The sequence below is a fragment of the Diaphorina citri genome, unplaced genomic scaffold (genome assembly GCF_000475195.1).
Source record: "Diaphorina citri unplaced genomic scaffold, Diaci psyllid genome assembly version 1.1 scaffold694, whole genome shotgun sequence".
Taxonomy (NCBI): Eukaryota; Metazoa; Arthropoda; class Insecta; order Hemiptera; family Psyllidae; genus Diaphorina; species Diaphorina citri.
The window spans coordinates 1-123,297 of NW_007378127.1; the positions used below are offsets into that span (position 1 = coordinate 1).

The 123,297-nt window shown below is 38.2% G+C and overlaps 10 protein-coding genes and 1 long non-coding RNA gene across 12 annotated transcripts; 3 read left to right on the forward strand and 8 right to left on the reverse strand.

Moving 5' to 3' along the window:
* Positions 1 to 966: 966 nt before the first annotated feature.
* LOC103511261 (dnaJ homolog subfamily B member 1-like) lies at positions 967 to 1,764 on the reverse strand. The gene has a single exon (XM_008475979.2). The coding sequence runs from the start codon at positions 1,762 to 1,764 to the stop codon at positions 1,051 to 1,053; it is 714 nt and encodes a 237-aa protein (XP_008474201.1). The 3' UTR covers positions 967 to 1,050.
* Positions 1,765 to 4,645: 2,881 nt separating this feature from the next.
* LOC103511262 (protein peste) lies at positions 4,646 to 43,817 on the forward strand. Its single transcript, XM_026825075.1, has 8 exons — positions 4,646 to 4,654; positions 7,368 to 7,528; positions 33,656 to 33,797; positions 40,616 to 40,790; positions 41,258 to 41,506; positions 42,352 to 42,470; positions 42,672 to 42,794; positions 43,246 to 43,817. The coding sequence occupies exons 1-8, from the start codon at positions 4,646 to 4,648 to the stop codon at positions 43,549 to 43,551; spliced, it is 1,284 nt and encodes a 427-aa protein (XP_026680876.1). The 3' UTR covers positions 43,552 to 43,817.
* A 9,684-nt stretch (positions 43,818 to 53,501) lies between these two features.
* On the reverse strand, positions 53,502 to 73,171 carry LOC103511256 (E3 ubiquitin-protein ligase CHIP). 2 transcript variants are annotated; one of them, XM_008475976.2, is made up of 7 exons: positions 72,706 to 73,171; positions 72,005 to 72,203; positions 70,878 to 71,044; positions 70,255 to 70,401; positions 69,604 to 69,720; positions 68,389 to 68,466; positions 53,502 to 53,649 (listed from the first exon to the last, which is right to left on the reverse strand). In XM_008475976.2, exons 1-7 carry the CDS (start codon positions 72,856 to 72,858, stop codon positions 53,602 to 53,604), a joined length of 909 nt encoding a protein of 302 aa, XP_008474198.1. In that variant the 5' UTR covers positions 72,859 to 73,171; the 3' UTR covers positions 53,502 to 53,601. The 2 variants fall into 2 exon arrangements, with proteins under 2 accessions (XP_008474198.1, XP_008474197.1); XM_008475975.3 differs by lacking the exon at positions 53,502 to 53,649 and having other exon boundaries at positions 68,011 to 68,466; positions 72,706 to 73,168.
* On the forward strand, positions 53,659 to 55,667 carry LOC108252633. The gene is made up of 5 exons (XM_017444913.2): positions 53,659 to 53,732; positions 53,971 to 54,184; positions 54,315 to 54,569; positions 55,041 to 55,247; positions 55,440 to 55,667. The coding sequence occupies exons 3-5, from the start codon at positions 54,484 to 54,486 to the stop codon at positions 55,660 to 55,662; spliced, it is 516 nt and encodes a 171-aa protein (XP_017300402.1). The 5' UTR covers positions 53,659 to 53,732; positions 53,971 to 54,184; positions 54,315 to 54,483; the 3' UTR covers positions 55,663 to 55,667.
* Positions 57,748 to 59,210, forward strand: LOC113468289. The gene is made up of 2 exons (XR_003392100.1): positions 57,748 to 58,357; positions 58,583 to 59,210. It is a non-coding gene; the product is annotated as an uncharacterized LOC113468289 (long non-coding RNA).
* Positions 73,172 to 76,464: 3,293 nt separating the features above from the next.
* On the reverse strand, positions 76,465 to 80,624 carry LOC103511259. The gene is made up of 6 exons (XM_008475978.3): positions 80,338 to 80,624; positions 79,634 to 80,162; positions 78,480 to 79,217; positions 78,356 to 78,392; positions 77,686 to 78,268; positions 76,465 to 77,493 (listed from the first exon to the last, which is right to left on the reverse strand). Exons 2-6 carry the CDS (start codon positions 79,755 to 79,757, stop codon positions 76,726 to 76,728), a joined length of 2,250 nt encoding a protein of 749 aa, XP_008474200.2. The 5' UTR covers positions 79,758 to 80,162; positions 80,338 to 80,624; the 3' UTR covers positions 76,465 to 76,725.
* A 767-nt stretch (positions 80,625 to 81,391) lies between these two features.
* Positions 81,392 to 86,843, reverse strand: LOC113468286 (neurofilament heavy polypeptide-like). The gene is made up of 9 exons (XM_026825076.1): positions 86,145 to 86,843; positions 85,779 to 86,083; positions 84,786 to 85,334; positions 84,684 to 84,687; positions 84,189 to 84,461; positions 83,874 to 84,035; positions 82,636 to 82,839; positions 81,699 to 82,052; positions 81,392 to 81,628 (listed from the first exon to the last, which is right to left on the reverse strand). The coding sequence occupies exons 1-9, from the start codon at positions 86,841 to 86,843 to the stop codon at positions 81,392 to 81,394; spliced, it is 2,787 nt and encodes a 928-aa protein (XP_026680877.1).
* Positions 86,844 to 87,163: 320 nt separating this feature from the next.
* Positions 87,164 to 88,924, reverse strand: LOC113468287. The gene is made up of 2 exons (XM_026825077.1): positions 88,680 to 88,924; positions 87,164 to 88,524 (listed from the first exon to the last, which is right to left on the reverse strand). The coding sequence occupies exons 1-2, from the start codon at positions 88,714 to 88,716 to the stop codon at positions 87,164 to 87,166; spliced, it is 1,398 nt and encodes a 465-aa protein (XP_026680878.1). The 5' UTR covers positions 88,717 to 88,924.
* Positions 88,925 to 90,427: 1,503 nt separating this feature from the next.
* LOC103511267 lies at positions 90,428 to 91,553 on the reverse strand. Its single transcript, XM_026825078.1, has 3 exons — positions 91,392 to 91,553; positions 91,047 to 91,199; positions 90,428 to 90,904 (listed from the first exon to the last, which is right to left on the reverse strand). Exons 1-3 carry the CDS (start codon positions 91,551 to 91,553, stop codon positions 90,428 to 90,430), a joined length of 792 nt encoding a protein of 263 aa, XP_026680879.1.
* Positions 91,554 to 98,891: 7,338 nt separating this feature from the next.
* LOC113468288 lies at positions 98,892 to 103,508 on the reverse strand. Its single transcript, XM_026825079.1, has 3 exons — positions 103,318 to 103,508; positions 99,744 to 100,556; positions 98,892 to 99,583 (listed from the first exon to the last, which is right to left on the reverse strand). Exons 1-3 carry the CDS (start codon positions 103,469 to 103,471, stop codon positions 98,892 to 98,894), a joined length of 1,659 nt encoding a protein of 552 aa, XP_026680880.1. The 5' UTR covers positions 103,472 to 103,508.
* A 61-nt stretch (positions 103,509 to 103,569) lies between these two features.
* Positions 103,570 to 108,053, reverse strand: LOC108252635. The gene is made up of 11 exons (XM_026825081.1): positions 107,989 to 108,053; positions 106,317 to 106,432; positions 106,051 to 106,191; positions 105,785 to 105,925; positions 105,519 to 105,659; positions 105,253 to 105,393; positions 104,987 to 105,127; positions 104,721 to 104,861; positions 104,455 to 104,595; positions 104,189 to 104,329; positions 103,570 to 104,003 (listed from the first exon to the last, which is right to left on the reverse strand). The coding sequence occupies exons 1-11, from the start codon at positions 108,051 to 108,053 to the stop codon at positions 103,570 to 103,572; spliced, it is 1,743 nt and encodes a 580-aa protein (XP_026680882.1).
* Between the last annotated feature and the right edge of the window lie 15,244 nt (positions 108,054 to 123,297).

A 123,297-nucleotide genomic window follows, 5' to 3' on the forward strand; every position in this document is an offset into this window, starting at 1 on the left:
ACCACCCGGTTAATTCTTATTGTTTGGCTTACATATATCTTCGTTCTCAGCAGGACTGATGAAGTGACTATTATAGACATATCAATAAATCGTTAATGTCTCTGAAATGGCACTCGCTTGAAAGTTGTGCAATTTTGAAATCTGTTCGCGCTGACAAGGACACTGCAATGTGTAAACATTGGTCTTCACTCGATGACAAATGGTTTGATGTGACTGGGAATTTGGTCAATCGGGGTTGTCTTGAGGGTAGTCTGGGGCTAAAAATAGAGTGAATTATTCCCAGGTACTTTCGGAATAGGGCTGAAAAGCCCCTTTACTAGTGGAGCGGAGAGCAGAGAGCATCGAGCTTGCAGAGGGAAGCGATGAATTCAAACGGTTTGCTGACCCAAACCCCATGTAGCTGAGATCATAAAGATCTATCCTTTCCTCCCCATTTTGTTTTTAGCCTTACGAAACAGTTTCTCCAAACTTGTTTTTCCTAAATTTCCTATCTGGTCCTTGTCTTTTGTGCCGGATCTGAACAGATCAAAAGCTCCAATTACTTCGTATGAGTAGGACCACTGATTCTCTCGGTAATCAATAACTAAAGGCAATGCCTTATCGTTGTAACCAATACTGTCGATCCATCGCCGCCCTCTTGAGTTGACTGTAGCTGCCAAACTCCATCCCCATTATGATATATCTTCGAAGAATGATTCTCTCCGTATTGACTTCGCCTATAATCCTATGTTATTTGTGTTATGTGCCTACCTAGATATATTATTTGATTTGCCCATGAGAAGAAGGATAAGTATCAAAGACCCATGTTTATTGCATATTGCAACCTATCTAATCCCAAATATTTTCCTTTCTGTTCACAGGTCGGCTTGCAGTCATAGTTTTAGGATTATTAACTTTAGCAATTGGGATATCTTTGGGTTTTTTGTAACTTTTTGTCAGAGCTTACTGATTCTACAAAGTGTCAAATTCTCAAAGGGTAAGAAGGAAAGTAAGAAGTGTATTTTGTATTCACGATAATTATCAGAAATAGATCAAGTTTAACCCATTCTGTCAGAAGTCCAAGTTGCCAGCTTTGGATTTCAATTTGCTGTCCAAAATCTGCCTCGTGGTGTTATTTTTGCCTTTGTCCTCATCTAGTAGAGTTGACAAGGTTTTCCTTAGATCTGGCGAGAGGAATTTCGGATAGTCAATGGACAGATGTATGAACAGGTCTCCTCTGAGATGTGGTTCCTCTACATGGGGCATCCCTTCTGACTTGATGACTTTCATGCTTTGGTTGCAAGTGGTCAGATCTGTGATGGGTATGTGCAGGATCCTATCGTCCAGCGTAGTGACTGTGAAGGAGAATCCTGTCAGAGCTTCCTTCAAGGAAACGTTCTTCTTCATGTGTAAGTCTGCGCCTTCTCGCCAGAACACATCGTGAGGTTTATCTTTGGTGATGACGATAACTTCGGAAGATGTCGAATATTCGAGCGGCTCCTTTGAGAATTTGAACACGGTGTGTTCGGGCAGACCCGGCTTGATTTTGATGTGAACGATTTTACTCGTGTTGATAATGTTCAGCTGTACACTGCACGGGTCAATTTCCTGTACAGGGACGGTCAGTAACTTCACACAACCCCTATATAGTTCCTCCAGGGAAACTACAACAGTATGTACCTGTTGATTAGATGACAAGGTGATGTCCTGTTTAGAACCTTTTTCTCCTTGTAGGTTTCTCAGAATGGCTCTCTTTCTCATATCCTGTCTTCCTTCGCGCTTCATTTTCGGGACTAAAAGATCCTGAGTTAATCTGTAGTGGCAATCCTGCGACAGTAATTCTTAAAGTAGTTGATAATGTTGTTATCCTTAACAAGATAGTTAGAGCGATCGTGGACAGTTTTCATTTCTCTAGTTGTTGAGAACTTACTCAGAGTCAAACATAGTGTCGATACGCTCGAGTAATTGCGTTAACCCGATGCAAACCCAGTGTGTCTGTGGGAGATATTACAGATGGCAGATGTCTAAAGAGTGAGTGAGTTATTCAAAAGAACCACTCTTTTCACGAGGCTACTTAGTCAATGAGTCAGATCCTATGTTTTACATATAACTCGCTCTTCAGCTCCCCTCTACGCCTTCTTCTGTAGACCCAATGAAAATCTACGAGTACCTACCAAATTAAAAATCAGGGAAAATTCTTTGTGTTCTAAAGATCTAAAGCATTGCACCATTTATTCTGATCTAAAAGCTCGTATGTATAAGCAGGGTTGCTTTTAATTTCCCATACACTTTCACCTGCTGAGCACACACACTATCAGGTAGACCTGACAGGTACGGCTGAAAAGATCTGAATGTCAGGTCTACCTGATACCTGATGAGCACACACTCTATCAGGTAGACCTGACAGGTACGGCTGAAAAGACCAGAATGTCAGGTCTACATTTTAGACGATTTTTTTTTTTTTTTCAGTACATGCTTAGCCAGCTTAACACAATTAACATTAACCCAATCAAATATTCCAAGTCACAAGCGGGTTAAAGAAAAGAATGTGATCAGGGGTATACCCGCAACTTGTTTGTTTTGCCACGAAATCACCGAGCCAGGACGAGAGGTCAAATACATTACCCGATCTGGTCAATTGTACAAGTGCCACTGGATTATTGGCGACCTGAGAAAATTACTCCGGAATTTCCCAGGCGGACACAACCGATTTAGATAATTGTCGACAAATTCTCGGAGAATTTCAGAGAAAAGTGAAGAGAAAGAATGCACATAGCGACGTAGACGATTTTTTTTTTTTTTTTTTTTTTGCTCAACCTCTATATCTATGTATATGTAAGTATCTATGTACTAACATACTATTTTTTAGTCCCGATTGACTTTTATCTAGATTGTAGAAGAAAATTGAAAATAGGAATCCTTTTAGTAATGATTTAACTTCCTATTGAACATAAAATTCATGCCCACGATTCTTTCGACCACAGGGCAAGTCATCCGGGTTTCCTCTTTGGGAACCCGGATTTTAGTTTGACCCCTGGTTATAACAATGTTTTGCCATCACTTAACACAGTTTCCTCTTATTTCCTTTGTGTAGAATTAATCTTTGGGCGAGAAGGTTTCGCCAATATTTTTATTTCGCCAAGCCTCCCACTCATTTCATCACATATTTCCTGATTGCATTTATCACATTGGTTACTTGGTTATTATCGTTTATCGAATTTCTTTCCGTACTCTCTGTGTCTGTTGTGTCTATTTTATCCATAGTTTTGACCTTAATCTTTGTATTCTTTATGTCTTCTCTCTTTTCTCTGTGTGTGTTTCTTGGTTTCTTCACATTTCCTGTCTTACTCCAAGTACATGTGCTAATTATGCTTGGTACTTGCTATGTGGAGAGTTCAATTTGTTCAAGAATCGATTTGTTTAGCCCCCTGATTCTAATGTGTTGGATAGGTGTTCTTATTATTAAACAATTGGACCAAACTTTATTTACAAAATAAATATATGTGTTGATGGGTAATATTGAGGAACCACTTTCCCATTTGACTGGGATCTATGTTACCTTTTCAATTGTTCTCATGAGGCTGAGTCAACAGGTCCAATTTAGAATAGAATAGAATAGAATAGAATATACCTTGTTTATCCTGCCAGAATGAGACTGAAAAGTCCCTTTACTCCCGCAGTCTAAATATTTACGAAATAAATATATAAGTGTTGATGGTTAATATTGAGGAACCACTCTCCCATTTGACTGGGATCTATGTTAGCTTTTCAATTGTTCTCATGAGGCTGAGTCAACAGGTCCAATTTAGTCATTATTTGGACGGTAATCCCACTCGACCTATGGATTTTGTCTAGCTATGGATTTTGACCAAAATTACCAAAAATATTTGCTTCGCTTCTAGAATCGAACCAAAGACCAAACACTTTGCCATTTCCATTCTAATTAGAATAAAACGTTTGCTCAGCATCACATTTCCACTAATTAACCGCTAAATTGGACGGTAATCCCACTCGACCTATGGATTTTGTCTAGCTATGGATTTTGACCAAAATTACGAAAAATATTTGCTTCGCTTCTAGAATGGAACCAAAGACCGAAAACTTTGCCATTTCCATTCTAATTAGAATAAAACGTTTGCTCAGCATCACATTTCCACTAATTAACCGCTAAACTCTGGCTGGAAACCGTTGAAACCACTAAATAAACCACTTATGAAGGTATTTGACGTATCTATCTCGGAATAGAACGACCTTAAAGTATCTCTAACCCCATTTATTGAACAACATAGTTATAAGACATAGCTATTATCCATAAATTACTATTATGTCACTAATAGGTACCTAACTAACTCTGAGTATGAGCTTTTTCTTTCAGTCTTATCAAGATAGGTAAAATAGTCTTATCCACAGAGTAGACAGGTGGAATAGGTAGATAATAAAAAATAATAAGAATTCTAGAATAGATACCTAGTAACTACATAGTAACAGCTAACAGATTACAATTTACTTTGGTATACCTATCTCTATCTTGGAAATTATTAAATTTAATAAAATTTGACGGCAGATGGACCTCAGTCATACAATTTACTTTGGTATACCTATCTCTATCTTGGAAATTATTAAATTTAATAAAATTTGACGGCAGATGGACCTCAGTCCTACATAGATGGTCAAGGTGGGTTTACAATCTAGGGTTCAGAAGTTCGAGGTCGGACGACACATTATGGAATCCTAACGACCTAACAATCAAAATGGAAGGGTAGCAGTAGTTTTGGCCCTGCCTGAGGGCAATGGTTGGGTTATGCCACTTCAACTGTCTTTCAATTCTTGAATTTCTGACCCTTGTTTTCAATGAAAATAGAATGGAACATACCTACGTATAAGTGGGTAGGTAACCAGGTACCATGTTTCATTGTGAATACTGTCAGAATGAAACTGAAAAGTTCCTTAACTACCACAGACCGAAGAAGGTCAGCCTAGTAAACTTGGACGGTAGCGGCCCTACCTTGTAAAAGCTAGATCACAGGATAAATTCCCGCCCGGGGCGGATTTTATCCTAAACAAATAACTGATAAGGTTTCTCAGAATGGCTCTCTTTCTCATATCCTGGTCTTCCTTCGCGCTTCATTTTCGGGACTAAAAGATCCTGAGTTAATCTGTAGTGGCAATCCTGCGACAGTAATTCTTAAAGTAGTTGTTACCTTTGTTAAAGATTAGGAGATGAAATCTGCTAACATAGCTTGCGGTAAATCAGTCTTGAGCATGAAAATCCGGTTCATAGGATTGTTGCTAATGGGTTTGAATAGCTAATGAATGAAGTGGATTATGATTTCTGTTTTCGGATGTTGCCAGGCATGGTCTGTGCCGTTTGTGAGTATTTTGGTGAGTGTGTTTGGAGTTTACATAACATGTTGAATATAAGTCACATAATAAAATACGGCTCAATATATTACCAAGCTCAATGGTGGTTAGCGCAGCGGACTTCGGATCTAGAAGCCGGTGGTTTGAGATCATGTCAAATTTAGCAAGGTGTATAAATAGAAGAACGAGATTTTTGACAAGCATTCATTCTTCTGCACAGTTCTAATTATGCGTCAGTGATGTTTGAATAAGGGCCTGGTCCAATGTTGAATCTAAGTCACATAATAAAATACGGCTCAATATATTACCAAGCTCAGTGGTGGTTAGCGTGGCGGACTTCGGATCTAGAAGCCGGTGGTTTGAGACCATGTCAAATTTAGCAAGGTGTATAAATAGAAGAACGAGATTTTTGACACGCATTCATTCTTTTGCACAGTTCTAATTATGCGTCAGTGATGTTTGAATAAGGGCCTGGTCCTTTACCAATTATTCATAGCGAAAAGCCAAAATCCAGCCATTAGAACCTCAAACAAAACCAGGACTCAGAAGTCCTTGCATTCTAGATAGTCATCACATGTAGGTGTTTTAATCTTCAAAGTGAAACAGCTTGAAACATAAACCAAGATATGCATCTGGTCGTAATCTGGTCCAAATTGCATAATGGCACAGAGTACAGACCTCTTTAGATTCATATTGTACAACTTTAGAAAGGACATACACATATTATATAGCGAAAAGCCATTATCCAGCCATTAGAACCCCAAACAAAACCAGGACTCAGAAGTCCTTGCATTCTAGATAGTCATCACATGTAGGTGTTTTAATCTTCAAAATGAAACAGCTTGAAACACAAACCAAGATATGCATCTGGTTGTAATCTGGTCCAAATTGCATAATGGCACAGAGTACAGACCTCTTTAGATTCATATTGTACAACTTTAGAAAGGACATACACATATTACACATGTTAGTTACATATCTAGTTAATAATGAGAATGCGCCTACTTTTAGTCAAATTAGCCATAAGTCTAGTTTTATTTAAATTAACATATTACACATGTTAGTTACATATCTAGTTAGTAATGAGAATGCGCCTACTTTTAGTCAAATTAGCCATAAGTCTAGTTTTATTTAAATTAACAACTTTTTTATGGTCATAAATAGTGGCATCATAAATAGTGGCAGCGTTTTCCTGAAGGAGCTCTTCCACCAAAGCATGTCCCATTTTAGGGGAGTAGACAATCTCTAGCTGCTAGGTCTGAGGTTTTCAATGCCTTATTGACTGATGAAGATGACGCTATTGTAAATAGTGATGGCAGGGTTCTCCTTAAGGACCTTAAGGAGCTCTTCCACCAATGTAGGTATGTCCCATTTTAGGGGAGTAGACAATCTCTAGCTGCTAGGTTTGAGGTTTTCAATGCCTTATTGACTGATGAAGATGACGCTATTGTAATGAGAACGAAAATGATTTGATTTTTGACCGTCTATTGTTGACTGCTTCTACTCGTACTTGACTAGCTTTTTATCTTTATAGGCAGTTACACATTTACTAAGGAGATTGTTTTAAGCTATTGCTATACGTGCTAAGCTGATTTTCAGATTGTCTATTAAACGATTTCTCGAACCAAAGCCAAGTCTACAAACCTGTTTGTCTAATAAAACCGAATTTATTGTGAAATTTCTGGGGATTTTTTTCGTCTCTCGTGAGTACACGTGTGGCACCTCTTCGCTTCCTTCTTTAATAGCCTTCGGCGATAGCATGTTGAATGCATCAGTTTCCGATGGATCACTGAAGTTAAGCAACGTTGGGCGTGATTCTTGCAATCAACTTTTGAGCTACTTTTTACTGGACCGATTGACTTGAAACTTGGTAGAGCGGTAGACCTATGTATTTGGTATTCTGGATGACACTAGGATTTTCTGTATTTTTTTTTTTTTTTTTTTTTTTTTTTTTTTTTTATATTATATTTCAACTTCTCATTTATTCTTTTATCTAATTCCTTGTCCCCTTTTTCCCTGGGTTTCAGAATTTAAGACTTTGGAACGGGACGCTCAGCTATCACTACTGGCAGAAGCCCGGCGTTCTAAGACTGACTAAAGTGTTTATTTTCAATGTTACGAATCCGGACGGGTTTATGCACAACAACGAGAAGCCCCAGCTCAGTGAGGTCGGGCCCTTTGTGTATAGGTAAGTGACTTTTTACTTTCTTTTACTAACTCCTCTCTTCGAATGTGGTGTTGCCTCTCACAAACGACTGATATACTTCTCAAGGATGATCATAACACCTAAAGAAGTCAAAGAAATCAGTCCTAAAAGAACCCTGGCCTTGGTAAGAAGTCTAGGGCTCTTCTAGGAAAAAATAAAGGGAATGTCACAGGTCGCAGTGACCAAGGGCGTTTATTAAAGCCGATGGCCCTAGCTTTACTAATACCAATACCAACTCTCTTCGAATTTTGATAAATTTGGGTCAAAGCTATTTGTTGTTGTTTAAAAATTCAAAGGCCAGCCTAGTTAGCTTAGTTGGTAGTGCGTCTGCCTTGTAAGCGCTAGGCCGCGGGTTCGATTCCCGCCCGGGGGTCGCAGTGACCAAGGGCGTTTGGCCCTACCTTTACCAATACCAATACCAACTCTCTTCGAATTTTGATAAATTTGGGTCAAAGCTATTTGTTGTTGTTTAAAAATTCAAAGGGATTGATGACATACGTACATAACCATATCATTCCGATCTACTGACTTGGGTCGATGGACAAAACCTCTCCACCATATTCTGTCATCATATCTCCGGTTTCTTTCAATGTCATCCTACTCTCCTCGTTTATTTTCTGTCTGACTTTATGATAGCAGTGTATCGGTTTCTGGATCTGCTTTGGTTATCGGGCTATTACCCTAGAAACGTCACCAGTATTCGATCTGAATAATCTTGTCTGACAAATCATTCAGTAGGTACCTAAACTGTAAATTTCAATCAGGAAAAGGGTTCTCTGAGAAGCTCGGAAAGGCCCAATTGGGCTTATAAGAAAATATCTGAGTAGATATGTATAGTTTATGAAATACATAGTTATGTATAGTTGATGACCAGAATCACCAGGCTTTGCCAACTGCAGCTTCAGATCCATTTGCCCTTTAAACTTGCCCGAAGCCTTTGAAGTGTGTCAAAAGCATTCTTAGTGTCTATTTTTATTTTATTATTTTTTTCTTCAAATCTTGGCCATTTGACAGTTTGGTCGGCCATTGATCATTCCACACACCTAGTCATAGTATTTCGCCATGTGCTCGCCTCTGATTGGTCAATTCTCATGACTGTCACGTCTTCCGAAATGATAGTAGATGTAGATAATTATAACGTCTTCTGAAATGATAGTGATATCTCAAATTTCAATATTAATACAGTTGTACACATAGTCTTGACACATGTGTGACTGACCGTTGACCGATATTGTGAACTCACTCACATCGATTCGACCAATATTGTGCCGAATTGCCGATGTGAAATGTTCGTACAGGGTGGACGCACAGAAAATACAACTAGAGGGGAATTTTTTAGTGATTTTCGGCAGATGTGGGGTTTTTCTTGGGTGTGAGATGGTTTTTTGGTGTCTTTTTAGATTTATTAAAAAGCTCAATATTATGTAAGGTTATGTAGTGAATTTTTTCTTCTTTTTCTATTGTTGGGTTAATATTAATTATCTTTCTATTGGTGTGAATTATTTTGTATTGTGTCAAGTTTGTCTTTCTAACTATGGAACACTCTGGTTGCTTTGTTCTTTACGTTCGCAAAATAACCTTTTGCTTGATCAAATTTTATATTTTTCAATTGGTCAATCTCTATTTTCCTTTCACAGACTGTAAAAAAAGACAATTTTTTACACGACCATCCTGATTATTATTATTTATTTATTTTTTCTAGACCAATATTCTACCATTATATGTGCTGGGTCAGTGTCATTCTAAACTTGAGCCAAATTTGGTGCCAATGTTAATATTATGAGTAGCTGGTTGTTTTGGTTCGAGACTATTGCACTCTACGTCTTGGTCTTATATAACAACCAACTGTCCCGGGTTCGATTCCACAGGTTTGATAATATTAATAGACTAGTGGTTGACCCGTCCTTTGTACGGGATCAGCGTGGCATAAGAGTCGTAACAGACAGACATACATGTACATGTTTCTGTGTATGCAATAAGCAACAATTTAGTCGAATTTCGCGTTATTTTCATAGTATAACTTAAATTAGAGAATTTTTAATTGTGTTAAGCATACTCTAAATTGCTTGTCACAAATATCGTTCCCCAATTATTACACTTAGATAAATTTTATGACTTGACTTGGACTCGAACGATCTGAATGTCAGGTCTACCTGATACCTGATGAGCACACACTCTATCAGGTAGACCTGACAGGTACGGCTGAAAAGACCAGAATGTCAGGTCTACCTGATACCTGATGAGCACACACACACTATCAGGTAAACCTGACACCTGATCAGGTCTACCTGGTAGTGAGTGGCTGGCATAACGCGCGAGATGTAACACGTGACTTGTGTCATTGTTAGGGCGCGTTCACACTTGAGTTCCGGGAACTGCACGTGGACTCACGTTCACATAATGCACTGGGGAAGTCATGGCTAAGCCGGAGTCACAGGTTCTATAAAAATAATTAATAATGATAATAATATTCGAGGTTAACGCTGTACCGGGGGCGTTTTCTATAACCCAACCCTTAGGCCAGCCACTCACTCTCAGGTAGACCTGACAGATATGCCTGAACAGCTCCGCTTGTCAGGTCTCCCTGATCGAATTCTTAAATAGATTAATATAAATTCCATACCTTGGCTGGGATCGAACCCTTCTGTTTACTTCGCAAATGCCTGATGTGCCCGATTGGAATTAAAGGTTCCGGGAAATATGTACAGTCAGTCATCTAGGGAAGTTTATAGTGACTCTGTTTGACACTAATGTACTGGGGTATTTTCACAGTAACTGTAAAGTAAGCCAAGTCACGTTCATATAAATGAGTTCCCGGCTTTCCCGGTCTCTGGAAATATACCTGATTCTAGGAAATATGACTGTACAGTGAACAGTCTAACGGTCCTACCTAAAGGGACTCCTTCTGGGCTAAAGGGACTCCTTAGTCCTCTTTCATGCTAGGCAAGTAATAAATCGCTGCTGTCGCGGCCCTGCGGCAGAGTGTCAACTTGTCAAGTAGAGATTCTGCTAGCTCTGAGACGCGGCTACCTGCGGTATTTATTCTAAGGTGTCAGGACGTCAGGTGTCTCAATCAATCATGATTAGATCATTAGACAATGCGTAGACTCCCTCGCCAATTACCGCGACATAATAACTGGCCACAATGGCCACTGCCTGACATGTCTATTACCAAGTACAGAACTTTTAACCTTCGCTGGACGAACAACAGCCATAAATCCGCATTACTCAGCTAGGAATCCAAGTACTCACAAGTTCTAGCTAGGAATGTAAGTACTCACAAGTTCTAGCTAGAAATGTAAGTACTCTCAGGTTCTACACATCGATAGGTACTTGGTGTGAATTTCCCGATTGTAACGGTGGTTACCAAACCTGCTCGGCGTAGACCGTGAAAATTGCTCAAAGCGCGGAGTATCCATCGGGGCCTGTGGCGCGATATTGCCGCGCCGCTGATTTGGAATAAGGAGATGCGCTACTGAAAGTCGCGCGTCTACGCTAAGGCCCGTCTCATATTGGACGCGTAGACGGATGACTTTGAGTAGCTTGTAATCCGCTGCAAATTCTACAATACCAAACCTATGAAAATGATAGACTTCCTCTATACTCTATAGACTGTATCATTTTCATAGGTTTGGTAAGTTTGGTTTTGCAGGGCTACGCCCTACTTAAAGTCGCTTGTCTACACGTCGAATGTGAGACAAGCCTAATTATATTTTTGCCGTTTGGCAGCACCCAACTTTCGTCGTGCAAGTTTAGGAACCTCTGACCTATTCTAATGAGCACCAGTACCAGTAGTCTAATGTGCTATAAAAGTAAACACCAAGCAATTATAATAATACCTACTAGATGAGGTAAAAGAAGAAATCAGTTCCTAGAAAAGGAAGAACTAGGCGAATGAAGAACATGAAGAGACGGAAGATCAAAAAGAGTCTAATGTGCTATAAAAGTAAACAGCAAGCAATTATAATAATACTAGATGAGGTAAAAGAAGAAATCAGTTCCTAGAAAAGGAAGAACTAGGCGAATGAAGAACATGAAGAGACGGAAGATCAAAAAGAAGAAGATGACGAGGAAGAAGAAAAAGAGGAGGAGGAAGAAGAAGCAGGAAAGGGAGATTACGAAGAAGAATGAGCAGAAGAGAAAGAAGATGAAGACGACCACAAAAAAGAAGGGGAATAAAAGAAGTGAAGAAGAAGGAGACGACGACGAAGATGAAGGAAAAAAGGAAGATGAAAAAGAAGAAGGGATGATGATAATTTCCATTGTAACGACTCGGAGGACGAGGAAGAAGAAGAGGAGGAGGAAGAAGAAGAAGAAGCAGGAATGGGAGATTACGAAGAAGAATGAGTAGAAGAGAAAGAAGATGAAGACAACCACGAAAAAGAAGGGGAATAAAAGAAGAAGAAGAAGGAGACGACGACGAAGATGAAGGAAAAAAGGAAGATGAAAAAGAAGAAGGGATGATGATGATAATTTCCATTGTAACGACTCTTGAGACAGGAGTGGCAATATGACCGCTCATACTTAAAATATATCCTATAATCTCCTTAGGACGAGGAAAAAGAAGAGGAGGAGGAGGAGGAGGAGGAAGAAGAAGCAGGAATGGGAGATTACGAAGAAGAATGAGTAGAAGAGAAAGAAGATGAAGACGACCACGAAAAAGAAGGGGAATAAAAGAAGAAGAAGGAGACGACGACGAAGATGAAGGAAAAAAGGAAGATGAAAAAGAAGAAGGGATGATGATAATTTCCATTGTAACGACTCTTGAGACAGGAGTGGCAATATGACCGCTCATACTTAAAATATATCCAATAATCTCCTTAGCCTTGGTCCTAACACTAAGGAATTTAGTGGCACTCAAATCAGAAGTACCCTTGTTCAGAATGCGCGATAATTAGTTCCTGCCAGTAAGTGAGAAAATAGAAGAAGGAAGACTGGGCTTATTTATACTGCTCAAATTATAGTGCTTATTTATACTGCTCAAATAATAATAGTGCTTATTTATACTGCTCAAACAATAATAGAGACACTAAGGAATTTAGTGGCACTCAAATCAGAAGTACCCTTGTTCAGAGTAAGCGATAATTAGTTCCTGCTAGTAAGTGAGAAAATAGAAGAAGGAAGACTGGGCTTATTTATACTGCTCAAATAATAATAGTGCTTATTTATACTGCTCAAATAATAGTGCTTATTTATACTGCTCAAACAATAATAGAGCTTATTTATACTGGGAGCATACCAGCCTGAAATTTTCCTTGCCAGGTTGTACTGCTCAAATAATAATAGTGCTTATTTATTTTATACTGCTCAAATAATAATAGTGCTTATTTATACTGCTCAAACAATAATCGAGCTTATTTATACTGGGAGCATACCAGCCTGAAATTTTCTTTGCCAGGTATATCTGGTATATTTATGTATAAATAGCAAAGGTTGAGTGCTAAGGGTATCCACTCGTAAAAATTATGTAGTCAAAACCAAATGTCAGCCGCAGAAAGACAATTGCTCAAGCATGAGGAACACATTGCCCTCTGGAAAGACCTTACACGAACTGTCAGCCTATTTTGCTTAGAGGTTAGCGCGTCTGCCTTGTTAGGGCTAGGTCGCGAGTTCAATTCCCACCCGGGGCGGATTTTATTCTTAACCGATAAGGTTCGTTCTCGGAAAGGCTGGCTTTCTCTTATCCTGTCTTCCTTCGTAATAATATGAAAATTGCTTTTGGAAAAGTGTGCACATAAAAGAGCGATTTGGCAAATTAGATTTCTTTGCTTGATTTCCGATTGGACTTAAAGGTTCCGGGAAATATGTACAGTCAGTCATCTAGGGAAGTTTATAGTGACTCTGTTTGACACTAATGTGCTGGGGTATTTTCACAGTAACTGTAAAGTAAGCCAAGTCACGTTCATATGTATAAATGAGTTCCCGGCTTTCCCGGTCTCTGGAAATATACCTGATTCTAGGAAATATGACTGTACAGTGAACAGTCTAACGGTCCTACTTCCTTCTCGCTTCGCTTTTGGGACGATAAGACCTTAGCAGTTACAGTTCCCTCTATCGAACCTTTTCAAAAAAAGAAAAAAATCTCAGTCTCCCTCTTCCTTTTCTTCTCCTTCTATTTCTCTCTACTCGGCTGACGAAAAAAAAAACTATAGATTTCAATTAAATTAGGTGGGTTATTCCTTACTTTTGACATCCAACCACTAGGCTTCTGTGCGATATCAAATTATTGAATCAAAATCATAAGCATCTAGTAATTACAATGTTGCCAGTTATCCAGTGTATAATTACATTGCTAAAGGGACTCCTTAGTCCTCTTTTCATGCTAGGCAAGTAATAAATCGCTGCTGTCGCGGCCCTGCGGCAGAGTGTCAACTTGTCAAGTAGAGATTCTGCTAGCTCTGAGACGCGGCTACCTGCGGTATTTATTCTAAGGTGTCAGGACGTCAGGTGTCTCAATCAATCATGATTAGATCATTAGACAATGCGTAGACTCCCTCGCCAATTACCGCGACATAATAACTGGCCACAATAGCCACTGCCTGACATGTCTATTACCAAGTACAGAACTTTTAACCTTCGCTGGACAAACAACAGCCATAAATCCGCATTACTCAGCTAGGAATCCAAGTACTCACAAGTTCTAGCTAGGAATGTAAGTACTCACAAGTTCTAGCAAAATGTGAAAAAAATCCCCCACCATTTTCGTGTTCCTGGTAAAAAGACCTCTAATTTGATATATAGGTCGACCAGGTTTGGATAAGTCCTTCTATGGGGACAGACAGACCGACCGACAGACCGACAGAGTGACAGACACCGAAGCGAATACAATAGTCCGTCCCTTATACCTTTTTATTACTATTGTAATAATAAAGGAAAGGGACCAATGAGCGTTAAACAGACAAACAAATGGATAGACAAAAATGAAAAATCATCGAGTTAAAAAACTGAGACGTTTTTTCGTTCGGTCAATTATTCATCGGAAAACAAAGAAGATTCCTTGTCTGGATTTTCCCAGTTCCGTACTCCGCTCCGGAATGACTTTGAATTTTTCGAAAACCAATGTATCATGGTCATGTTAATGGTCATTGGTCATGTTAATGGTCATTAATGGACGTGTTAAGAGTCATCGATCATTCATATTATGGTCATGTTATTTGCCATGTTTTCAGCATGGTCATTTGTTTGCTATGCTACTGGTGGTATTTTTCATTTTTCTATAAGAAGAAGACGAGGAGTCTTCTTCTTCAGCTTCTTCTTCTTCTTCTTCTTCTTCTTCTTCTTCTTCTTCTTTTCCAACTCCTGCTGCTTCGTCTTTTTCGTATACGTCTTAGTCTTCTTCTGCTCCTCCGTGGTCATTTGTTTGCTATGCTACTGGTGGTATTTTTCATTTTTCTATAAGAAGAAGACGAGGAGTCTTCAGCTTCTTCTTCTTTTCCAACTCCTGCTGCTTCGTCTTTTTCGTATACGTCTTAGTCTTCTTCTGCTCCTCTTCCTCCTTCCTCCTCCTCCTTCCTCTTCTTCATCTCCTCCTCTTCCTCCTCCTCCTGCTTCTTCTACTTCTATTGTTGCTTTTTTATGCTCATCCATTTTGTTGATGGACAAAGTCAATTAATGTCTACCTACTTCTATAGTTACTGTTTTTACGCTCATTATTTTGTTGATGGACAAAGTCAATTAATACCATCTACCTATCTTTCATGAAGGGGTAATTTTTCTTTCTTCCATACATCATTTCGATTATGGACAAAGCCAATTAATATCTTTAATGAAGGGGCGATTTTTGTTACGTCATGATTCATGATGTACAAAATTGGTTTCTTATTGACCTTGGCTCTCGCGACCTTTGAACCCGCGAACAATTTATAAGACGAGGAGTCTTCTTCTTCAGCTTCTTCTTCTTCTTCTTCTTCTTCTTCTTTTCCAACTCCTGCTGCTTCGTCTTTTTCGTATACGTCTTAGTCTTCTTCTGCTCCTCCTCCTCCTCCTTCCTCCTCCTCATTCCTCTTCTTCATCTCCTCCTCTTCCTCCTCCTCCTCCTCCTCCTCCTGCTTCTTCTACTTCTATTGTTGCTTTTTTATGCTCATCCATTTTGTTGATGGACAAAGTCAATTAATGTCTTCCTCTTCTTCATCTCCTCCTCCTCCTCCTGCTTCTTCTACTTCTATTGTTGCTTTTTTATGCTCATCCATTTTGTTGATGGACAAAGTCAATTAATGTCTACCTCTATCTTTAAAGGGGTGAATTTTCTTTCTTCCATACCTACATCATTTCGATTATGGACGAAGCCAATTAATATCCTTAATGAATGGACAAAGCTAGTTAATTCCTACCCATCTTTAATGAAGGGGCGATTTTTGTTACGTCATGATGTACAAATTTGGTTTCTTATTGACCTTGGCTCTCGCGACCTTTGAACCCGCGAACAATTTATTGGAAAAGTGACGTTTTTGCTGACGTAGGTTAGTAGCTTTAACACTTTTCAACTTTCATTCTTCCATACATCATTTCGATTATGGACGAAGCCAATTAATATCCTTAATGAATGGACAAAGCTAATTAATTCCTACCCATCTTTAATGAAGGGGCGATTTTTGTTACGTCATGATGTACAAATTTGGTTTCCTATTGACCTTGGCTCTCGCGACCTTTGAACCTGCGAACAATTTATTGGAAAAGTGACGTTTTTGCTGACGTAGGTTAGTAGCTTTAACACTTTTCAATTCGAGAAAAATAGTAATAATATTACTTTTCAATTCGAGAAAAAAGGAAAAATAGTAATAATATGAAAATTGCTTTTGGAAAAGTGTGCACATAAAAGAGCGATTTGGCAAATTAGATTTCTTTGCTTGACGTCCATTTTAATGTGGATAGCCAGCAATGAATGCAATGATAATTGTCATTAATGATAGCCCATATGAATCCCTCCATGTATTCATGACTATAATATCCATACATATATAAACATACCAGTATACTCTTACTCTATTAGAATAGAATAGAATACTCTATTACTTGCATATTAGGTATTAGCTCATTTAACGAATATCACGGATAGATGACGTCACAATCACGAGGTATAAATTAGTCCGAGCAAAAAAAAAAAAAAAAAAATGTTGCCAGGTTTATCTGGTATGTGTATGTATAAATAGCAAAGGTTGAGTGCTAAGGGTATCCACTCGTAAAAATTATGTAGTCAAAACCAAATGTCAGCCGAAAGCAATCACCTGGCTAGGGCTGATTGAGAGACTGGCGAAAAACGCCACCCCCGTCTGAACATGGGAAAAGTAGAGGAAGAAGAAGAAGAAGAAAAAGAAGAAGAAGAAGAAGAAGGACACTCGCAATTCGTAATATTAGAGCTCTTGTAATTCGTAATACATATTAGAGCTCTAACGGCTAGGTGGTAGAGAACGCCTCCGGTGTGAGAAGAAGAAGAAGAAGAAGAAGAAAAATAAGAAGAAGGGCACTCGCAATTCGTAATATTAGAGCTCTTGTAATTCGTAATACATATTAGAGCTCTAACGGCTAGGTGGTAGAGAACGCCTCCGGTGTTAAACCTCGCCTAGTGGTTACCTTCCAAGCGTCTCTTAGCCTTTTGTTTCTCACGTAATCAGTTGCTGTCGGATTTTTTCCTTATGTAATCCAAGTTAATCTGTTATAAATACAGACCTCGTAAACCGTCATAAAAATGTGTCATTAGTTATGTGAATCTCATAAAAAGTTTTAAATATAATTATCCATAAAAAGTCATAAGAACTTTGTTTCTCACGTAATCAGTTGCTCTCGGATTTTTTCCTTATGTAATCCAAGTGAATCTGTTATAAATACAGGCCTCGTAAACCGTCATAAAAATGTGTCATTAGTTATGTGAATCTCATAAAAAGTTTTAAATATAATTATCCATAAAAAGTCATAAGAATGCACTGAGAATATGTACAGTTGAACAATTCTCTATTTACAGCACATACCATATGTATTTACAATTGCAATTGATTTTTATGTTTTACGACTGTTATGGCACAAAGGCTGGCCGTTTTTACAACTACATACCCACTTCTGGTGTACCTAGCAGACCAGGTGTAGTTGTAATTTATCGACTGTAATGTAATTTATGTTGTAATGTAATTTATAAATAAAGGTAAAAATAGTACTTATTGATAAATAAATAAAAGTAATTGTAAGGTGTAATAAAGAAATTAAAATTGAATTTCGTTGGTACCTACGTACACTAAATATATTGTATAAAAAAGTTAAACCTCAGATGATTTTTTTTTTTAAAGAGGTTTGATAGAGGGAACTGTAACTGCTAAGGTCTTATTCCTATCGTCCCAAAATCCAAGAGAGAAGGAATACAGGATAGGAGAAAACCAGCCGTTCCGAGAACGAATATCATCCGCTCAGATGGCTTCATTTTCTTAATCATATTATGAGGAAGGCATTAGGCATTTCAACGGAGTGAGATGCGTTCTGAATTCTGATATTCTCGTGTCGACCGAGCACCTAAACGGGTAGTATGTATTGTGTCTCCTCTCGCAAATCTGATGAGGGACACACTACGAGATGGGCATGCTACGACACAGACCCATGTCTAAGGGAGCAGATGTTTCGTAGAAATGAAGACATAAAATTGGTCAATACCTAGCTATTTTTAGAACACGATTTAGCAACTTCACTAGAAAGAATGATCGAGTGCTATTTTTATATTTTTTTTTACCATTTAGTGGAGAAGTATACAATTCGCCTACCTATTCGACACTTCAACAAATAACTCATCAGTTTGCAAAGCAAACAAGACGATGACTGGGTCTTTGTTGACATCGACAATATCGTCACCAAAGTCAACAAGCCAGGCGTTGACTTATCAAACAAAACTTTGCACATAAATTTAATGTAGAAATGTACCTACCACGATTTTTTTCAGGAGGTTTGATAGAGGGAACTCCAAGCTAACTAGCTACCTTTTAGAGATTTAGAGCATGGGTTTTCAACCGGGGTCTGCTCTAAATTTTTTAGAGCCTATTTCAACGCTCGAGTCACAACTCACAAGCTCTCAAGTCTTTTGCTAAGCACTATTTTGTATGAATGCCTGAAAACTATTTGAGATATGCAATGTGCAAGGCAGGACACACGCTCGCCTTTTTTCGGCATTTTCCAGAAAAAAAAATTTCTAGCCATCCAGAAAAACAATTGCTCAAGCATGAGAAACACATTTCCCTCTGGAAAGACCTTACACGAACTGCCAGCCTATTTCGCTTGGAGGTTAGCGCGTCTGCCTTGTTAGGGCTAGGTCGCGAGTTCAATTCCCACCCGGGGCGGATTTTATTCTTAACCGATAAGGTTCGTTCTCGGAAAGGCTGGCTTTCTCTTATCCTGTGTTCCTTCTCTCTTCGCTTTCGGGACGATAAGACCTTAGCAGTTAAAGTTCCCTCTATCAAACCTTTTCAAAAAAAGAAAAAAAATCTCAGTCTCCCTCGTCCTTTTCTTCTCCTTCTATTTCTCTCTACTCGGCTGTCGAAAAAAACTATAGATTTCAATTAAATTAGGTAGGTTATTCCTTACTTTTGACATCCAACCACTAGGCTTCTGTGCGATATCACATTATTGAATCAAAATCATAAGCATCTAGTAATTACAATGTTAAGGGAAATATTGAGGATATCAAAACACTTAGTCCAGAAGCTGTTGCCTGGCTACAGAGTTTACCTCTATAAGTAGATAGAAGTGTTATTATTTCTTTTGTTTTTTGTTAAATGTTCCTTTGTTCTGTATTCTATGTATATCCTTTGAAAAAAATAAAACGTCCATACGATAAATAAATAAAATTACAATGTTGCCAGTTATCCAGTGTATAATTACATTGTTGCCGTTCACTTGACGTTTTCATACCAGGCAGTCATTCGCAAAGTGTATAATTTGCGAAAACCTCGCCCCGATTCGATTTATTCCAAATCGTTTCTGAGAATTTATGTAGGGATTTTTCTTCGCGCCTAACGTACGTATGTATTACATATGTAGGTAGTCTTATGCAGCCAAGTAGACATTTATTATGATGAATTTGTTAAAAATCAGGTGGTACCTACTCAATTGGTTCTACGTGATTTATGACATAGTAAATATAAACAACATAAAGACCGCCACAGGCGAGGTTTTTCTAACATACCGAACTGCATACGTACATACATAATTATGTGAGGCCTTTCTGTACATAGGTACAGAGATATAGGTCTTCATAATCATGGGAAAATATTAAGGAATCTAAATGCTGGCTTTTCCCGGCATCACTCAGGCTGGGAGATTGTTGCCGACTGGAGGGAACATCCCCCGTCAATAATAAAACCCTTACCAGTTACACATTGCAGTGACGTTAGATTAAGCCTCGGTCAATATTAAACAATTGACAGATTACTTGATTACTTAGTATTAAGTATAGTAGACACGTGATGACGTCACAGACTTTGAAATAAATACAGAATTCGTGATTTGTCAAGGAAAAACACCGGAAATTAATAAATTGAGGTACAAAACTTTAATAACTCAATTCGGAGCTCATTCCAATTTGCAATTACAATTAATATAAAGTTGCAATTTACAATATTCCATACGATGTAATTTCTGTGTAAACATTAATGCAAAATGACCTTTTCCCAGCACACGCATGTGCATAACATACCAATTATTAATATCGGATCAAACATTAAATTAATCGATGTACAACCAGAAACAGCACCTAATTTACGTACATATATAGGTAGATAGGTATACCTATGTATTTTGTACGTCCAATTTTCTATTTCCCTTCAGGGCGTTTGTTTATCACGCATGGCTATTAAAGTCGACTTCGATCGTGCTCGTTGAGCTTCAGTTAGACTTCAAAATTGATTACCACTTCAAAAAAAAAAAAAAGACAGGATAGGAGAAAACCAGCCGTTCCGAGAACGAATATCATCCGCTCAGATGGCTTCATTTTCTTAATAATATTATGAAGAAGGCATTTTTGCCTATTCTAAGTTTAGTGTTGCAAGCAGTAAATGGGTCTTTTGTCAAGGTAGAAGGTATAATTTGAGCTATTCAAGTTCAAGACTATAAAGCTTGCGTAATTGACGTTTTGTAGCATAAAAATAGGTGCTTGGGAGGTACTCCTCCTCAAGGTAGGTACTTTGGATCTTGGAAAGATGGAAGGTACTCTTTTACGTAGGTAATTGAGATCTTAGGTACGCTAGGTACATAGGTACCTACTCTAGGTACATATTTAGGAGTTACCTAGGATCTTGGTAGGTACTCTCCTACGTAGGTAATTGTGATCTTGGGTACTCTATGTACCTATTCTAGGTACTTGGATACCTATTCTCGGTACTTTAGGAATACTAGTGGGGCAATTATTTATCCATTAATAATATATCCCGATTGCCCGAGCATTAATGGTGCGTAATCTCAAAGTGGTGTTCAATTACTTCGGAATCTCTATTAATAATATATCCCAATTGCCCGAGCATTAATGGTGCGTAATCTCAAAGTGGTGTTCAATTACTTCGGAATCTCTATTGGAGTGTAAAATATTTTGCGTTTATGAGAGAAGATACATGATGAGAATTGAAGATGTTTGAAACGTGACTTATCTGCGTTTTAAACATTGAAGAAAATACAGTAAGTTGTTATTTTCCACACTGAGAAAAAAATTGGTGTGATAGGGTGGAAGAACTCTATTATTGTTAGGGTGGCGGAACTCTTACATGATGAGAATTGAAGATGTTTGAAACGTGACTTATCTGCGTTTTAAACATTGAAGAAGATACAGTAAGTTGTTATTTTCCACACTGAGAAAAAAATTGGTGTGATAGGGTGGAAGAACTCTATTATTGTTAGGGTGGCGGAACTCTATTATTGGTTTACTTCCCTTGATTTAGCTTGTTGGAATGCTATATTATAGTGTCGAGCTTTCAATATTAGGTTTCAGTCTCACTTGAGGGCGAGAATTTTTGTTCATAAAATGGAGTGTTACGTAGAATTCAGGTTGAATGATCACTTACTATTTTCGATAAGTGGTCAGTGCATGGGTCTCGGGGGAAACTCCTCCAAAAAACCTTCAGAGAGGAAGGAAACCACTGCTCCCCCAGCTTCCCAAGGACCACGCGCCACTGGTTTGGGGACTTACCATTACCACATGGGTCTCGGGGGGAACTCCTCCAAAAAACCTTCAGAGAGGAAGGAAACCACTGCTCCCCCAGCTTCCCAAGGATCACGCGCCACTGGTTTGGGGACTTACCATTACCATCCGCCATGACCTTGATCTCTAGGGCCGACTCTTCCTGAGTCGGGTGATAGCAATAATCAAATTGATAATCATAGTCAGCCAGACAATGATCAAATCCAGAATGTCAGGTCTACCTGATACCTGATGAGCACACACACACTATCAGGTAAACCTGACACCTGATCAGGTCTACCTGGTAGTGAGTGGCTGGCATAACGCGCGAGATGTAACACGTGACTTGTGTCATTGTTAGGGCGCGTTCACACTTGAGTTCCGGGAACTGCACGTGGACTCACGTTCACATAATGCACTGGGGAAGTCATGGCTAAGCCGGAGTCACAGGTTCTATAAAAATAATTAATAATGATAATAATATTCGAGGTTAACGCTGTACCGGGGGCGTTTTCTATAACCCAACCCTTAGGCCAGCCACTCACTCTCAGGTAGACCTGACAGATATGCCTGAACAGCTCCGCTTGTCAGGTCTCCCTGATCGAATTCTTAAATAGATTAATATAAATTCCATACCTTGGCTGGGATCGAACCCTTCTGTTTACTTCGCAAATGCCTGATGTCTGATGTCCCCGATTGGAATTAAAGGTTCCGGGAAATATGTACAGTCAGTCATCTAGGGAAGTTTATAGTGACTCTGTTTGACACTAATGTACTGGGGTATTTTCACAGTAACTGTAAAGTAAGCCAAGTCACGTTCATATAAATGAGTTCCCGGCTTTCCCGGTCTCTGGAAATATACCTGATTCTAGGAAATATGACTGTACAGTGAACAGTCTAACGGTCCTACCTAAAGGGACTCCTTCTGGGGTAAAGAGACTCCTTCTGGGCTAAAGGGACTCCTTAGTCCTCTTTTCATGCTAGGCAAGTAATAAATCGCTGCTGTCGCGGCCCTGCGGCAGAGTAAACGCGCGAGATATAACACGTGACTTGTGTCATTGTTAGGGCGCGTTCACACTTAAGTTCCGGGAACTGCACGTGGACTCACGTACACATAATGCACTGGGGAAGTCATGGCTAAGCCGGAGTCACAGGCTCTATAAAAATAATTAATAATGATAATAATATTCGAGGTTAACGCTGTACCGGGGGCGTTTTCTATACATAAGTTCCGGGAACTGCACGTGGACTCACGTTCACATAATGCACTGGGGAAGTCATGGCTAAGCCGGAGTCACAGGATTCTATAAAAATAAATAATAATGATAATAATATTCGAGGTTAACGCTGTACCGGGGGCGTTTTCTATAACCCAACCCTTAGGCCAGCCCCTCACTCTCAGGTAGAGCTGACAGATAAAGATTATGATGAGATAAAAATCTAGAGTCATCAAGTCTAGTAAATAGTCATCAAGTTTAGTAAATAGACATCAAGTTTAGTATTGAAGGATCCTGACATAAATATGTGTGTAATGATGGGAAGGAAACATAACTATCTACATGTACATATGTAGGTACATAGGTAGTAAGTACCTAAGTAACATAAATAGATAAAATAATACCCTACATAAATAACTATGTATTGGGAGGATGGATATATAAATGTGTTGTTTATCAGATGAAATCTGATTGGACTACGTGTTTTATGGGCTGTCAAGGCAGGTCCCAATTGGCGGAAATATGGCTGACCATTAAAATGGTAGCTCTTCTTTAATTGAAAATAAGAGACGGAAGTGTTTTATTGGCTGTCAAGGCAGGTCCCAATTGGCGGAAATATGGCTGACCATTAAAATGGTAGCTCTTCTTTAATTGAAAATAAGAAGACGAAAAAAGAACAAGAAGTTGATGATAAAGAAATGGAAGAAGAAGAAGAAGAAGAAGAAGAAGACGAGGAAGAAGAAGATGATGAAGAAGGAGAGGAAGAAGAAGAAGATGATGAAGAAGCAGTGAAAGAAGAAGACGAGGAAGAAGATGAAAAAAAGAAGAAGAAGTAGAAAAAAAAAATCTATTGAATAAAATGGAATATTCTATGTATTTTAACCATATTTACATACAAATTAGCCATAGATTACCGTGTCATGTGTCCTGCATGACAGATTTATGAGTTGGCAAAACGCTGTTTAAAAGATCCAGGGAAATATCTATGTATATCAAACCTATTGTAGTAAAAGAAGAAGACGAGGAAGAAGAAGATGATGAAGAAGGAGAGGAAGAAGCAGTAAAAGAAGAAGACGAGGAAGAAGATGAAAAAAAAGAAGAAGAACTAGAAAAAAATCTATTGAATAAAATGGAATATTCTATTATTTTAACCATATTTACATCCACATTAGCCATAGATTACCGGTAATTTACATATTGCGCGTGTCATGTGTGTTTCCTGCATGACAGAATAGTAAAAGAAGAAGATGAGGAAGAAGATGAAAAAAAGAAGAAGAACTAGAAAAAAAATCTATTGAATAACATGGAATATTCTATGTATTTTAACCATATTTACATACACATTAGCCATAGATTACCGTGTCATGTGTGTTACCTGCATGACAGATTTATGAGTTGGCAAAACGCTGTTTAAAAGATCCAGGGAAATATCTATGTATATCAAACCTATTTGATTATTCTACCCATGGGAACTAAAAGACAAGAAGAATTCATGACTATTCCACAATAGTTAAGTACCTATAACTGCCCTAGGTATTTTATCGCAAATATCGCATCAATATTACTTAAGAGTATTTGCTGAAATTAAGGAACTATTAGGTAGGTAGCTCTTATTTTTATCAACCCAAACTTAGCTTGAGGAACCATGATGAACTCAAACTGAGCTAGCATCTTATCCTATACCCAAGTACCTATACCTGCCCTAGGTATTTTATCGCAAATATCGCATCAATATTACTTAAGAGTATTTGCTGAAATTAAGAAACTAGGTAGGTAGCTCTCATTTTTATCAACCCAAACTTAGCTTGAGGAACCATGATGAACTCAAACTGAGCTAGCATCTTATCCTATACCTAATGATAATGACCATCCTGCCCTAGGGTGTTTTATCGCAAATATCGCATCAATATTACTTAAGAGTATTTGCTGAAATTAAGAAACTTGGTAGGTAGCTCTTATTTTTATCAACCCAAACTTGGCTTGAGGAACCATGATGAACTCAAACTGAGCTAGCATCTTATCCTATACCTAATGATAATGACCATCTTATCCTTGAAAATATTGTTCATATTTGTATAATGGCACCCGGAATACTTGCATACTTAGAAGTCCTAATAGGACTGAAAAAAGTCTCCTCATAACACGTATATGTACCTATGTAGGTAGGAAGATTATGATGAGATAAAAATCTAGAGTCATCAAGTCTAGTAAATAGTCATCAAGTTTAGTAAATAGACATCAAGTTTAGTAAATATTGAGTCATCAAGATTCATCCAACTTGAAGTACCTATCTATCTACTTTGTCTCTAAGTAGGTACATCTTATGTGCATAGGTATATTTTAGAAGGAAGGCATTTTTGCCTATTCTAAGTTTAGAGTTGCAAGCAGTAAATGGGTCTTTTGTCAAGGTAGAAGGTATAATTTGAGGTATTCAAGTTCAAGACTATAAAGCTTGCGTAATTGACGTTTTGTAGCATAAAAATAGGTGCTTGGGAGGTACTACTCTTCAAGGTAGGTACTTTGGATCCTGGAAGGGAAGGTACCTACTCTTTTACGTAGGTAATTGAGATCTTAGGTATGCTAGGTACATAGGTACCTACTCTAGGTACATATTTAGGAGTTACCTAGGATCTTGGTAGGTACTCTCCTACGTAGGTAATTGTGATCTTGGGTACTCTATGTACCTATTCTAGGTACTTGGATACCTATTCTCGGTACTTTAGGAATACTAGTGGGGCAATTATTTATCCATTAATAATATATTTGGAAGAAGGGAAGGTACTCTTTTACGTAGGTAATTGAGATCTTAGGTACACTAGGTACATAGGTACCTACTCTAGGTACATATTTAGGAGTTACCTAGGATTTTGGTAGGTACTCTCCTACGTAGGTAATTGTGATCTTGGGTACTCTATGTCTATGTACCTATTCTAGGTACTTGGATACCTATTCTCGGTACTTTAGGAATACTAGTGGGGCAATTATTTATCCATTAATAATATATTCATCCAACTTGAAGTATCTATCTACTTTGTCTCTAAGTAGGTACATCTTATGTGCATAGGTAAATTTTAGAAGCTACCCATTTAAAGATAGTAATAACTAGTATAAATATAAAATTTGACAAAAGAAAGTAATTTTGAACTGACTATTGTGTATTGTTTTGTACAACGCTTTCGTTAGTGTTTCGTAAAATATTGACATATCCACCTTATCCAATGTTTAACAACATAAATGAACAGTAACCATCCGTCGATCTGCATTGATCAACGGCCGTCAACTATATGAGGACACACCCAACGTCGAGTTTTGATAGAGGAAACTGTAACTACTAATATCTAATTGTCCCGAAAGGGAAGAGAGAAGGAGAACAGGATAAGAGAAAGCCTGCTGTTCCAAGAACGAACATTACTTATCTGTTTAGGTTTAGGATGATACTAACTTGTATACCTATACTTCAAGAAGACACGTTTTCAAAATTGTAGAATAGAGATGCATGCACAATTTACATACGTAGAAGAATAGAATGGAATATACCTATCCTACCTGCCTCGGTGGCGTAGTGGTCAAGACGCTCGCCTGGTAATAACTAGTATAAATATAAAATTTGTCAAAAGAAAGTAATTTTGAACTGACTATTGTGTATTGTTTTGTACAACGCTTTCGTTAGTGTTTCGTAAAATATTGACATATCCACCTGATGATGATCCAATGATCGAAATGCGCATCGTGTAATAGTAAGTAAAAAACATGGTATCTTAAGGCTAAATAATTGAGAAATCACATTGATTGACTATTGTGTTTATACATACATACTAGAACTAGTAGAGAGGAAATGGGAAAAGATGGTAAATTCGTATTCCGGATCTAGACTTAATATTAATACTTAGTGAAGAATGTAGAGATCAAGATCTAGGTCGTTGATTTTGAAAATTATAGGAAAAATTCTCATCATTCAAACATAAAAAGAAAACACGTATAAAACCGTGTCATAATGAGAATTGAAGATATTTGAAACGTGACTTATCTGCGTTTTAAACATTGAAGAAGATACAGTAAGTTGTTATTTTCCACACTGAGAAAAAAATTGGTGTGTTAGGGTGGTGGAACTCTATTATTGGTTTACTTCCCCTGATTTAGCTTGTTGGAATGCTATATTATAGTGTCGAGCTTTCAATATTAGAGTTCCGGAACCCAGTCACTCGATTGGGCTTCGATTCGCAAGTGGTTCGATAAGTTCGATTGGCAGAGTCGACAAAAATAAATAAATAAAATAGAGAATTTTAAATTGTGTTAAGCATACTCTAAATTGCTTGTCACAAATATCGTTCCCCAATTATTACACTTAGATAAATTTTATGACTTGACTTGGACTAATAGTGTTAAGTTAAGCATACTCTAAATTGCTTGTCACAAATATCGTTCCCCAATTATTACACTTAGATAAATTTTATGACTTGACTTGGACTCGAACTATTAACCTCCAGATCCAGAGTCCACCGTCCTAATTACCACACCACTGAGGTTGGTCATTTTGATTACTAAATAGGCATTTCAACGGAGTGAGATGCGTTCTGAATTCTGATATTCTCGTGTTGACCGAGCACCTAAATGGGTAGTATGTAGGTAATGTGTCTCTTCTCGCAAATCTGATGAGGGACACACTACGAGATGGGCATGCTACGACACAGACCCATGTCTAAGGGAGCAGATGTTTCATAGAAATGTAGATATTATTAGATAGGTAAAAAAAAATAATAATACATAATAAATAAACAAAAAAAACACACAATATTGTCACGGTTATTGCTGAATTTTCATTAATGGGCCCAAGAACCAGCCAGGGTGAAACTTTACTGATATCGAAACGATTCCTCTAAAAACTTAGCCATATTTTCCATTTTCCAAAATCCTAAACATGGAGATTTTTTAAATCTCGAACTGTTCTCAAGGTCATTTGGATTACTAAGTAGGCATTTCAACGGAGTGAGATGCGTTCTGAATTCTGATATTCTCGTGTTGACCGAGCACCTAAATGGGTAGTATGTATTGTGTCTCTTCTCGCAAATCTGATGAGGGACACACTACGAGATGGGCATGCTACGACATAGACCCATGTCTAAGGGAGCAGATGTTTCATAGAAATGAAGACATAAAATTGGTCAATACCTAGCTATTTTTAAAACACGATTTAGCAACTTCACTAGAAAGAATGATCGAGTGCTATTTTTATATTTTTTACCATTTAGTGGAGAAGTATACAATTCGCCTACCTATTCGACACTTCAACAAATAACTCATCAGTTTGCAAAGCAAACAAGACTGCTATTTTTATATTTTTTTACAATTTAGTGGAGAAGTATACAATTCGCCTACCTATTCGACACTTCAACAAATAACTCATCAGTTTGCAAAGCAAACAAGACGATGACTGGGTCTTTGTTGACATCGACAATATCGTCACCAAAGTCAACAAGACAGGCGTTGACTTATCAAACAAAACTTTGCACATAAATGTAGAAATGTACCACGATTTTTTTCAGGAGGTTTGATAGAGGGAACTCCAAGCTAACTAGCTACCTTTTAGAGATTTAGAGCACCAGGCGTTGACTTATCAAACAAAACTTTGGACATACCTAAATGTAGAAATGTACCACGATTTTTTTCAGGAGGTTTGATAGAGGGAACTCCAAGCTAACTAGCTACCTTTTAGAGATTTAGAGCATGGGTTTTCAACCGGGGTCTGCTCTAAATTTTTTAGAGCCTATTTCAACGCTCGAGTCACAACTCACAAGCTCTCAAGTCTTTTGCTAAGCACTATTTTGTATGAATGCCTGAAAATTATTTGAGATATGCAATGTGCAAGGCAGGACACACGCTCGCCTTTTTTCGGCATTTTCCAGAAAAAAAAATTTCTAGCCATCCAGAAAAACAATTGCTCAAGCATGAGAAACACATTTCCCTCTGGAAAGACCTTACACGAACTGCCAGCCTATTTCGCTTGGAGGTTAGCGCGTCTGCCTTGTTAGGGCTAGGTCGCGGGCACGCTCGCCTTTTTTCGGCATTTTTCAGAAAAAAATTTCTAGCCATCTAGAAAGACAATTGCTCAAGCGTGAGGAACACATTGCCCTCTGGAAAGACCTTACACGAACTGCCAGCCTAGTTCGCTTGGAGGTTAGCGCGTCTGCCTTGTTAGGGCTAGGTCGCGGGTTCAATTCCCACCCGGGGCGGATTTTATTCTTAACCGATAATGTTCGTTCTCGGAAAGGCTGGCTTTCTCTTATCCTGTTTTCCTTCTCGCTTCGCTTTCGGGACGATAAGACCTTAGCAGTTAAAGTTCCCTCTGTCAAACCTTTTCAAAAAAAGAAAAAAATCTCTTAGAAAGACAATTGCTCAAGCATGAGGAACACATTGCCCTCTGGAAAGACCTTACACGAACTGCCAGCCTATTTCGCTTGGAGGTTAGCGCGTCTGCCTTGTTAGGGCTAGGTCGCGGGTTCAATTCCCACCCGGGGCGGATTTTATTCTTAACCGATAAATGCCTGATGTGCCCGATTGGAATTAAAGGTTCCGGGAAATATGTACAGTCAGTCATCTAGGGAAGTTTATAGTGACTCTGTTTGACACTAATGTACTGGGTTCCTTCTCGCTTCGCTTTCGGGACGATAAGACCTTAGCAGTTAAAGTTCCCTCTGTCAAACCTTTTCAAAAAAAGAAAAAAATCTCTGTCTCCCTCGTTCTTTCTCTCTACTCGGCTGTCGAAAAAAACTATAGATTTCAATTAAATTAGTTAGGTTATTCCTTACTTGTGACATCGAACCACTACGCTTCTGTGCGATATCAAATTATTGAATCAAAATCATAAGCATCTAGTAATTACAATGTTGCCAGTTATCCAGTGTATAATTACATTGTTGCCGTTCACTTGACGTTTTCATACCAGGCAGTCATTTGCAAAGTGTATAATTTGCGAAAACCTCGCCCCGATTCGATTTATTCCAAATCGTTTCTGAGAATTTATGTAGGGATTTTTCTTCGCGCCTAATGTACGTATGTATTACATAGGTAGTCTTGTGCAGCCAAGTAGACATTTATTATGATGAATTTGTTAAAAATCAGGTGGTACTCAATTGGTGCTACGTGATTTATGACATGGTTAAACATAAACAACATAAAGATCGCCGCAGGCGAGGTTTTTCTAACATACCGAACTACATAAGTACCTACATACATAATTTTATTAAGTGTAGCTTTTTCTGTACATCATACTAATGAGACATACCTACATATTTTTTATAATCATTGAAAAATATTGAAGAATCTAAATGCTGGCTTTTCCCGGCCCCACTCAGGCTGGGTGATTGTTGCCGACGGGAGGGAACATCCCCCGTCAATAATAAAACCCTTAGCAGTGACATTAGGTCAAGCCTCGGTCAATCAAACAATTGACAGATTACTTTATTACTTAGGTAGTATTAAGTATAGTAGACACGTGATGACGTCACAGACTTGAAATAAATACAGAATTCGTGATTTGTCAAGGAAAAACACCGGAAATTCACGAATTGGATGTACAAAACTTTAATAACTCAATTCGGAGCTCATTCCAATTTGCAATTACAACTAATATAAAGTTGCAATTTTCAATTCATACGTTGTAATTTCTGTGTAAACATTAATGCAAGATGACCTTTTCCCAACACACGCATGTGGATAACATACCAATTAATATCGGATCAAACATTAAATTAATCGATGTACAACCAGAAACAGCACCTAATTTACGTACATATATAGGTATAATTTTGTACGTCCAATTTTCTATTTCCCTTCAGGGCGTTTGTTTATCACGCATGGCTATTAAATTCGACTTCAATCGTGCTCGTTGAGCTTCAGTTAGACTTCAAAATTGATTACCACTTCAAAAAAAAAAAAAAAAAACAGATATTTTATGCGAAATTTTCTGGTCCACTTACCATTATTGATCGCTTATCAGTAGTAGCCAGATGATAGAATCCGTGACTATGTTTGAAGGATCCCTACCTACTGGATAATAAGAACGCCCTCGACAACAAGAACGAACTTTATCTGTTCAAGATAAGAACTAGGAACTCTCTGTTTAGGATAAAATTCACCCCGGGCGAGAATCGAAACCGCGGCCTAGCGCTCATAAGGCAGACGATCCTACCCTTTGGAGGCTAACTAGGTTGACCGAGAGTACCAAAAACATCTCAATCTCTGGTATTTTCTCTCTTGATGGCCCTATTTTCTGATTTTCTCATATCTCACCATTCTGACCCTAGCCTTTCTACTGTTAGTCCACTTATCCAGCCCAAGATTACTTCTGCTACTTGTAGTTTTTCTCTGAACTGCTGGTCTGTACCTACTGACTACAACAATACATATAACTAACACGTTCACCGCCACGAAACCCAAATTTGGGTTTCAGGCAGTGTCTCAGTTTCGCCGCGAATGAAGGATCCTGACATAAATATGTGTGTAATGATGGGAAGGAAACATAACTATCTACATGTACATACATATGTAGGTACATAGGTAGTAAGTACCTAAGTTACCTAAGTAACATAAATAGATAAAATAATACCCTACATAAATAACTATGTATTCGGAGGATGGATATATAAATGTGTTGTTTATCAGATGAAATCTGATTGGACGACGGAAGTGTTTTATGGGCTGTCAAGGCAGGTCCCAATTGGCGGAAATATGGCTGACCATTAAAATGGTAGCTCTTCTTTAATTGAAAATAAGATTCGCCGCGAAACCCATTTTTGGGTTTCACTCATGTGTTCAATTCGGTTAACGGACTATGATTTTTTTTTTTTGTACTAGATAGGTAGGTAGGGCACCTTATATTTTATTTTATTTTATTACGGTACGTCAACAAAATTCTGTTCTGTTCGCAAGTAACAAATATTTTTCTATCAAGCTTAATGAGGACGTAAGGGAAAAAAAAGTAACAGAAAACTTCCTTTATTTTCGGACACCCAAAGTCCCCAATAAATCAAAGATAATTGATTGAAATAATTCCCAGAAGTGCCTACCTAGTACACGGGAACTAATACCAATAATGAGAATGGGAAAGTCTCTGTATTACCACCCACCGATATCTCTGAGTGATTTATGGCAGGGACTTCAATTGAATTTAACCTCGGTTTAAGTTTGACTTTTGGATTAAACAAGCTGGTGTGAACATCACACGACTTTCCTCATCCTATTGAATGATGCTCATTTTGGGTGTTCTTGTTCTTATAGCCAAACTTTTACAATACCTATCTCTAACCGTTTAGTTATAGCTGAAAACCGCCAAAAAACGGTCAAAAACCGCCAAAAAGCGGTGAAAATACCGCCAAATGCAGCACCTATCTCAACCAAACGTTTTGAGTTGCATCCTTGACGGTCAAAAACCGCCAAAAAGCGGTGAAAATACCGCCAAATGCAGCACCTATCTCAACCAAACGTTTTGAGTTGCATCCTTGCGCCAAAAAACGGTCAAAAACCGTCAAAAAGCGGTGAAAATACCGCCAAATGCAGCACCTATCTCAACCAAACGTTTTGAGTTGCATCCTTGTCACATTTGTAAAATACATACCAAATTTCAAGTCTCTAGCTCATAAAATCCTACACCTCTCGTTATATCATTTGATACACACCTGATTAGTTCCTTACTGAGGATAATTTCCCCCAAAGTCATTCTAGATTTCTAGAAGCTACTACACTTTTTTTTCTTCTTCTTCCCTCTTCTCGTCACTTCCTACAAAACAGAGAGAAAATTCCGTCCTCTTTTCCTTCTCTTCCTTCCTATTCTTCTTCTTTTTCCTCTTCTTCTTCTTCCCTTTCTCGCCCCTTCCTACAAAATAGAGAGAAAATCCCCTACTCCTCTCCCTCTCCTCCTCATTTGCTCTTCTTCCGTCACCGTTTACGTTCTCTAACCCCCCTCCTTATCGTTCTCAAAAGAAAAAAGTGCATTTCACCATGAGACTGTATACCCGAAGGAAGCCGTCCCTCGAAAACAATTTTTCATCCATTTGTTTCTATCCCCCAGGCTCGTTCTTCCCGCCCCGAGACCTCACCAAATCCGACCTGGTTCACGTCTACGACAAGGATTTATGCCGGATATGGCCTCTCCGATACCGACGCGACGTGGCAAAGGATGGCCTTGATACACACCTGATTAGTTCCTTACTGAGGATAATTTCCCCCAAAGTCATTCTAGATTTCTAGAAGCTACTACACTTTTTTTTCTACTGAACCGGTTACTGATTACCAGTTGGGGGTTTTATTTTGTTTGTTTATTTTTCCTGATGATCTAACTACTTATTCTTGCTTTTTTTTTCTAATCGTGAATCTAAGGGACCGGCAATTTTTCCCCGTTTATCCAGATTTTCCTATTACAAAAGTGTTTCCCAATAATTACAAATGAAGGGGCCCCTATTATCCAGGTTTTCCATTTAGGCGGATCCTAGTACTCCTAGTCCTAATCAAACAGGTTCTACTATCTTTAAAGCTATTTAGATATTACATGTACTGATTTTCCGCCGCCATTTTGTTCTGCTTTCAGAGAGGACATGCAGAAGGTGAACATCGAATTGGGGCCCCTATTATCCAGGTTTTCCATTTAGACGGATCCTAGTACTCCTAGTCCTAATCAAACAGGTTCTAATACTATCTTTATAGCTATTTAGATATTACATGTACTGATTTTCCGCCGCCATTTTGTTCTGCTTTCAGAGAGGACATGCAGAAGGTGAACATCGAATTCCATGACAACGGCACGGTGACGTTCCAACATTACAAGATACTCGAATTCGTGCCGGAGCTATCCGTTGCGCCCAACAACACGAGGTTCATCTTGCCCAACATTCCCCTACTGGTGAGTCACATTTGTTTGTTTGTTAGGGGGTTTTTTTTTAAGAGGTTTTTCGTATTCCGGGTAAGGGGGACTAAGACTTGTACGTATCCAATGTTTAACAAAATAAATGAACAGTAACCAGCCGTCGATCTACATGGATCAACGGGAAGAGAGAAGGAGAACAGGATAGGAGAAAGCCAGCCGTTCCGAGAACGAACATTACTTATCTGTTTAGGTTTAGGATGATACTAACTTGTATACCTACTTCAAGAAGACACGTTTTCAAAAGTGTAGAATAGAGATGCATGCACAATTTACATACCTACGTAGAAGAATAGAATAGATACCTATCCTATTTCAATTTATACAACAAGATTGGCGAGATATGGGATTATGCACGCAGATTTGCAGATAGTAGCTACTTACAAACAAAAATCCCATATAAACTGTTATCATAATGGGATAACTTGTCAGTCTAAACTGACAGTCTAAATAAAACACTACTCATACTTTACTTATACAGTCGAAATTGGATAAACAGGACTTGTGTGAGCAGGAAACCTGGATAAACTTGGAAAAAGTCGTGGTTCTTTCATTTTTGACATAAAAACTTCTTGAAACAGGCAAAATGGAGCCTCTGCAACTGTGTATAAGAATGGCCTTTTCTTGGAACTCACGAGTCCGCGGTCTGTAGCCTCTGTAAGCAGGAATGTTGTTTTGCTGAACCTCGACTATAAAGAGGACTAGGTTAAGACGTGTTGTCTTTTGTGTTGCTAGGTTTCCTTTCCCCCTGACCTGTGTTCACATGAACCTCTATACTATAAAGAATGAAAATTATGGAGCCTCTATAACTGTGTATAAGAATGGCCTTTTCTTGGAACTCACGAGCACGAGTCCGCGGTCTGTAGCTTCTGTAAGCAGGAATGTTGTTTTGCTGAACCTCGACTATAAAGAGGACTAGGTTAAGACGTGTTGTCTTTTGTGATGCTAGGTTTCCTTTCCCCCTGACCTGTGTTCACATGAACCTCTATAAACAGGAATGAAAATTCGGAACTCTTCTAAGCAGGATTTTTTTTTTTTTAAGTTGGATACCTCCGTAAGCAGGAAATTATTGCCTGTCCCTTGGATTCCTGCTTAACCAGGTTCGATTGTATGTTTATTCAATGAGAGTGTGCGAAAGGTCATCTGTTACAGGAGCGCCCTTAACCCTCAGGGAAATTTTCAAAACTATTAAACCGTGGAAACCATTAGGTAGGTAACTGGTGGAAAATACATTGTCTTAGACCAGAGGATAACGTACATCATTATAAATTGTTACGCGACTAGAATGCAATACAGATTCATACTTACTGGATGTCCCAGTCGTCTCACTATTGTGATTCCAATGGGTCCTACCAGTCATCTATGTCAAAACAACTGCCATCAGTGATAAAAAGGTGTTGTAAATAGGTAGGTTTCTTCATGGAAATTTAAGTTTTACAAGGAACAAAAGCTCCTGCTTAAAGCCCAATTGCCGTGAATTGCCCTATTGCCGGGAATTTTAAGCAGGGAAAAACTCCAAAAAACGCAATCACAAAAATCAATAAACTCACCACCACTCTCTATCCCACAGGGTATCGGCGATTGAGTTGAAGTAGAGGAGGTAAAATACATAAAACCTTGGTTCGTGGTTCGTTCTCAGAACGGCTGGCTTTCTCCTGTCCTGTTATGTTTTTTGTTGTAGCGGCTTTAGCTATAGTCGAAAGGTGATGACCTGATGAGGAAATATCTCTTCTATCAGCCATACACCAGGGTGATAGTCTCTAGCCATGTTTAACTGGCTCGTCCTAAACCGCAGTCAACCATCGTGAGGACTTGTGCTTGTTCAGTCGTGGTTCGTTCTCAGAACGGCTGGCTTTCTCCTGTCCTGTTATGTTTTTGTTGTAGCGGCTTTAGCTATAGTCGAAAGGTGATGACCTGATGAGGAAATATCTCTTCGGTCGTGGTTCGTTCTCAGAACAGCTGGCTTTCTCCTGTCCTGTTATGTTTTTGTTGTAGCGGCTTTAGCTATAGTCGAAAGGTGATGACCTGATGAGGAAATATCTCTTCTATTAGCCATACACCAGGGTGATAGTCTCTAGCCATGTTTAACTGGCTCGTCCTAAACCGCAGTCAACCATCGTGAGGACTTGTGCTTGTTCATATCTCTTCTATCAGCCATACACCAGGGTGATAGTCTCTAACCATGTTTAACTGGCTCGTCCTAAACCGCAGTCAACCATCGTGAGGACTTGTGCTTGTTCTTTTCATGCAGAGAAAACCCTTTGAAACTATCAGCTAGCTATCAAAAATATTGAAGAAGAAAAAGGAAAAAAAAGTTGCTACTACCTATACGAATATGACGATGGTCCTAGAAAGATAATAATACGATTAATATGCCACTGATATCAAAGCCATAAAAAGGAAAAAAGTTGTTACTACCTATACGAATATGACGATGGTCCTAGAAAGATAATAATACGATTAATATGCCACTGATATCAAAGCCATATACCTCTAATACGGATCTAATCTACACATATCTAATCTACACATGCGAAATTCCCAACCATACCATTAACCATTGGGCAATTATTATGCCCGTCTAATCTCTTTGCAATTTAAGAAAAATGCAAAACCGTTGCTACTACCTATACGAATATGACGATGGTCCTAGAAAGATAATAATACGATTAATATGCCACTGATATCAAAGCCATATGCCTCTAATACGGCAATTTTATTAATCTACCTACTCTTGACATGCGAAATTCCCAACCATACCATTAACCATTGGGCAATTATTATGCCCGTCTAATCTCTTTGCAATAATCTACCTACTCTTGACATGCGAAATTCCCAACCATACCATTAACCATTGGGCAATTATTATGCCCGTCTAATCTCTTTGCAATTTAAGAAAAATGCAAAACCCTATGCAAATCCTAAGAAGCCATTAGCTTTGCGATCGTTAATCGCAGAATAATTATTACGGCGGGTTATACCGATGGCTTAGTCGGAATTTTTCACTAATGGGCGATTTTTTTGCAAATTATGAGACGAAAAGGAGTAATTAAGGTGATTAAACAGATCATTCTAGATTTAAAGGTGTTTAAAATCTAAAACACATTTAGGTAATCCCTTTAAATGTTTAAATGGCAGATATTTCAATCATTCAAAAAGGAGCCATTAAAAATACCTAGATAATTCTAGATGCAATCATTCAATGAAGTTGGAAGTGTTTACAAATGATGTGATCATTCAAAAAGGAGCCATTAAAAATACCTAGATAATTCTAGATGCAATCATTCAATGAAGTTGGAAGTGTTTACAAATGATGTGAGACCATGTTTAATCCCTTAAAATCTAGAACTATCCATTTCATTTATTTAATGACCCCTTCTGGACTGTTAAGAAAACGCCCATTTGATGAACCTCCAATTAAGTCTGATCATTCTAAATTTAAATGAGTTTGATTCCCCATGAGTTCACGTGAGGTGACGTGACGTAATGGTAGTGTGTTTCTAAGTTTAAAGTTTGGTGAGACCCGCCATAAATGAAGTAATGGTCTCATGAGCAATAAACATGTGGGTAAATTGACGCTAGTCATTTTGTTTACCGGTAATTTCCAGCATGTTGATATCACTTGTGCGGTTATGAGATATTTATGGTTTATCATGAGGTCTCATTTACATATAAAACGTTCGCATGGGCTCATGCTTTAAGCTATAAGTATAGATGTTGTAGTAATGTAGTATAAATACTGAAATAATAGATGTTGTATGAATACTGAAATAATTGTGTTTACATAAGAGGTTATCAAATGGACAATTGAAGACATGTGTCCCGTGCCACTAACGACTCCGCCCTCCCTCCCTCCTCCTCCTCCTCCTCCTCCTCCTCCTTTTTTTCTTCGCCTCGTACAGACGGGGTCGGCGTTTTTCAAAAACTACTCCTCGAATGTGATTTGTTTTTTTTTGTGTGAATGTTGGTCGGTGGGTGACGTGAACTCTTGACGTTCGCGCGCCTCTCGGGTACCTTTGATGGATTGAAATTGCTGTTGTTTTCGTCGTACTGTGTAGTGGAAGCGTTATTGTGTGTTACATACTCGTAATGTGTGGAAACGTGATTTTAGCGCTGTATATTTGAATTGAGTGTTTTTTACGCGATGAACGCGTGTTCTAGGCCATAAACTCTTGTGCCAATCACTGACGCTCAGACCATCCGGGTGTGAGTGGCCGACAAAGTGGAAGCGTTATTGTGTGTGGACGTGATTTTAGCGCTGTATATTTGAATTGAGTGTTTTATACGCGATGAACGCGTGTGCTAGGCCATAAACTCTTGTGCCAATCACTGACGCTCAGACCATCCGGGTGTGAGTGGCCGACATTGGAAAATATCCGACTTCTTTCCGGAAAAGATTTTGGTCAGAATGTTGTGAATGAAGAACATAGTGCTTGAATTATCTCGACTGTCGATCACTAGGGAGGAGCCGGGTGTGAAAATATCCGAATTTTCTTTCCGGAAAAGATTTTGGTCAGAATGTTGTGAATGAAGAACATAGTGTTTGAATTACCTCAACTGTCGATCACTAGGGAGTAGGTCCATATCAAAGACTAAAGATTTATTTTAAATTATTTTCTGTACATAATTACCTATTTTTGCCTGATAAATAATAAATAATTATATTAATATTTAAATTGAAGGCCCCCCTGTATAAAAAGTAACCAAAATAACACGGCATATCAATGTACTGTACATAATTCCATATCAAAGACTAAAGATTTATTTTAAATTATTTTCTGTACATAATTACCTATTTTCGCCTGATAAATAATTATATTAATATTTAAATTGAAGGCCCCCCTGTATAAAAAGTAACCAAAATAACACGGCATATCAATGTACTGTACATAACTATTAGGTTATCGATGATTAGGATGTAATCTTAATGGGAAGTCAATATGTAATATGTCGAACTATAGTGGAGAGAGAGAGAGAAAGAGAGAGCGAGACTGATAGAAAAAATTAAAGCGAAAAGCAGAACAGTGAAATTTTTTGTACGATCACCTGAAAACTATATTGAATATGCAATGTGCCTTACATAATGTAAACTCAATCCACCACGGTATCCAAATAAAAAAAAAAAATTTGAATATCAAAATCTTGCACTATAGTTCGACAGAAAACCAATCAGTATTGTTTTTTTATAGGTAGGTTATTGTATTTTTTAGGACTATTCTATGAAATTTGTGACCGCTTGTTTGGTGAAGAAGCAAAGAGTGACATTCCATCCTTTCCACGCTTCTTATGTCCGTCCAGCAAAGAGTGAAATTCCTTAATCATCTTAAGCACACTGTATATCAAAATCTTGCACTATAGTTCGACAGAAAACCAATCAGTATTGTTTTTTATAGGTAGGTTATTGTATTTTTTAGGACTATTCTATGAAATTTGTGACCGCTTGTTTGGTGAAGAAGCCGAGACTGACATTCCATCCTTTCCACGCTTCTTATGTCCGTCCAGCAAAGAGTGAAATTCCTTAATCATCTTAAGCACACTTCAGGTACTTATGTCCGTCCTAAAATGCTTCATGCTCAAGAAAATGCTTCCACCTACAAGCGGGCACTGTTTTTATCTTGCCCTTTACAGATTAGACTTAACAGGTCTTACTCTTTACAGGTCAAGCACACTTCAGGTACTTATGTCCGTCCTAAAATGCTTCATACTCAAGAAAATGCTTCCACCTACAAGCGGGCACTGTTTTTATCTTGCCCTTTACAGATTAGACTTAACAGGTCTTACTCTTTACAGGTTATTAGACTTAAAATATGCTCAAACTTATGACTTTTTATGCTCAATAATAACGCAATGGTGTTGTTTTCGGACTCTATTTTTGTAAATTTTGAGCGTACTATTTTCTTTTGTACAAAAAAAGGTACTCTAAACCAAATAATAAGGATTTGTGTGAGAAAAGGATATGGTCAAGGTCTTTTTTTCCTTAATTTTCTAAACCAAATAATAAGGATTTGTGTGAGAAAAGGATAATATGGTCAAGGTCTTTTTTTCCTTAATTTCCATTAACTTTGTTAAATGCCTGTGGCCTATTCTTGAAAGAAAATGCATTTCTGTATTTGCCCTTCATATTTTAAACTTTGGACTTCATAAGTGATTTTCTCTGTAATGTGAATTGTAAATTACAAAAGTCTTTCCGGAATAGCCCCCTGGATCCCTGAAAGGGAAAATGGTCTCGCAGTTCTTGAAACCAAGAGGAAAGAAAGATAATTGATTTATTTCCTCTGCTCACGCGATTCTGAATTTTCTTGTGATTTTTATTTTTAGATCTATAATATTATTTTAGTGATAAGATAATCAAATTTGTACCATCATTACTTGTGGCCTATTTTGTGAAAGATAGAGTAAAACAGTAATACTTTCCTTCCTATAGGATAAGGAAAGTAAAAAGGGCAGTCAATGGACAGAAAATAAGTAAACTTACAAAAAGAGCCCCTACGGGGCCCTAAAAATTTGAGCCCCATGAGCCCAAAATCTAATGAACAAAATCTCCTTCATATGTCAGATATAAATATTTTCCAAATATACCTAATCAAAATCGGGCAAACTGTTCAAATGATAGAGCTCAAATTAGACCTTAGAGCTCAAATTAGACCTTAGAGCTCAAATTAGACCTTAGAGCTCAATTTAGACCTTAGAGCTCAATTTAGAGCTAGAGCTCAAATTAGACCATAGAGCTCAAATTAGACCTTAGAGCTCAATTTAGACCTTAGAGCTCAAATTAGACCTTAGAGCTCAATTTAGAGCTAGTTTCACTTTGTCTTTCTTTTTTCCAGAGAAACGGAACAATTAGTGAAGTCCAGACGATTTACACGGGACACGGCGGAATGGAGAACTTTGGCTACATGGACAAGTTGAACGGTTTGGATCATCTACCCTATTGGGACGAAGCGCCTTGCAACGCCATCAAAGCTTCTGAAGGTGAGACTGAGTTTGATCCTTTCTTCTTCTGCATTTTGTTCTTCTTCTTCTTATTCTTCTTCTTCTTCTTCCCATTTCTCGCCCCTCCCTACAAAATAATAGAGAGAAAATCGAGTCCTCTTTTCCTTCTCACCTCTTGCTCCTCTTCCTTCTCTTCCTAAATCATCCTTCTTCTTTTACTGCAGCTTTTTCCCATTTTATTTGATGTTCCCTTCCTTTATGCTATCCTTCAATCGTCAAAATCCTCCTATCCAATGACTCCTTCCTTCTCCATTCCTTCTCCAAAGTGAATTTCACCATGAGACTGTAGACCCGGAAGCTTAGTGAACAACAGGTGCCGATGCCGTACCCCAAAAATAAGCTGAATTAATTTCAGCAACAGTAAACTTGCAAAGTATTTACTATGGAGACCCGGAAGGACGCCTTTCTTCGAAAAAAACTAACATCCATTTGTTTCAATCCCCCAGGCTCGTTCTTCCCGCCCCGCGACCTCACCAAATCCGACCTGGTTCACGTTTACGATAAGGATCTGTGCCGGATATGGCCTCTCCGATACCGGCGCGACGTGGAAAAGGATGGCCTGAAAGCCGGCTACTATACTCCGGACGATGAGATCTTCTCGCCCGGCGAATCCCAACCCGAGAACAAATGCTACTGCCCGGGGCAGACCAAGTGTCCGCCCAAAGGCCTCCAGAATATCAGCCCCTGCCAGTTCGGTAAGTTGAAGAGACTATACTTTGTTTATTTTTCCTAAATTTAACTAGGTAAAGGCCCTTTTCATAATTGTTGGGATAGGATAGGAATTTGGAATAGGAACATAGGATAGGACTGTCCGTTGTTATTTTTCTTGGACGATTCTAATTAAAATGTAGACGTTATGTGGGAGAAGAAAATATTGTACTCCTTTTTTTCCATTTTGTAGCAAACCTGCTACAATCGAACCTATCTAAGTGGGACCCTTCTACATGAGAACCTGGATAACCGGGAAAAATCGTGGTCCCTTCATTTGTAATTGGGAAACCTGGATAGGTGGGAAAACATTGCTGGTCTCTCGGATTCCCAATTAGACACTGTGAATGACAGGTTCGAGTGTATATTGAACTTTAGGTTCGTGTCATAATAATCATTGGTCATAACTCATAACATCACCATCAGTGGCGTAGCGTCCATGTAGGGCGTGTATGGCGGCCATACACTCAAAATTTACTCAAATACCCTTAAATTGACTTTAAATATTTATGAAGAAGTATGTGTATGACTTATGTAGTAATGTGCATGGTGATGGAAATTAGTGCCCTACACGCCTTACACTTGACTTTAGACCACGCTACGCCACTGATCACCATTCTATAGTAGGATAGTGTGTCCTTCATCAGATGGATCACATCAGATGGGCTTAAGAATAGGCATATGTACTTATCGCCAATACTCAAAACGGATATTTAATTAAGTACTTAAGAAGGAATTGGTAATTAGGTACTCAAATAAGAAGGAACTTCTTTGCCTTCCATTCGCTATTGTTCCTGGAACGCTCTAATTTAATTGTTTGATCCTTTTCCAGATGCCCCGGTATTCCTGTCGTTCCCTCACTTCTACAAGGCGGACCCTGAACTTCTGGATGCTGTAGAGGGACTGACTCCCAACCAGGAGAAACATGAGACCTTCTTCAAAATCCAACCCGTAAGTAACTTGGTTTTTATTAAATTTCCCACATCTTGAAGAATAATGAAGAAACCCTAAAGGAGATGCTCCAGTATCTTAAGAGGAACAATTTCATGAAAACTGTGTATTTTTTCCCCCGTTCCACACATGGCCATGTCGCTTGGGGTATAAACAAATAAATAAATATTTAAATTTTAATTTCTTTGCCTCGTATTTCAGAAACTCGGAGTCCCTCTGGAGGCTGCCGTCAGAGTGCAGCTCAATCTGGCGGTGGAGGAGTCAAACATTCATGTGGTCCGAGGATTCCGCTCCATCACATTCCCAATCATGTGGGTCGAAGAGGTAAGCTATTAACTATTCATACTTCATGCCAGGCGTAGTATTATTTACCTTTGCTTTTATTCGTCGTCTCACTATTGTGATTCCAATGGGTCCTGCCAATCATCTATGTCAAAACAACTGCCATCAGTGATAAAAAGGTGTTGTAAATAGGTAGGTTTCTTCATGGAAATTTAAGTTTTACAAGGAACAAAAGCTCCTGCTTAAAGCCCAATTGCCGTGAATTTTAAGCAGGGAAAAACTCCAAAAAACGCAATCACAAAAATCAATAAAAGCACCACCACTCTCTATCCCACAGGGTATCGGCGATCTGCCCCCAAACATTCACCGCTGGATCTACCTGGCCACTTCCTTCGCCCCCAAAGCCCAATTGCCGTGAATTTTAAGCAGGGAAAAACTCCAAAAAACGCAATCACAAAAATCAATAAACTCACCACCACTCTCTATCCCACAGGGTATCGGCGATCTGCCCCCAAACATTCACCGCTGGATCTACCTGGCCACTTCCTTCGCCCCCAATATCGCCCCCATTCTCGAATACGGCTTCATCATCTTCGGATCCCTCGTCCTCATCGTGGTATTCGTGCGAGCCTACAAGAGTCTCGTCTTCACGCAAGAGAATCTCGAACGTGGCCGAGAAAAACTCCGTCGCGGTAGCTCGTTCATTGTGAACGGACAACATCGGCTCATGATCATCCGAGACAGCTACTCGTTGCTAGGCAACCACAGTCCGGAGACAGACAACGGGTCTTCCGATTGAGCCCGAGGCGGGTCGAAGCTTCACGACGATTGACGAAGTCCGCCCGAACTTTTGAAGTTAGGGCCGGAGCTTCGCGAAGATTGACGAAGCTCGGCCGATGTTGGGCGATGATTTTCTCGAGAAGCGTTGACGCTCTCTTGTTGCGGGTGATATATTTTAAAAACTACTCCTCGAATGTGATTTGTTTTTTTGTGTGAATGTTGGTCGGTGGGTGACGTGAACTCTTGACGTTCGCGCGCCTCTCGGGTACCTTTGATGGATTGAAATTGCTGCAAACTACTCCTCGAATGTGATTTGTTTTTTGTGTGAATGTTGGTCGGTGGGTGACGTGAACTCTTGACGTTCGCGCGCCTCTCGGGTACCTCTGATGGATTGAAATTGCTGCTGTTTTCGTCGTACGGTGAAGTGGAAGCGTTATTGTGTGTTACATACTCGTAATGTGTGGAAACGTGATTTTAGCGCTGTATATTTGAATTGAGTGTTTTTTACGCGCCTATATTTTAGAAGCTACCCATTTAAAGATAGTAATAACTAGGTAGTATAAATATAAAATTTGGCAAAAGGAAGTAATTTCGAACTGACTATTGTGTTTATACATACTAGAACTAGTAGAAAGGAAATGGGAAAAGATGGTAAATTCGTATTCCGGATCTAGACTTACTTAGTGAAGAATGTAGATCAAGATCTAGGTCGTTGATTTTGAAAATTATAGGAAAAATTCTCATCATTCAAACATAAAAAGAAAACACGTATAAAACCGTGTAACATAATAATAGAGCTCTAAGGGTTAGGTGGTAGAGAACGCCTCCGGCGTTAACCTCGCCTAGTGGTTACCTTCCACTAAACACGTATAAAACCGTGTAATCACACTAATGTGCCAAATACATATGTAGGTAGGTAACAACCCTAGCTATTAAAGTTTGAAAGAAATGATCGTCAAAAATTTGCTTCCGCAATTAAGGATTTGCTAGACGTTTTTTTCATGCAAAATATATTATGTAATACCTACTTAAGTATCCATGTACTATGTTAACTATGTAATTCAATATTATGTATTGGTCCATCACTTGTTGCAAAATTTGAGCTCGCCATATTAGACTGAACCTTGAACTTGGCAATATTAAACCCCCCGGCTTAAGAATCTCAGATCCTTCCTTGTTACTTGCATACACGCCTATTCAAATTTCTGGTAGGTGTTGAAATATTCGAGAAGATCGGGTAAGATAATAATTTATTAGAAGACAAGTCTATAGAATATTGAGATATTAAATAACTTTGTATAGGTTATTGAAAGATACTTAGTTAGTAATAAAATTGTAAGGTAATAAAAATAACTTCATCATAACATTCATAACTAATAAAGTTACCTATCATAAAAATCGAATTCGCCAAAAACCAGATTGATTCAGAAATCGGAAGTCATTTTCGCAAACACCCAGAAATAATTTTTAGACCCAGAACCAGAAATGTTGAGACTTGAGAGACGAATTTTCGAGAAGATCAGGAACTATATATTTTAAGTATCTACCTATTACTTATTTTACACGTTTCTTTATTACCATAAAGACACCTATTAAGTTGACTGTATAGTGTATGGAAACTTGGAAAGGTATTATGGAATATTGATAGGTCAATTTGTTGATGTATCGTTTAACAACATAAATGAACAGTAACCAGCCGTCGATCTACATTGATCAACGGGAAGAGAGAAGGAGAACAGGATAGGAGAAAGCCTGCTGTTCCAAGAACGAACATTACTTATCTGTTTAGGTTTACTAAGTTGTATAAATGTATACCTATACTTCAAGAAGACACGTTTTCAAAAGTGTAGAATAGAGATGCATGCACAATTTACATACGTAGAAGAATAGAATATACCTATCCTATTTCAATTTATACAACTAGATTGGCGAGATATGGGATTATGCACGCAGATTTGCAGATAGTAGCTACTTACAAACAAAAATCCCATATGAACTGTTATCATAATGGGACAACTTGTTCTAAACTGACAGTCTAAATAAAAAACTACTCATACTTTACTTATGCAGTCGAAATTGGATAAACAGGTCTTGTGTAAATAGGAAATCTGGATACACTGAAAAAAAAAGTCGTGATCTCATTTTTGACACAAAAAAATCTTTCAGTTGGGCAAAAATGGAGGCTGTATAAGAAAGTCTTTTTTTTTTCTTCTTTGTACTCTCGAGTAACGCGTTCTGGAGCCTCTGTAAGCAGGAATGTTGTTTTGCTGAACCTCTAATAGGTAAGCAGGAATTTGTTAAGAAGTGTGTTTCATGCCAGGTTTCCTTTCCTCCTAACCTCTGTGGTCACATGTGGACCCTTATAAAGAAGAATAAATATTTGGAACTTCTCTAAGCAGCAACTTTTTCTAGAAGCCTCTACTGGCAAGAAAATATTGCCAATTCCTTGGATTCCTGTTGATCCAGGTTCGACTGTATGTTTATTCAATGAGAGTGTGCGAAAGGTCAACTATGACAGGAGCGCCCTTAACCCTCAGGGAAATTTTTAGAACCATCAGGCCGTGGAAACCAGTAGGTAGGTAACTAGTGGAAAACACATTGTCTTAGACCAGGATAACGTACATCATTATAAATTGTTACGCGACTAGAATGCAATACAGATTCATACTTACTGGATGTCCCAGACTTTAGGTTCGTGTCATAATAATCATTGGTCATAACTCATAACATCACCATTCTATAGTAGGATAGTGTGTCCTTCATCAGATGGATCAGTGGCGTAGCGTCCATGTAGGGCGTGTATGGCGGCCATACACTCAAAATTTACTCAAATACCCTTAAATTGACTTTAAATATTTATGAAGAAGTATGTGTATGACTTATGTAGTAATGTGCATGGTGATGGAAATTAGTGCCCTACACGCCTTACACTTGACTTTAGACCACGCTACGCCACTGATCACCATTCTATAGTAGGATAGTGTGTCCTTCATCAGATGGATCACATCAGATGGGCTTAAGAATAGGCATATGTACTTATCGCCAATACTCAAAACGGATATTTAATTAAGTACTTAAGAAGGAATTGGTAATTAGGTACTCAAATAAGAAGGAACTTCTTTGCCTTCCATTCGCTATTGTTCCTGGAACGCTCTAATTTAATTGTTTGATCCTTTTCCAGATGCCCCGGTATTCCTCTCGTTCCCTCACTTCTACAAGGCGGACCCTGAACTTCTGGATGCTGTAGAGGGACTGACTCCCAACCAGGAGAAACATGAGACCTTCTTCAAAATCCAACCCGTAAGTAACTTGGTTTTTATTAAATTTCCCACATCCTGAAGGATAATGAAGAAACCCTAAAGGAGATGCTCCGGTATCTTAAGAGGAACAATTTCATGAAAACTGTGTATTTTTTCCCCCCTTCCACACATGGCCTTGTCGCTTGGGGTATAAACAAATAAATAAATATTTAAATTTTAATTTCTCCGCCTCGTATTTCAGAAACTCGGAGTCCCTCTAGAGGCTGCCGTCAGAGTGCAGCTCAATCTGGCGGTGGAGGAGTCAAACATTCATGTGGTCCGAGGATTCCGCTCCATCACATTCCCAATCATGTGGGTCGAAGAGGTAAGCTATTAACTATTTATACTTCATGCCAGGCGTAGTATTATTTACCTTTGCTTTTATTCATCGTCTCACTATTGTGATTTCAATGGGTCCTGCCAATCATCTATGTCAAAACAACTGCCATCAGTGATAAAAAGGTGTTGTAAATAGGTAGGTTTCTTCGTGGAAATTTAACTAGATTGGCGAGATATGGGGATTACGCGCGCAGATTTGCAGATAGTAGCTACTTACAAACAAAAATCCCATATAAACTGTTATCATAATGGGATAACTTGTTCTAAACTGACAGTCTAAATAAAACACTACTCTTACTTACTTATACAGTCGAAATTGGATAAACAGGACTCGTGTGAGCAGGAAACTAAATGGGAAGTATTGTGTCTCTTCTCGCCCATCTGATGAGAGGCATACTACGGGATGGGCATGCTACGACACAGGCCACAAGCGTCTAATGTAGCAGTTGTTCCATTGCTACGAAATAAAAACGGCGGTGGAACACTCATCTTAAAAAAAAACTGGATAAACTTGGAAAAAGTCGTGGTTCTTTCATTTTTGACATAAAAACTTCTTGAAACAGGCAAAAATGGAGCCTCTATAACTGTGTATAAGAATGGCCTTTTCTTGGAACTCACGAGCACGAGTCCGCGGTCTGTAGCTTCTGTAAGCAGGAATGTTGTTTTGCTGAACCTCGACTATAAAGAGGACTAGGTTAAGACGTGTTGTCTTTTGTGTTGCTAGGTTTCCTTTCCCCCTGACCTGTGTTCACATGAACCTCTATAAACAGGAATGAAAATTCGGAACTCTTCTAAGCAGGATTTTTTTTTTTTTAAGTTGGATACCTCCGTAAGCAGGAAATTATTGCCTGTCCCTTGGATTCCTGCTTAACCAGGTTCGATTGTATGTTTATTCAATGAGAGTGTGCGAAAGGTCATCTGTTACAGGAGCGCCCTTAACCCTCAGGGAAATTTTCAAAACTATTAAACCGTGGAAACCATTAGGTAGGTAACTGGTGGAAAATACATTGTCTTAGACCAGAGGATAACGTACATCATTATAAATTGTTACGCGACTAGAATGCAATACAGATTCATACTTACTGGATGTCCCAAAACAACATAATAATAAAAATATACATAGGTACAGAGTTGAAGTAGAGGAGGTAAAATACATAAAACCTTGGGTCGTGGTTCGTTCTCAGAACGGCTGGCTTTCTCCTGTCCTGTTATGTTTTTGTTGTAGCGGCTTTAGCTATAGTCGAAAGGTGATGACCTGATGAGGAAAATATCTCTTCTATCAGCCATACACCAGGGTGATAGTCTCTAACCATGTTTAACTGGCTCGTCCTAAACCGCAGTCAACCATCGTGAGGACTTGTGCTTGTTCTTTTCATGCAGAGAAAACCCTTTGAAACTATCAGCTAGCTATCAAAAATATTGAAGAAGAAAAAGGAAAAAAAGTTGCTACTACCTATACGAATATGACGATGGTCCTAGAAAGATAATAATACGATTAATATGCCACTGATATCAAAGCCATATGCCTCTAATACGGCAATTTTATTAATCTACCTACTCTTGACATGCGAAATTCCCAACCATACCATTAACCATTGGGCAATTATTATGCCCGTCTAATCTCTTTGCAATTTAAGAAAAATGCAAAACCCTATGCAAATCCTAAGAAGCCATTAGCTTTGCGATCGTTAATCGCAGAATAATTATTACGGCGGGTTATACCGATGGCTTAGTCGGAATTTTTCACTAATGGGCGATTTTTTTGCAAATTATGAGACGAAAAGGAGTAATTAAGGTGATTAAACAGATCATTCTAGATTTAAAGGTGTTTAAAATCTAAAACACATTTAGGTAATCCCTTTAAATGTTTAAATGGCATGAGAATTTTCTACCTTCAAATAATTTCTCAGGAAAACTTCAAAAATGTCTTTCACATAAATCATCACAACACATGGACATATCTACCTACTGGATAATAAGAACGCCCTCGACAACAAGAACGAACTTTATCTGTTCAAGATAGGAACTAGGAGAGAGTTTAGGATAAAATTCACCCCGTCGTTAAACGCAAAAAGGAGTTTTCACAATTAGAGCAGCGATTAGTGTTATTTTAGGGTTAGGTTAAATACAAAAAGGAGCTTTTATTTTCCACGGACGTGACTTCTGCATAATTACCCGGGACTACAATTGAGTTTAAACTCGGTTTCAGTTCAACTCTCGGATTAAGCAATAATTTGGACCTACATAATTTGGACGCTGCCTCTCTGTTAATAAAATCCTACACCTCTCGTTATATCATTTGATACACACCTGATTAGTTCCTTACTTAGGATAATTTCCCCCAAAGTCATTCTAGATTTCTAGAAGCTCTTACGATTCCAATATTGTACAATATTATGTATCAAAATATTATGTATTTATGTTTATACCTACCTAGTTAAGTAGGTTAAAAAACATATTTTATACCCACCTAAGTACCTCACCACCTACCCCCCCCCCTTCGTCCAAAAAGGACTGCGTCCCGCTTTGGGCCAAAAAAATTATGGTCACCCTAGGTATACTCCCTGTTTAACGTTCCCCAATCAGACTACTCCTCCCTTTTTTCTCCACATCAGAGGTCTCCAAAAAGATAAGAATGCATAAAGCCTGACTTCAACGCTCTTGTGCGACGCCAACGTGCGACGGAAAAATCTCTCAGACGAGACGGTCTCGTCAAAGTCGGAATCGAAAGCTTTTTCAGCTCTGTCTGACAGACTAGGCCCAAGTCTATCAGACAGCCTAAGCGAGATTGGCCGACGGGCGCGTCGTTGGTTGGAAAGGTTAAGCCTCGCATACCTAGTCCACACAAGAGCCTACGACGTTTCGTCCTTATTTGAACTCATGAGTTAGACATAACTCTGAGGTGTTGTCCAAGATTTCGGTTGCAGTCATTCCATTTACTAACTGTTTCACTGTTTCTTTCTGTTTGCAGACTCTCACTTCGCAGGCGAACGCGCTGAAACCGCTTATGAAAACCGGTGTTTCGCTGGCACTCCGGATGACTTCGATGAAACCGTTCGTGTCGATAACGGCGGAGGAACTGGTGTTTGGTTATGATGATACGCTGACTTCGCTGGCAAACCGGTTTTTTCCCAAGGGGAAGCGGCCGCCGCGGAAAATGGGACTGTTTTTGGGCGTAAGTGTTCTCTGCTACATTGACTTATTTCGTTATTACCTACCTTGTGAAATAGTTCTGTAGAAATGGGATCTTGGGCACTCTGGGCAGGCATATCAAAATTGGAGCCGCAAATCACTTGTTTTTTCTTCTTTTTTTGGACGAGGATAATATTTGTTTTTGTACCTTCTACAAATGGTATTGTGGACAACTAACAGTGCTCAGATCATAGGTAAAGAACTACTGCTTAGATAAAGCTGTTGTCTGAAAGTTAAACCTAACAGCTTTGTGAGATACGTTTGATTAAGTCAATTCTCAAAGCCCCCATCACGGACGAGGATAATATTTGTTTTTGTACCTTCTACAAATGGTATTGCGGACAACTAACAGTGCTCAGATCATAGGTTAAGAACTACTGCTTAGATAAAGCTGTTGTCTGAAAGTTAAACCGAACAGTTTTGTGAGATACGTTTGATTAAGTCAATTCTCAAACCCCCCATCACCCTAGCTAAGGCCTTTAGTGTCAACTCAAAGTTAAGGTCTTTGGTGATGGACCCCTCGAACTGACCGAAAACTCCTGCCTTTCTTTTTTCCAGAGAAACGGAACAATTAGTGAAGTCCAGACGATTTACACGGGACACGGCGGAATGGAAAACTTTGGCTTCCAGAGAAACGGAACAATTAGTGAAGTCCAGACGATTTACACGGGACACGGCGGAATGGAAAACTTTGGCTACATGGACAAGCCAGAGAAATGGAACAATTAGTGAAGTCCAGACGATTTACACGGGACACGGCGGAATGGAAAACTTTGGCTACATGGACAAGTTGAACGGTTTGGATCATCTACCCTATTGGGACGAAGCGCCTTGCAACGCCATCAAAGCTTCTGAAGGTGAGACTGAGTTTGATCCTTTTTTCTTCTTCTTCTTCTTCTTCTTCTTCTTCTTCTTCTTCTTCTTCTTCCCATTTCTCGCCCCTCCTTACAAAATAGAGAGAAAATCGAGTCCTCTTTTCCTTCTCACCTCTTGCTCCTCTTCCTTCTCTTCCTAAATCATCCTTCTTCTTTTACTGCAGCTTTTTCCCATTTTATTTGATGTTCCCTTCCTTTATCCTATCCTTCAATCGTCAAAATCCTCCTATCCATTGACTCCTTCCTTCTCCATCCCTTCTCCAAAGTGAATTTCACCATGAGACTGTAAACCCGGAAGCTTGGTCAACAACAGGTGCCGATGCCGTACCCCAAAAATAAGCTGAATTAATTTCAGCAACAGTAAACTTGCAAAGTATTTGCTATGGAGACCCGGAAGGACGCCTTTCTTCGAAAAAAAAACTAACATCTCACCATAGGTAGGTAATTAGAAATTAAACATATAAACGTAGCCGTCCGAACCAGAAATCTTTAGGTCATTGTACCTATATTGAAATAAATTAAGGGGTTTTCATGGCCCATATTTATTCATAATGGTGCATTTTTGTCTCAAGAAGACCTTTGGAGTAGGTTATAGGTAGCTATACCTAAACTAACATCCATTTGTTTCAATCCCCCAGGCTCGTTCTTCCCGCCCCGCGACCTCACCAAATCCGACCTGGTTCACGTTTACGATAAGGATCTGTGCCGGATATGGCCTCTCCGATACCGGCGCGACGTGGAAAAGGATGGCCTGAAAGCCGGCTACTATACTCCGGACGATGAGATCTTCTCGCCCGGCGAATCCCAACCCGAGAACAAATGCTACTGCCCGGGGCAGACCAAGTGTCCGCCCAAAGGCCTCCAGAATATCAGCCCCTGCCAGTTCGGTAAGTTGAAGAGACTATACTTTGTTTATTTTTCCTAAATTTGCTCTAGGTAAAATTACCTACCTATAATATGTTTCACCCACGTAAGTAGGTAGGTACCTCAAATATTTTTTCTAAGTCTTCCATTTTGTACCTTATCAATTTTATCTATTAACCATCAATTCATTATCGACCAGAAAGCCTAAATTTAACTAAAGGCCCTTTTCATAATTGTTGGGATAGGATAGGAATTAGGAATAGGAACATAGGATAGGACTGTCAGTTGTTATTTTTCTTGGACGATTCTAATTAAAATGTAGACGTTATGTGGGAGAAAAAATATTGTACTCCTTTTTTTTCCATTTTGTAGCAAACCTGCTACAATCGAACCTATCTAAGTGGGACCCTTCTACATGGGAACCTGGATAAACGGGAAAAATCGTGGTCCCTTCATTTGTAATTGGGAAACCTGGATAGGTGGGAAAACATTGCTGGTCTCTCGGATTCCCAATTAGACATCCTAAATTTAACTAGGTAAAGGCCCTTTTCATAATTGTTGGGATAGGATAGGAATTTGGAATAGGAACATAGGATAGGACTGTCCGTTGTTATTTTTCTTGGACGATTCTAATTAAAATGTAGACGTTATGTGGGAGAAGAAAATATTGTACTCCTTTTTTTCCATTTTGTAGCAAACCTGCTACAATCGAACCTATCTAAGTGGGACCCTTCTACATGAGAACCTGGATAACCGGGAAAAATCGTGGTCCCTTCATTTGTAATTGGGAAACCTGGATAGGTGGGAAAACATTGCTGGTCTCTCGGATTCCCAATTAGACAGTTTTTCTTGGACGATTCTAATTAAAATGTAGACGTTATGTGGGAGAAAAAATATTGTACTCCTTTTTTTCCATTTTGTAGCAAACCTGCTACAATCGAACCTATCTAAGTGGGACCCTTCTACATGAGAACCTGGAAAAATCGTGGTCCCTTCATTTGTAATTGGGAAACCTGGATAGGTGGGAAAACATTGCTGGTCTCTCGGATTCCCAATTAGACACTGTGAATGACAGGTTCGAGTGTATATTGAACTTTAGGTTCGTGTCATAATAATCATTGGTCATAACTCATAACATCACCATTCTATAGTAGCCTCAACCTGCCCAACCTGTTCGTAGTGTCCCGTTACTACGATATTCTGAAGCGGGACAGAGTAGTCCCGTCTTCATGGCTGGATAAGGGACTGGATGCCTCATGGAAAACCCACGTCACTTATTATGATGACAGCCAGACTACGCCTGATGTTGTTGGATGGTGCCACCGGAGTCTGCGTCGTTGGAGGGTTTCTTGCTTGTGGTATCTTGTGGACCAAAGCCGGACTCACCCTATAGGTCATCATTTTACTGACGTAATCACGAACCAATACATAGGATTAGGGTCGAGCCCAATACATTATTACATAGGATAAGGGCGGACAATATTACCCATGTCTTCCGTTCTAGTATTCGTAGGCCCAATCGTTTTCCTGTAGAAAATTATCCACCACCTCCTTCATACCAGTCACATGAGGGGGACAACTTGGGACACCTGCGGCAACATCAGATCGATGAGACGCCCAATATCATGAATGTTTGTAAACTTGGCTTTCTTTTTCTTCACGGTGAAGTTTTTTTTTGGGGGGGGATATCATTACTTTTTGTTTGTTTCTTCTTCCTAGGCTTTTCCTACCTTAATAGGATCGGTGTTTCTTGTCAGTCCCTTCCAGGCAGCCCTATTGTGCTCTTATAATTACATAGGTACATACTAGAAATTGCAGAATTTCAAATATGTCACAACATTTTGTGAAAACAAAGGTTTTCTATTTCAGGTCTAAGTTTCCTGGAGTCTGCTCGAGGCAAAGAGTTTGTCTCGCTGTTTGAAATCCTCAACCTGCCCAACCTGTTCGTAGTGTCCCGTTACTACGATATTCTGAAGCGGGACAGAGTACTCCCGTCTTCATGGCTGGATAAGGGACTGGATGCCTCATGGAAAACCCACGTCACTTATTATGATGACAGCCAGACTACGCCTGATGTGGACAGGTGAGTGGAAAGGGCCCTTGTGTGGCCTCAAAAGATCCAAGGGCCCCCTAAAATTACTTTATTTTTAACTTTAAGTGTGAAACCACCTTAAAATACGTGTTTATTAGTTCCCCTTCTCTTCTTCCCTCAGGAACATCACACCGCTTCAGCGCGTTCGCATCATTCGTCGCGAGAAGAACTTCACCAGTTTCCCCGATGACTCTGCTTCCCCGTATCGGTTGTTCAAACGGTTCACCGTGCCCCTGTCCAGTACAGACGTTGCCACCACAACGCTCAACGGTTTCGTGTTTGTTGTCACGATGACACCGGATAATACGCTGGAGATGACGGTGAAAGTGAAACCGGACGTTCCGCACATATTGATACCTACCTTGCTGTATTTAAGGTAAGGCCAGCCACTCACTATCAGGTAGACCTGATAGGTACGGTTCAAAAGGTCCGCCTGTTAGGGCTACCTGATGTTGTGTGTACTCATCAAGTAGACTTGACAGGTACGGGTGAAAAGGTCCGCCTGTCAGGGCTACCTGATACCTGATGAACACACACACCATCAGGTACACCTGATCAGGTGTACCTGTCAGGTCTACCTGATCAGGTGTACCTGTCAGGTCTACCTGATAGTGAGTGACTGTTTCTTTTTCAGGTACACAATATTTGACATGGGGTCTATTTGGGGTACGGTTGAAAAGGTCCGCCTGTTAGGTCTACCTGATGTTGTGTGTACTCATTAAGAAGACTTGACAGGTACGGCTGAAAAGGTCCGCCTGTCAGGTCTACCTGATACCTGATGAACACACACACCATCAGGTACACCTGGTCAGGTCTACCTGATAGTGAGTGACTGTTTCTTTTTCAGGTACACAATATTTGACATGGGGTCTATTTGGAGCGACAACTCCTCCCCTCCCTCCTGTTCAAACCCCTCTCTCCCCTCACACAGTGGCACCAATAATGGACCCATTGGCCCCAATACCTCAGCGACCCAGATACTCCAAAGATATTCCGCATCTGACGATGATTTCCGATCTGACTACCAGTGGCGAAGCGGCGTCTTCATGGGGTCGGATCTGATGAGACCTAGCGCTAATTCGTGTTTTCATGCTTCGTACACAATGTGTTAACTAGCTCCTCACTTATATCAACAGAGTAAAGCTGAGCAGTGCATCGGGCAGTTCTGCTAGTATTGGCTATGGGATATTATTCCAACAAGGACGGGACTCGGACATTGAGGTAGTTCTTCTCAACAAGACGTGGAAGATCTGATGTTCCTTCTCCCCTATCCGCCTTCGGGACTGTCCCGAGTGCTGTACGATTTGCCCAGTGGCTATTATGAGCGGGTTCGGGACAATCCGGGACAGAAGAGTGGAAAGCCGGGACAGATTGGACAGGATGGCAAGAATGATGTGCCGTGGTTGCATGCTTTTGTGACCGTCAAAATGGTGCCGTATTTTGAGCTGAAAGCGGCGAAACTTTTGTGAGCGGTTTTTGTAGCACATGATTCCAGGGGTTTGATTTCTGAGCTATACATCAGATGTTTCATTAGAAGTATTGATCATTAGCATTACTGTTAATTCCGGGACAGATTGGACAGGATGGCGCGAATGATGTGCCGTGGTTGCATGCTTTTGTGACCGTCAAAATGGTGCCGTATTTTGAGCTGAAAGCGGCGAAACTTTTGTGAGCGGCTTTTTTTTTAATTTTAAAGATCGGACTTTTAGTAGCACGGACTCCAGCTTAGTTTGAGAGCTCAGTATCATTTTCACAGCGGACTTAATAGCGAAACGCTTTACCTGGGCCATTATCGGAGAGAAGTGGAGAAATGTTACTTTCTTAGCACAGTATAAAATAAATAAAAATTAAAAAAATAGGAAAAAAAAGTACCGTATATTAAAATTATTAAGACTCAGTTATAATATTTATAACGCCTTGGAAGCCAGCAATGACTTTGTTGGTAAATATTGGGAAGCCAGAGAAGAAAATGCATTTCTGTATTTGCCCTTCATATTTTAAACTTTGGACTTCATAAGTGATTTTCTCATAATGTGAATTGTAAATTACAAAAGTCTTTCCGGAATAGCCCCCTGGATCCCTAAAAGGGAAAATGGTCTCGCAGTTTTTGAAACCAAGAGGAAAGAAAGATAATTGATTTATTTCCTCTGCTCACGCGATTCTGAATTTTCCTTCTTCTTCTTCTTCTTCTTCTCTTTCAGAGTCCATACTTCCTGAAACTTCTGGGAGAAAATTCAACTGTGAACAAACTAAGATGCTCTGTGTCTGATCCTTTCTTCTTCTCTTTCAGAGTCCATACTTCCTGAAACTTCTGGGAGAAAATTCAACTGTGAACAAACTAAGATGCTCTGTGTCTGATCCAAATATTGATTGTAAAAGTAAGTAAACAAAATGACCCTACCAACCAAATTGACTACTTAAATGATGTTCAAACTTGAGAATTTTTCATTTAGTTTTTATCTGTTTGTTGCCTGTGTGAATAACTCTCTGTTCATTTTTTGTTGTTATTTTTATATTTCATAAAAATATTCCAACAAAAGAGGGTCCTTTTGTTGTTTTTATTTTTGGGACCACCATCAAGTGACATGTTTTTTTCTTTTCTTTAAGTAATCCTGAACTCTGTACTACCAGCATTATGATGTGTTTTTCCCTCCTGTTTCCAGGTTTAGAATTGTGTTTTGGTTTCCTGTATGGAGGACCTCTAGATTTCATCCAGGACAGTAATGTGGAGAATATCCTGGCGACAGCTTCCTTCCTGGAAATGGTGGATATTGTGGATCGTGTGGCCATGTACCTCATCAGAAACTCCAACATTGGTATTATTTTAGTGATAAGACAATCAAATTTGTACCATCATTACTTCTGGCCCATTTTGTGAAAGATAGAGTAAAACAGTAATACTTTCCTTCCTATAGGATAAGGAAAGTAAAAAAGGCAGTCAATGGACAGAAGATAAGTAAACTTACAAAAAGAGCCCCTACGGGGCCCTAAAAATTTGAGCCCCATGAGCCCAAAATCTAATGAACAAAATCTCCTTCATAATATGTCAGATATAAATATTTTCCAAATATGATCAAAATCGGGCAAACTGTTCGAATGATAGAGCTCAAATTAGACCTTAGAGCTCATTTTAGACCTTAGAGCTCAAATTAGACCTTAGAGCTCAATTTAGACCTTAGAGCTCAAATTAGACCTTAGAGCTCAATTTAGAGCTAGAGCTCATTTTCTACTCTATCTTTCACTTTGGGCCTAAGTCTAGGTAGATCAATAAAATTATTTTGCTATAGGCTAAGCTAAGTGCAATATTTAAATGTTAGATATGCTAGGTAATTTAAGACTAACTACTCTATCTTTCACTTTGGGCCTAGGTCTAGGTAGATCAATAAAATTATTTTGCTATAGGCTAAGCTAAGTGCAATATTTAAATGTTAGATATGCTAGGTAATTTAAGACTAAATTAAGACATCACCATTTCCTTTGAACTCCTTCTTGTCCATTCCATAACCCATATTACCATTTAGCTTTCACTTTGGGCCTAAGTCTAGGTAGATCAATAAAATTATTTTGCTATAGGCTAAGGTAAGTGCAATATTTAAATGTTAGATATGCTAGGTAATTTAAGACTAAATTAAGACATCACCATTTCCTGTGAACTCCTTCTTGTCCATTCCATAACCCATATTACCATTTAGGGTTAACGAGTTGACAATTAGATTTTAACTTTGACAATTAGATTTAGTGCAATTTAAATAATGACGTAACTTTACCGCTGTAGTATTATTATGTGTGTAAGATAGAGTAGGATTTTTTGTTACTGTTAAATTCAAGTCCATTTTTTTGTACCAAAAATGTTCCTTTACTGTGTGCCTTTTTTCTAGGGTGGCTTGAAATACGTTTTAGGAGAAATGAGTGCCTAAATTACAAAATTGAAAATTTCTTTGTATTTTGTAGATGATTAGATTGATTAGTGATTGTGATTGCATTAAAATGGGGTCTTTTCTGATGAAATTCCTGTGTGTGGAGTCCAGTATGTAGGACAATTGCACCCAAACATCGATGTGTTTGAAGTCCAACCGTTATTACGTGTTTCAAGACCAAGATAAAGTTAGAGATAGGCGCCTACCTGCCTACTTTTATAATATGTATTAGAGCGCCAAACGTTAGGTCAATCATAAAATTGAACATTTCTTTGTATTTTGTAGATGATTAGATTGATTAGTGATTCTGATGAAATTCCTGTGTGTGGAGTCCAGTATGTAGGACAATTACACCCAAACATCGATGTGTTTGAAGTCCAACCGTAATTACGTGTTTCAAGACCAAGATAAAGTTAGAGATAGGTGCCTACCTGCCTACTTTTATAATATGTATTAGAGCGCCAAACGTTAGGTACCTAGAGAAAATAATAGCAATTTAGATATTTTCCACCATAGGTAGGTAATTAGAAATTAAACATATAAACGTAGCCGTCAGAACTAGAAATAGGTATTTAGGTCATTGTACCTATATTGAAATAAATCAAGGGGTTTTCATGGCCCATATTTATTCATAATGGTGCATTTTTGTCTCAAGAAGACCTTTGGAGTAGGTTATAGGTAGCTATACCTACCTATAAAATATGAGCCATTGAGCCCAGCTCCTGAAGTAGGTACCTACCTCTAGGTAAAATTACCTACCTATAATATGTTTCATCCACGTAAGTAGGTACCTCAAATATTTTTTTTAAGTCTTCCATTTTGTACCTTATCAATTTTATCTATTAACCATCAATTCATTATCGACCAGAAAAAAGTTATTTCATACCCATAAACTCCATGTATTCCATATTTTAATACGTTTAACTTTTGTTTTAGAAGATAGGGTATATTTTTGTGTAAGCTAGGTTTTATTTTTTGTGTTTTTTAATTTCCTCTTTTTACTTTTCTTTCTGTAAATTATTAATTTTATTTATTTCCCCCCACAAAATCTCAAGGTGCGTATTGTATTGTATTATAATTATTATTTTTATTGAGTAAAAGCATTATACCTTCGTATTTCTCATATATACCTATTATTATTACCTACATCCCCTGAAGTTTTTATTTTCTTCCATCTTTTTTTTTTTCAGCTAAAGGCTTAGGCTAAATAAAGGCAACCCTTTTGTAAAAGATTTTACGTCACTCTATGAGCTCAAGTTCTTTGAGGTTTGAGAGAGGGAAGAGGGAACTGTAACTGCTATGGTCTTATCGTCCCGAAATCGAAGAGAGAAGGAAGACAGGATAGGAGAAAGCCAGCCGTTCCGAGAACGAACATTACCCCATAAGAATAAAATCCTCCCCGGGTGGGAATCCAACCTGCGGACTAGCGCTTACAAGGCAGAAGCGCTACCAACTAAGCTAACTAGGCTGACCCTAAGTTTGATGGAGGGAGGTGTAACTACGGTAGTCTTATCGCCCCCAAAAAGGAAGATAGGATAGGAAAAAGCCAGCCATTCAGAGAACGAACCTTACTGTTTAGTATAACATCCACCCCGGATGGTACTCGAACCCACGACCTCGCGCTTATAAGACAGACGCGTATTTAATAGGTTTTACGTTACTGTAGGTATAACAGCTAAGGTTTATACTGACTGGGTTTTTACTCTCCATTTGACGACAAGCTACCGGGCTGTCCTCGCTCATCCGTATACCAACCACGCGCAACGTTGCTTAACTTGAGTGATACATTGGGAACGACCTATGGCCGTTGACTTTTTGTCCCGTTTTATTGGAGATATTCACACACCCACTAAAAATGCTTTTAATATGAACATACCTAATAATACCTATGTGGTACATTTGGCACATCCACCATTCATTATTATGGTGGTGATTTTGGCATCTCCACTATTCAGATTTTTCTACAATCGCATCGTGTGAACGATGCCTAATGTTTTCGTTCGGAGGTTTTTTGAAAACCTCACTAGAGAGGTTTTTTTTAAACAGCTGTTTTTGTTTATTTTTCAGAGGCGCGAGTTTTTGAAAATTTGAACTTAAACTTTACAGTTAGCTGATAGCTGAGTGCTGAGTGCAATGGAATTTTTATTGAAAACTTTCATTTTTAAGGACAAAATACTAGTTTTAGAAAGTTGTGCTTAGATCTACGTTAAATGCAGTTGTAGCTAAGATCTAAAAGTTGTTCCTTACCCTTGAGAGCCAAAATGCACCTGTGAAGAGAAAGTTACCAACACTCCTGCATTTCAGATTTGTGCTACAGTGAATCAAGGAATGCTTAAATTCCTTCCCATTTGGTTCAGTCCATATAGTTTTCCTCTATATTTGAGTTAAAGAAAAAGTGGTAAGTTAACCTTTATTTGAACTGATGAAGTTATTGGCTAGATGAGTTACCTACATAGTGAAAAAATGAAGTTGGTATGGAGTGTGACTAATTTTTGTTTTGTTTGTTTGTTCCACTATAAGTTAGTTCAACTGTGATAAAAATTAAATCAAGGAATGCTTAAATTCCTTCCCATTTTGTTCAGTCCATATAGTTTTCCTCTATATTTGAGTTAAAGAAAAAGTGGTAAGTTAACCTTTATTTGAACTGATGGAGATATCGACTAGATGAGTTACTAACAAACAAATGGAATTGGTATGAAGTGTGAGTTCTTTAAACCAAACTAAATTTCCTATTGTTTATTTGTGCCACTACAATTCTCAATGGTTTGTTCAACTGTGATAAAAATTGGGAAAATGTGTTAAATTTAAAATTAATTTAATTTTTAATTTTGGACCCAGTCAGGATTTTCATAGCGGACTTTATAGCGAAACGTTTTAGCTGGGCCATTATCGGAGAGAAGTGGAGAAATGTTACTTTCTTAGTACAGTATAAAATAAATAAAAATTAAAAAAATAGGAAAAAAAGTACCGTATATTAAAATTATTAAGACTCAGTTATAATATTTAGAACGCCTTGGAAGCCAGCAATGACTTTGTTGGTAAGTATTGGAAAGCCAGAGTTAAAATGACCTAGTAGTCAAATAACGTGACATTTGCAAACAACAACATACGTATTTATAACTCCAGGGTCTCCAGAGTTAGAAAATGTACGTGTGACCAGCCTAGACTGGAAACTACTAGAGTTATTTGACTTAATAGTTATTAGAGACTGCAAAGGGAGATAGACTGTTAATTCAAACTAGTGTTTATTAGTGTATTTTTTTCCCACATTTTAATAACTCAAAATGTCAAATTTTGGACTTACTGCCCTCTTTTTTAGCAGGGCAGAAATAAAGGCAAGCCTTTTGTAAAAGATTTTACGTCACTGAATAACAGCTCAAGTTCTTTGAGGTTTGAGAGAGTGAAGAGGGAACTGTAACTGCTAAGGTCTTATCGTCCCGAAATCGAAGAGAGAAGGAAGACAGGATAGGAGAAAGCCAGCCGTTCCGAGAACGAGCATTATCAGTCTTATCGTCCCGAAATCGAAGAGAGAAGGAAGACAGGATAGGAGGAAAGCCAGCCGTTCCGAGAACGAACATTATCAAGGATAAAATCCTCCCCGGATGGTATTCGAACCTACGACCTCGCGCTTATAAGACAGACGCGCATTTAACAGGTTTTACGTTACTGTAGGTATAACAGCTAAGGTTTATACTGACGGGGTTTTTACTCTCCATTTGACGACAAGCTACCGGGCTATCCTCGATCATCCGTATACCAACCACGCGCAACGTTGCTTAACTTGAGTGATACATTGGGAACGACCTATGGCCGTTGACTTTTTGTCCCGTTTTATTGGAGATATTCACACACCCACTAAAAATGCTTTTTATATGAACATATCTAATAATACCCATGTGGTAAATTTGGCACATCCACCTTTCATTATTATGATGGTGATTTTGGCATCTCCACTATTCAGATTTTTAGTCCGTCCTTCCTTTATTATTACAATAGTAATATAAAAGGTATAAGGGACGGACTATTGTATTCGCTTCGGTGTCGGTCTGCCCGTTTTATTGGAGATATTCATACACCCACTAAAAATGCTTTTTAATATGAACATACCTAATAATACCTACCTATGTGGTAAGTTTGGCACATCCACTATTCATTATTATGGTGGTGATTTTGCCATCTCCACTATTCAGATTTTTCTACAATCGCATCGTGTGAACGATGCCTAATGTTTTCGTTCGGAGGTTTTTTCAAACAGCTGTTTTTGTTTATTTTTCAGAGGCGCGAGTTTTTGAAATTTTGAACTTAAACTTTATATTTACAGTTAGCTGAGTGCTGATGCTGAGTGCAATGGAATTTTTATTGGAAACTTTCGTTTTTTAAGGACAAAATACTAGTTTTAGAAAGTTGTGCTTAGATCTACGTTAAGTGCAGTTGTAGCTAAGATCTAAAAGTTGTTCCTTACCCTTGAGAGCCAAAATGCACCTGTGAAGAGAAAGTTACTGACACTCCTGCATTTCAGATTTGTGCTACAGTGAATCAAGGAATGCTTGAATTCCTTCCCATTTTGTCCAGTCCATATAGCTTTGCTCCATATTTCAGTGGAAGAAAAAGTGGTAAGTTATCCTTTATTTGAACTGATGAAGTTATTGGCTAGATGAGTTACCTACCTACATGGTGAAAAAATGAAGTTGGTATGGAGTGTGACTAATTTTTGTTTTGTTTGTTTGTTCCACTATAAGTTAGTTCAACTGTGATAAAAATTGGCAAACATTTTCTAACATTTCAAATTAATTTTATTTTTAAATTTAGGGCCAATCAGGCTCTTGGGGTCCATCAAGCCCTCATTTAGAAATGATTTGTTTTACCAAAGTAAGACCCTCCCTCTTAATGGTTCTTTTTCCAAGTTCTACAAATCACTGAACCACCTGTTGTATTGTTTTACAGACTAGCTGCTGATCATGGGGGCTTTATTCAGCAAACTGAGGAGGAAACGGAAGCTAGAAAGTGACGACAGCAATAGTCCCAAGGCCAAGAGGTATGTTTCCATTATGAATGGGCAACCTTTTAATGCCTAGGGTTGTATTAGGTTTTTTCCAAGCTTATATCATGGGCAACTCTTCCAACTGATAGAGTTATTTATCTGAGTGTTTCTTAACTAAATTTATTTTTATAGGTACGAGTACCTCATTTATACTACTAGGATGAGACTGACTTCCCTTTAGGAACGAGCTATTGGTTTCGAACCCGGGTCTCCTGCGTGCAAGGTGAGCACAGTGACCACTACGCCATGGGAGCTGACAGCAAGTCTCAATATAAACTATTGTTGCTGTAGACTTAAATTTGAGTCTTTAACTAGCTCCTCACTTATATCAACAGAGTAAAGCTGAGCAGTGCATCAGGCAGTTCTGCTAGTATTGGCTATGGGATATTATTCCAACAAGGACGGGACTCGGACATTGAGGTAGTTCTTCTCAACAAGACGTGGATATTCATCTTGTACTAAATACCAAAGTTTTTATTTTGTCCTTTTTATTGAGACATTAACTAGCTCCTCCCTTATATCTACAGAGTAAAGCTGAGCAGTGCATCAGGCAGTTCTGCTAGTATTGGCTATGGGATATTATTCCAACAAGGGCGGGACTCGGACATTGAAGTGGTTCTTCTCAACAAGACATGGAAACTTCATAAAAGTTTCATCCAACAAGTAAGTCCTGGAACTAGCTTGTCCAATAGGTTACAACTTTGTGTACATTTTTTGTAGCATATGATTCCAAGGGTTAGATTTCTGAGCTATTTATCAGATCTTGTTTCATTAGCATTGCTGTTAATAATGCTGATGTTTTTTTTTTCTTTCAGAGTCCATACTTCCTGAAACTCCTGGGTGAAAATTCAACTGTGAACAAATTAAGATGTTCTGTATCAGATCCATTGACTCGTGAGTGGGAGGTAAACTTTCAGCGAGCTCAACACCAGAATTCCCTACTATCTAACCCTCGGAACTTTAAAAGAAATGTTTGATAGAAGGAACTGTAACAACGCAGGTCTTATCGTCCTGAAATCGAAGAGAGAAGAAGAACTTGATAGAAGAAAGCCAGAAGAAAATTTTGCGTAATGATTAAGTAGGCTTGAAACTCCCTTTATCAAACTTTTTTTTTTAGTCAATTTAATTAATTCAATTTTCTATCTCTTTCCTTCAGGATGGATCTACTGAAGAAGCTACTCAAGGATCCCGATCTAGTGGTGGTCAAATCAATTTAATTAATTTAATTAATTCAATTTTCTATCTCTTTCCTTCAGGATGGATCTACTGAAGAAGCTACTCAAGGATCCCGATCTAGTGGTGGTCAAGTGTGTAAGATAGAGTAGGATTTTTTGTTATATTGTTAAATTCAAGTCCATTTTTTGTACCAAAAATGTTCCTTTACTGTGTTGGTGGTCAAAGACGAGTACGATGTGTACCTCCTCATGAAGACTTGGATGACCGCAGTAACCGCGGGCACCACTTTGGACACCCCTGAGTGTGAATCGAGTGATAAGAGTGATGAGACTGATAAGCAGACTTTGGCCACAGAGAATGGTGAGTATATAGAGGTGTATGAATGTTTGTACGTTCGTTAACACCGCAGGCAGCTGAATGGAGTGGAGGTGGATGTTGTGTTGTTGGATGGTGCTGCTGGTGCCAGCGGAGTCTGCGTCGTTGGAGGGTTTCTTGCTTGTGGTATCTTGTGGACCAAAGCCGGACTCGCCAGTCACATGAGGGGTACAACTTGCCTGGGACAACTTGGGACACCTGCGGCAACATCAGATCGATGAGACGCCCAATATCATGAATGTTTGTAAACTTGGCTTTCTTTTTCTTCACGTTGGATGGTGCTGCTGGTGCCACCGGAGTCTGCGTCGTTGGAGGGTTTCTTGCTTGTGGTATCTTGTGGACCAAAGCCGGACTCGCCAGTCACATGAGGGGTAGGTAATTTTTTGATCCTTTTTAAGGCCCAGTAGGGGGCCCTTTTGTTGTTTTTATTTTTTGGACCACCATCAAGTGACATGTTTTCTTCTTTTCTTTAAGTAATCCTGAACCCTGTACTACCAGCATTATGATGTGTTTTTCCCTCCTGTTTCCAGGTTTAGAATTGTGTTTCGGTTTCCTGTATGGAGGACCTCTAGATTTCATCCAGGACAGTAATGTGGAGAATATCCTGGCTACGGCTTCCTTCCTGGAAATGGTGGATATTGTGGATCAGGTGGCCATGTACCTCATCAGAAACTCCAACATTGAGGTTTGTTGTTTGTTCATATTACCAATGGGTACTTTAGTTTTCCCAAAGGAGCATGATTTTTTTAACTGCTTAGGCTAAAAACAGAGTGAAGCAGAACTTTTAGTTTTCAGTTGTATGCAGTTTGAATTTCAACGTCCCTCTTTTTTTTTAGTACAAAGTTGGATTTTACAAGATCGTATTTTTTAGCTCCTAACAACCATGGTCACCTATCTGGATACCAACTCCGTGTTTTTTAACTGCTTAGGCTAAAAACAGAGTGAAGCAGAGCTTTTAGTTTTCAGTTGTATGCATTCTGAATTTCAACGTCCCTCTTTTTTTTTTAGTACAAAGTTGGATTTTACAAGATCGTATTTTTTAGCTCCTAACAACCATGGTCACCTATCTGGATACCAACTCCGTGCAACATTGCTGAACTTCAGTGATATATTAGGGACCGTTGCATTTAACTATCTAGGGAAATGATAAGAATTTGGCGCCATTAGGATTAATAAGGCTACAGAGCAAAAAAATGTGACACTGTACCCATTTTACCCCAACAGACCCTACGCTGTATACGATACGGTTAAGGTTTGATGGTGAAGCATAGTAACTAATAGTCATTTTATTTCTTTCTTTTAGAATGCAGTTAGATATTTCTACCTGGCCGAGAAGTATGACCTGGAAGACGTATGTGGTCATATTTACCAGAGGCTGCTCCTCAATCTGATCCCACTGTTCAAATCTCTACTTGACTCTAACCCTGTTGCGCCATTAGGATTAATAAGGCTACACAACTATCTAGGGAAATGATAAGAATTTGGCGCCATTAGGATTAATAAGGCTACAGACCAAAAAAAGTGACACTGTACCTACCCATTTTACCCCAACAGACCCTACGCTGTATACGATACGGTTAAGGTTTGATGATGAAGCATAGTAACTAAAAGTCATTACGCCATTAGGATTAATAAGGCTACACAACTATCTAGGGAAAGGATAAGAATTTGGCGCCATTAGGATTAATAAGGCTACACCACTATCTAGGGAAATGATAAGAATTTGGCGCCATTAGGATTAATAAGGCTACAGAGCAAAAAAAAAAAAGACACTGTACCCATTTTACCCCAACAGACCCTACGCTGTATACGACACGGTTAAGGTTTGATGACGAAGCATAGTAACTAAAAGTCATTTTATTTCTTTCTTTTAGAATGCAGTTAGATATTTCTACCTGGCCGAGAAGTATGACTTGGAAGACGTATGTGGTCATATTTACCAGAGGCTGCTCCTCAATCTGATCCCACTGTTCAAATCTCTACTTGACTCTAACCCTGTTAAACTGAACGCCTTTCTGAGTGAAATAAAGTAAGTGAATAGAATAAAAAATGAGTTTTAATAGCGAATAGCTTCCTAGTGACCCGAAAAACACAACCCCAACCAAAAGTTGTGACTTTCGTTAGAAATGAATAGCTTACTTCTAAAGGGAATTTAGCTTAAAATTGACTCGTGAGTGGGAGGTAAACTTTAAGCGAGCTCAACACCAGAGTTCTCTACTATCTAACCCTCGGAACTTTAAAAGAAATGTTTTCCTATACTAAAATATTTTTATAACATCAAATTTAGGTCTTTTTTGCATATGAGGGAACCAAACAACTCTTTTAATAGGTAAGATAATTTATAACTATACAGAGAGTACCCCAAATTTGCCAGTCCATAGTCTAATTAAAAAATAAAATATCCAATCAATGACCTATATGACTTTAAGGAGGGGTTTATACGATACGATTTATCGTACACCTTAGTACAATTTTCGACCTATCGTAACGATTTGTCTTTTAGGAACATCATTTTGTTGACTCGTGAGTGGGAGGTAAACTTTAAGCGAGCTCAACACCAGAGTTCTCTACTATCTAACCCTCGGAACTTTAAAAGAAATGTTTGATAGAAGGAACAACGCAGGTCTTATCGTCCTGAAATCGAAGGAGAACTTGATAGAAGAAAGCCAGAAGAAAATTTTGCGTAATGATTAAGTAGGCTTGAAACTCCCTTTATCTAACTTTTTTTTTTTAATCAATTTAATTAATTCAATTTTCTATCTCTTTCCTTCAGGATGGATCTACTGAAGAAGCTACTCAAGGATCCCGATCTAGTGGTGGTCGAACCCTGTTAAACTAAACGCCTTCCTGAGTGAAATAAAGTAAGTGAATAGAATAAAAAATGAGTTTTAATAGCGAATAGCTTCCTAGTAACAAATGAGGCATTATGGATAATTGAAAAAACACGTTTTTTACAACATCAAATATTTTGAGAGAATAATAGAATATTCTATTGTCATTCAAAGTACCCGTAGATTATTGTAACAAGTTTCAAGCCAATCCGACTAACTTAAGTGAGTTGAAAGATTTGACCAATTAATACAGAGATCTTGTTACGATAATTTAATTTACACTAATTGAAAATATTAATCCCAATTTACCAGGCGCTTCAGTAAAAAGCTTCACACTTCGCAAAATTTATGACGTACTATTACAGAAGAAAAACTTTGAAAAACATTGTATAATTATAATTTTCATGACGTCACAATATTGAGACGTGCAAAATTATAAAGTCCCTATACTAAAATATTTTTATAACATCAAATTTAGGTCTTTTTTGCATATGAGGGAACCAAACAACTCTTTTTTTTTAAAAGGTAAGATAATTTATAACTATACAGAGAGTACCCCAAATTTGCCAGTTCATAGTCTAATTAAAAAATAAAATATCCAATCAATGACCTATATGACTTTAAGGAGGGGTTTATACCATACGATTTATCGTACACCTTAGTACAATTTTCGACCTATCGTAACGATTTGCCTTTTAGGAACATCACTTTACTGACGTAATCACGAACCAATACATAGGATTAGGGTCGAGCCCAATACATAGTTACATAGGATTAGGGCGGACAATATTACCCATGTCTTCCGTTCTAGTATTCGTAGGCCCAATCGTTTTCCTGTAGAAAATTATCCACCACCTCCTTCATGGCAAAGTTTGGTATGAGCTGATCCGCTGACAGTTTGACCCGCGTTACTGGGTCGAAGTGACCCACTTTCTGAAAACGAGAAAAACAAAATTTTATTTATTGAAACTTGGGAAAAAAAGACCCACTCTTTGAAAACATAGCACAAAAGTAATTAAAACTTGAAAAAAAAAAAAGTTTAATTGAACTGTAACAACGAAGAAGGTCTTATCAACCCAAAATCAAAGGGAAGGAGGACAATATAGGCCGAAGCCAGCCGTTTCGAGAACGAACCTTATCGGCTTAGGATAAAGTTCGCCCCGCCCGAGAATCGAACCCGCGACCTAGTGTTTATAAAGCAGTTTCGCTAGCCTCCAAGCTAACTACTAAATAGGCTGATTTTTTCTTTCTTTGGATTCCTTACTACTACGAGAGGGTTTACGAAATTTACGTAGATGGCTACTACAACAGAGGGTTTACGAAGACCTACTCAAGAAATCAGTCTAGGACAACTCTGGAAGAGAGTAGCTCAAGATAGAGATAGATGGAAGCTTTGCGATCTGCAGCAATGGAGAGACATCTGCAATGTTGACGCAAACTCCGCGGTTAGTGAGCTCAAACTCTCGAGTTTCGTCTTGTCAGAAACCGGGCCTTAGGATAAAGTTCGCCCCGCCCGAGAATCGAACCCGCGACCTAGTGTTTATAAAGCAGTTTCGCTAGCCTCCGAGCTAACTACTAAATAGGCTGATTTTTTCTTTCTTTGGATTCCTTACTACTACGAGAGGGTTTACGAAATTTACGTAGATGGCTACTAGAACAGAGGGTTTACGAAGACCTAATCAAGAAATCAGTATAGGACTACTCTGGAAGAGAGTAGCTCAAGATAGAGATAGATGGAAGCTTTGCGATCTGCAGCAATGGAGAGACATCTGCAATGTTGACATCACGGTCAAGAGGTTTTTTTTTCAAGAGGTTTGACAGAGGGAACTGTAACTGCTAGGGTCTTATCGTCCCAAAATCAAAGAGAGAAGGAAGACAGGATAGGAGGAAGCCAGCCGTTCCGAGAGCGAACATTATCCCATCAGGATAAAATCTGCCCCGGGCGGTGATCGAACCCGCGGCGTTTCCAGAAGAATGTTAGCAGCCGTTCCGAGAGCGAACATTATCCCATCAGGATAAAATCTGCCCCGGGCGGTAATCGAACCCGCGGCGTTTCCAGAAGAATGTTACCTGTAAATGTTCTTCGATATTTTTTCGCTCGTACGTAATTCCACTAGGCGTTATCACTGGATCCCGCAGAATTTCGAAACTAATTTTACCACAGAGATAATCAGGAACTTCTCTTTTCTGGAATAAGGAGAACAAATGAGGCATTATGGATAGTTGAAAAAACACGTTTTTTACAACATCAAATATTTTGAGAGAATAATAAAATATTCTATTGTCATTCAAAATACCCGTAGATTATTGTAACAAGTTTCAAGCCAATCCGACTAACTTAAGTGAGTTGAAAGATTTGACCAATTAATACAGAGATCTTGTCAAGGAATTAGGACTGAGACTGAAAAGTCCATTTACTCCCACAGTCTAAACATGGTCCTATAAATTTCATAGTAAAGTTTACAAATAAGTAAATAAAACCTTGTTTAAATGACATATACCTAAAATAAAAAATGGTTTTTTTTTTTTAAGTCACTTACTCTTCGCCGTTCATCAATAGCGACAAACAAATCGTTCAGCTCCGCCATGCTGCGGTCTCGACGCGCTTCAATCCGCAGTAAAGCTAAAGTTTACAAATAAGTAAATAAAACCTTGTTTAAATGACATATAAAATAAATGACATATAAAATAAAAAATAGGTTTTTTTTTAAAGTCACTTACTCTTCGCCGTTCATCAATAGCGACAAACAAATCGTTCAGCTCCGCCATGCTGCGGTCTCGACGCGCTTCAATCCGCATGACCGCCTCCTGAACCGCGTCTCCATCTAGTCTCTTAGTCTCCGCGTCGCGTCGTATTGACCCCAACTCCTACATAAATAGTAAAAAAAAAAAAGATCATAAATGGTGAAAATGAAGTTCATTATTATAATTAAACTAGCCTAAGAGGTATGCAAGCCAGCCAGTCTCAAGCCCAAAGAAATAGTGGGGGTTGAACCTGTAAGGAAAGACACCCAAGGTTAGTTGATCATTATGATCAAACCCATCATGATAGCACAACAAAGTCAACTAGCCTCATTTATAGTGATTCTGTAACTGCTAGGGCGTCCCCCCGCAATTTGCAGGTGCCTCGCCTAACATCTGTGTCAAATTGGCGAGGGCTACCTGCTCAGGGATGGGACCGGCTAAAGAAGATAGTCCAGAAGGAAAAAATATTTGTTACCTTCTCGGCATCCTTGCAATTTGCAGGTGCCTCGCCTAATATCTGTGTCGAATTGGCGAGGGCTACCTGCTCAGGGATGGGACCGGCTAAAGAAGATAGTCCAGAAGGAAAAAATATTTGTTACCTTCTCGGCATCCTCAGTAATCAGTCGGTTCAGATAGGTGAGTAGTTCTATCTCCTGTGCAATGCGCTTCTCTTCTGTTTCCGCCCAGCGTTTCTTCTTAGCAATGCGCAACTGACATGCAATGTCGTCCCCGTAGTTGAGATTTTGCTCACGTGACAAATCATAAGCTGGGAGAAAATAATTATGAGAAAGATGAATGCTTTAAAAAATAAAATAAAGATGGATGTTTTACCACCTTAAAAAACACACCTTGCTAAATTATATGATATGACTTGAACCAGAAGGTCCCAGGTTCAAATCCCACCATCGACAAAAATTAAATTTGTACTTGTTTTTTGATTGCAAATATTTCAACGGGTTACTTTCTGGTGTTCTTGTGTTGACCCAGCACCTAAATGGGGAGTATTAAAAAAAACACCTTGCTAAATTAAATGATATGACTTGAACCAGAATGTCCCAGGTTCAAATCCCACCATCGCAAAAATTAAATTTGTACTTGTTTTTTGATTGCAAATATTTCAACGGGTTACTTTCTGGATGGATTTTTATCTTGATTCATCCCTTTTTTTTGAGGTGAGTCTTTAAAGCAGAGAGAGAAAGTATCTAGGTATGTACCAATATGCCTAAATACTTACTAGCAAGTATTTAAACTCATGATTTCTACAAATCAAGTTCAGGACAAACAGAACTGCTCCAGGTTTGCAGCTTGCCCTAACATATGGCCTAGTGGTGGACATGCTATGAGATATTACCAAGAAAGATAGCAGGGTTTGGTCAAGTTTGGTGTGACTTTAATGTAGGCCTTGGCTCTCATGGGTTAGGTAAATAGTTACCTCTTTGTAAATGTTTAAATTTGTACTTGTTTTTTGATTGCAAATATTTTAACGGGTTACTTTCTGGATGGATTTTTAACTTGATTCATCCCTTTTTTTTGAGGCGAGTCTTTAAAGCAGAGAGAGAAAGTATCTAGGTATGTACCAATATCAAGTTCAGGACAAACAGAACTGCTCCAGGTTTGCAGCTTGCCCTAACATATGAGATATTACCAAGAAAGAGAGCAGGGTTTCGTCAAGTTTGGTGTGACTTTAATGTAGGCCTTGGCTCTCATGGGTTAGGTAAATAGTTACCTCTTTGTAAATGTTTAACAGCCTCATCATAGTGATTGATTTCATGCAATGCTTGTCCCAGGAAGAATTGTGCTTTAACGAGTGAGGGCTCCAATTCCAACGCCTTCCGACAGTCATCACAACAGTGAACGTATTGTTTTAGTTTTAAATAACACAGGGCTCTATTTGTAAAATAAGAAGGTATCACAGGATTTTTTATCTGAAACAAAATAAAATCATTTTTCTTTTTTTTTTTTAGAAGCACAGATAAATAATGTCAGCTCTATAGGAAGTATTATAGAGCTGACATTTGTTGGGCACTAATGACAGTGTTTCAATGGCCTCCCTCCCTCTTTCTCTCTCCTCTTCCCTTTGTCTTGGTTTTTTTCCTCACTCTCTTATAACAAGTATGTACTCTATCATACTAAAGAGGTGCAATTTTAAACTATTGAAATAAAGGGACATATCTTACCTACTTCAACAGTCAACATAGCGCACCATACTACCTTGGTCTTGATAATACTGCATTAATAACTTGGGTGATCTCACAATCCTCAAGCAATCAAGTTATTTGTTTCTCTGATATTTGCTCTGGCTACGATGTAAACAAGAATAATAGAACAGTGATAATAATATCCATATGGACTCAAGTCACACAGTCACCTTGCTAGAACTGGAAACCCCAGTGAGTGACAAGTGACATAAGCAAACCATTTACTTACAATAGCTCTCGTATAGCAGTTGATTGCTTCTTCATACTGCCGCAGTCCAAAGTAGCGGTTTCCCTCGTCCTTCAGCTCTTTGTCGGACAAATTGTTGGTGGTGAAGTTATGAGATTTACTCATTTTCAACAAGTAGGATAGGAAACTTGTCATTCACGAATGAGAAAAGTAATGGAAGAAAGAATCACACAACACCATGAATCTTGTTTGGCTCTTGAATTAGCACTTTTTTTTACAGAGAAAATTGGACAAATGGAACTACTTATGTATGGGAAAAGACACTTTTACTTGTAATCCACACTAATGTAGGTACGGTGATTTCAGGAACTCAAATTACTATTTGGACTGTGTATCCTCTTGGATTAGAGACTCTAGACTCTAGAGTATAGGATAATCTTTTGGCCTGACAAGTAATAGATAGCAAATCTACACTGACAGATTAGCAGATTACAGATACAGATTATAAAAAAGTTAAAAAACACAGATAAAAAAAAATGTTTTCAATGGAGCAGTTGCAAATGGGTAAAAATTATAAATAAATGGTCGATTCCTAAATTCCTATGTAACAGTTGGGAAAAATCCAAATCTGAGGTCAAAACTCCGAAAAAAATAACACTGTAAAAGGTCGAAAGAAAATTCAATTTTTATTTTCCGTTCTAATGAGAGAGTTCAAATATGTGTGACGTCAGACTTTACGCAGTTTTTTTCGTCCGTTAGGTAGCGCCACCATGCAAGTAGAGGAGGAGAACTATCGATAGCACTATCGATAACTATCGATAGTTTTGACTATCGAACGCTATCGATAGTTGAGGCTTGACTATCGATAGTGTTTTCGATAGTTTTTTCTGCACATTTTTCGTTTGTTTTGGTCGTTTTAGGGGATCTAGAAGTCGTAGAAGAAAAAGAAAAATTCCGTTGGTCCTCATTTTTCCTGCTCTATGGCTTTGAAACATCACCCAAGTAAGCGCAACTGATCTATTGCCTATTTTCCTTTCGTAATGTCCATGGATATTGTGTGATTTTTCCTAAAAAGTGAAGCCTAAAAATATCCGTGACAGACATTGGTCACGGGCAAGAGAGAGAAAAAAAAAAAAACACAGCCTGGTTGGCTTGGGCGTCTTGCTTATAAGCTCTAGGTCGCGGGTTCGATTCCCGCCCGGGGGTACTTTATCCTAAACAAATAAAAGGTTCGTTCTGGGAACGGCTGGCTTTCTCTCGTCCTGTCCTCCTTTTGTGTTCGATTTCGGGACAGTAAGACTTGAGTAGTTAGTTCGTTATCTTTGACAGTTCTTTTTACCATTTATCAAACCACTTGAAAAAGTAAAAAACAAAGGCCACTTTTTGGCCTCACATCTGAAAGCTTGAGCTTTGTCCAGTCTTTCGCAAACTCCTTGAAGAGGAAAGTTCGGAAATTTTTCAAAAGTTTCAAAAACAAACCGATAGAGCGCAGCACCATTACCATTTTGACTAAACGCTATAGGCGCTCTTATTGGTCGGTGTAAGAAACGCTTATCACCATTTTTTTTTTCTTTTCTTAGAAATTTGAATTTTATTTTTGAAAATAGTGCGATTTAAAAAATTCAAATTTGGAAAGAATATTTTATTATTTTTGTCTGCATTTTGCTGCAGAATCAGTATTTGGTTTTCTTAGAAGTTAGAAATTTGAAAATAGTGCGATTTAAAAAATTCAAATTTGGAAAGAATATTTTATTATTTTTGTCTGCATTTTGCTGCAGAATCAGTATTTGGAACCTATTTTCAATCAAAAAGACAGTAGTAAAGTTGCAGGCCTGTTCTTTAGTTTATTACTGAAGTGACTTCGTGCAAAAAAACGCGGATTCAACAAAAAGTGGAGGATGGTCACTAATGGAGTACCTCAAGCAACAAGTGGTAAGTTCTCAGTAAAAACACCAACTGAAATTCAAAGTTTAGCTATTTACCTAAATGGAATGCATCAGTTTCCTGAGGATGGTCACTAATGGAGTACCATCAAGCAACAAGTGGTAAGTTCTCAGTAAAAACACCAACTGAAATTCAAGGTTTAGCTATTTACCTAAATGGAATGCATCAGTTTCCCAACAGATCACTCAAGGACTCAAGTTAAGCATTATGTAGGTATGTTTGGGTTCTGGTTGGGTGACCATTTTGGGACAACATGTTCTGGTGGCTATTTCAAGGAGAAGTCTTGGCATCATTGCCAGCCTAGTTAGCTTAGTAAGCTTAGTTGGTAGTGCATTTGCCTTGTAAGTGCTAGGCCGCGGGTTCGATTCCCGCCCGGGGCGGATTTTATCCTGATGGGATAATGTTCATTCTTGGAATGGCTGGCTTTCTCCTACAACAGATCACTCGAGGACTCAAGTTAAGCATTATGTAGGTATGTTTGGGTGACCATTTTGGGACAACATGTGCTGGTGGCTATTTCAGGGAGAAGTCTTGGCATCATTGCCAGCCTAGTTAGCTTAGTTGGTAGTGCGTCTGCCTTGTAAGCGCTAGGCTGCGGGTTCGATTCCCGCCTGGGGCGGATTTTATCCTGATGGGATAATGTTCGTTCTCGGAACAGCTGGCTTTCTCCTATCCTGTCTTCCTTCTCTCTTAATGCATCATAATCCTAACAGATCACTCAAGTGAAGCATTATGTAGGTATGTTTGGGTTCTGGTTGGGTGACCATTTTGGGACAACATGTGCTGGTGGCTATTTCAGGGAGAAGTCTTGGCATCATTGCCAGCCTAGTTAGCTTAGTTGGTAGTGCGTCTGCCTTGTAAGTGCTAGGCCGTGGGTTCGATTCCCGCCCGGGGCGGATTTTATCCTGATGGGATAATGTTTGTTCTCAGAATGGCTGGCTTTCTCCTATCCTGTCTTCCTTCTCTCTTTGATTTTGGGACAATAAGACCATAGCAGATACAGTTCCCTCTGTCAAACCTCTTTAAAAAAATGTCTTGGCATCATAAGACAGGAGGGGCTGGTTTGCATTCCATATTTTGCAATTTGATAAATATGTATGGCAAAGTAATACAAAAAAAACTACCTAGTGGCTGGGGATGTCCAAATTTTGTGAAATGCCAAGTTCACAAGTTGTTTTCAGGAATTTGTAGAAGCTTAACCCATCCTTTGGGGCTGTCCAGCCCCTACACCTAAGCCTCAGTTTGGGCTTTTTGTGTGTGGGACATGTTTTCAGGAATACCTACATGCCTTGTTGAATTCCCAGCAGAATATTCAAGGTGGCAGAAAAGCCTTTAGCAGTAAAAGGGCTGCCCCATTCATACATAAAGTAAATTAGTTAAATAAGAATAGTAGTTAGTTCAGGTGATTAATAAAGTGGTAAATTTATTTTTATTTTATTTTATTATTTTTTTCCAGGCAAAAATAAAAGATATATATCTAGGAAGTATTTACAGATTAAGTAAGTTTTTCTAAAACTTAATACCAAATCAAAATTTACGTATGTAATAATCAGTTAATCATATAACTCTCCTATCTACAGAGTCCTCGGAATGGAACCAGTTACCTTATGAGTTTGTCAAGCCCCAAATTACAAACCAGCTCAAGAACCTCCTGAATCAACTTATGAGACAAAAAATTCAATATGGGCAAATAGTCAAGTACAGAGGGAAGGAGATTCAATGATGACTGCCAAATGTGTCAGAAACTCCCAAGTAAGTACCTATAATAGTTCCCTCATGTAATTATTTCAGTTTTATAGGTTTCTAAGCTAATTTCCTTACCTATCATCCATTTGACATAGTAATTTTATTCATTACTTTATCATGGGTAAGTAATTTATTGTAAACTAAGTAGGTACCTAACTTTGTGAAGCTCCATATCAACATTGAGAGAGGGATGGTAATGGTAACTTTATCTACCTACTTCATTACTTTGTTGGGTAAGTTGGGACGCACTCACCATGGGCAAGTAGTTATGCAATGTGCTACAAACAGTATTATAACTAATGGTAAAATGTGTCTAACCCTTTCTTTAAGTTTGGTCCCTCTCTCAGGTTCAGTAAGTAGTTTCTAATTTAACTATTTCTTCACAAATTGTGTCAATTTAAATAATTGTTCTCGAGTGATCAGTTCTTTGTACAGGTCAGAGCGGTGTTGGTATTCCTCTAAAGGTGTTCTTGGAATGTAGGGGTACTCTGCAGAGTATTTCAAACTTTCTGGATGAGCTGGTGACAGGGATTGGTCCAGGTTTTCTTCTAGGTTTGAAGGAATTTCTGTATTGTTGGAGGCAAGTTGTGGTTCCATTTCCATGTGTTTTTCTGGTGATTTGGAACTTTGTTCACGCATTTCTGCTTCGTTTAGTTTCTCCAAATGATCACTGGATTGTCCTCTTGAATCTTGGTCGTATGTTTTGCTGGAAGGGTTTTTGTTTGCTTCATTTTCTTCTGTAAGTCCTCCAGTTCTTCCAGTGGACTTACAATCTGTGATGGAGTTGATAGAGGTTTGAAATTCTTTATTGTGTCCACCCCATGCAGCTATTGCTGGTATTTTCATCATTTTGGTCTCCTCTGACACATCCTTTGCCATTTTCTTGTACAAATCTTTTTTCCACTCTTGAACGATTTCTTCCTTGACTTTCTGAAAAGGATCTTCAGTTGGGTATATTAGACAGTCGTCTTCATCGTCTGTATCCTGGATGGCATAATCACTGATGTCCTGAGATAAATCTTCATTTTGTTCTCTTGGATGTGGTTCAGATTTGGCATTATCGTTTCGTGTTTGTCCGTATAGTTGTCTCCACTCAGAAAAGGTTTGATTCTGGGGAATCATATTAGCGTCCTTCATGATTTTGAAGAGACAGTCGTCTTCATCGTCTGTATCCTGGATGGCATAATGACTGATGTCCTGAGTTAAATCTTCGTTTTGTTCCCTTGGATGTGGTTCAGATTTGGCACTCTCGTTTCGTGTATGTCCGCTGTATAGTTGTCTCCACTCAGAAAAGGTTTGATTCTGGGGAATCATATTAGCGTCCTTCATGATTTTGAAGGTCGCTGCTAGATTATCTTTGCTCTCGTTTTCATCCAGCAATTGGCATTGAGGAGAAATTGATTTTTCTGATGGTTTAGTAAATTCGGCTTTGTTAGAAATTTCTAATGGAGTGAACTCGGCTCTGGGAATATTTTCTTGAAACCTTATTTGATTTTCCTTGCCCACGCCAGTTCTGAAAGGAATAGGCAAATTTAGTTTTTTCAAGTTCTCTTTATTAGAGACTTTGGTTTTCTTCGACTTGAAACTTCGTCGAAAGAGGGACTCGAACTTTTGTCTTTGTTTCTTCACGATGTCCGTGATTTTAATGGACGGTTTTCTTGGGAAATAGCTATCGTCAGAGTCTGTATCTTTTACTGTTGTGTCAAGTGGTAATGATTGCAGGCTCTTGGTGGTTAAAGGTTCATTTGTGGCGGGTTCCAAGGAAGATATATCCACATCGGGTTGTACAACTTCTGTGTTTTCAATTCTATTTTCAGTACATTTTTTCGGTTCGCTTTCCATTTTTACTTCATGGGGATACATTTTGTCTTCTGACAGAAAGATATTTTCACTTTCGAAAATTCTTCTTTGCTTGGTGACGAAGTTTTCCGACTTTTCCAGATTGTTCGGACTTTTTCGTTTCAGAAAGATATTTTCACTTTCGAAAATTCTTCTTTGCTTGGTGACGAAGTTTTCCGACTTTTCCAGATTGTTCGGACTTTTTCGTTTTAGAAAGATATTTTCACTTTCGAAAATTCTTCTTTGCTTGGTGACGAAGTTTTCCGACTTTTCCAGATTGTTCGGACTTTTTCGTTTTTTCAAGCTGGTTTGACTTTCAGCATGCGGACGGCTCAGAGTCTTTTGAAGTTCTTTGCTTTCGTTGAACTTTTTGTCCCAGTAGTTTTTCCATTTCAGAACAAATTCGGGTGGGCAATCAAAATCATCGTTCTTTAGATCCGAGGCCAAGCGGTTTCCATGTTTCGTATCACTAAACTTTTCGTCAACTTTCAAATCAGGTGAAAAAGACTCGGATTTTCCTGTAGTTTGTGTATTTTCGGCGATATGTTCAGTAAATTCAAGTTCATAATTATTTTCGTCTTCACAAATCTCATTCTCTTTTCTCGTAGAATCTTCGACGGTTTCTGTAGGATCTATGATTTTCTCGGTTTGCTCAGTACTCTTTGGTCTCAACAATGTCTCTTCAAGTATCACCTCGATAATCTTTTCATTATTTATGCTATGGGGGGATTTATTTTCATTTTCAATAAAGCTGTCAATATCGTAATTGGAAATGTGAATACTCGGATTGGATTTGGCAATTTTGTTAAGATCTAGTTCTTCTTTTGTAACACTTGTCTCAGAGTCACTTCCATAAGCTATGCTATGCGTGTGTGTTAAATGTATAGTTTCGTCCGTTTTGTCTATAGAAATGTTATAATCTTCCTGAGTCTCATCAATAGTTCCCAAGGAACTGTTTAGAAAGCGAGCCAAAGGGCTAGGACTTCTCTTTATTTGATGGCAGTACAGTCTCCCGAGTTCAGGACTTTTGCTTTTTACAATACTCTCTTGAATTTCGTTACGTGATAGATCATTGCATGTTTGCTGCAAGATTTGAATCGCTTCTTCATCCGAAATGCCCCATACGATTTCCTTTTCGGCCGGATTTCCGCCCGGGGGTACTTTATCCTGAACAAATAAAAGGTTCATTCTGGGAACGGCTGGCTTTCTCTCGTCCTGTCCTCCTTTTGTGTTCGATTTTGGGACAGTAAGACTTGAGCAGTTAGTTCGTTATCTTTGACAGTTCTTTTTACCATTTATCAAACCACTTGAAAAAGTGAAAAACAAAGGCCACTTTTTGGCTTCACATCTGAAAGCTTGAGCTTTGTCCAGTCTTTCGCAAACTCCTTGAAGAGGAAAGGTCGGAAATTTTTCAAAAGTTTTAGTCTCCCGAGTTCAGGACTTTTGCTTTTTACAATACTCTCTTGAAAGTCGTTACGTGATAGATCATTGCATGTTTGCTGCAAGATTTGAATCGCTTCTTCATCCGAAATGCCCCATACGATTTCCTTTTCGGCCGGCCCCATCAGTAAGATATCTGTGGGTTGTTTTAATTCGGCGATGTCGAAATCTGAAATGTCTATCGGCTCGGAGCTTTCATCGGTTGATAATTGGAGAAAAGGATTTCGTGATTTTTCTGGAGTAGGAATTCTGAATTCTTCATTTGATGCGTTAGTCGTAGTTGGGCTAGGACTTCTCTGGTACGGTCTTTCACCTAATATATTAGTCGGGCTTTGCCAATTGAAGTTAGAGATTGGACTGTTGCTGACATTAAAACAAAACTCCAGCTTACTCGCTTCATCCGTCACACTGTTTATAGATTTGTTCGTATTGAAAAGTTTCAGCTTCTGAGTATCGTTCTTGAAGTCCTTGATCGCTTCCTTCTTCAATTTCAAGTCCAGTTTCTCCAAGGCCTCGTCTAGGCTCGGAGCCTGTATATTCTTGAAGTCCTTGATCGCTTCCTTCTTCAATTTCAAGTCCAGTTTCTCCAAGGCCTCGTCTAGGCTCGGAGCCTGTATGATGGAATCGTAAGTTCTTGAAGTCCTTGATCGCTTCCTTCTTCAATTTTAAGTCCAGTTTCTCCAAGGCCTCGTCTAGGCTCGGAGCCTGTATGATGGAATCGTAATCGAGGCTGCTTTCATTGCTCTCATCGTTGGTTAGTTTCTCCGATAGGTTCTCTTGGTTGGATGTTTCGGACTTGGATTTGTCAATTAGGAATTCTATAGGTCCCAGAGGATTTCCTTGAAATTCTATAGGCCTTAGAGGATTTTCATCGTAGATAAGCCGATTCTGTTCTACTCCATATGACTTCGGATTCGAATCGGACAACTCTCCTATGTCTTGCTGATGCGAAGGGAACGGGTTTAATGTTTGAAAGTCGAAATCAATGTTGCTTTTGATTCCCAGGGATTTTCATCGTAGATAAGCCGATTTTGTTCTACTCCATATGACTTCGGATTCGAATCGGACGACTCTCCTATGTCTTGCTGATACGAAGGGAACGGGTTTAATATTTCAAAGTCGAAATCAATGTTGCTTTTGATTCCCATATCTGAAAACTCTTCATTTGATGCCCAAGATGTTCTTAGAAATTTGAAAATAATAGTGCGAATGAGCGAATGTGCGATTTTAAAAATTCAAATTTGGAAAGAATATTCTGTCTGCATTTTGCTGCAGAATCAGTATTTGGAACCTATTTTCAATTCAATCAAAAAGACAGTAGTAAAGTTGCAGGCCTGTTCTTTAGTTCATTACTGAAGTGACTTCATGCAATCAAACGCGGATTCAACAAGGATTTTCATCGTAGATAAGCCGATTCTGTTCTGCTCCATATGATTTCGGATTCGAATCGGACGACTCTCCTATGTCTTGTTGATGCGAAGGGAACGGGTTTAATATTTCAAAGTCGAAATCAATGTTGCTTTTGATTCCCATATCTGAAAACTCTTCATTTGATGCCCAAGATAAGAATGGTCACTAATGGAGTACCATCAAGCAACAAGTGGTAAGTTCTCAGTAAAAACACCAACTGCAATTCAAAGTTTAGCTATTTACCTAAATGGAATGCATCAGTTTCCCAACAGATCACTCAAGTGAAGCATTATGTAGGTATGTTTGGGTTCTGGTTGGGTGACCATTTTGGGACAACATGTGCTGGTGGCTATTTTTCTGCATTTTGTGTTTCGAAAATTGAATTTGGTTCGTTTATTGTTTGGTTCTGACTTTCACTTGGTAATTCAGTAAGATCAACAGGTGTTTCAATATTATGTTTACCCTCATACGGGGGATTTATTTCTAGAGAAGTTACTTGAAATGTTTTACTAGAATTGTTACCTTCATTACAAAGAACTGAGCCGGTTTCTATCTGGTCCTCTGAATTGTTTGGTTTCTTTTTCTTCTGGCAAATCTTCTTCAACTGGTTTGGTTTCGTCATGTTCTGGTAACTCTTCTTTAATTGGTTTGATTACCTCTTCTTCAACTGGTTTGGTTTCTTCATATTCTGGTAACTCTTCTTCAAGTGGTTTGATTAGCTCTTCTTCAACTGGTTTGGTTTCTTCATATTCTGGTAACTCTTCTTCAAGTGGTTTGATTAGCTCTTCTTCAACTGGTCTGGTTTCTTCACGTTCTGGTAACTCTTCTTCAACTGGTGTAGTTTCTTCATGTTCTGGTAACTCTTCTTCAACTGGTTTGATTACCTCTTCTCCAACTGGTTTGGTTTCTTTATGTTCTGGTAACTCTTCTTCAATTAGTTTGATTACCTCTCCTTCAACTGGTTTGGTTTCTTTTTCTTCTGGTAACTCTTCTTCAACTGGTTTGATTACCTTTTCTTCAATTGGTTTGGTTTCTTCAACTGGTTTGATTACCTCTTCTTCAAGTGGTTTGGTTTCTTTTTCTTCTGGTAACTCTTCTTCAAGTGGTTTGGTTTCTTCATGTTCTGGTAACTCTTCTCCAACTGGTTTGGTTTCTTTATGTTCTGGTAACTCTTCTTCAACTGGTTTAGTTTCTTCATGTTCTGGTAACTCTTCTCCAACTGGTTTGGTTTCTTTATGTTCTGGTAACTCTTCTTCAACTGGTTTAGTTTCTTCATGTTCTGGTAACTCTTCTTCCACTGGTTTAGTTTCTTCATGTTCTGGTAACTCTTCAACTGGTTTGGTTTCTTCATGTTCTGGCAACTCTTCTTCAACTGGTTTGGTTTCTTCATGTTCTGGTAACTCTTCAACTGGTTTGGTTTCTTCATGTTCTGGCAACTCTTCTTCAACTGGTTTAATTTCTTTATGTTCTGTTAATTCTTCTTCAACTGGTTTGATTAGGTTCATCTTTCATTAAACTTTCCGTTTGAGTTGAAATGGTATTTATTGTTTCCAAACAAGAACATTTACAGAGTTCGATTTTCATTTGGATTACCTCTTTTTCAACTGGTTTAGTTGCTTTTTCTTCTGGTAACTCTTCTTTAACTGGTTTCATTACCTCTTCTTCAACTGGTTTGCTTTCTTTATATTCTGGGAACTCTTCTTCGACTGGTTTGGTTGCTTTTTCTTCTGGTAATTCTTCTTTAACTGGTTTCATTACCTCTTCTTCAACTGGTTTGCTTTCCTTATGTTCTGGGAACTCTTCTTCAATTAGTTTGGTTTCTTCATGTTCTGGTAATTCTTCTTCAACTGGTTTAGTTTCTTCATGTTCTGGTAACTCTTCTTCGACTGGTTTGGTTTCTCCATGTTCTAGTAACTCTTCTTCAATTAGTTTGGTTTCTTCATGTTCTGGTAATTCTTCTTCAACTGGTTTAGTTTCTTCATGTTCTGGTAACTCTTCTTCAACTGGTTTGATTACCTTTTCTTCAACTTGTTTAGTTTCTTTTTCTTCTAGTAACTCTTCTTTAACTGGTTTCATTACCTCTTCTTCAACTGGTTTGCTTTCTTTATGTTCTGGTAACTCTCCTTCAACTGGTTTAATTTCTTTATGTTCTGTTAGTTCTTCTTCAACTGCTTTGGTTTCTTTTTCTTCTGGTAACACTTCTTCAACTGGTTTGATTACCTCTTTTTCAACTGGTTTAGTTTCTTTTTCGGTAACTCTTCTTCGACTGGTTTGGTTTCTTCATGTTCTGGTAACTCTTCTTCAATTGGTTTGGTTTCTTCATGTTCTGTTAATTCTTCTTCAACTGATTTGGTTTCTTTTTCTTCTGGTAACACTTCTTCAACTGGTTTGATCACCTCTTTTTCAACTGGTTTAGTTTCTTTTTCTTCTGGTAACTCTTCTTTAACTGGTTTCATTACCTCTTCTTCAACTGGTTTGCTTTCTTTATGTTCTGGGAACTCTTCTTCGACTGGTTTGGTTTCATCATATTCTGGTAACTCTTCTTCAACTGGTTTGGTTTCTTCATGTTCTGGTAACTCTTCTCCAACTAGTTTGGTTTCATCATGTTCTGGTAAATCTTCTTCAACTGGTTTGGTTTCTTCATGTTCTGGTAACTCTTCTCCAACTGGTTTGGTTTCTTTATGTGCTGGTAACTCTTCTGCAACTGGTTTGATTTCTTCTTTTTCTGTTAACTTTTCTTCAACTGGTTTGGTTTCTTTATGTTCTTTTAATTCTTCTTCAATTGGTTTGGTTTCTTCATGTTCTGGTAACTCTTCAACTGGTTTGATTACCTCTTCTTCAAGTGGTTTAGTTTCTTTTTCTTCTTGTAATTCTTTATGTTCAAGTGGTTCATCTGATATTTCATTGGAAATTTCGACTTCGTTTGTGTTTGCCTGAGCCATCACCATTTCAATTTGTCTTTCTTCAGGAAGCTCCATTTCGTTAATATTTGCCTCAGGAATAACGTCTTGGCTTTGTATTCTCTCTTTATGTTCAAGTTGTTCATCTGATATTTCATTGGAAATTTCGACTTCGTTTGTGTTTGCCAGAGCCATCACCATTTCAATTTGTCTTTCTTCAGGAAGCTCCATTTCGTTAATATTTGCCTCAGGAATAACGTCTTGGCTTTGTATTCTTTTCAACAAGTCGACTTGAGTTTCAATTTCTGCAGCCAATTGAACTCCATTGTCAAAGGAATTTTCAAAGTCACTTTGTATTTCTTTAGGAAGATTCACTTCCCCCTGTATTTCTTGCTCTGCATCAGCATCGTTCTGTGTATCTTTAGGCAATTCAACAATATCATCTTTTTCTGCGAAAATTTCAACTGCATTTTGTATTTCTTGTGGTAACTCAACTGCATCCTGTATTTCTTGAGGTAACTCGGTGGCAATTTAACATTATCATCTTTTTCTGCGAAAATTTCAACTGCATTTTGTATTTCTTGTGGTAACTCAACTGCATCCTGTATTTCTTGAGGTAACTCGGTTTTGGTTTCATTTTGTTCTAATAACTCTTCTTCAGCTGGTTTGATTACTTCTTCTTCAATTGGTTTGGTTTCTTCATGTTCTGGTAACTCTTCTTCAACTAGTTTGGTTGGTAACTCTTCTTCAGCTGGTTTGATTAGTTCTTCTTCAATTGGTTTGGTTTCTTCATGTTCTGGTAACTCTTCTTCAACTAGTTTGGTTTCTTCATGTTCTGATAACTCTTCTTCATTTTCTTGAGGTAACTCGGTTTTGGTTTCATTTTGTTCTGGTAACTCTTCTTCAATTGGTTTGATTACCTCTTCTTCAACTGGTTTGGTTTCTTTTTCTTCTTGTAACTCTTCTTCAACTGGTTTGGTTCCGTCATGTTCTGGTAACTCTTTTTCAATTGGTTTGATTACCTCTTCTTCAACTGGTTTAGTTTCTTCATATTCTGGTAACTCTTCTTCAAGTGGTTTGATTAGCTCTTCTTCAACGGGTTTGGTTTCTTTTTCTACTCGTAAGTCTTCTTCAACTGGTCTGGTTTCTTCACGTTCTGGTAACTCTTCTTCAACTGGTGTGGTTTCTTCATGTTCTGGTAACTCTTCTTCAACTGGTTTGATTACCTCTTCTCCAACTGGTTTGGTTTCTTTATGTTCTGGTAACTCTTCTTCAATTAGTTTGATTACCTCTCCTTCAACTGGTTTGGTTTCTTTTTCTTCTGGTAACTCTTCTTCAACTGGTTTGATTACCTCTTCTTCAATTGGTTTGGTTTCTTCAACTGGTTTGATTACCTCTTCTTCAATCGGGTTGGTTTCTTTTTCTTCTGGTAACTCTTCTTCAACTGGTTTGGTTTCTTCATGTTCTGGTAACTCTTCTCCAACTGGTTTAGTTTCTTCATGTTCTGGTAACTCTACTTCAACTGGTTTAGTTTCTTCATGTTCTGGTAACTCTTCAACTGATCTGGTTTTTTCATGTTCTGGTAACTCTTCTTCAACTGGTTTGGTTTCTTCATGTTCTGATAACTCTTCTTCAATTGGTTTGATTACCTCTTCTTCAACTGGTTTGGTTTCTTTTTCTTCTGGCAACTCTTCTTCAACTGGTTTGGTTTCGTCATGTTCTGGTAACTCTTCTTCAATTGGTTTGATTACCTCTTCTCCAACTGGTTTAGTTTCTTCATGTTCTGGTAACTCTACTTCAACTGGTTTAGTTTCTTCATGTTCTGGTAACTCTGTTTCTTCATATTCTGGTAACTCTTCTTCAAGTGGTTTGATTAGCTCTTCTTCAACTGGTTTGGTTTCTTTTTCTACTCGTAAGTCTTCTTCAACTGGTCTGGTTTTTTCACGTTCTGGTAACTCTTCTTCAACTGGTGTGATTTCTTTATATTCTGGTAACTCTTCTTCAATTAGTTTGATTACCTCTCCTTCAACTGGTTTGGTTTCTTTTTCTTCTGGTAACTCTTCTTCAACTGGTTTGATTACCTCTTCTTCAATTGGTTTGGTTTCTTTTTCTACTCGTAAGTCTTCTTCAACTGGTCTCATTTCTTCACGTTCTGGTAACTCTTCTTCTTTCTACTCGTAAGTCTTCTTCAACTGGTCTCATTTCTTCACGTTCTGGTAACTCTTCTTCAACTGGTGTGGTTTCTTCATGTTCTGGTAACTCTTCATCAACTGGTTTGATTACCTCTTCTCCAACCGGTTTGGTTTCTTTTTCTTCTGGTAACTCTTCTTCAACTGGTTTGATTACCTCTTCTTCAATTGGTTTGGTTTCTTCAACTGGTTTGGTTTCTTTTTCTTCTGGTAACTCTTCTTCAACTGGTTTGGTTTCTTCATGTTCTAATAACTCTTCTCCAACTGGTTTAGTTTCTTCATGTTCTGGTAACTCTTCTTCAACTGGTTTAGTTTCTTCATGTTCTGGTAACTCTTCAATTGATCTGGTTTCTTCATGTTCTGGTAACTCTTCAATTGATCTGGTTTCTTCATGTTCTGGTAACTCTTCTTCAACTGGTTTGGTTTCTTCATGTTCTGGTAACTCTTCAACTGGTTTGGTTTCTTCATGTTCTGACAACTCTTCTTTAACTGGTTTAATTTCTTTATGTTCTGTTAATTCTTTTTCAACTGGTTTGGTTTCTTTTCCTTCTGGTAACACTTCTTCAACTGGTTTGATTACCTCTTTTTCAACTAGTTTAGTTGCTTTTTCTCCTGGTAACTCTTCTTTAACTGGTTTCATTACCTCTTCTTCAACTGGTTTGCTTTCTTTATATTCTGGGAACTCTTCTTCGACTGGTTTGTTTATCCTCATACGGGGGATTGATTTCTAGAGAAGTTACTTGAAATGTTTTACTAGGATTGTTACCTTCATTACAAAGAACTGAGCCGGTTTCTATCTGGTCCTCTGAATCATCATTGATATTTTCTTTTTCTTCTTTGAGGTTGTCACTTTCTTCGTCTTCTTTTTCAATCAAAGGTGACCCAGTATTCGAGGAATTTGTCACACCCTGTATCTCCCGTGTATTGCATATAGAATTAGTGCAGTTTTTACTATTTATTTGCATATGGCTTACGTTTCCTTGAGACACAATCCCACAGTGTCTCTCGCTTTTTACTTCGGTTTGTATGGCTTCACTCCTCTTTTTCAATCAAAGGTGACCCAGTATTCGAGGAATTTGTCACACCCTGTATCTCCCGTGTATCGCATATAGAATTAGTGCAGTTTTCACTATTTATTTGCATATGGCTTACGTTTCCTTGAGACACAATCCCACAGTGTCTCTCGCTTTTTATTTCGGTTTGTATGGCTTCACTCAGTCGAATGCTATTTACATAGGTTTCTGTTAACCTATTTTGTTCATTGACATTTTGTCTCGTGGGGGAAGTGTGGTCTGTGATATCACTGCGAAACACATTCGAACTTTCCTGGAATTTTGATGATCGAGCTGAAATTTCCATGTTGTTATTTCTACTTTTTACTTCAAATACATTTTTTACTGAGGTAACAATTGGTTCTATATAGTCCAGTGACTCATGAGTAGCTCTCATATGTTCTAATGGAGAGTATCGCTCAAAAAGAGCTTTCTTTTGGTTTATATTCCCGAAATTCTCAGAAAATTTGGTACCCCCTTCAGTACTTTGTTTATTTGTTTCGTAGATATTTTTGATTTTTTGTACCAGGGGCTTTATATTTTTTAGAAAATCATTGTTATCTTCTTCTGCGGGAGTTAGTTCTTCAATTATTTTTTGTACAATTGGTTCTATGTTGTTCAGTGACTCATGATTAGCTCTTATACATATCAGTGGAGAATGCCGTTGTTCAAAAAGAGTTTTCTTTTGGTTTATATCTTCGGTATTCTCGGATACTTTTGCGACATCTTCAATGCTTTGTTTACTTTTTTCGTAGATATTTTTGATATCTTTGACTACGAGGTTTATGGTTTTTAGGGAATCGTGTTTTTCCACTTCTGAGGGAGTCAGTTGTTCAATTCTTTCTTGTACAATTGGTTCTATGTAGCGGAGTGAATCATGATTAGCTCTTATACATTCCAGTGGAATATGTCGTTCAAAAAGAGTTTTCTTTTGGTTTATATCTCCTATATTCTCAGATACTTTTGCGACATTTTCAATGCTTTGTTTATTTGTTTTGTAGATGTTCTTGATATCTTTGACAACGGTGTTTATATTTTTTAAGGAATCGTGTTTTTCCTCTTCTGTGTTAGTTAGTTGTTCTATTCTTTCTAGTACTATTGGTTCTATGTTGTCCAGTGAATCATGAGTAGCTTTCATACACTCCAGTGGAGAGTAACGCTCAAAAAGAGCTTTCTTTTGGTGTATGTTTCCGACATTCTCGGAAATTTTGGTACCCCTTTCAAGAATTTGTGTATTTGTTTCGTAAATGTTTTTGATTTCTTGGACCAGGGGCTTTATATTTTCTAGAGAAGCGTGATTATCCTCCTCTGAGTAAATTTTTTCTTCTTCAATGATTTCTGGTTTTCTAATGCTTGCTCCTATCACCAGACTGTTCATTATGGATTCTTTTTGATCAGTCAATCCATCTGGTACAGCTTCGTATGTATTTTTTATTGTTGAGACTAAAGGTTCAATACTTTCCAATGATTCATTTTTTCTTCTTCAATGATTTCTGGTTTTCTAATGCTTCCTCCTATCACCAGACTGTTCATTATGGACTCTTTTTGATCAGTCAATCCATCTGGTACAGCTTCGTATGTATTTTTTATTGTTGAGACTAAAGGTTCAATACTTTCCAATGATTCGTGGCGTTTGAACGGTTTATCTCTTTTCCCTCTCTTTTTGGTGCTGTCAGCCTCCTGAAGATTGTTTTCGAAAATGATTTTATTGTTTTTCACAATGGGTTCGATGTGTTCCAAAGATTTTGAGAAATGCAAAAGAGAGAAGAAAAGAATGTGAAAACGTCGCTAAAGGTGCAAGTATGTTTGTACCGAATCGGGAAGAAGAGAGGGAGAAGAAGAAGAAGAAGAAGAAGAAGAATAATGTGAAAACGTCGCTAAAGGTGCAAGTATGTTTGTACCGAATCGGGAAGAAGAGAGGGAGAAGAAGAAGAAGAAGAAGAAGAAGAAGAGAGAAGAAGAAGAAGAAGAAGAGCAAGGAAGAGATGAAGAAGAGAGCGGAGGAAAACAATTTATTTTTTTCGAGCTTTCACGATTTTCTGCAAGGAAGAGATGAAGAAGAGAGCGGAGGAAAACAATTTATTTTTTTCGAGCTTTCACGATTTTCTTTTGTCGAACAAATAAAGCATTCAGAAAAATATGTGAAGTAATCTCTCAATACGTGTTGTTTGTGTTGCTCCCCTTTTAACTTTATTTTGCATGCACGTGCATATTTAGATGAGTTGAAAATGGCAAAACAACCTAGATACCGCGTACCGAGTTAACATTGTACATGGGTAAATACTGACTGGTGTTCTGATGTACGAGAAAAAACACCGAGGGAAACACTTGAAACAATTGAGGCATTTTCTGAATCGACTTTTGTCGATAATGGCAAAATAAGAACTTATTGATGGCTGAAGGTGTCAGCTCCCTCTCTCTCTATTTCAAACGCCTCTACCATAGTCTAGATACCGAGTACCGAGTTAACATTGTACATGGGTAAATACTGACTGGAATTCTGATGTATGAGAAAAAACACAATCGACTTTTGTCGATAATGGCAAAATAAGAAGAACTTATTGGCTGAAGGTGTCAGCTCCCTCCCTCTCTATTTCAAACGCCTCTACCATTAAGGAGCGCTCCGCCCCGTCAAGTCAAGAAAGTTTGACCGCGCTACTAGAGATATGATCTAGTCAACCGGAAACCGACGAGAACGACCTTACTAAAGCGCCTAATTTGAAGAAAAGAAAAAAAAAACTTATTGGCGTGCTATTTTATCTACTAGCAAGAATAATTTTCGAACAATGACATACTTCGGTGGCCTCTACCTTACCTACTGTGTACTGTCTACTCCTTAACAATATCGTTTGAAAGATGGTGTGTACCATGATACAAAAGAGGGGGAGAGACAAGATAAATGTGTTTCTCAGACATTATGTCGTTCATTGTATTCGTACTGTCTACTCCTTAACAATATTGTTTGAAAGATGGTGTGTACCATGATACAAAAGAGGGGGAGAGACAAGATAAATGTGTTTCTCAGACATTATGTCGTTCATTGTATTCTAACTGAAATTTCAAGTCTGAAAGGAGTAGGTACAATTAAAGACGCGTATAATTCAAGTGTCTGTCAGGAAAATACAATGAAATTAAATTATAAAGTACGTAAAGCTACTTACTTACTTACTTAAAAGTTTCGTCTCATCTCCGCTACAGGCGAATTTCTCTTCCACATCCTTTTTGACACCAAGTTGTGTAATTGCTAAAGTTTCGTCTCATCTCCGCTACAGGCGAATTTCTCTTCCACATCCTTTTTGACACCAAGTTGTGTAATTGCTTTGGATTGATGAAGTAATTTCACTGCTGGGACTTGATATTTTCCAATGAGTTGATTGACTAAACCGCGTGGTATTTCTGCCTCGTTTAAACTTGTGGTTGATTTGGATCCTTCAGTGGTTCCTTCGAATCCTTGATCTAGAAATGCATGCACTTGTTTGAAGATTTTAGGTGATTTGCAGCGACTAGGGATTTCTTCTCTGGGATTCGTTCTAGTTTCATTCGATTTCGTTAATTTGAGTTTAATATCTTTTACAGAGTTTCCAGCTGTACTTTCGTTATTGATTATAGGTGTTACTTTTGTTCTTTTGTTTTCCAATACATCTTGATCTGTTTGACTCTCATATTTCTTTACTTCGTTTCCGATCTTACTGTCCTTTTGTTCAGGTGCGTCTTCTTTCACCTGATTGCATACTTTCGTTATTGATTATAGGTGTTACTTTTGTTCTTTTGTTTTCCAATACGTCTTGATCTGTTTGACTCTCATATTTCTTTACTTCGTTTCCGATCTTACTGTCCTTTTGTTCAGGTGCGTCTTCTTTCACCTGATTGCTTTTATTCACTTTCAAACTTGAGTTCTGTTCTTGCTCAATAGGTTGTACTTGTTCTTGTACAGGGTTGTCAAAAATGAGAAATTCTTTGACTTCTTCACCATCTTTTACTGTGGAGTATTTTTCTTCCAATTCTTCATGTATGGGTTCTTTCTCAGTTGTAGTTTCTTCATTTATTTGATTCTCCTCCGATTTCGTCTCATCATCTTTTTTACGTTCTTCATCTTTCATTAAACTTTCCGTTTGAGTTGAAATGGTATTTATTGTTTCCAAACAAGAACATTTACAGAGTTCGATTTTCATTGTGGAGTATTTTTCTTCCAATTCTTCATGTATGAGTTCTTTCTCAGTTGTAGTTTCTTCATTTATTTGATTCTCCTCCGATTTCGTCTCATCATCTTTTTTAGGTTCTTCATCTTTCATTAAACTTTCCGTTTGACGTGGAGTATTTTTCTTCCAATTCTTCATGTATGGGTTCTTTCTCAGCTGTAGTTTCTTCATTTATTTGATTCTCCTCCGATTTCGTCTCATCATCTTTTTTAGGTTCTTCATCTTTCATTAAACTTTCCGTTTGAGTTGAAATGGTATTTATTGTTTCCAAACAAGAACATTTACAGAGTTCGATTTTCATTTGGATAGTATTGCCAATATTTTCCTTGGGGCAGTTAACGGTTAACACTTTTCCGGTAAACAAGTCGGTGTTACTTATTTTGATATTTAAAAAATTGTCGTTATTGTTCTCCAAAACATTGGTGGGTTTTATAAGAAAAATAGAAAATCCTCCAGAATTCAAAGAAAAAACAGATAGGTCACTGCGAAAGTTTTTATCGTGAAGTTAGCTTTATGGGTTTTGGCAAGGAAGTTTTAGTCTCTGTGTTATCATGTTGTAAATTACATGAATAATTTTCGTCATTTAGGATATCCTCATTTTTATTCTCCTCGGCTGAACAACTCGATTTATTTATATCTGGAACCCTTTGTTCTAGATTTTTAATATTCTTTTCAACTTGGTCTCTGTGTTATCAGGTTGTAAATTACTTGAATAATTTTCGTCATTTAGGCTATCCTCATTTTTATTCTCCTCGGCTGAACAACTCGATTTATTTATATCTGGAACCCTTTGTTCATGGTCTCTGTGTTATCAGGTTGTAAATTATTTGAATAATTTTCGTCATTTAGGCTATCCTCATTTTTATTCTCCTCGGCTGAACAACTCGATTTATTTATATCTGGAACCCTTTGTTCTCTCGAATATATTCCGATAGTGGAAGCTTGGTTGGGGATGAATGGACGCTTTCTGTCCTTTACTTCTTGTAACTTGTAACCAATTTAGGTTTGATACAGGAAGAACTATAACTTAATACAGAGATCTGCTCGAAAATATTCCGATAGTGGAAGCTCGGTTGGGGACGAATGGACGCTTTCTGTCCTTTACTTCTTGTAACTTGTAACCAATTTAGGTTTGATAGAGGAAGAACTATAACTTAATACAGAGATCTCATCGTCTCAAAATCATCGAAGAGAGATGGAGGACAGAAAGGAAGAAAGCCCGCCGTTCCGAGAACGAACCCTATCTGTGTAGTACAACTTGAGTTCTGTTCTTGCTCAATAGGTTGTATTTGTTCTTGTACAGGGTTGTCAAAAATGAGAAATTCTTTGACTTCTTCATCATCAAGGGAGAGGAAACTCAAAAAATATTGTGCAGTACCTGGCCTAGCCCTGGTATTATCCTTTGACTTTTTTTCTTCTCTCTTTTCTTCTTTTTTTTTTATCTTTCAGCTTCAATAAACTTTAAATTAAATCAAAATCGTTGTTTCTCCTCTGCACCCCTTTCTTTATCAATCTCATTTTTCCACTCTTCGTCCATTTTTTCCATTCTTCCCCCTCGATTATCTAATATCTCTTTTTCCTCCTTCTTTTCGCCAAGGCCTTTTGTTATCATTAAGTTTCTTTTTTCTCCGTTATCTTATGTGGAACATCTCTAAAACTCATTAACTACGGAGTCTAGTAGGTTTCCTCATTTGATAGTGCTCTTCAAGAAATTTGAAATCTGGAACAGAAATGTCAAAATCATGGTTATTTGTGATGCAGGGTGATTAAAAGAAAATTTATGAAAATTTCTCGGACATCTTAAGGGCTTTTAAGACCTTTTTAGGGGAGAGGTCAACTTTGTACATAATACGATTTCCGAAAATACTGTTCTTTGAAGTGACGATGTCCCAAAGTTGATGAAAAAGGCTCATTTGCCCCAATTTCTGAAGGGGAAGTCTCTGGTTCGATCTCGTTAACCTTTTTTTTTTTCTTCACCAGTTTGCTCCCGATTCTGAAGGGTTCAACTCTGATTTCTCTTCCGATTTTGCAAAATTTCTGAAAATCTGAATTCGCTCCCAATTTTGCAGATATTGAGAAGAAATATACATATGTATTGGAATCGCTTTCTCCTATGCAATGCAACTTCCAGCACTTTCTCGTCATTCTAAAGAGCATTAGATTGAATAGTTGGCATTCTCACATACATAGTACGTAATGATGATTGATCTGGTAGAGTGGCCGAGTGGTTAAGGTGCTCGATATCGTACCTCGTACTAAAAAAATGATGATTATAATACTCGAGTATAACAAGCACAAAGTTCGTAGATATCAATGTTAATCTTCTCGAGAAAGTCGGGAAATATAGTCTGAACATTGGATTGGAAAAGCTGGAGGAAAACAATTAAGGAAAGAGGATTACGTACACATGCATTCCTTCACATACACAAACACCCATTCTTCCCCCTCGATTATCTAACATCTCTTTTTCTCCTTTTTTTCGCCAAGGCCTTTTGTTATCATTAAGTTTCTTTTTTCTCCGTTATCTTATGTGGAACATCTCTAAAACTCATTAACTACGGAGTTAATTTAGCGAAAATTCTAAGCTTTAAAGTTCGGACTATTACATTGTTTCAAGTTTTGCGTCCAAGTTTTTGCCGCCCGTCTTGGCTATGGCGTCTCAAATGCAGGCCCGGATTTGTTCTAAATCTTTTAGCTTTAAAGTTCGGACTACTACATTGTTTCAAGTTTTGCGTCCAAGTTTTTGCCGCCCGTCTTGGCTATGGCGTCTCAAATGCAGGCCCGGATTTGTTCTAAATCTTCTCATAGATTAAAATAATTTGAAATGGGCCTTTTTCCCACCCTGGTGCATACAAAGTGGTGCAACATTAAACTGCTCAGATAAAGGGACTGCATATCCTAAATCGATAGTCTAAAACTAAATCTAAATAAAGCACCGATATCTTCCTTCTCGCTTCGTCTGTCTTCCTTCTCTCTTCGATTTTGGGAAGCTAAGACGTGATACCGAAATTGGCAATTACCAGAATTTTTAAGGTGTGTCCACAACTCCCCACATTGTCCATGGCCGTCGATCGATGTGAATTTATTGCGAATCGATGTGGATCGACGGCTAGTCGACTATGTGTGGAGTTGTGGACACACCTTTTTAGATTACAAAAAAAAATCTACTCGTATTATTAAAATTTACAATCATTTTTCAGCGCGGTAGACTTCAAATCTGCCGTTTGCCGGTTTGAGTCTCTCACTTACCGGAGCAATGTGCAAGCGGCGCAGAATGGAACTTTGGCCGATGTGCAAGTCCGGATCAGGCCAATGCGATTCAATCCCGGGGTCCGGATCAAGGGATTGGCCGACTAGCCGGATAAGGCTCCCATTGGTCCAGGGGTCGGAAGATACGGTAGGTGATACGAGGCTCCTATTGGTCCAGGGGTCGGAGTGGTGGGGCGTTACGCATGCGCAGTTGCGTTGAATCCAGGTGCGTAGATTGCGTTTGACGCGGACGCGTTTATTGAATACTGTGGAGAAGATGGTTGTTCGATTCTCTTCAATCTTGAGCCGAACTCGCGTCAGATACTCGATGAGTTTCTCTTCAATTTGGCCACTCGTGAATTTGTTCTCGATAATTTCCGTCTTGGTGAAGACCTGGGAAAAGAAAGAAGACTTGTAAAAAAAGGGCTATTTTTTCTAAATAATCAGGGTGTTCTAATTGTAATATGTGTTCCTTATAATATATCAAAATACAATATGAGACCTTGGTTAGACTGCGGGGGAAAAGGACTTTTCAATCCTATCCCAGTTAGAAAAACAAGGTATATTCTATTCGATTCTAGGTCGCGGGTTTGATTCCCACCTGGGCAAACTTGACTCTAAGGCTCTTTCTCGGAACGGTTGGCTTTCTCCTATCCTGTCCTTCTCCTATTTGATTTCGGGATGATAAGACCGCCTTTCCGATGTACAGTTCTATCTATCTTACCTCTTAAAAGAAAGAAGAAGAAGAAGAAGAAGAAGAAGAAGAAGAAGAAGAAGAAGAAGAAGAAGAAGAAGAAGAAGAAGAACTTACCTCTTGAAAGAAAGAAAGAAAGAAAGAAGAAGAAGAAGAAGAAGAAGAAGAAGAAGAAGAAGAAGAAGAAGAAGAAGAAGAAGAAGAAAATTGGAAATTTCCTATCTAAAGTTTAGTGTAGAACACACACAGAGTCCTGGACTGCTTAAAAATTATGGGACTGAACCGCTGATAAACAAATTCTCTTAATGAGTCAATTAGGCAGAATTTACCATCATTTGAACCAAATTTCATCAATCAAAATCACCCACCAATCAAAATGCCTTCCAATTAAATTATCAGGTTCCTCTAATAAATTCCTATGCCTTAATTGCCTTCATGTCTTCTAATAAGGCTCGCCTGTCTTCCAATTAGGTTCGTTCTCTATTTTCGTTATTTTGTCTTTTTTTTTGTACCACCCTTCACCAAACCTTTCCTGTATTCTTTTTCCTCTAGTCCCTTCTTGTTTCCCCTACCTTTCTTATGATGTTCCCCCCCTTTCTATTTCTGTAATTTTGTCTTCCTGTGTACCACCATCTACCGTACTTTTCCCATGTCCTTTTTTTCCCCGTTTCTTCTTTTTTTTTCCCGTACCTTCACCGTCTTCTTTTCTCCCTGTAGTGGCCGGTTGATATTGGGAACTGAAATAGCCATTCGTTTCTTCTCAGTTTTGAAATGTAAAAGTTCTTACAATAAAATTATTACAATCAAAATGCCTTCCAATTTAATTATCAGGTTCCTCTAATAAATTCCTATGCCTTAATTGCCTTCATGCCTTCTAATAAGGCTCGCCTATCTTCCAATTAGGTTCGAGAACTTTTTGTTATTTTGTCTTTTTTTGTACCACCCTTCACCATACCTTTCCTGTATTCTTTTTCCTCTAGTCCCTTCTTGTTTCCCCTACCTTTCTTATGATCTTCCCCCCTTTCTATTTCTGGAATTTTGTCTTTCTGTGTACCACCATCTACTGTACTTTTCCCATGTTCTTTTTCCCCCGTAACTACCTTATTTTTTCCCTTACCTTTCTCGTGCTCTTTTTTCCCTCGTACCTTCCCTGTGTTCTTTCTTTTTCCCTTTCTATTTCTGTAATTTTGTCTCTCTGTGTACCACCATACTTTTCCCATTTTCTTTTTTCCCGTTTCTTCTTTTTTTCCCTTACCTTTCCCGTGCTTTTTCCCCCTTACCTATCTTCTTTTTTTCCCGTACCTTCACCGTCTTCTTTTCTCCCCCTTTCTATTTCTGCAGTTTTGTTTTTACCACCATAAAGTCTTTCGACACAACGACAGCTCTGACACAAATAAGCGACGTGGAAAGAAATGACAGAGGAAATAAGGCGAACGAAAATAAATACGAGTAAATAAAAATAGAACCCACCAAAGGTAGTGGGCCGAACTTTGGGGCCGTCTGAGCTTCGTCAAAAGAGTACATAGGATGCTGTCCAAAGTGAACTACATAACGTAGCGCGTAGTCTGCCTTTTATCCCAGAACGAATACTGTAATGCTTGTAATGAAATTACATTATAACATTACATTGTTAGGTAAAATGAAATATTTCGAATTAGTTTTTTTTAGTACAAAAGAAACTCAACAAAAAATTTAAAATACTCTTTTTTGTGTGTGTAGCAGAAAGAGTGTAAACAAAACCTTTTGTCTTTTACTCATTTACTTTCTTCTTTATTTTTCTCATTCTTCTTCTGCTCCTCTGCAACCTCTTCCTTTTCTTTCTCTTTGCTCTTCTTTCTTCACGTCTTCTTATTTTTCTTATCCTCTTCCTCCTCTTCCTTTTTTCTTTTCTTCCTTCGCGTATCCTTCTTCTTCTTCTTCTTCTTCTTACCCACCTCCTCCTCTCTTTACCGTTCTTTTCCCTTCTTAAACTCCTTCTCCTACTCCTTCTGCTCTTGCTTTTCTTATTATTTCACGTCTTCTTTTTCCTTATCCTCCTCTTTTCTTCCTCTCGCTCTTCTCCCTTCATGTTCCTTTTTCTTATCTTCCTCCTCTTCCATTTCTTTCTCTTGCTCTTCTTCCTTCACGTTTTCTTCTTTTTCTGATCTAATCTCCTACTCTTTCTCCGCTGTGGCCTGTAACACTCTAGGTCCTCCTAAGATGAAGAAACTAAATAGAAAGATAGATACCTAAAGAGTTAAAGAAAAGAGAGAATAGAAAGAATAAACCTAAGGAAAATTAATAAGGTGGTTGGCTGTTTTCTGGAAATGTCACTGAGTAGCTCGAAAACTTGGAGTCAACCCGATGACACTCCCAGCAACCAACTGACCTGGATTCGGACGCCACTAGTTTCAAAAGCTTGAGGGCTGGTGAAACTAGAAGCCATCTTTTCAACTCCCATTTCCCTCCCATTCGTCTGCTCCTGATTTTCTTCAATGATAATCTCATCTTTTGTTTCTCTGTGTGGAGAATTATTCAGGTCGCTGGTATTCGTAATTTGCAAATTATTCAAATCGCTATTACATCCAATATTATCCTCTGGATTTGGAGCGTGGATTCTAAAATAATCCTCTTTTCTTTCATTCTCATCTTGATTATCATAAATTTTTAAATTGTTTTTATTCAAATTAGCAATACAATGAAAATTAGTTTCTTTGATATGTAAATTTGTTTGTCGTTGTTCTACTTTTTCTTCCTCGTAAAACTTTTCTCTCTCGACACAATAATTGTCTTTTCCATTTTCTTTTCTTTCTACATCAGGCATTTTTCCTTTGTCGCTTTGATTACTCTGCAGTCTTATTGTATTATTCAAATTCCCTTTTATGTCTAGAGATGCTGATGACTCCTGTTTTGATTCATTCTCATCAATGTTTTGTTCATTAGGCATTTCTACTGCATTCAGTATTTCATTTTCATCCTGCATATCAAAATCTATGTCACAAGCTTCTTCTTCAGTGTCTGTTTTGCTGGTGTTGTTTTTAACTTCATGTTCAAGGCACGTAGAATTTAAGTGAATTTGAGTGTCTGGAATATGAGGATCAAATTTGTCATGTTGAGAGTTCAAGTTGGACTCATCACCAGAAAACTCGAGACTAATGGTGAGACTGTTAGGTAGCTTGGCTTGAAAATTTTGTTGTTTCGTTATCTCTGGAAGAGCAGCTATGACAGTGTCATTAGTCTGATCCTCGAGGCTGGTTGCATAATCATCCGTCATTTTTATGTCAGTAAATGAAAAGTTCATTGCGTAGAATTTAAGTGAATTTGAGTGTCTGGAATATGAGGATCAAGTTTGTCATGTTGAGAGTTCAAGTTGGACTCATCACCAGAAAACTCAAGACTAATGGTGAGACTGTTAGGTAGGTTGGCTTGAAAATTTTGTTGTTTCGTTATCTCTGGAACAGCAGCTATGACAGTGTCATTAGTCTGATCCTCGAGGCTGGTTGCATAATCATCCGTCATTTTTATGTCAGTAAATGAAAAGTTCATTGATTTTGATTCTCTCAAATGAACACTCGTTTCGTTGGATATCATGTCACCTCGCTTTTTAGAATTACCTCTTTGTTGAAACTTTTCTCTGGCTCTCTTAGCTCTTGAATTGTCAGAATATGTAGGTGTGACAGTGACTGGGCTCTCAGTAACAGATTTGTCATCATAGCCTTGGATCTTTTCATTTCCTTCAGAATCATGTCCATTGTCAGAGTGCACTGCTGTTGGCACTCATAGCCTTGGATCTTCTTATTTCCTTCAGAATCATGTCCATTGTCAGAGTGCACTGCTGTTGGCACCAATTTTTCCTTTACAATCTCAGGATTCTCATCTGTTTCATTATTCCCAAGTAAATTATTTTCCTCTTCTTGTTGCAACTCGAAATCAATTTCTTCCATATTTTCAGTAATAAGTTGGGCAATAGAACATGTAGGTGTGACAGTGACTGGGTTCTCAGTAACAGATTTGTCATCATAGCCTTGGATCTTTTCATTTCCTTCAGAATCATGTCCATTGTCAGAGTGCACTGCTGTTGGCACCAATTTTTCCTTTACAATCTCAGGATTCCCATCTGTTGTATTATTCCCAAGTAAATTATTTTCCTCTTCTTGTTGCAACTCGAAATCAATTTCTTCCATATTTTCAGTAATAAGTTGGGCAATAGAATCGTATTTCTTACTCAACTTAGCATACATAAGCGTAAAATATTCATTGATCAAATAAATATCATCACCTTTGAATTCTTTCTTGTTTTGAACGTTCTTCTTTCTCAAAGCTTCCAGATCTTGATCGTATTTTTCAATCAGGTTCATTTTCTTTCTCAAGTCGCTTAGTATGTCTAGTAGTTCGGTTGTGTTTAATGTTTTGATGACATAGTCCAGTTTGCTCATCACCTTTGAATTCTTTCTTGTCTTGAACGTTCTTTCTCAAAGCTTCCAGATCTTGATCGTATTGTTCAATCAGGTTCATTTTCTTTCTCAAGTCGCTTAGTATGTCTAGTAGTTCGGTTGTGTTTAATGTTTTGATGACATAGTCCAGTTTGGTGACAATTTGAAACAGTTCTTGATTGTTGATGATGAGCTTTTTGTACCGCTTCATGTTCGAATTGGAATAGGTCAAGTTTCGACCTCTGTTCCTGCCTCGCCGATGGCTATGATGAATATCGAACGAGTTGAATAGTGTGAGAATTGGATTTATGTTTATGTTTTTGAGAATATCTTCACTTTGTTCTGTTGCATTGGAGTCCATCGAGTCGTATTCGTAAAATTTCGACACCGTGCGTTCATGTTTGAAATTCTTTCTCTGATATATTCTCTGTTCTCCTTTGACATCTTCTGTTGGTGTTGGAGTGTTTCTGTCATATGAAACATCAGTTTTGTTGAATTCTCTATCATAGTTTTCACTTGGAGGTTCTTTGTTAGCCTCCAATGTTTCTTCATATTCCGAATAAATTCTCTGACTTTTCAGCCGAAACAGACTGGGTAAGGTACTCATTTTCCGTTTTATAGATCTCTTTCGTTTGCCTGGGAGGTCTATCCACTCGTTTTGTCCGTCTTCAGTAGTATTCGCTGTTTGGTCTAAACTTCCTTCAATGCTGACTGGTTTGATATTTTTGTCAGCTATAATCGGATTATCTTCTATGTTCAATAGAAATGGAGATCCAGGGATGTTGTAGCCATAGTAGGTGATTCTGATCTCATACTTCCCTGAAAAATAAGGAACATAAAAACAAGGAAAATACATAATATAGTAAAAAGAACTTTTACTACAATGTCAATCAAATGGACATAATCTCAAGGGCTCTTGTGCTAAGGATGTTTTAAGACAGTCTTTTTTCTGCCAATACACTATCTGATTTGCTTTCTTTATGTTCTGGTAACTCTTCTTCAACTGGTTTGGTTTCTTCATGTTCTAGTAACTCTTCTTCAACGGTTTCTTTATGCCGTATCAACAAGTTGATTACTAATGTTGACACTTACCTTTTTTCCTGCACACATATGTCACTTTAACATACTCGTTATTGGATCGATACTGAATGACAACATCATTGTTGACATTTCTCTCATGAAACAGTTCTGTATCAACAAGTTGATTGCTAATGTTGACAAAGTTGTAGCAACTTTCGTTGTTGATCTCGATGATGATGTTGTTCAACTCGGTGGTCAGTTCTGGTAACTCTTCTTCAACTGGTTTGGTTTCTTCATGTTCTGATAACTCTTCTTCAACTGGTTTGGTTTCTTTATGTTCTGGTAACTCTTCTTCAACTGGTTTGATTACCTCTTCTTCATTTAGTTTGATTTCTTCATGTTCTGGTAACACTTCGACTGGTTTGGTTTCTTTATGTGTTGGCAACTCTTCTTCAACTGGTTTGGTTTCTTTATGTTCTGTTTCTTTATGTTCTGGTAACTCTTCTTCAACTGGTTTGGTTTCTTCATGTTCTGATAACTCTTCTTCAACTTGTTTGGTTTCTTTATGTTCTGGTAACTCTTCTTCAACTGGTTTGAATACCTCTTCTTCATTTAGTTTGATTTCTTCATGTTTTGGTAACTCTTTTCCGTCTGGTTCGCTTTCCTTTGGTTCTTCTCTTTCGTCTCCTTCATTTAGTTTGATTTCTTCATGTTTTGGTAACTCTTTTCCGTCTGGTTCGCTTTCCTTTGGTTCTTCTCTTTCGTCTTCTTTGTCCGTAACTCTTTTCCGTCTGGTTCGCTTTCCTTTTGTTCTTCTCTTTCGTCTTCTTTGTCTTGCGTTTCCTGTATTTCTCGATGTTGGGCCATTTCTTCTTTGTATATTATTTGCAATATCTCTGTTTGTTCTGTGTTCATTGTTTTCTGTATGTCTATTTTTTGTGGGCTAACTTTTTTCCGTCTGGTTCGCTTTCCTTTGGTTCTTCTCTTTCGTCTTCTTTGTCTTGCGTTTCCTGTATTTCTTGATGTTGGGCCATTTCTTCTTTGTATATTATTTGCAATATCTCTGTTTGTTCTGTGTTCATTGTTTTCTGTATGTCTATTTTTTGTGGTGCTTTATCTTCCCGGCATATTTGTTCATGAAATTCCGTTATGTTTGTTAGTTCATTTTCATTTTGTTTCAACTTGTTAACAGAATCCGTTTCTATACTTTTGTTAATAAAACTCTGTACATTGCAAGAAACATTCGATTTTTGCGTCCTCAAAGTGTCGGCGAAAAAGCTCAAATTTTCAAGCGACTCAAAATCGGTCGAAGATGAATAACTTAGCTTGAAATCTTCTGAGTGATCAGCGACATAAGTGTCCTGGTGGTTTTGAATTGTCATAAACTCACTTTTGTCCACCACATAGGGAATTGATTTGAGTTCATTTTTGGCATTTGTATCAGTGTCTGGACGTTCCGTACTGATACCATCTTGTGGAATCATTTGATGTTCATAACTGAGGCATTCTTCGGTCTTCTCGGAAATTAGTAAGGCATCCATCTTGTGGAATCATTTGATGTTCATAACTGAGGCATTCTTCGGTCTTCTCGAAAATTAGTAAGGCATTTTCAAAGGGTTCAACATCGTTAGCTTCGTTTCGTTGATTCTGTTGTAGATCGTTGTTATTTGTTGGTTCATATTGGTCTTCATTTGTGACAGTATCATGTTCTTTCGCTTTCGAATCACCTGAAATTTCAAAAGAAAACTCAATCAGACATTCAAAGCTCCCCATTGAAATTCATCGCGCTAGTTTTTCTACGTATCATCTTGTGGAATCATTTGATGTTCATAACTGAGGCATTCTTCGGTCTTCTCGGAAATTAGTAAGGCATTTTCAAAGGGTTCAACATCGTTAGCTTCGTTTCGTTGATTCTGTTGTAGATCGTTGTTATTTGTTGGATCATATTGGTCTTCATTTGTGACAGTATCATGTTCTTTCCCTTTCGAATCACCTGAAATTTCAAAAGAAAACTCAATCAGACATTCAAAGCTCCCCATTGAAATTCATCGCGCTAGTTTTTCTACGTAAGCAATTCAACATTATCATCTTTTTCTGCGGAAATTTCAACTGCATTTTGTATTTCTTGTGGTAACTCAACTGCATCCTGTATTTCTTGAGGTAAATCGGTTTTGATTTCATCTTGTTCTGGTAACTCTTCTTCAGCTGGTTTGATTACTTCTTCTTCAATTGGTTTGGTTTCTTCATGTTCTGGTAACTCTTCTTCAACTAGTTTGGTTATTAGCTTCGTTTCGTTGATTCTGTTGTAGATCGTTGTTATTTGTTGGATCATATTGGTCTTCATTTGTGACAGTATCATGTTCTTTCCAAAAAATAAGGAACATAAAAACAAGGAAAATACATAATATAGTAAAAAGAACTTTTACTACAATGTCAATCAGATGGACATAATCTCAAGGGCTCTTGTGCTAAGGATGTTTTAAGACGGTCTTTTTTCTGCCAATACACTATCTTTCTTCAGTTCGGTATCAACAAGTTGATTACTAATGTTGACACTTACCTTTTTTCCTGCACACATATGCCACTTTGACATACTCGTTGTTGGATCGATACTGAATGACAACATCATTGTTGACATTTCTCTCATGAAACAGTTCGGTATCAACAAGTTGATTACTAATGTTGACACCACTCACCTTTCTTCCTGCACACATATGTCACTTTGACATACTCGTTGTTGGATCGATACTGAATGACAACATCATTGTTGACATTTCTCTCATGGAACAGTTCGGTATCAACAAGTTGATTACTAATGTTGACACTTACCTTTCTTCCTGCACACATATGTCACTTTGACATACTCGTTGTTGGATCGATACTGAATGACAACATCATTGTTGACATTTCTCTCATGGAACAGTTCGGTATCAACAAGTTGATTGCTAATGTTGACAAAGTTGTAGCAACTTTCGTTGTTGATCTCGATGATGATGTTGTTCAACTCGGTGGTCAGGTCTTTGCAGTAGATGTAGAAGGTGTTTTTGCCGTCCACTCTGCCGTACATGAGGCCCATGCCGCGGGCGATGAAGTCACGGGACCGCCGATTGTTGATGGAGACGGGTTCGGTGTCTGGCGGTTTGCCGGAGTTGGCGTCTCGTTGGGTTGTTTGGGTGGCGGCGGGGGTGAGGGTTTCGCTCCGTTCGTCACGTTGAGTGTCCATGGTGGAGTTTGCGGTTTTGAAGTCTGCAAATAGAATAGAATATACCCTGCCTTATAGTAAAAAGAACTTTTACTACAATGTCAATCAAATGGACATAATCTCAAGGGCTCTTGTGCTAAGGATGTTTTAAGACAGTCTTTTTTTCTGCCAATACACTATCTTTCTTCAGTTTGGTATCAACAAGTTGATTACTAATGTTGACACTTACCTTTTTTCCTGCACACATATTTCACTTTGACATACTCGTTATTGGATCGATACTGAATGACAACATCATTGTTGACATTTCTCTCATGAAACAGTTCGGTATCAACAAGTTGATTACTAATGTTGACACTCACCTTTTTTCCTGCACACATATGTCACTTTGACATACTCGTTATTGGATCGATACTGAATGACAACATCATTGTTGACATTTCTCTCATGAAACAGTTCGGTATCAACAAGTTGATTACTAATGTTGACACTTACCTTTTTTCCTGCACACATATGTCACTTTGACATACTCGTTGTTGGATCGATACTGAATGACAACATCATTGTTGACATTTCTCTCATGAAACAGTTCGGTATCAACAAGTTGATTACTAATGTTGACACTTACCTTTTTTCCTGCACACATATGTCACTTTGACATACTCGTTGTTGGATCGATACTGAATGACAACATCATTGTTGACATTTCTCTCATGAAACAGTTCGGTATCAACAAGTTGATTACTAATGTTGACACTTACCTTTTTTCCTGCACACATATGTCACTTTGACATACTCGTTGTTGGATCGATACTGAATGACAACATCATTGTTGACATTTCTCTCATGAAACAGTTCGGTATCAACAAGTTGATTACTAATGTTGACACTTACCTTTTTTCCTGCACACATATGTCACTTTGACATACTCGTTGTTGGATCGATACTGAATGACAACATCATTGTTGACATTTCTCTCATGAAACAGTTCGGTATCAACAAGTTGATTACTAATGTTGACACTTACCTTTTTTCCTGCACACATATGTCACTTTGACATACTCGTTGTTGGATCGATACTGAATGACAACATCATTGTTGACATTTCTCTCATGAAACAGTTCGGTATCAACAAGTTGATTACTAATGTTGACACTTACCTTTTTTCCTGCACACATATGTCACTTTGACATACTCGTTGTTGGATCGATACTGAATGACAACATCATTGTTGACATTTCTCTCATGAAACAGTTCGGTATCAACAAGTTGATTACTAATGTTGACACTTACCTTTTTTCCTGCACACATATGTCACTTTGACATACTCGTTGTTGGATCGATACTGAATGACAACATCATTGTTGACATTTCTCTCATGAAACAGTTCGGTATCAACAAGTTGATTACTAATGTTGACACTTACCTTTTTTCCTGCACACATATGTCACTTTGACATACTCGTTGTTGGATCGATACTGAATGACAACATCATTGTTGACATTTCTCTCATGAAACAGTTCGGTATCAACAAGTTGATTACTAATGTTGACACTTACCTTTTTTCCTGCACACATATGTCACTTTGACATACTCGTTGTTGGATCGATACTGAATGACAACATCATTGTTGACATTTCTCTCATGAAACAGTTCGGTATCAACAAGTTGATTACTAATGTTGACACTTACCTTTTTTCCTGCACACATATGTCACTTTGACATACTCGTTGTTGGATCGATACTGAATGACAACATCATTGTTGACATTTCTCTCATGAAACAGTTCGGTATCAACAAGTTGATTACTAATGTTGACACTTACCTTTTTTCCTGCACACATATGTCACTTTGACATACTCGTTGTTGGATCGATACTGAATGACAACATCATTGTTGACATTTCTCTCATGAAACAGTTCGGTATCAACAAGTTGATTACTAATGTTGACACTTACCTTTTTTCCTGCACACATATGTCACTTTGACATACTCGTTGTTGGATCGATACTGAATGACAACATCATTGTTGACATTTCTCTCATGAAACAGTTCGGTATCAACAAGTTGATTACTAATGTTGACACTTACCTTTTTTCCTGCACACATATGTCACTTTGACATACTCGTTGTTGGATCGATACTGAATGACAACATCATTGTTGACATTTCTCTCATGAAACAGTTCGGTATCAACAAGTTGATTACTAATGTTGACACTTACCTTTTTTCCTGCACACATATGTCACTTTGACATACTCGTTGTTGGATCGATACTGAATGACAACATCATTGTTGACATTTCTCTCATGAAACAGTTCGGTATCAACAAGTTGATTACTAATGTTGACACTTACCTTTTTTCCTGCACACATATGTCACTTTGACATACTCGTTGTTGGATCGATACTGAATGACAACATCATTGTTGACATTTCTCTCATGAAACAGTTCGGTATCAACAAGTTGATTACTAATGTTCCAATCAAAATACCTTCCAATTTAATTATCAGGCTCCTCTAATAAATTCCTATGCCTTAATTGCCTTCATGTCTTCTAATAAGGCTCGCCTGTCTTCCAATTAGGTTCGTTCTCTATTTTTGTTCTTTTGTCTTTTTTTGTACCACCCTTCACCATACCTTTCCTCTATTCTTTTTTCTCTAGTCCCTTCTTGTTTCCCCTACCTTTCTTATGATCTTCCCCCCTTTCTATTTCTGTAATTTTGTCTTTCTGTGTACCACCATGTACCGTACTTTTCCCGTTCTTTTTCCCCCGTAACTACCTTTTTTTTCCCTTACCTTTCTCGTGCTCTTTTTTCCCTCGTACATTCCCTGTGTTCTTCCTTTTTCCCTTTCTATTTCTGTAATTTTGTCTCTCTGTGTACCACCATCTACCGTACTTTTCCCATGTTCTTTTCCCCCGTTTCTTCTTTTTTTCCCCTTACCTTTCCCGTGCTTTTTCCCCTTACCTATCTTCTTTTTTTCCCCCGTACCTTCACCGTCTTCTTTTCTCCCCCTTTCTATTTCTGCAGTTTTGTTTTTACCACCATAAAGTCTTTCGACACACCGACAGCTCTGACACAAATAAGCGACGTGGAAAGAAATGACAGAGGAAATAAGGCGAACGAAAATAAATACGAGTAAATAAAAATAGAAAGAAAAATCCCGTCCTCTTATTCCTTTGTCTTTTACTCATTTACTTTCTTCTTTATTTTTCTCATTCTTCTTCTGCTCCTCTGCAACCTCTTCCTTTTCTATATTTGCTCTCTTTGCTCTTCTTTCTTCACGTCTTCTTATTTTTCGTATCCTCCTCCTCCTCTTCCTTTTTTCTTTTCTTCCTTCGCGTATCCTTCTTCTTCTTCTTCTTACCCACCTCCTCCTCTCTCTACCGTTCTTTTCCCTTCTTAAACTCCTTCTCCTACTCCTTCTGCTCTTGCTTCCTTTTTTTTCTTTTCTTCCTTCGCGTATCCTTCTTCTTCTTCTTCTTCTTCTTCTTCTTCTTACCCACCTCCTCCTCTCTCTACCGTTCTTTTCCCTTCTTAAACTCCTTCTCCTACTCCTTCTGCTCTTGCTCTTCTTATTATTTCACGTCTTCTTTTTTCCTTATCCTCCTCTTTTCTTCCTCTCGCTCTTCTCCCTTCATGTTCCTTTTTCTTATCTTCCTCCTCTTCCATTTCTTTCTCTTGCTCTTCTTCCTTCACGTTTTCTTCTTTTTCTGATCTAACCTCCTACTCTTTCTCCCCTGCGGCCATTCTTTTCCCTTCTTATTTTTCTCCTTCTACTCTTTCTCTTTCTCCTCCTCTTGCTCTTTTTCTTTCATCTCCCTTTTCTTTTTCTCAACCTGCTGTCTGCCACCAATCTTTACTATTCCTCCAGCTTCTTAATCTTTATCTTCTTCCTCTCCTCCTCCTCCTCCCTGTTTCTTTTTCTTCTTCTTTTCCTTCTCCTCCTTCGCTCCTAGCATTCTTTTCCTCCTCTTGGTCTTCTTCCTTCGTCTCGTTCTTCTCATTCTCTTTTGCGTTCGTTCTACTTTTGTGCCTTCTCCTTCTGCTTCTTCTCCTTTTCTTCAGCCTCTTCCTTGTTATCCTTTCTCATTCCGATGAACCAAAGGGAAACTACTCAGATAGTTTTTTTTTCTTTTCCTATACGAAGGATTTTCCTGGAGGGTCCAGAAAACAGGAAGGGAGGAAGAGATGAGGAGAGGTAAGAAAAATAGAAAATCCTCCAGAATTCAAAGAAAAAACAGATAGGTCACTGCGAAAGTTTTTATCGTGAAGTTAGCTTTGTTATTGTTTTCTGCTTCCTCGAATATATTCCGATAGTGGAAGCTCGGTTGGAGACGGATGGACGCTTCCTGTCCTTGACTTCTTGTAACTTGTAACCAATTTAGGTTTGATAGAGGAGGAACTATAACTTAATACTCGTACAGAGATCTTATCGTCTCAAAATCATCGAAGAGAGATGGAGGACAAAACAGAAGAAAGTCCGCCGTTCCGAGAACGAACCCTTTCTGTTTAGTATAAATTTCACCCCGGGCAGTAATCAAACCTGCGACCTAGCGCTTACAAGATAAAGTTTGTACCGTACAAAATTCGAATCCGTGATCAATCTGAGTTCAAACCTGAAGTTTTTAATTCACAATATTAAGCAACCTTTTTGGTTGATTTTATTTTTTATTTTTTTTTTTTATTTTTTTTTGGGAAATTTTAATCTATCAGAAATCAGTTCAACTAAGTTTAAAATCAGATTGTGGTCCATATATGGTACAAGTTTTATCTCGTCGATTTATCCTTTAGTTCGTCTGTCTGTCTGTCTGTCTGTCTGTCTGTCTGTCTGTCTGTCTGTCTGTCTTCTTGTTTGTTTGATTCGTCTTCAGGTCTTCACTCTCGAACGGTAGGCAAAAAGATAAGTTTCTTCAGAGGGAGAGGAAACTCAAAAAATATTGTGCAGTACCTGGCCTAACCCTGGTATTATCCTTTACGTTTTTTCTTCTCTCTTTTTTTCTTTTTTTTATCTTTCAGCTTCAATAAACTTTAAATTAAATCAAAATCGTTGTTTCTCCTCTGCACCCCTTTTCTTTATCAATCTCATTTTTCCACTCTTCGTCCATTTTTAGTCCGTCCTTCCTTTATTATTACAATAGTAATAAAAAGGTATAAGGGACGGACTATTGTATTCGCTTCGGTGTCGAAGATGGTTTGGGAGCGATTTGAGACTTTTTTTTGTAGGCTTTATAGAAGGAACTGCAGCTACAGAGGTGCTATCGTCCCAGAACGAAACTTGTCTGTTTAGGAAAAAGTTCCCACTTGGCGGGAATTGAACCTGCAACCTACCGTTTAGAAACTCTAACTAGGCTGGCTAGAGATTCTTTAAAAGGAATACTTATTAACTTTGGAAACCCAACCTGCGCCAAGGGTATTTAAATTTTCAAGATCTTGATTGTTCTAGGCTAGGGACCAAGCGTTTTTCCTGGTAATACTGTAGGCAATACACACTACGGTCACATTTTTGTAATACACACTACGGTCCCCTGACCTTTACCTTTTGAATGGCTAGGAATTTTATATTCTGATCGATCCTAGGATTAGAAAAAGGCATATGGCCCATACCCCATACCCATACAGTGGTGCCATTAAAAACCTGGCTCGACCTCGGGAAGTGCCACTTTTTGGATAAAAGTAACCATCTTTCGAGAAATTCAAATGTGAACACACATGTTTTCTGTCAGTTTTGAAGTCTGGTAAGGATGGTCCTTACACTCATCACTACACCCAAGACCCGAAAAACTTTTTGGATAAAAGTAACCATCTTTCGAGAAATTCAAATGTGAACACACATGTTTTCTGTCAGTTTTGAAGTCTGGTAAGGATGGTCCTCCTACTCTTTCTCCCCTGCGGCCATTCTTTTCCCTTCTTATTTTTCTCCTTCTCCTACTCCTTCTGCTCTTTCTCCTCTTCTTGCTCTTTTTCTTTCATCTCCCTTTTCTTTTTCTCAACCTGCTGTATGCCACCAATCTTTACTATTCCTCCATCTTCTTAATCTTTATCTTCTTCTCCTCCTCCTCCTCCTCCCTGTTTCTTTTTCTTTTTCTTCTTCTTTTCCTTCTCTCCTAGCATTCTTTTCCTCCTCTTGGTCTTCTTCCTTCGTCTCGTTCTTCTCATTCGTTCTACTTTTGTGCCTTCTCCTTCTGCTTCTTCTCCTTTTCTTCAGCCTCTTCCTTGTTATCCTTCTCATTCCGATGAACCAAAGGGAAAATACTCGGATAGTTTTTTTTTTTTCTTTTCCTATACGAAGGATTTTCCTGGAGGGTCCAGAAAACAGGAAGGGAGGAAGAGATGGGGAGAGGTAAGAAAAATCTACACTCACTACACCCAAAACCCGAAAAATGATAAGGAAAAAAGATAAAGGAACAACAAATGATAACGCTAGATAAAGATAAAGAGAAAGGATTAAGGAAAAACGGGGTAGAAAAAGGATAATAGGAATAGACTTTTCTTTTACTCACTTTCTTCCCCTCCTCCTCCTCCCGCTCCTTCTCCCTTTTTCTTTTGCTTTTCCTCCCCCTCCTCCTTTCCTACATAGCTTTCCTTACTTGGTCTTCTTCCTTCGTCTCGTTCTTCTCATTCTCTTTTGCGTTCGTTCTACTTTTGTGCCTTCCCCTTCTGCTTCTTCTCCTTTTCTTCAGCCTCTTCCTTCTTATCCTTCTCATTCCGATGAATCAAAGGAAAAATACTCGGATAGTTTTTTTTTTCTTTTCCTATACGAAGGATTTTCCTGGAGGGTCCAGAAAACAGGAAGGGAGGAAGAGATGGGGAGAGGTAAGAAAAATGGCCATTCTTTTCCCTTCTTATTTTTCTCCTTCTACTCCTACTGCTCTTTCTCTTTCTCCTCTTCTTGCTCTTTTTCTTTCATCTCCCTTTTCTCTTTCTCAGCCTCTTTCTTCTCATTATTCCCTGTCGGTCTGCCACCAATCTTTACTATTCCTCCATCTTCTTGTACTTTTCTTTTACTCACTTTCTTCCCCTCCTCCTCCCGCTCCTTCTCTCTTTTTCTTCTGCTTTTCCTCCCCCTCCTCCTTTCCTACAAAGCTTTCCTTACTTGGTCTTCTTCCTTCGTCTCGTTCTTCTCATTCTCTTTTGCGTTCGTTCTACTTTTGTGCCTTCTCCTTCTGCTTCTTCTCCTTTTCTTCAGCCTCTTCCTTGTTATCTTTCTCATTCCGATGAACCAAAGGGAAAATACTCAGATAGTTTTTTTTTCTTTTCCTATACGAAGGATTTTCCTGGAGGGTCCAGAAAACCGGAAGGGAGGAAGAGATGGGGAGAGGTAAGAAAAATAGAAAATCCTCCAGAATTCAAAGAAAAAAAAACAGATAGGTCACTGCGAAAGTTTTTATCGTGAAGTTAGCTTTGTTATTGTTTTCTGCTCACTCGAAAATATTCCGATAGTGAAAGCTCGGTTGGGGACGAATGGACGCTTTCTGTCCTTTACTTCTTGTAACTTGTAACCAATTTAGGTTTGATACAGGAAGAACTATAACTTAATACAGAGATCTTAAGGTTGGAAGGGAAGAGAAGAGGATGCGAGAGAAAGCAATTTGTTGTCGCTTTTGCCGTGGAAGTTAATAAAGCTGATTTCTTAACACTCCAAAATGTCAAAAACAACAGAGATCTTATCGTCTCAAAATCATCGAAGAGAGATGGAGGACAGAACAGAAGAAAGTCCGCCGTTCCGAGAACGAACCCTATCTGTTTAGTTTAAATTTCACCCCGGGCAGTAATCGAATCTGCGACCTAGTGCTTACAAGATAAAGTTTGTACCGTACAAAACTCGAATCCGCGATCAAAATGAGTTCAAACCTGAAGTTTTTAATTATTATAATACTAAGCAACCTTTTTGGTTGATTTTATTATTATTATTATTATTATTATTATTATGAAGGATGGAAAGGAAGAGGAGAGGATGCGAGAGAAAGCAATTTGTTGTCGCTTTTGCCGTGGAAGTTAATAAAGCTGATTTCTTAACACTCCAAAATGTCAAAAACAAAGAAGGCAATACCCCCGTCATTCAAACTTTCATGGTGGATTTTACCAATGAGAGATTTCACTAATGGGATAATTTTTAACCACCCAAAAAGAAGTTTTTAATGGTCCAAACAGGAGTTTTCAAAAACTCCTTTTTGGATCATTAAAAAAAAATCTTCCATTAGTGAAATCTCTCATTAAGTCATTGGTGAAACCCACACCATCACAGTTGTACTGTGACGTTAAATGAGAGAGAACGAATACAGAATGAGAGAGATGGAGTGTGTGCGAAAAAGGGAAAGGGATGGAGTGAGTGCAAAAGAGAGAGAAATATGGAGAGAGGGAGAGAAGAGAAAGAGGGATTTCATTTTCTCATTTCGGGGACGTATGTCTGTGCAGAAGGGAAGTAGAGAGAACGAATACAGAATGAGAGAGATGGAGTGTGTGCGAAAAAGGGAAAGGGATGGAGTGAGTGCAAGAGAGAGAGAGAGAGAAATATGGAGAGAGGGAGAGAAGAGAAAGAGGGATTTCATTTTCTCATTTCGGGGACGTATGTCTGTGCAGAAGGGAAGTGTATGTTTTCTCCGGGACTTTTTGAAGTTTTCTCCCATTTTCCGCTTGTGTGTGTTTGTCCCTTCCATTTTTTCCCCCTTTTTTGGTATGTATTGTGTGAATGTGTGTTTGTTCTTCACTTTTCTATTGTCCAAGTTGGAAAATCTTTGTTTCTGATTTTCTATGTACCTTTTTTTTCTAGGCCGAGCTTTTTCAGTCACTTTTGCCGGGCTTAAATAATGGGGAAAAGGTCGTCTCGTTCTGTTTTTAGAGGTAAATTGATTGGTGAATAGGTGTCAGGTGTTGTGATCTATCGCGTCTAAAGCTAAAACGCTAGGATCCTAAAAAGTCTAAAACATGAAAAGAAACTTTTACATTTACTTACCAGCTACAAAGCATTCAACGAGATTTTGAAGAAAATATCTGGTCCACTCGAGAAATCCTAGAAGTCTTTCCAAAACCAAGCTCATCACTTAGACCCTGTAAGGGCTAAGGCCATCTTGTCCAGACCAAAATGAAACTTTAAGAATGAGTCCATTGGGATCATCCTAGTGAATATCTTATCTTCAATTCCTGAGTTGACTTAAGTTCTATGGATTCAACTCCCGAGTTGACTTAAGTTACTCGTATATTTAGGTTGTTTTAATATTCAAATAATTTTGTAATTATTCATGTTTTAGAAACTTCTTCTCTTATCCAATTCGACATGGATTGTACAAGAAGTTGTTTCAATTTTTAATCGATTGGTGATTTGCAAAATTGTTTATCTTCAAAAACGATTTCCAAAATCATGATTTATTTCAGTAGGTTTCCTCATTTGATAGTGCTCTTCAAGAAATTTGAAATCTGGAACAGAAATGTCAAAATCATGGTTATTTTTGATGCAGGGTGATTAAAAGAAAATTTATGAAAATTTCTCGTACATTTTAAGGGCTTTTAAGACCTTTTTAGGGGAGAGGTCAACTTTGTACATAATACGTTTTCAGAAAATACTAATCTTTGAAGTGACGATGTCCCAAAGTTGATGAAAGAGGCTCATTTGCCCCAATTTCTTAAGGGGAAGTCTCTGGTTCAATCTCGTGAACCTTTTTTTTCTTCACCAGTTTGCTCCCGATTCTGAAGGGTTCAACTCTGATTTCTCTTCCGATTTTGCAAAATTTCTGAAAATCTGAATTCGCTCCCAATTTTGCAGATATTCAGAAGAAATATATGTATTGGAATCGCTTTCTCCTATGCAATGCAACTTCCAGCACTTTCTCGTCATTCTAAAGTGCATTAGATTGAATAGTTGGCATTCTCACATACATAGTACGTAATGATGATTATAATACTCGAGTATAACAAGCACAAAGTTCGTGGATATCAATGTTAATCTTCTCGAGAAAGTCGGGAAATACAGTCTGAACATTGGATTGGAAAAGCTGGAGGAAAACAATTAAGGAAAGAGGATTACGTACACATGCATTCCTTCACATACACAAACACATACAGGGTAGAAACCGTGAAACCAGTCCATTAGGTGAAATATTATTTGACAATGCTGGTGACCTTGGGCCAGCCATTCATTATCAGGTATACCTGACACCTGATGAGCACACACACTATCAGGTAGACCTGACAGGTACGGCTGAAAAAAAACTGTTTGCCAGGTCTACCTGATACCTGATGAGCACACACAGTATCAGGTAGACCTGACGCGGGAGAAAAAGGACACAGAAGGCAGAAGGAAAGGGATGAAATAAGGGGAAGGGGGGAGAGGACAGGATGAGGAAACATGGGAAGGAGAGGAAAAGAGGGAGAAAGGAAGGCTACACAGTATAAGAATGAGAGAGAAAGAAGACAGAAAGAGGAAAAATCTGGTGTGGACATCACACGACTTTCCTTATCCTACTGAATGATGCTTATTTGGGTGTTCTCCTTACCTAACTTTTACAATATCTCTAACCGTATAGTCGGTATAGCTGAAAACCGCCAAAAAGCGGTCAAAATACCGCCGACCGCAGCACCTATCTCAATTAAACGTTTTGTGTTACATCCTTGTCACATTTGTGAACTACATACCAAATTTCAAGTTTCTAGCTCATACCGTTCCCAATATATTGTTAAATTACACCGAAAACCGCCAAAAAGCGGTAAAATGCCGCCAACCGTTTATCAAAAGTTTCGTGTCGCATCCTTGTCACATTTTATAGCTGCATACCAAATTTCAAGTCTCTAGCTCTTACCGTTCTCGAGATATTTTGTTTAGAGACAGACAGACAGACACACACACGGACCAATGGCTGAAACTTTGGATTTAGGCTCTAGGGACCTCAAAACGCGTTTTGGCACTAAAAACTGACCATCGAAAATTTGACCCGATTACAATATTTTCCTTCCTATAGGATAAGGAAAGTAAAAATGAAGGAAGAAGGAGAAAAAAAGAAGGAAAGAGGAGGGAGAGGACAGAAAGGGAAAAAGGAAGTGAGGGAGGGGAAGAGAAAATGCTGAAAATAGAGCTAGTAAAAAAATCTCTTGTGACTCATGCTGGTTTACGGTGAATTAAACTTACTTTCCTATTATAGAAAAGGAATAGATAGAACTAGAAGAAGGGGAGAAAGAGAGGTAATGAGAAAAAGGGAAAGAGAGAGAAAGTGAGGGAGGGGTTCGAAAACAGACAACAAGAGTGAGATGGGCATTGTTGAGATGCGTTAGAATGAGAGAGTAAAGAGATAATAGTGGAAGCCTACTTCAGCCACTGCTCAATAACTCTATAGTTTTCTCACTCTCTCTCTCTCTCTATCTCTTTATCTTTATCTCTACCTCCCTTTCTCTTTATCTCTCTCTATCTGTCGAACTCACTAACTCTGACTCATACTTTCCATCACTCCCTCCTCCCATCCTACATCCCGCCCTCCTCCCCCTTCCCTTCTTCTTCTCTCTCTTATCATCTCCCCTGCCTTCTCCTTGCCTTCTTTTCCCTTCATACATCCCGCCCTGCCCAATTTTCCTTCCCTACTCCTCCCCTTACATCATTCCCTCCCCCTCTCCCTATATTGCTTGCTGCCTTACCTTTTATTCTCCGTCCATACCTTTCCTTCCGTCAGCTCCCATGGCGTAGTGGTCACTGCGCTCGCCTTGCACGCGGGAGACCCGGGTTCGATTCCCGGCGGTGTCAAGAAATTTGTACCTTTCCTACATCCCGCTCTCCCTCTTCCCCTTCCCTACTTCCTACCCTCCCTCCTCTAATGATAACACCATGTAAATATTCAGCAAGTCCCAGCAGTACAGATCCTTTTTGGCGTTTCCAATTAACATTAGATATTCATTTTTCGTCGAAGTTGCACTAGAAGTGTTTCCTTCCAAAAAGGACCAAAAGAGAAGACTTTAATCAAGTTTTCAGTATGAAAAAAAAAAGATGTCGCTTTGGACAAAATTGGGAGGATTTTACAAAATCTTGTGTATCTTTGTATTGTTTTTCGCAAAGCATATGGTACCTGAGATCAATATTATGATTTTTCAATTTCTTTCACTTTCAGCCTTAAGACATTGAGAAATCACATTGTGTATCTTGAATAATAGAGAATTAGAGATATCAACTATCAACATGATTATTTTTCCAACTGATTTTATCAGTTACCTACATCCCGCATTAGAAAAGCCGTTTTATCCAACAAGGGAGCTAAGCAGTTTTACGCCCTTTTTGCATAAAATCCCTCAATTCGTGTCTGGAAAATACGAGTCTGAAAATAAGCTTGCTAAGCTTGATAGGTTACAGGTAAGAGGGTTAGGGTTAGGGTTAGGGTCCTTCATGAGAATTTTATAATCTTCTGCCCTCGCAAAATTTTGGCCCGTGTAAGCTTTATTCACGTGTATGAGTGGGAGAGAGATAGGAACGAGCAGCATAGAGGAGAAATAGTTAGAGAGAGAGGGAGAAGGAGTAGGGAAGACAGAAAAGTGAAGACGAGAGGGAGAGAGAGAGAAGTAGAAAGAGATAGGAAGGGACAGGCTAGAGGAGGGAAATACATAGAAGTACTTTCGAGAAGATTATTTTTATCATAGAGGAACGGGCAGCATAGAGGAGAAATAGTTAGAGAGAGAGAGGGAGAAAGAGTAGGGAAGACAGAAGACAGAAAAGTGAAGACAAGAGAGAGAGAGAGAAGTAGAAAGAGATAGGAAGGGGCAGGCTAGAGGAGGGAAATACATAGAAGTACTTTCGAGAAGATTATTTTTATCATAGAAGTACTTTCAAGGAACTTTCGAGAAAATAGAGACGAGAGAAAAGTGAAGAAGAGACGAAGAGAGAAGAGGATAGAATAGTGAAGTACAAGAGAGGGAGAGAGAAGCTGAGCTGAGAAGAAATGGACAGAGTGAGAGGAAGAAATGGACATAGGGAAATAAGAAAGTAGGGAAAAGAGAGAAATGAGAAGGACTAGAAAGAGAAAAACGAAGAACGTAGAAGAGATCTGGAAAGAAATTTTGAGAAATGTGAAGAGAGAAGAGGATAGAATAGTGTAGAAGAGAGGGAGAGAGAAGCTGAGCTGAGAAGAAATGGACAGAGTGAGAGGGAGAAATGGACATAGGGAAATAAGAAAGTAGGGAAAAGAGAGAAATGAGAAGGACTAGAAAGAGAAAAGCGAAGAACGTAGAAGAGATCTGGAAAGAAATTTTGAGAAATGGAGATAGTTTATGTACACTATAGTCGATCAACATCAACTGAAACATGTCCACACTATAAAACATTTCTTTACATCCTGTATATCGACTAGTTGTGTTTATTCAGCACTAAAGTTTTATAATTTTTAGACACACACGTGCCTAACTTTTATTTGATTTTTAAACACACTGTATATTGACTAGTTCAGAACTAAAGTTTGACCATATAAACTTTATAAACGCCCTGTATGTGCACCTAGATTATACCTAATTATTTTTTTTTAGACACACACGTGCCTAACTTTTATTTTATTTTTAAACACACTGTATATTGACTAGTTCAGAACTAAAGTTTGACCATATAAACTTTATAAACACCCTGTATGTGCACCTAGATTATACCTAATTCTTTTATTGGTAATGTTTGCTGCAGCTTTCCGGTATGTTAAACACACTTGCATAACTTTTATATTATTTGTAAACACACTGTATAATTGTATATTGACTAGTTCAGAACTAAAGTTTGACCATATAAACTTTATAAACGCCCTGTATGTGCACCTAGATTATACCTAATTATTTTATTGGCAATGTTTGCTGCAGCTTTCCGGTATGTTAAACACACTTGCATAACTTTTATATTATTTGTAAACACTGTATAATTGTATATTGACTAGTTCAGAACTAAAGTTTGACCATATAAACTTTATAAACGCCCTGTATGTGCACAATTATTTTATTGGCAATGTTTGTTGCAGCTTTCCGGTATGTTAAACACACGTGCCTAACTTTAGGTAGCGGGTCTCAAAATGCCCTATATTTTACCCTATTTTACCTCATTATTTTTTTAGGAGTTAAGCAACGTTTTGGGTGAGATTGATGCGAGGAGGCAGGTAGCTTGTTGGTAAAAGAAGGTAATACCCCCGTCATTCAAACTTTCATGGTGGATTTTACCAATGAGAGATTTCACTAATGGGATTATTTTTAACCACCCAAAAAGAAGTTTTTAATGGTCCAAACAGGAGTTTTCAAAAGCTCTTTTTTGAATCATTAAAAAAAAATCTTCCATTAGTGAAATCTCTCATTAAGTCATTGGTGAAACCCACACCATCACAGTTGTACTGTGACGTTAAAATAAGTGTACTACTTTGGTGAAACTAAGGGGAAAAAACTTTTCTAATCTTATGTAACCACTAGGATGTATGCTATTGAAAGTCAAAAGAGCCCCCATAGTGTCTACGAAAACCCACGGGGCCAAAAACTAATCCGCCAAAGGAAAGGGTCAAACTATAGGGCCGTCTGAACTTTGTCAAAAGAGTACATAGGAAATGCCCCCCATGAGTGTACTACTTTGGTGAAACTAAGGGGAAAAAACATTTCTAATCTCATGTAAGCACTAGGATGTATGATATTGAAAGTCATAAGAGCCCCATAGTGTACGAAAACCCATTGGGCCAAAAACTAATCCGCCAAAGGAAAGGGTCAAACTATAGGGCCGTCTGAACTTTGTCAAAAGAGTACATAGGAAATGCCCCCCATATATTGAAAGTCAAAAGAGCCTCATAGTGTACGAAAACCCATGGGGCCAAAAACTCCGCCAGAAAAGGGTCAAACTATAGGACCGTCTGAACTTTGTCAAAAGAGTACATAGGAAATGCCCCCCATACGGTCTCTGAAAACCCAGGGGGGCCAAAAACTAACCCACCAAACCAAACAGGAGTTTTCTTGAAAACTCCTTTTTGGATCATTAAAAAAAATCTTCCATTAGTGAAATCTCTCATTAAGTCATTGGTGAAACCCATCAGCACAGTTGTACTGTGACGTTAAAATAAGTGTACTATTTTGGTGAAACTAAGGGGAAAAAACTTTTCTAATCTCATGTCAGCACTAGGATGTATGATATTGAAAGTCAAAAGAGCCCACATAGTGTCTACGAAAACCCATGGGGCCAAAAACTAATCTGCCAAAGGAAAGGGTCAAACTATAGGGCCGTCTGAACTTTGTCAAAAGAGTACATAGGAAATGCCCCCCATACGGTCTCTGAAAACCCAGGGGGGCCAAAAACTAACCCACCAAAGGTAGTGGGCCGAACTTTGGGGCCGTCTGAGCTTCGTCAAAAGAGTACATAGGGTGCTGTCCAAAGTGAACTACATAACGTAGTGCGTAGGCTGCCTTTTATCCCAGAACGGATACTGTAGTGCTTGTTAATGAAATTACATTATAACATTACATTGTTAGGTAAAATGAAATATTTCGAATTAGTTTTTTTTTAGTACAAAAGAAACTCAACAAAAAATTTAAAATACTCTTTTTTGTGTGTGTAGCAGAAAGAGTAAACAAAAAAGCGAACGGCGAAAAAAAGAAACACGATTTTTTCTCTCTCTTCGCTCTTTGATTTTTTTCGAACGAAATTTCATTTAAAACATGAAGGAAAAAAAAAAAAAAAAAAAAAAAACAAAGGGCCACCCAAACCTTTTAGTTTTGATGCTAACGGGTATTTACTGTGTGATCTTTGAACATTTGTGGCATCTGGACTGACATAAGGCTAATTTTTTCCAATCGTTTCAAATGAAATTTCTTGTTGAATGTTTTCTTCTTATGAATCTTGGAGTAGGCGAGTTTTACTCTGACTATTTTTGTAGCCTTATTTATGCTGAACAATCATACCATACGTGTTGTTCCTTAGTTCAAAAGGTTTAGGGCATGCATGCCTTGCCCTTGGGATCAATTTAATTATTTGAAGAAATCCATTTACTGATGAAAATTTGTAATGAAACAATAAGTTCATGCAACACCCTGTAGACATTCTCGTTCACATGGTTAGCAAAAAGTAAATATTCCTAGAATAGGTATAGGTACTCAACGAAATAATTAAAAGCAGGATCCTTGTATGTTTTTTACTTTTCCATTACTAATACTAATGTATACGGAGCTATACTAGTGATGAGGAGAGTATTGCAATCGGTCCAAATTTTCAAATACGCCATTCCGCAAATGTAAATAGAAAGTCGTGTGATGTTCACACCAGATTTTTTTTTTTTTTTTTTTTCGAAATAAAACATGAGTTTAAACATGAGTTTGTTTTTTCTACGAAAACAGTGAAACAGCTAGTTTTAATACACGAGAGATTTGGTGACACAGAAAAAGAAAACTTGTTAAACAAAAATCTTGTTGAGGTATTATTTTATTTCGTTTGAATTCTGTGTTTTCTATTAAATAAAAAAAAAAAAAAAAAAAAAAAAACAAAAAACAAAAAACAAAAAACTTTTTTTTTATGTTGTTGTTTATGTTGTTCATTTTTTATTTTATTTATTATATTTTTTTACATTCTTTTACAGTTAGATTTGAAAATCCCACCTGTAGGTGTGTAGGACTATCTTACCTACACCTGCATATGATATATATGGTAAATTGAGGGGATTAAGGTTTTATTTGCTGAAAGAAAATGCTTTATTTAAACTAAAGAAATTGCTTTATTTAAAATTTTAAACTAACGAAACTCGTTTTGTCCTCGACTTGTTCTCATATTTACCTACAACTACAGAAACAAGCTGGGCCCGTTCCTCCGGGAATTTTTTAGTCCGTAGTTTATTCGATTCACGATTGTGGTTAAAGAAAATCAGTACCTATGTACCTACCTAATTTGTTTAATATTCAGTTCATTATTATTATCATTATTGATTTGATTTTTGATTTTACTTTCATGTAATGATTTAAAATCAAGACTAGAGCCCGTTCTCCCATTGTTCCTTTAAGTCACCCATCCATTTATTGGCCTTGCTCGGCGTAGCTTAACATAGGTGACGCTAAAACTGGTCTTAAATTATCTTTATTGGCCTTGCTCGGCGTAGCTTAACACAGATGACGCTAAAACCGGTCTTAAAATAAAGACTGAAGTGTTATCTAAAACTTTCTCACTTTGAGTTTATATGGGTCGTTGCGACAAATTTCGAGATCAGAGCTCATTTGTGCGAGAAAATGTGAAAAAAAATCCCCCAAAAACCAGTTTTTTGGCTTTTCAGCACCACTTTCGTGTTCCTGGTAAAAAGACCTTCAATTTGATATATAGGTCAACCAGGTTTGGATAAGTCCTTCTATGGGGACAGACCGACCGACAGACAGACGACATCGAAGCGAATACAATTTATATTCCGTCCCTATACCTTTTATTATTACTATCGTAATTTAATAAAGGAAGGACGGACTAAAAATGGAGGGGGATAACAACATGTAAATCCAGGCCACGAATGAATAAAATAATATGTAATAATAAAACAATAGTAAAAGTATACGAAGAAAGGAGATGAAAATTTTGTATTAGACAAGGGAAAAGGAGAAATTTTGTATTAGACAAGGAGGCAGAAGGCGAATTCTTGGAAAAGAGAGAAAAAAAGGTAGCAAATTGGGGAGAAACTGGGATGAAAGGGAGAGAAATCGAGGGAAAAAGGGAAGATTAGGAAACAATCTGGAGTTGTTTTTTCTTACCTCCTTGAGGGCTGAAAATCCAAAGGAATAAAATTCCCACAGGAAATGTTTTTGTCTGTTCTTTTCTTTTTAATATTGTATACCTTTTATTATTGCTATCGTAATTTTATAAAGGAAGGACGGACTAAAAAAAGGAGGGGGATAACAACATGGAAATCCAGGCCACGAATAAAAATTTAGACAAGGAGGCAAAAGGCGAATTCTTGGAAAAGAGAGAAAAAAAAGGTAGCAAATTGGGGAGAAACTGGGATAAAAGGGAGAGAAATTGAGGGAAAAAGGGAAGATTAGGAAACAATCTGGAGTTATTTTTTCTTACCTCCTTGAGGGCTGAAAATCCAAAGGAATAAAATTCCCACAGGAAATGTTTTTGTCTGTTCTTTTCTTTTTAATATTTATTTTTTTATTAACATTTTCTCCGACTAAACAGAAAAAAATACCTTTTTTGTGTATATTTTCTCGGGAAAAATAAATAAAATAAAAAGTTATAGAAATAAAAAAAATACAAGATAAATATTAAATACCTACCGGAAAAAAGAAAAGAATGTTTGAAATTGTTTTCAATAGTATGGAAGCTCTTGGAATGCAACAAACTTTGCTATTTGCTGGTTGCCATTTCATGATAGAAATAGCTCCAGGGTTGCTCCAATGAGGGGAGAACTGAGGGCAAGAAAGTACTTTGAATGAACTGTAATGCTGATTCGGAGTTGTCCCCAAATGCCCGATCAGGCCCAAAACTCGATGATCAAATTTCTTCAAATGATGAATATTTTTGCCAATTTGCACCAAATTTGAATAATAAACATGCAAACGTACACACTAAAGCAAAATCGACTAGAAGTAAAATTAGGCCTCGCTTTTTTCGTTCAATAAGATGAGACGATTTTTATAGTTAAATTTAGTAATTTCCTACATTTATTTACATATTTACATATGCACATAATACATAAACTATTATTAGTCATATAGGGGAGTTTGGGGGCTGTGAAACCCCTACTTGTGACCGTCCCTGATATAGTATGCCTAACAAAATAGATAGCCTGATGTAGAAAAAAAAAGGGAAGAAAATTCCTTACAATATTAACCCCTTACAGCCTTGAGATTTTTTATTAAAGAAATAACTATTACAATAATTCCTATTAATTTGGGGGGGGGGGGGGGGGGGGGGAGAGCCTCCAAACCCCGACACTTTGGGGATGAGACACTGAGCAGGGACTATATCATACGGATTTGTTTTATCTATCGGACGTACATCTTTTTTTTTCCCTTCCTTTTAAGGAATGTTATCATTGGGAATGGTCGAACTTCTAAAAATAATTATCTTTAGATTGATAATGTTGATTAACGATAATTAAACCCGCGCCCCCCCCCCCCTTCTCCTCCTCTCCTGACTGTAAGTAGCATCGTTCCATCCGCCGGTTTGTGGTCTGTTGTCTGAGACAGGACTTTATTCTTGTTTTAGAAATCACTCTACAGAAAATTCGCAGCTTTGGGGGGGAGTTTGAGTACTCATCAATTGGGAGGAGTGTGAGACTCACAACTCCCCCAAAAGGCGGTGCGAATTTCTGTAGAGTGATTTTCTAAAACAGGAATAAAGTCCGTTCTCAGACAATCAGACAAAAAAGGATGAAATGTACTTACAGGTCAGG

Excerpts from the sequence above, each read along its gene's own strand:
- LOC103511262 (XM_026825075.1), top strand. Across the intron at positions 41,507-42,351 it reads TATCAGCCCCTGCCAGTTCG|ATGCCCCGGTATTCCTGTCG; the intron begins GTAAGTTGAAGA and ends ATCCTTTTCCAG. Across the intron at positions 42,471-42,671 it reads CCTTCTTCAAAATCCAACCC|AAACTCGGAGTCCCTCTGGA; the intron begins GTAAGTAACTTG and ends CTCGTATTTCAG.
- LOC108252633 (XM_017444913.2), top strand. The coding sequence starts at position 54,484 with ATGACACCGGATAATACGCTGGAGATGACGGTGAAAGTGAAACCGGAC. Across the intron at positions 54,570-55,040 it reads CCTACCTTGCTGTATTTAAG|GTACACAATATTTGACATGG; the intron begins GTAAGGCCAGCC and ends TTTCTTTTTCAG. Across the intron at positions 55,248-55,439 it reads AGCGGCGTCTTCATGGGGTC|AGATCTGATGTTCCTTCTCC; the intron begins GGATCTGATGAG and ends ACAAGACGTGGA.
- LOC103511259 (XM_008475978.3), bottom strand. The coding sequence starts at position 79,757 with ATGGGGCCGGCCGAAAAGGAAATCGTATGGGGCATTTCGGATGAAGAA. Across the intron at positions 79,218-79,633 it reads GAGTATTGTAAAAAGCAAAA|GTCCTGAACTCGGGAGACTG; the intron begins GTCCTGAACTCG and ends TAAAAAGCAAAA. Across the intron at positions 78,269-78,355 it reads AAGTCGGAAAACTTCGTCAC|CAAGCAAAGAAGAATTTTCG; the intron begins CAAGCAAAGAAG and ends AAACTTCGTCAC.
- LOC113468287 (XM_026825077.1), bottom strand. The coding sequence starts at position 88,716 with ATGAACAGTCTGGTGATAGGAGGAAGCATTAGAAAAC. Across the intron at positions 88,525-88,679 it reads AGGAGGAAGCATTAGAAAAC|CAGAAATCATTGAAGAAGAA; the intron begins CAGAAATCATTG and ends GCATTAGAAAAC.
- LOC103511256 (XM_008475976.2), bottom strand. The coding sequence starts at position 72,858 with ATGACAAGTTTCCTATCCTACTTGTTGAAAATGAGTAAATCTCATAAC. Across the intron at positions 72,204-72,705 it reads ACTGCTATACGAGAGCTATT|ATAAAAAATCCTGTGATACC; the intron begins GTAAGTAAATGG and ends ATTTTGTTTCAG. Across the intron at positions 71,045-72,004 it reads TGTTAAACATTTACAAAGAG|CTTATGATTTGTCACGTGAG; the intron begins GTAACTATTTAC and ends ATTTTCTCCCAG.
- LOC108252635 (XM_026825081.1), bottom strand. The coding sequence starts at position 108,053 with ATGAGAAAGGATAACAAGGAAGAGGCTGAAGAAAAGGAGAAGAAGCAG. Across the intron at positions 105,394-105,518 it reads ATATGTGTGCAGGAAAAAAG|GAAAAAAGGTAAGTGTCAAC; the intron begins GTAAGTGTCAAC and ends ATATGTGTGCAG. Across the intron at positions 104,596-104,720 it reads ATATGTGTGCAGGAAAAAAG|GAAAAAAGGTAAGTGTCAAC; the intron begins GTAAGTGTCAAC and ends ATATGTGTGCAG.
- LOC113468288 (XM_026825079.1), bottom strand. The coding sequence starts at position 103,471 with ATGTGTGCAGGAAGAAAGGTGAGTGGTGTCAACATTAGTAATCAACTT. Across the intron at positions 100,557-103,317 it reads ATATGTGTGCAGGAAAAAAG|GGAAGTATGAGATCAGAATC; the intron begins GTAAGTGTCAAC and ends CTTATTTTTCAG. Across the intron at positions 99,584-99,743 it reads AGACAAGAAAGAATTCAAAG|GTGATGATATTTATTTGATC; the intron begins GTGATGAGCAAA and ends AAGAATTCAAAG.
- LOC103511267 (XM_026825078.1), bottom strand. The coding sequence starts at position 91,553 with ATGAAGAAACTACAGCTGAGAAAGAACCCATACATGAAGAATTGGAAG. Across the intron at positions 91,200-91,391 it reads AAACTACAACTGAGAAAGAA|CCCATACATGAAGAATTGGA; the intron begins CTCATACATGAA and ends ACTGAGAAAGAA. Across the intron at positions 90,905-91,046 it reads AAGTGAATAAAAGCAATCAG|GTGAAAGAAGACGCACCTGA; the intron begins GTGAAAGAAGAC and ends GTATGCAATCAG.
- LOC113468286 (XM_026825076.1), bottom strand. The coding sequence starts at position 86,843 with ATGAGGATAAACAAACCAGTCGAAGAAGAGTTCCCAGAATATAAAGAA. Across the intron at positions 82,053-82,635 it reads CTAAACCAGTTGAAAAAGAG|GTAATCAAACCAGTTGAAGA; the intron begins GTAATCCAAATG and ends ATTGAAGAAAAG. Across the intron at positions 81,629-81,698 it reads CCAAACCAGTTGAAGAAGAG|AAGAAAAAGAAACCAAACAA; the intron begins GTAATCAAACCA and ends AAGATTTGCCAG.
- LOC103511261 (XM_008475979.2), bottom strand. The coding sequence starts at position 1,764 with ATGAAGCGCGAAGGAAGACAGGATATGAGAAAGAGAGCCATTCTGAGA.